The 125,376-nt window shown below is 69.2% G+C and overlaps 3 protein-coding genes and 1 long non-coding RNA gene across 12 annotated transcripts; 3 read left to right on the top strand and 1 right to left on the bottom strand.

Moving 5' to 3' along the window:
• Nucleotides 1-328: 328 nt before the first annotated feature.
• Nucleotides 329-33,055, top strand: SH3TC1 (SH3 domain and tetratricopeptide repeats 1). Of its 6 annotated transcripts, none has more exons than XM_070067996.2 (18): nucleotides 329-483; nucleotides 13,833-13,971; nucleotides 15,405-15,479; nucleotides 16,285-16,412; nucleotides 17,047-17,152; nucleotides 17,675-17,821; nucleotides 18,160-18,367; nucleotides 19,426-19,502; nucleotides 19,969-20,164; nucleotides 21,251-21,384; nucleotides 22,684-22,725; nucleotides 23,045-24,700; nucleotides 26,387-26,567; nucleotides 28,873-29,023; nucleotides 30,007-30,129; nucleotides 30,489-30,639; nucleotides 31,109-31,305; nucleotides 32,742-33,055. In XM_070067996.2, the coding sequence occupies exons 2-18, from the start codon at nucleotides 13,881-13,883 to the stop codon at nucleotides 32,949-32,951; spliced, it is 3,873 nt and encodes a 1,290-aa protein (XP_069924097.2). In that variant the 5' UTR covers nucleotides 329-483; nucleotides 13,833-13,880; the 3' UTR covers nucleotides 32,952-33,055. The 6 variants fall into 6 exon arrangements, with proteins under 6 accessions (XP_069924097.2, XP_069924098.2, XP_069924095.2 ...); XM_070067997.2 differs by lacking the exon at nucleotides 329-483 and adding an exon at nucleotides 901-1,055; XM_070067994.2 differs by lacking the exon at nucleotides 329-483 and adding an exon at nucleotides 8,847-8,976.
• Nucleotides 33,056-38,796: 5,741 nt separating this feature from the next.
• Nucleotides 38,797-60,773, top strand: HTRA3 (HtrA serine peptidase 3). 3 transcript variants are annotated; one of them, XM_070067990.2, is made up of 9 exons: nucleotides 38,797-39,355; nucleotides 45,722-45,821; nucleotides 47,637-47,859; nucleotides 49,128-49,322; nucleotides 49,679-49,711; nucleotides 51,083-51,197; nucleotides 58,055-58,103; nucleotides 59,596-59,691; nucleotides 59,903-60,773. In XM_070067990.2, exons 1-9 carry the CDS (start codon nucleotides 38,968-38,970, stop codon nucleotides 60,066-60,068), a joined length of 1,365 nt encoding a protein of 454 aa, XP_069924091.1. In that variant the 5' UTR covers nucleotides 38,797-38,967; the 3' UTR covers nucleotides 60,069-60,773. The 3 variants fall into 3 exon arrangements, with proteins under 3 accessions (XP_069924091.1, XP_069924092.2, XP_069924093.1); XM_070067991.2 differs by lacking the exons at nucleotides 58,055-58,103; nucleotides 59,596-59,691; nucleotides 59,903-60,773 and adding an exon at nucleotides 51,960-52,575; XM_070067992.2 differs by lacking the exons at nucleotides 58,055-58,103; nucleotides 59,596-59,691; nucleotides 59,903-60,773 and adding an exon at nucleotides 51,918-52,575.
• Nucleotides 60,774-65,364: 4,591 nt separating this feature from the next.
• LOC149127666 (uncharacterized) lies at nucleotides 65,365-78,969 on the top strand. Its single transcript, XR_016229719.1, has 2 exons — nucleotides 65,365-65,700; nucleotides 78,409-78,969. It is a non-coding gene; the product is annotated as an uncharacterized LOC149127666 (long non-coding RNA).
• A 2,511-nt stretch (nucleotides 78,970-81,480) lies between these two features.
• ACOX3 (acyl-CoA oxidase 3, pristanoyl) lies at nucleotides 81,481-121,596 on the bottom strand. 2 transcript variants are annotated; one of them, XM_070069544.2, is made up of 18 exons: nucleotides 121,452-121,596; nucleotides 116,551-116,706; nucleotides 112,359-112,592; nucleotides 111,843-111,917; nucleotides 111,607-111,696; nucleotides 108,244-108,387; nucleotides 105,668-105,756; nucleotides 98,261-98,357; nucleotides 97,040-97,222; nucleotides 94,764-94,886; nucleotides 91,623-91,743; nucleotides 90,157-90,279; nucleotides 89,915-90,025; nucleotides 89,074-89,189; nucleotides 86,069-86,243; nucleotides 85,146-85,213; nucleotides 83,911-83,997; nucleotides 81,481-81,915 (listed from the first exon to the last, which is right to left on the bottom strand). In XM_070069544.2, the coding sequence occupies exons 2-18, from the start codon at nucleotides 116,692-116,694 to the stop codon at nucleotides 81,796-81,798; spliced, it is 2,100 nt and encodes a 699-aa protein (XP_069925645.2). In that variant the 5' UTR covers nucleotides 116,695-116,706; nucleotides 121,452-121,596; the 3' UTR covers nucleotides 81,481-81,795. The 2 variants fall into 2 exon arrangements, with proteins under 2 accessions (XP_069925645.2, XP_089183017.1); XM_089326891.1 differs by having other exon boundaries at nucleotides 112,359-113,351; nucleotides 121,452-121,538.
• Nucleotides 121,597-125,376: the final 3,780 nt, after the last annotated feature.

The raw sequence follows: 125,376 nt of genomic DNA, 5'->3' as shown, positions 1-125,376 counted from the left end.
GTGAGTTAGGGACCAGACTGATCATGGCGGAGCAGGTGCCTGCGGCACACAGTAGGCGCTCAGTCCGTGCTCACTGAGCACAAGGCTCTGGCTCTGGCTGGAGGAACCCCCGCCCCCGAGCTGAGCTGTGCCCTGGCCACCGCCCTCTGAGGTGAGAGCCACCTGCGCCCCAAAGCTCCCTGCACGCCGGCCCTGGAGCTCCCGCCCCACCACCCGCAGCTGCCTATGCTCCCCGCCCTGCTGGGGAATGCCGGCCCCAGAGCCGATAAGGAGAAGGAAAGGCCTGGAGGAGCTCAGCCCCTTCCTGGCAGGGGCGGGGCGGGGCGGGGCGGGTGGGCGGCTCCTCCCTGCTCCGTGGGAGCCGAGAGGCCAGGCGTGTCCTGTGCACCTTCCTGGCTGGCCGGGCCCCTGCGCTGCGGGCCTCTCCTGGGCACCCCGGGAGCGGCAGCGGAGGACAGGGTGTTTCCCCGCCCTGCTGCCCAGGTAAGCGCCGCGCTCGGGCACCTGCGGGGCAGGGCGGGGGCGCCCGCGGCAGGGCGGCCAAATAGGCTTGGTCGGTGCAGCGAGAGGTGGAGCCGGAGCCGGACGGCTGGGCGGCAGGTGTGACGTGGGATCCGTGGACTGGGCTGGGGGGGGACTCACGGGGAGGCGTGGCCGTGGGTGAGCGACTCCGCCCTCCGGGAGTTTTCCTGTTGGGTCCGCAGGCTGTCAGCCCTGCAGCTGACCGCAGCAGCCCCGGGCCAGTGACCCCAGAGAGGGACCCCGGGCCCGGGCCAGGTCCTGCACCCACCTGCACCCACTCTGCCTGGTGCTGCCAGCGCCGGGGCGGGGGGGGGGTCCAGCCTGCAGGGGTGGGCTGGGCGCAGGGCGGAGGCGGGGATGTGGAGGCTGAGCCTAGCTCTGGGTGGAATGCGGTGGACTTTGCCCAGGCTGCCCTGGGGCAAGGACAGGGCTCGGCCCGCCCCCCCAGGGAAGGCGGCCTCTGTGGCTGCATGGAGGAGGTGTCCTGATTCCCAGAGACAGCAGAGCCAGCTCACCAGGAGGCTGCCGGGACGGTGAGGGGGCAGGGAGGGGGCAGGGAGGGGGCAGGGAGGGGGGAGAGTGAGGGGGCAGGGAGGGGGCAGGGAGGGGGCAGGGAGGGGGGAGAGTGAGGGGGCAGGGAGGGGGCAGGGAGGGGGGAGAGTGAGGGGGCAGGGAGGGGGGAGAGTGAGGGGGGACAGTGAGGGGACAGTGAGGGGGACAGTGAGGGGGACAGTGAGGGGGAAAGTGAGGGGGCAGGGAGGGGACAGTGAGGGGGGAGAGTGAGGGGGCAGGGAGGGGGGAGAGTGAGGGGGCACAGTGAGGGGGAGAGTGAGGGGGACAGTGAGGGGGGACAGTGAGGGGGCACAGTGAGGGGAGAGTGAGGGGGGACAGTGAGGGGGGGAGTGAGGGGGCAGGGAGGGGACAGTGAGGGGGGAGAGTGAGGGGGCAGGGAGGGGGGAGAGTGAGGGGGCAGGGAGGGGACAGTGAGGGGGGAGAGTGAGGGGGCAGGGAGGGGGGAGAGTGAGGGGAGAGTGAGGGGAGAGTGAGGGGAGAGAGTGAGGGGAGAGTGAGGGGGCACAGTGAGGGGACAGTGAGGGGGCAGGGAGGGGGCAGGGAGGGGGGAAAGTGAGGGGGGAGAGTGAGGGGAGAGTGAGGGGGCACAGTGAGGGGACAGGGAGGGGGGACAGTGAGGGGGCAGGGAGGGGACAGTGAGGGGGGAGAGTGAGGGGGACAGTGAGGGGGCAGTGAGGGGGGAGAGTGAGGGGGGACAGTGAGGGGAGAGTGAGGGGGGAGAGTGAGGGGAGAGTGAGGGGGGAGAGTGAGGGGGGAGAGTGAGGGGGCAGGGAGGGGACAGTGAGGGGGGAGAGTGAGGGGGGAGAGTGAGGGGGCAGGGAGGGGACAGTGAGGGGGCACAGTGAGGGGGGACAGTGGGGGGGGACAGTGAGGGGGCACAGTGAGGGGAGAGTGAGGGGGGAGAGTGAGAGGGGAGAGTGGGGGGAACAGTGAGGGGGGAGAGTGGGGGGGGACAGTGAGAGGGGAGAGTGAGGGGGGAGAGTGAGGGGACAGTGAGGGGGGAGAGTGAGGGGGGAGAGTGAGGGAGGAGAGTGAGGGGGGAGAGTGAGGGGAGAGTGAGGGGGAAGAGTGAGGGGTGAACGAGGAGGGACAGTGAGGAGGGGACAGTGATGGGAAGGGACAGGAGGTGGCTCTGTCCCTGTCTCTGAAGTAGCTCACACCTGCACGGATGCCGGGCTCCTGGGCAGGAGCCACAGTGCCCACTCTCCATTCCACCCCCCCCCCACTGCACCTGCTCACGTACCTGCCTTTTTAAAAAATGTGGCCGTGGCCCTGGGGAGGGCTGCAGGGCCTGGGACGGTGAGCAGGGCCGTCCAGGAGGTGCCTGCCCCCACACCCTGTCAGCTGCACGCCGGGCATCGCCCCCGGCTTTTCTCAGACCCACCTTGTGTGTGGTGACGTTTTGTTTGCTTGTTTGGGTATAGATTGATTTGTTTGAAAGGCAGACTGACTGAGGGAGAGAACGAGGACCACAGAGAGAATCTTCCATCCCCTGGTTCACTCCCCAAATGGCAGCAATGGCCGGAGCTGGGCCGGGCCGAAGCCAGGAGCCAGGAGCTTCTTCCTCCGGGTCTCCCACGCAGGTGCAGGGGCCCAGGCATCCGGGCTGTCCTCACGGCTTTCCCAGGCCACAGCAGGGAGCTGGGTCTGAAGTGGAGCAGCCGGGACTTGACCGTTGCTTCGCTATGGGATGCCGGGTCAGAGGTGGGGACTTGACCCTCTGTGCCCACGGCGGGTCCATTTTTGATGGCTTTTTGAGGGGCGCCGGGGGAGGGGACTCGGCAGCGTGCCCTTGATGGGCTGCCCCCTGAGCTTCTCAGGGTGCTGCTGGGGTCGCCTTGCGCTGTCACAGCAGGGCACGCGCTGTGGGCAGGGCCCCCTGGATGTGGCCGTGACCTGGCCATGGCTGCCAGGTTCCTCCTCCGCAGGGCTGGGGTGGCCCCGGGCACAGCCCCTCCCCCTGAGGGTGGAGCGCCTGGGGCTCCACCCAGAGCCGTCCTCTCCCCCTCCCCCTCCCCACTTGCTGAGCCTGGGGGTGTTTGTGCGAGAGCCTCACACCACAGGCAGCAATGTCCCTCTCCTTCCCCGGGGCTCCTGTGTCCCCTCTGCTGCGGGGTGGAGGCCCCTGGCAGGCTCTGAGAGACCCCAGCTACACTTGGTCCAGGACCTCGGCGGGCACAGGCGAGCAGAGCAGGGTTTACGGAAAGGCAAAGGGGGCAGCGCGCACAGCAGTGCAGGAGAGAGAGAGGGAGGGGGAGAGAGAGAGAGAGGGAGGGAGAGAGGGAGGGAGGGAGAGAGGGAGGGAGGGAGGGAGAGAGGGAGGGAGGGAGAGGGAGAGAGGGAGGGAGGGAGAGAGGGAGGGAGGGAGAGAGGGAGGGAGGGAGGGAGGAAGAGACAGAGAGAGAGAGGGGGAGGGAGGGAGGGAGGGAGGGAGGGAGGGAAGGAGGGAGAGAGAGGGAGGGAGGGAGGGAGGGAGGGAGGGAAGGAGGGAGAGAGAGGGAGGGAGGGAGAGAAAGAGAGAAAGAAGGAGAGGGAGGGAGGGAGGGAAGGAGGGAGAGAGAGGGAGGGAGAGAGAGGGAGGGAGGGAGAGAGGGAGGGAGAGAGGGAGAGGGAGAGAGAGAGGGAGGAAGAGAGAGGGAGGGAGGGAGAGAAAGAGAGAGAGAGGGAGGGAGAGAGAGAGGAGAGAGAGGGAGGGAGAGAGAGAGAAGGAGGGAGAGAGAGAGATGGAGGGAGGGAAGGAGGGAGAGAGAGAGAGGGAGGGAAGGAGGGAGAGAGAGAGGGAGGGATGGAGGGAGGGAGAGAGAGAGAGAGAGGGAGGAAGAGAGAGGGAGGGAGGGAGAGAAAGAGAGAGAGAGGGAGGGAGAGAGAGGAGAGAGAGAGAAGGAGGGAGAGAGAGATGGAGGGAGGGAAGGAGGGTGAGAGAGAGGGAGAGACAGAGAGAGAGAGAGGGAGGGAGAGAAAGAGAGAGAGAGAGGGAGAGAAGGGTGGGAGAGAGCGAGCGCCAGCCGCCCCGGCCCCAGCTGCATCTCCCTTTGTAGGGAAGGGGTGGGCTTGTTGGGGGGGCAGCTGGAAAGTGAGTCCGAGTGCAGGAGGAGGGGTGGGGGACCGGGTCTTCAGCCTTGTGGAGTCCGCGCAGAACCGGGGCTCCTCACCCCTCCCTGACGCCCCCCCCCACACACACATCGTTTTGACATGCCTCCTCCTGGAGAGATGCATTCAGCCACCCATTCGTTCCGTCCCGCCTCGCCTCCCCTGCTGCCAGCCAGCCCCGCGTGTTCCCTCACCCGGTACCGAATCAGCATCCATCAGAGGTGCTGAGCGGCTGGACCAGGCCCAAGCCCCCAAGCCGTGTCTGTTCTTGGGAGCCTTTGGCTGACCCCTGCCAGGCCCTGAGTGTATGGGAGGGGCCTTCAGAAAGTCCCTGGGAGGGGCGGGCAGCCCGAGCGGTTGAGCTGGTTACACCACTCGCGTTCAGAACCTGAGCACCTGCGGCTGATTCTCCGCTGTCTCCGGACTCTGGCTGTGTCCTGGAGCTCAGCACGGGGCTCCCCCGCGGTGGGCAGGCACCCCACCTGCCAGTCACAGGAGCTGCTTCCCTTCGCGGGGCTCCCCTTCTGCACACGGGGCAGCGGCAGAGCCGGGCTGACAGCCAGGGCAGAGCTGTGCTGAGCCGGCTAGGGTGGGAGGGAACAGGTACCGGTGTGTGGTGCGCTGCCCTCGTGGACAGAGCAGGGCTGTGCCAGGGCAAAGCAGGTGGAGGACACGCCCCATCACCCAGCGGTGAGGGGAGCCCCAGGGCTCACACCTGGCCCCCTCCGGAGCAGGGGCCCTGGCCACACCCTCCGTGGGTCGCCTGGGAAACAGCTCAGCTGGCAGCCAGGTGTGCAGAGTGTGCAGGTGGAACATGGGCTGCCCAGGAGCTGCAGCCCGGAGCCCACCTGCAGCAGGGGCCCGTGGCAGGGGATGCCACCTGCTGGCCATGGCCCAGGCTGCCGGGCGTGCTTCCCACCCCCCCAAGTAGGCAGGGGGGGTCCCAGGAGCCCACGCCAGCTCCAAGCCTGAGACCTCCCAGCCCTGGGGCGTGAGACCCTACCTCGCTCCTCTGCGGGGGTGGGAGGAGGGCTCGTGCACGGAGCAAGCTCAGCCCTGGGTGGAAGTTCCCAAAGCAGCACAAATGTGCCGCCCCCACCCCCGCCCCGGGAGCAGAGGGGAGTGGCTGCTCAGGGTCAGAGGTCGGGGCCAGCAGGGGCCTGGAAGGGAAGGGGGGCCAGAGGGCGGGAGGTGCAGGTGCCAGGGGCAGGTGGCGTGGGGATGAGGCTGGCCAGCGTGGCTGGGAGGGAGCCAGCTGGGCGCGGTGGAAGAACTGAAGTGCCCCTGACGCTGTCTGCTGAGGCTGGGAAAGGTGGGCGGGCCCCTCCCGGCTGTGGGATGCCCCGGCCACCCCCGGGCAAGCGCCGGACGCAGTGGCTCAGTCCTGTCTGATGCACAGCCAGCATGGAGCCTGGCGGCCGGTGTGGCTGCCCGTCAGGGAGTGGGGGCTGCTGGGGAGGCAGAGGCCCCGAAGAGCCGGGGCAGCTGGTGCGTTGGGGAGAGCCGGGGAGGCCGCGCTGGGCAGGGGCCATGGAGGGGGCTGTGGCCGCTGGACGCCCGAGTGCCAGTGGGGAGGCTGCAGCCCCACCTGGGAGTAGTCTTGGCTGGGAGGCGTTGGAGGGGTGCCGGGGCCGGCTCAGTGCCTGTGCTAGCCCAGTCAGCATCAACCCAGAAAATGCAGGGGATCCCCGTCAGGGTGCCACAGCCTGGCTCAGGAATGTGGGCTCAGGGGAGAGGGACCCACGCATCAGGGTACCCCCCGTCTCCTCTGTAAGCTGGGATCTGACTTCCCCGGGCTCTTGGGGACCCCCTGTTCCTGCCTGCTCTGTGCACCCCTGTCCCCGTCACCCCACTACCCGCTGGCCAGGGGCTGGGGGTGGGACGGAGGGTCCTGCAGTGGGGGGGAGGTCCCCACTCACAGCACCCTGGCTGGCCCTGGAAGGCCTGGGTGTCGTGCGGAGTTGGCTGCCTGCCCACAGCGGACGAGGCCCTCGGAAAATCCCCCTGGCCCCGGGCCAAGGGCACAGCTGCAGAGACAAACAGGATACGGGGTCTCGGGCCACAGCGGGGTCCGTGGCCGGCACAGGAAGTGCCTGTGGCCCCGAAGGGACGTGGAGCCTGTCCGGGCCTCTGGGAGAACAGGCAGAGGGCAGCCCAGCAGCCCGGCGTCTTCACTCACGCTCGGGACTCGGGCAGCGCGTGGGGGCGGGGGCAGCTGGGGACCGACCCACACCTGGGGCCCATCTCCCAGGGCAGAGTGAGGCCCTGGTGCCCACCCCCACTCATCTGCACAGCCCCCGGGCCTCCCTGAGCAGGGGGCTCCAGCCCTGGCCTGGGAGGCCATGCCCGGCGGTGCACAGAGGCCAGGGGACCGAACCCGGGATGTGGGTCTCTGCACTTAGCTGTCCAGTGTGGTCCCCCGGGCTCTTGGGGATCCGAGGCTGCAGGCGGGGCCATCACTGGCACTGGGGGGGGATCAGACACCACAGCGCGGCTGTGCCCCAGCCCTGCTCCAGCCCCTGGGAACATTCAGGTGTCTCTTGGAGCCAGGCCACAACACATCCTGCCCTGCCAGGCTTCCTGCAGGAGGCGACACCCTGGGGATGCACGGGTGACGGGGTCCCCACCCTGTGTGGAGAAGACTCGCCGGGGCTGGGGGCGGTACAGGTGGGGTGGGGCAGGCACAGCCGGGGGCACCCGCAGGTTCTGAGGTGCTTGTGGGAGGGGGAGTTTGGGCACCTGCTTCTGCACATAGTGGGTGCCCGGGTGGCGGCTCACCCAGAGGGCAGCCGAGCGGGGGCGGGGCCGGCGCCAAATGGCCCCACCCTATAGCGGGGTACCAGCCTGGTCCAGCTCCCAGGCAGGGGGCTGCAGCAGGGGGAGCTATGTGAGGGGTGCAGTCCCAGCTCCGAGGAATGCAAGGGGGTCGAGCAGGGGCAGGTGCGTGCGTGCAGGATCAGGGCAGTCGTGGGGGCCGGGGCCTTGCTCGGTCCACCTGTGTGTGACCAGGCAGGGGCTCGAGGGGCCGCGCCCCCAGGCCTGCTGCACACGCCCCTGCCCTGCCCTCCGCCCGCAGCTGTGCGCGCCGTCTTCTTCGGAACAGTCTTTGCCCAGCCACTAAGTGAAGGGTCTTGAGCTGAGCTGTGGGGGCTGCGGAGGTGTGGACGGCAGGGCCTGCACCCCAAACCAGGCTCGGGTCCCTAAAGAGAGCTGAGGAGGCATGGGCGCCAAGGAGGCGGCCACAGGGAGACCCGGGTGGTCGCAGCGGCCACACGGGAGCCAGGAGGGGCAGGGACGAGCCCCACCCCCGCCCCGCAGAGCCTCTGAGGGGCACAGTCCCGCCCACACCGGGATTCGGACGTTGGGCCTGCAGGAGTGCCAGAGAGGGTGCTGGGGTGGGAGCGGCCCCGCGGGGCGCAGTGGGCGGCGGGATCGGAGGCAGCAGGAAACACGTTTGCTGCACCGGGTGCCCTCGCTGTCTCTGCCCGTCTCTCCGGGTGCTGGCGGTGTGGACAGCGGGGCCTGGCTGGCCGGAGAGGCTAACAAACCCGGCGCAGGACTGGGGCCGGTGCTGGACCCGAGCGGGCTCAGGCTGGGCGGTGACCCCGCTTCTGTAGCTGCTCCCTCGCGACTGGCTCTGGCCTCGTGAGCAGTGATTTGGGGGTGACTCTGTGACTTTGGGGGTGGTGTAGAGGATGCTGGGAGCAGGGGAGAGGCGGGACTCCTGGGAGGGGCGGGATTCCTAGGAGGGGTGTGGCGCTGGAGAGGCGCAGACTGGGCTGGCCCTGACCACTGACCACTGGCGTGGCTTTCCGCGGGTGCTGTCCCCCAGGGGACACGATCTGGAGACACCTTTGGCAGAGGGACCAGGAGGCCCCTGACACGGCCACAGCAAAGCGCCCTGCCGTGCCCCTGACCCCCACGCACCCGTGACGGGGACTGGCCAGGCTCCAAAGGGCAGCAGTGTCAGCCTCAGCGTCCCCGGGTTTCCGGGCAAGATGGTCGGGCCGAGCCCAGAGACAGAGGCAGGCAGGGGAAAGGTTCCCTTCTGGAAGCCGGGCCCTGGGACAAGAGTGGCCTCTGGGTGTGCGGTGGGCGCCTTCCCGCCCAAGCAGCCGGCAGGGAGGGGTTTCCGGGAGCGGCTGCAGGTGGAGGCGCGTGTGGGCCGTCAATCAGGCTCCCTGGAGGTCTGCGTGGAGGCGGCCTGACCACGGGGCTCTGCTGTCGGCCGCGTGGCTGCACCCCTCTCCTCGGCTGTATGGGGGGGGTGGCCTTTCCAAGTGGTCCCCTCACCCTGGAATTCCCAGGCAAACACTCCCCGTTCACCAGCACGGCCGGTTCCCAGCCCCGGCGCCGGCCCAGCTCAGCTCCCTGGGGAAGGGGCCAGGCCGGCCCCGCTTCCCGCTGCCTCGGCCGAGCCCAGCAGCTCACGGAGCCCCTGGTCCCTCGTCTGTCACATGGGCACATCACTGTGCAGCAGGAGGGAATGAGCCCGGTTTTGTCAAACCAGACCACGTGCGCAAAGCGTCCCTGTACGCCTGTCAGCTCCCCCTTGCCCGGGACCCGGGGCTGGGCCGGCAGCTGCCCCCGTCCTGCCCCCAGCACCCCTGCGTCACAGAGGACAGCACAGTACCCGGGGCCGAGCTCAGTTCCTGCTTCTGCTCAGAGCTCTCGCGGGACCGCGAGCGGGGCCGGCCTCCATGCCCAGGCCTGGCTGGGAGTTCCTGCTCCTCTCTGGGGTCAGGCGGAGCCAGCACGGAGACCAAGGCCCTGAGGCCCGGGGCTGAGGAGGTGAGGCTGGGGGGCGGGGAGCAGGGCTCCCCGGAGGTTCTGCTGCCCGGGCCCCCTGCACCTGCGTGCGTGCGTGCGTGCGTGTGCATCTGTGGGGTCATGCACGTGTGCACTGTGTGTGCACGTGCACGCGTGTGTGTGCAGAAGTGGAAGGGGAACAGAGACTCCGAGGAGGCTGGCAGGGTGCAGGGTGGGCAGCTGGAGGACTTCCCCATCCGGGGGCCAGGCGGGAGCAGCAGCCTGGGGGCTGGCAGCGGGCAGGCGGGGACAGGCCTGGCGCGCCCGCCCAGGAAGGAGCTAATGATCAACCGGCCGGCCGGCCGCTCTGTCCCCGGCCCCCAGGCGCGGGGAGGAAGTGGGGCAGGAAGCAGGGGGCGGTGGCGGCCGCCCTGCAGTCAGCTGGGCTGTGGGCGGCCCCTGCCCGTCCTGTCTGGGCCAGCACTGAAATCAGGGAGCGGCTGCCGGGCTGGGAGCTGCCTCTGGGGAGCAGAGGGGCAGGTACTGGGCACGAGGGTAGGGACGGGGCCGGTCGGCTGTCCGGTGGCAGCTGGGGAGCAGCAGCCCCGGGTGGGGGGAGCTGTTCGCTCCCAGGCCTGCTGGGACCTCAGCCAGGCACTGCCGGCCAGTGCACGCTAACGGTGACTTCGGGTTTGCCTTAACGCCACTACCTCTGTGACCCCCGGCCTGGCGGGACGCTCAGCAGGTGTGTCCTGGGGTCCTGGGTCAGGGAGGGCTGGAGGGCCCCCAGCCCTGGGATGGTGCCAGCCACGTCGCAGACCCACGGGTGGGCAGCGCCACGGCGGTGCTGACCTGGCCACTCTGAGGCCGCCACTGCGCTCTGCCCCACCCACCGAGCGGGACGAGGGCGGGCCTGTGCCCGCGCACCCTGGGCCTCTCTGGGCTCAGAGGAGACAGCAGCGCAGCCCCGTGGGGGAGGGGCTCCTGGCTGAGCCAGGAGGGGGGGTGGGGGCAGGAGGCGGGCCTGTCAAGGTTAAGGGGGCGGACAAGCATGGAGTGGCCCCCCGGGCAGACCTCGCCTTGCCCGGATGGTGTGGCTCTGGCCAGGCCTGGAGCAGGGGCAGCGAGGTGCCTGTCCTGGGGGCCGTCCCGGGACGGCAGCGCTGTGTGAGCAGGCGGGCTGGCCCGCGTGGGCACCGTGCCGGCGCCTCGGCTATCGCTCTCCAGGGTGCTGTGGCTCAGGTCCACCCGCCACACCGCTGGGAGAGCCCAGGCCCAGGAGGCGTTGCAAGGGCTGTGTGGCGGGCGGAGGGACTGCACGTGTGTCCTCTCAGCGGAGTCAGGGTGTGGCCGGGCCGCGTCCTCCCGGGGTCCTGGGGACGACCCTTCGGGCTGCAGCTCCGGCGGGCTCCAGGCACTTCCTGGTCATGGCAGCAGCCCCCGACCCCTGCCTGTGTCTGGTGGCCACATCCTCACTCCTCATGTCTGTTTTTTCAGGATGTATAGATTTCTTGAAAGTGGGGGTGGGTGACAGGGAGAGAGACCTTCCACCTGCTGGCTCACTCTCTCCTGCCTGCATGGGACGAGCTGGGCCAGGCCGAGGCTCCACTCGAGCCCCCACGTGGGCCGTCATCGGTCGCCTCCCAGGTGCGTCAGCCCAGAGCTGGACCGGGATCTCGGAGTAGCCAGAACTGGGACCAGGCGCCCGGATGCGGGATGCCCACGCAACGCCTGCCGTCTCACGTGGACGTAGTCACGGGATACAGGTCCCGCCGTGACGTCGTCCTCACTGCCACCCACGTCATCGGCAGGCACCCTATTTTCAGGGAAGACCCCCTCTGAAGGTCCTCGCGGACGTGAACTTGGGGCGGCCCCCGTTCACCCCAGCACGTGGGGAGCCGGGACTGCGCTCCCGGTCCTTCTGGGTGGAGCCGAGGCAGCGGCCACAGCCCCACAAGGTCTGTTCAGTGCAGCCTGGAAAGCTCCGGGCAGGCTCTCCGCAGTCCGGCCTGGACCGGCTGGAACCATCTCCACCCTTGTCCTGACACGGGTTAATGAGACTGTGACCCACGCTGACAGCTGACCGCCCCTTAATCCGCCGCCCTCCTGGGGAGCCGGAGACTTCCTCCCAGTTCCTGCAGGAGGGAACTCGGGCTGTGGGGGGGTCAGCCCCACGCGTGTGTCCTGGGGCCGGGAGTACTGTCCCGAGGACCAGGGCACGCGTGCCGGCTGCGGTCTCCCCACTCGGCGGAGCTGACATCGAGGCCCAGGGCAGGGAGCCGGCCTGCAGGGACCCAGCCACTTCCTCCAGGCAGCCAGGTGGCTCGGAGCAGGGGCCGCGGGTGGCAGCTGTAGCCGCGTCCCGCCAGCAGGTGGGGAACCCTCGAGCCCAGGGCCTTCTCTTTTCTTGGGAGCTGTCCCTGAGCACCTGCTCTGAGCCAGGTCGTGGGGGCCTGGGGCCCGCCTCAAACGGGCCAGTCTCTGACCCAGGGGACGGTGGGCGTCAGGCCAGCTTGGGGACACCTGCCGGGCCTGCGGGTCAGGACATCCCCCTGGCCGGGGGCCCGAGCGGCAGGGAGGGCAGCTGCAACTCCAGAAACCATGCCGGTCAGCGGGGCCGAGTCGGCGCACTGCCAAGGTGCCCCTCTGCGGGCAGCGGGCCGGGGCCGGGCAGGGCCGTGGGCGACCGCAGGAGCCAGGCTCACCCTGGGGCAGAGTGTGGAGGGGCAGGATGCAAAGTCCACAGCTCCGGCAGCTGGGGGATGCCTGGGAGCGACTCGGGTGTGAAGGGGGGGGGGACGGCGCCCCAGGCCAGCGAGCAGAGCGAAGGCTGTGCCCCAGGCCTGCGCAGTGGGGCACTTCTGCCTTCACAGGGCGAGCATGGGGGGGGGGGGGCCTGGGGCTGAGCCCTGGCCTGCGAGGGGGAGGGGCTGTGTGCAGGACGCCACGCCCCTCGGTGTCAAATGCCCCTCTGCAGGCCTCTGCCGCAGTCCTGCCTGGGAGCGGTGGTCCCAGGCCCGGTGCAGTGGAGCTGGCGGGCAGGGGGCCCGTGGGGGTCACCCCAGAACCTCAGGCTGTTCCTTCTACAAGCCCAGCTGGCCTTGGCTACTTGGGGCCTTTGTGGGAGCCTCCCCCAGGGAGCCTTCCTGACTGGTTCCCTGCGTCAGGGTCTCTTCCCGCCACACCACTTGCTCCCGGAGCCAGACCTTTGTCTGACCCAGCTGGCGGCTCAGAGCCAGGCGCAGGGCAGGGGTCCCCGTGGTGGAGGCAACAACAAGATTCCAAAGCCGGCTCCTTCCTTCCGCACCCCCGCTGGGAGCCCAGCGTGTGCCTGTGCTGGGGCAGGATCTCTGAGCAGGGCCCGCGGAGAGGGGGAGGGGCCCCCGCCGGCTCCGCCCCCTGGCCCCGCTTCCTCTGGGGGCCGCGTCCTGCTGCTGGGCTGGGGCAGGTCCAGCTCAGGGGCTGCGGGTGGGTTCTGATCGGCCGCCACAGACAAGGAGCAAATGGCTCCTGACGGGGCGGGGGGGTGAGACCGCTCAGAGCCCTCGACTTCCTCATCTGTAAGGTGGGTGCAGGGGCTCCCCTGGGTGGGGCTCGCAAGTAGAGGTGCTTGGCTCATGGGCACCTGAGCCCGTGGAAGCCCCCGCCGTCCTGGAGCGAGCTGGGGTCAGGCGTGTTCACCGGGCTGGCACAGAGAGGGGACCAGGCTGCGTGCGTGCCCGGGGCAGTCGGGATTCTTGCCTGCTGGGGTCTGGCTGTGGCCAAGCTGCCCCTGTGTTTGGTGACAGCTGGAGTGGGCGGGGCCAGAAGAAGCGTGCCCAGCAGCCCTACCAGCCCCCTGGTCCCGCCCCTGGAAATGGACCCCAGGTCGCCCGTGTGGGGCCCCTGCCTTGTTGCTGGCTGTACGGCTCCCATGGGCCTCCTTCGGTCTGCGCAGGGCCGCGATGCCGGCTCCTCCCGCCTTCCCCCCGTAACCCTGAGACCCCAGACCCAGGCACCTCTACAGCTGCCCCTCTCCTCCCCACTTCCTGCCAGGTCCCCCACCCCAGGGGTGGCCAGGGTGCAGGTGGGAGCCAAGGCTGGAGACCACAGGGGGCCGTCCGGGCAGCGGTGGCTGGCTGCGTCCCAGCTGGTGGCAGGCCTGGGCGTCGGCCCCTCTGTGCTGTCCCCACCTAGCTCTGCACCCACCCTTGGGGCCAGCTCCTGGCACCTGGCAAGAAAGGAGGTGTGTGGGTCAGCTGGCCAGGACCTCCGCAGAGAGGGGGACGAGGTGTCCCTGGCCCGTCGCCCCACGTGCTGGACACGGAGGGAGGCCCTGTGGCCGTCCTGGGTGCGGAGGGGTGGCCTTCCCTGGGTCTTGCTCAGTGCACAGAGGCCAGACCTTGTGGCCGGGGCGTCCCTGACCACGTTGTCGCCTGCCCTCTGCCTGGGACAGACGCGGAGGGGGCGTGGCCGATCCCTGCCCCTGGCCCAGGACGTGCTGCTCACCGGCTCCATGGCTCCTGAGCCTGCGCCCGATGCTTGAAAGGGGACTCTGTGTCCTCTGTGCCCTCTGCTGGGCCCCGCAGCCGCTTACTGAGCCCGGGGGCAGGGCCTCTGCCCCCGTGAAAGACGGAGGACAGGACTGGCTCCTGGGGAGAGAGGCCTGGGGGTTCTGCCTGAAGGGGCACAGCAGTACTGGCATGTGCGAAGGCACTGGGGCAGAGGGGCACAGCACACACGAGGGACCCCAGAGCCTGCTGAGGTGGCCTGAGGGTGGGAGGGGGCCCAGGCGGCGGCCCCCTCACACCTGCGGGGGTCCTCCGCTGGTCTCAGGTGCTCTGCCCTCCTGACTCCCACTCTGACAGCCCCTCCCCCAGGAGGGCCCTCTCTGCAGCCCGCGCCCTCCTCTCTTGCAGGCGGGAGCCAGACATGCCAAGCCCTCAGCTCTGAGGCCACCGCGGGTCATGGAGCGCCTGGCGGAGGTGACGGCCGAGGAGGCGACAGCGGGGAGGCCGCCCGCAGGGCCCTCGGAAGCCAAGGCCTCAGCCAGAGACGGTGAGCACAGGGCAGGGGCCAGCCCCAGCCGCCCCCTGCATCCCACCCGTGCGCCCGTCCACCGCGGCCTCCCGGCCGTGGGCTGCCCAGCACCGCCGCTGCCCCCCAGCGCCTGCTCCCGGGGATGAGCTGGGCCCGGGGAGGCACCCATGTGGCAGGGCCTGGCTCCAGGGTCCCGGGACGCCTTGGCGAGAACCAAGCTCACAGAGGACGGGGCGGGGGCAGTGCTGGGGCCCACGGGGTCCAGAGGCTTCCGGAAGCCGTGCTGCGCCCCACAAGCCCCTGATGATGGAGGGTGGGGTCCCTGTTCCCCAGGGTGCAAACCACGCCTGTCGTGTCCCTCAGAGGCTCGCTGGCTGCGCCGGTGGTCAGCGGATGCACAGGGTGGCTGGGGCGGGGCTTGGTGGGGGCAGCTGCACTCACACCTCACGTGCAGGAGCCCGGCCCGAGCCTGAGCCCCGGTGCTGGGCACTGCCAGTGTTTTCCTGCCTGTCCCCAGGGGCCTTCCCGGGGGGCCTCCAGGAGCCGCCCCCTCCCTCCTGTCCAGGTGCTGGGTCCTTCCTTCTGCCCTGGCTCCCTGTGTGGCTGTCCTGCGCCTGCCACCCCTAGGCAGCTCTCCACCGCCCCCTCCGGCACCCCTGCCGGTGCCCGGCACCTCCAGCGGCTCTCCACCAGCCCCACTGGCCCCTGGCACCCCCGGGTGCCTCTCCCCCGGCACCCCCAGGCGGCTCTCCCCCGGCACCCCCAGGCGGCTCTCCACCAGCCCCGCTCGCACCCACTCGTCCACATTCATTCCTCGCTGGTTCCTCGGAGCACAGAGTCCCCCCACCGGGATCTGTCCGGACTCCTGGGCCACACTGGGGCTCCTGCCGCACCTCCCCGCCCCAGGCCTGGAGTGGCCATTTCTCTCCCAGAGGCCCAGGCACCCAGAAGCCCCTATCCAGTTCCTCTCTCTTCTCTGCATTTCACGGCCCGTGCTGAGCCCCTGTGTCCAGAAGGGGAGGGGCTGGCAGTGGGGTCTGACCAGGCGGGGCCAGAAACCCACAAGCCCATCACAGTGCGGGGCCAAGGAGCGAGGCTGAGCTGGGTCCTGCTCCGTCCCGGGACCCTGGGCGCTCAGCCCATTTCACAGATGAGGAAAGTGAGGGGCAGCCAGCAGGTGCCCAGGCTGAGATGCAGACTTGCAGAGTGTGGGTGACAAGGAGCCGGCCACGAGGACCGGGGCCCAGGGGCACGATGGCCTGGGGGACTGAGGTGCCAGTGGGGGCGGGGTCTCGGCCGCCAGACTGCACCTGTGTCCCGGCCTCTCCTCTGCTCCAACCCCACGTCCCCATGGCCCCACACCCAGAGAGCGCGAGTGCAGGCAGGTCGGGGCTGGGGTGTCGGCAGCTTGCACGTCCTGCCCTTGACCATGGCCGCCGGCTGTGTTGCAGACATGGCCCCTCCTGCTGGCCTCGCTGACCCAGCCGCTGGGACCCCTCCTGGCCAGATGGGAGTGTACCCCACAGGTAAGGCCCTGGGCCCGGGGACAGCCAACTCGGGCTTCTCGTCCTGGGGCCCCAGCCTTCCTGCCTTACAACCACGGGGGTGGGGGGTGGGGGGCTGGAGGGGGGGGGCTAGTGGAATGCACATGCCCAGGTCCTGAGCCCAGTTCTGAATCAGGTGGAGGGAAGGCCCGGGGGCTGAGCCTCACTGGCCCAGGGGAGCTGCCCAGTGGGGGACGCGGTCCCGAGGCCCCATGAGGGAAGGGAAGGGCCCTGGGAGAGACCTGGGGCCAGGCTCCCCGGGGAGGGGGCGAGGATGGAGGGTGACACCGCAGGTGGGAATGGGGGACCCCGGGCTGAGGGTCAGGTTGTACCTAACAGGGTGGGAGGGCCAGGCACGGGCGGCCCAGCTCAGGCCCGAGGGGGCCAGGCCATGCGGGGGGCGGGCAAGGGTGGTGCTGGGCCTGAGCCGCTGGGGTTGGGGCTGGGCTGATGCATGTAGGAGGAGGGAGGGGCCCGTTGAGGGGGACGGGGCTGAGGTTTCCGGGGGAGTGGACGCCCCATCTGGAGCTGGGGCTGCGGGGAGGAGGCGCTGGGCGCCCGTTTGCTGAGCGGCCGCTCTGCCCCGTGCGTCCACCTCCCCCCTCCCCTGAAGCCCAGGCCGGGGAGAGAAACGGCTGCCCCTGGCTGGGGTTTTGGCCCGGTAACAGCCCCCTTCTCCGCCATGAGCCCAGTGGCTCCCGAGCTCTCGCGGCGAGGGGAGGGACCGCGCCCCAGCACCCCCAGCCTGGACCCCATGAACGGTCCGAGCCCCGTCCGTGCCCCGCAGACCTGATCCTGCAGCTGCTGGCCGTGCGGGCGCAGAGCGGGCGGCCAGACCCGGGCCTGCAGCAGCTGGTGCGGCGCCGCCTGCGCCTTCTGGAGAGCGACAGCCGGGAGGTGGCCCGTGCGCTCGGGGTGAGTCCGGGAGGGTGAGCGCGGGTGGGGCCGGGGCCGGGGCACAGAGGCTGGGCTGGGGCGGGGCGGGGGCCCTGGGCCTCTGTGGCCCCAGCTTCCGGGCCACTCGCTGGGGGCTGGCATTGCACAGCACTGGGGGCTGCGTGGAGGGGGAGACCCAGGGCAAGCAGGAGGCTGGCAAGGGCTCCGGGCAGGGGTGCGCGGGTGTGGAACCCGGAGGGCCAGGCCCCAGGCAGAGGCACCTGCTTCCTTAGAGAGTGCCAGGCCCTGCTCCCCCCGTCTCCACCGACTCAGGGAACACAAAGACTGGCGGCCCTAGGCCGGGCAGGGAGGCCAGGCCGGGGCACCCAGGCCTGGGAGCAGGGCTGCAAAGGGACCGGACTGTCAAAGAGAAGCTGGCATTGCTGGCACTAGGGGAGGCCCAGAGGGCTCGGGGCCAGAGCCAGGAGGCCGCTCCCGCTCTGGGAAGGAGCCCTGGCCCCCGGGCGCTGGGAGCCATGGCGGGCTTGTGAGCAGGGGAGGTGCCGGCGCCCGCCGCCTCCACACAGAGACGCCTCCTTCCCTTGAGCCCGGTCCTGGTGCTCAGCCGGCCCCGCCGCCGGGGACGGCCCCGTTTCTGTCTCCTCGCCCGCAGGAGCTGTCGGCCAGGCTGCTGTCCATCCACAGTGACCAGGAGCGCATTCTGGTCACCTTTAAGACCTTCGAAGAAATCTGGAAGTTTTCCACGTACCACGCTCTGGGTGAGGCAGTGACGCCGGGTGTGCGGGGACACCTGCCACGCACACAGCCTGCCCCCCCTCGCTCACAGGGCCGAGCACAGGAAGCCGCGTCCGCCTCGCTGGCCTCGCTGGCCGGCCTGGGTCTGTGTCATGGGAGGGGGGAGGTGGGCTGAGCCAGGTTCATGGCCGCATGGCGCTGTGCGGCCCTGCTCCTCCGGAACGCGGGCACGAGCTGGGCTCCCCGGGCCGGGCGCAGCCCAAGACCTGTGGTCCCGACCTTGCCCGCCGTGTGCACTTCCTAAATGCCCTCTGTCACTTTGGAGGCGTGTAGGGGAGAACGCGTGGCCTTGCGGGCCAGCCCTGTCAGAAGTGACCGGCCCTGGGCTCCAGCCCCGGGGTGGGTCATCCAGGACACGGCCTGGCCGTCAGAGCTGGCACGGCCCGGGGCGGGGACAGCGCCCTGGGCTCCCGAGGGCGGGGCAGGCCCCTGGGCTCTCCCTGTGGGCCCCCCAGGCGCGCTGGCGAGCAGGCCCGGCCTTGCAGGCTTCACGCACCGCTGCCTGGAAAGCCTGCTGGTGGAGCCCGCCTTCTGGCTGCAGGCGCCCGGCGACGAGGGGGCGGCGGCCGTCCGGGTGCGCGTGGACGAGGAGGCCCTGAGGCTGACCTGCGAGAGCCTCCTTCTGCAGGAAGGTGGGTGCGGGCGGCACCCCCGGGGGGCGGGCGCCGGGGGCCTGACCCCACCCTCACTGTGAGGCCCGGGGCAGCCCCGGGGGAAGCAGGGGAAAGGGCTTGGGGGCGCCAGCCCCACCCACAATGGGGGGGGCTGAGTCAGCCGAGGGGGCAGGCAGCCGCCCCCCCCCCGCTGGCCACACTCAGAGCCGGAAGTACCCTGAGGGTCACCCCCGACCCCCACAGCCCAGTGGGGGAAACCGAGGCTGAGTCCGCATCCCCGCGCAAGTCGGGCTGAGCTGGTGGGAGGGCAGGCAGCGGGGGTCGTGCCCCCCAGTGACCCCTGTGTCCCTTTGCAGGCCCCTTCTTTGTCCTCTGTCCCGACGGCCGTGTGAGAGAGACGACCACCCCCCAGGCGCCAGGGAAGGGCCCCCCGCCCCTCAGGCGGGCCTCGGGGGCCCCGCAGGGAGAGGGGGCCCCGGAGGCCGGCTATTGGGGCCCCCACCCCAGCACGGCCTCCACGGACGAGGCAGCGGCCACACCGGAACCTCTGAGTTCGTTCCATCAGTAGGTGCCGGCCTGGGCTCTGCGTGGTGTGGGCCTCGGGGTGCGCCCCAGGCCCTGGGCTGTGCACCTGCCATGGGGGTGGGGAGAGGGTGGTGTGAGTGCCGGCAGGCCTGGCCCGGTCCCCCACGCTGCCTCCCGGCTGTAAAGCCATCCGGGGTCCGTCCCGGAGTGGACGGCACAGCAGCGCCTGGCCCGCGGTTCTCACAGACTTTCGAGGGAGCTACCAACGCGTGTACTCACAGGAGGGCACAGACACCCGGGGACTTGCACAAATCAAACCACAGGGCAGACAAAACCAGGGGGCCTGAGCACGAGAGGCGTGTAGGTCCCTGCTCACTGCTGCAGGTAGGGCAGACACTGGCCTGGGAGCTTCCTGGCAGCCAAGGTGAAAAAGGAAACTTGCTTCCTTGAATCGGTGTTAGTGATGGGGTGGGTGTGGCGCTCCTTACAGCACACCCAGGGGTTCTCCGGAGAATCTCCCAGAGGTCAGCAGTGCCCTCCCTGTGTGCTGTGGTCAGAGGCACGTGTGTCCTGCCCTCAGTAACAGGAGGGGCTGTCAATCACCTAGCCCAGCGGAGGCCCCGGGAGAGGGGCCATGTGCCCAGGTCACTTGGGAGGGGCTGTCAATCACCTAGCCCCGTGGAGGCCCCAGGAGAGGGGCCATGTGCCCAGGTCACTTGGGAGGGGCTGTCAATCACCTAGCCCCGTGGAGGCCCCGGGAGAGGGGCCATGTGCCCAGGTCACTTGGGAGGGGCTGTCAATCACCTAGCCCCGTGGAGGCCCCAGGAGAGGGGCCATGTGCCCAGGTCACTTGGGAGGGGCTGTCAATCACCTAGCCCCGTGGAGGCCCCGGGAGAGGGGCCACGTGCCCAGGTCACCCGGCAAGGAGCAGTGAGCCCGAGGCTGGGTCTCCCCGAGCCCCCCGATGCTGATGACTTGGGGGCTCCAGCTCACGGGGGTGCGGTGCCCCCAGGACCAGGCCCTGGGCTGCACCCCTGGGCAGGTGTGAGCGAGCCGCAGACACGCTTGGTCACTGCCGCCCCCTCTCCCACCTGCAGGTGGGCTCTCAGGGCCTCGTGGGACGCCGTGGACGACGCCCTGGACGGACCTGTGGTCCCCGACTGCCCGCTGATGGGTGAGCGTCTCCCCGGGGGGCGGGCCCAGCACTGGGAGGGGGTCTCTGCACCCGCCTGCCCGAGCCCTCCCCAAGCCAAAGGAGCCCTGTCCAGCCTGGGGGCCGACAGCGCGGAGCCCACGACCCCATCCCAAAGCACCCGGCCACTGCCCGGCCCTCCGGGGCCGCCTCGGAGACCCCGCGAGCCACTGAACGTGCCACGGGCGCCAGCTGGGGGCCAGGGGCCCGGCGCAGTCCTACCCGGGACCGAGTTTTCCACTCGTCCTGCGTCCGGCGGGCTGGCGGGCGGGGCCTCCTGTCCCTGGGAACTGGGCCCCGAGCCCCGGGGTGGGGGAGGCGAGGGGGAGGTGCGTCTCCCGTCTGCGCCTGCGCCCACCACGGCCCCCGTCTCAGGGGCCTGGCTCCACCACGGCTACAGCCGGGCTGTCGGGCGGCCCTGGCGCTGACCGTGGGCCCCTCCCCGCAGCGGCAGGCCCGGCCTCGGCGCTGGCTGACCGACAGGCCTCGGGGCCCGAAGAGCTGAGCTTCCGCGCCGGTGACCGCATCGAGATCGTGGGCGCCCGGGTGCCCGGCCTGCCCTGGTGCGTGGGCCGGCACGCAGCCTCGGGCCAGGTGGGCTTTGTGCCCAGCAGCCTCATCCGCGTGCAGGGCCCCGCCTCCGAGTGAGTGGCCCCGCCCCCTACCCACCCTGCGCTCACAGCCCCGCCCCTGCCGTGGGGCCCCTGACCACCTGGACGCCGCCCTGCGTGGCTCCGGCTTCTCCATCCCCCCCAGGCCAGGGCGGGGCGAGCTCAGGCCCGCGGCAGCCACACGTGCGCTCCCTGACCTGGGGTCCCGAGTCCCCCGTCCTGGGGTTCACAGCGGGGGCGGCCCAGCCCCCCCACCCCCACCCCCCCGCCACTCAGCGGTGTTAGCTGAGGAGGCGTCTAAGATTTATTTATTTATTTGAAAAGCAGAGTTAGAGGGAGGGAAGGAGAGGGGGAGAGAGAGAGAGAGGAAGAGGGAGAGAGAGGGAGAGGGAGAGAGAGAAAGGGAGAGGGGGGAGAGAGAGAGAGAGAGGAAGAGGGAAAGAGAGGGAGAGGGAGAGAGAGGGAGAGGGAGAGAGAGGGAGAGAGGGAGAGACAGAGAGGGAGAGAGAGAGAGAGGTCTTCCATCCGCTGGTTCACTCCCCAATTGGCCGCAACGGCCAGGGCTGCGCTGATCCAAAGCCAGGAGCCAGGAGCTTCCTCCGGGTCTCCCACGCGGGTGCAGGGCCCCGAGGACCTGGGCCGTCCTCCACTGCTTTCCCAGGCCATAGCAGGGAGTTGGGTCTGAAGTGGAGCAGCCGGGACTCGAACCCGCGCCCACATGGGACGCTGGCGTCGCAGAATCTGCCCCCCCGCCCGTGTCCATCACGCACCCATCACCTGTTCCCGGAGCCCTGCGCTCCCTCCGGCCACTCCCTGTCGGGGTGCAGCTGTATGTGCTGGGGTGGAGGGGCGCTGCAGGTGGGGCTTCCAGGGCTGCCCAGGAGCTCGCTCCCCTCCCTGAGACCCCCCCCAGGCCAGGCACCTTGTGAGCAGGATCTGTCCAGAGGGGTCATCCGAGAAAGGCAGGCTCACGTGGCGTCACTGTCCCGTCAGGGTGGCCGCCGAGGGGCGGTCAGGGCGCTCCTGGCTTCTCCTGCGCATGCTTGGTCCCCGGAGACCCCCTCCCCCAAGGCGCGGGGGGAGGGGCGCAGCCCCCGCTGACGGCGGCTTCTCCCGCAGGGTGGGCCCAGCGCCCTTTCTCAGCGAGGACGAGGGCGCCTTCTTCAGCCAGGAGGGCCGCTTCTCCGCGGAGGACGCCAGGCGGCTGGTGGCCAGCGTGGCGGGCGCCGGCGTGGGCACCGCGTACAGCCTGGGTAGGTGGGGCACGGCCGCCGGGCCGCGGCTGGCGCCCTGGGAGTTCCTGGGGCAGCGTCCGGAGCGGCGGCTCGCACTGCGTTGAGCCCGCCGGGCCCCCAGCCGTGCCGCACCCCGCCGCCGGGCCTGGCACGCGGCTGGGCCTCCCCGTCATCCCCAGCCCCAGCCCCGCCTCCTCCAGGAGTCACTGTGAATTCCAACCCTGGCGGCGCTGCCCGGTGCCCAGTGGTGGGGTGCTGCTGCCCCCTGCAGGCCAGCCAGGCACAGGGCGGGGACGGGCGGCTGGGGGGGCCGGGGGTGCAGCGCGTGGCCCACACCTGGGGTCCTGTCAGGGGGCCCTGCCCGAGTGCCTGCCTAGGGGTCTTCCTACCACATGACAGCCTGGCGCCCCCGGCCGTAGGACCCACCTGTGCACTGGCCTGCACACACACGAACGTGCGCGCGCACACACATGAACACGCATGAAACATCCGTGTGCATGCACGCCCACACGTGTGCGTGTAGATAAACATAGGTCACTGCACACGCATTTGCTTCTGCCTGTGTGGTCACGTGCTCTCCTCCCCACCAGCATTCGATGAGTATGATTTTTAAAATGATTGATTGATATTGATTGGTTGATTTGAAAAGCAGAGCAACGGGGAAGAGAGAGAGAGAGAGAGAGAGCGAGCGAGGTCTTCCATCTGCTGGGTCACTCCCCAGATGGCCGCAATGGCCAGGGCTGGGCCAGGCTGACGCCAGGAGCCAGGAGCTTGATCCGGGTCTCCCCCATGGGTGCAGGGGCCCAAGGGCTTGGGCCATCTTCCCTGCTTTCCCAGGCCACAGATGGAAGTGAGGGTGGGACTTGAGCCCAGGCTCTCTGATAGGGGGTGCGAGTGTTCCAAGGGGCGGCATAACCCCACCCCCACCACAAGGCCCGCCCCCCGTGGTTTTAGGGCTGCAGGGCCAGGCGCTCCTTTGTGAGGCTTCGAGGTGGGGCTGCTGCAGGACCCCTCTCTGGGCTGCAGCTGCGATGTCCCAGCAGCTGGGGTGCGGAGACCGGGGCTCAAGGAAGGGTCCTACCCCTGCCATGCGGTGGGGCCGGTGGGCTCCCTGCAGGTCTGTGGGTGGCGGCCTGCCTGCCCTGGAGCGGAGGGGCGGTGGGGGCCTGCGTGGGCTGCAGACCGGGGATGAAGGGCATCCTCTGACCCCAGGCCCAGCGGGGCCCCTGCGTCTCCCAGCTGGGGTGCCCTGCAGGCCACGCCTGCCACACGTGGCGCGGGCTGAGGTGGAGACCGTGCCACTGCCTCCTTGTGCAGACAGGTTCGACGCTGCCGCGTGGGAGCAGCCAGAGGCGGAAGGTAGGTTCTGCCTACGCGGCCTGGGGCGCGCAGGGGCTCACGGGAGGCAGCCGTGCCGGGCCAGGATGTCGCTCCCTGCTGGGTGTGGCCGTGGGCCAGGGCCTGAAGGAGCGCCCTCCCCCCGCCCCGCTGCCTTAGAGACCCTGGGGACCCACACCGCTTCCAACAAGCCTGCCAGCCCCTGCCGACCCCAACGAGGCCGAGGCCGGGGCAGCCCCTCCCCGCCCCCGCCACCCCTGCGTCCATTCCGAGACCCAGAGGAGCTGGAAAGGCCGCACCGCCCAGAGCCGGGCCCTGAGCGCTTCCCTGTGCCCTGCAGAAACACCTGCGCCTTGTCCGGACCCTGAGCCAAGTGAGACGCTGCAGAGGGTGAAGAATGTTCTGGAACACTGTAAAACCCAGGAGGGCTGCCCGGAGGAGTCAGCGCCCGAGGACTTCCAGACAGCGCCCAGTGCTGTGAGCCCAGCGCGTGCCGAGGAGCCCCCCTTCCGCCTGGCCGCTGGGGCCGACTGGGCCGACCCCGAGGCCCTGGGCCCGCTGCTGAGGGTCCTCAACGCCCCGGGGTACGCGGCCTGCTTCCGAGGCCTGTACGCCGCGGCCCCGCCCTGGCCGGGTGGCGTGGAAGAAGAGGAGGAGCTGGCGGCGCGCCTGGCCCAGGCTCGGGGCGCGGCCAAGGAAGCCGGCCTCACCATGGCCCTGGCCAGGCTCTGCCTCCTCCTGGGCCGGCTGTGCGCCCGGCGGCTTAAGCTGTCCCAGGCCCGCGTGTACTTGGAGGAAGCCCTGGGGGCGCTGGGCGGCCGCTTTGGGGACCTCTTCCTGCTGGCGGCCGTGTACGCCAACCTGGCCACCGTGTACCTGAAGCAGAAGAACCGGGAGAGGTGCACGCAGACAGTGCCCAAGGCCGCGGCGCTGCTCCTGGGGACGCCGGGCCACGTGTGCGGCACGGAGGCGGGGCCCGAGCTCCTCCAGTGGGCGCTGCGCCGGGCCGTGCGGGGCCGGAGCCCGCAGGCCGAGGCGCGGGCCTGCTTCCTGCTGGCCAGGCACCACGTCCAGCTCAAGCAGCCCGAGGAGGCCGTGCCCTTCCTGGAGCGGCTGCTGCTCCTGCCTTGGGCCCCGGGGGCGCCGTGGGCGGCGGACTGCTACCTGCTGCTGGCCGGCATCTACAGCCGCAAGTGCCTGCCGCACCTGGCCCTGAGCTGCGCCAAGGTGGCCTCCGTGCGGACGCGGGCCTCGCTGGCCGGCTCGCTGCAGAGCGCCGGCCTGGTCCTGCACAACGCCCCGCGGGGGGCGGCCCGCGGCCTCCCGGCTCAGCTCGCCCCCTACCTCAGGCAGGCGCTGGCCTGCCCGGCCTCGGACACGGGGCGCGCCCTGCGCGGCCGCCTCTGCGCGGGCCTGGCCCGGCTGCACAGCCAGCACGGGCAGCACGGGCCGGCCATCGCCCTCACCGTGCAGGCGGCTGAGGCCGAGGCTGAGGCCTGCGCCGGGGCCCGCGCCGTCGTGGACCAGCTGCTGGCCCTGGCCTGGCTGCACGTGCTGCACGGGCAGAGCGCGGGGGCCCTGGACGTCCTGCAGGCCCTGGAGGCCGCGGGCGTGGCCGGCGAGGACCTGGGGGGCGTGATCGCCAACATGGCGGCCGTGGCGCTGAAGCGGACACGCAGGACACGGCAGGCGGCCGAGGGCTTCTACCGCGCCCTGCGCGCCGCCCGCGGGCTGGGCCAGCTGCGGAACCAGGCCGTGGTCCTGGCCAACCTGGGGGCCCTGTGCCTGCAGGCGGGGGCCGGCGGGCTGGCCCAGCACTACCTCCTGGAGGCCGTGCGCCTCTTCGCGCAGCTGCCGGGCGCCGAGTGCGGCCAGGACTTCACCCACGTGCTCCTGCGGCTGGGCCACCTGTGCACCGGCCGGGCCCTCGCCCAGCAGGGCAAGTGCTACTACCAGTGGGCCTTCCTGGTCGCCGTGGAGACGGACCACCTGGAGGGTGAGTGACCCCCACCCCTACCTCCACCCCCACCCCCACTCCCACTCCCGGCATCCGGGTTCCTCCCGGCGGAAAACCCCTTGCTCCCGACTGCTTGGAGCACGCCGGGGGCTGCTCCCCCACGAGGGCGCTGAGGGTCCGCAGGCCGTGCCACGCCCCACCCCCCACCCTCCACGCCCAGGGACCAGCGCATCCCGGTGTGCACTGATGGTCCCTCACTGTGGGCAAGTGGGGCCACGGCCACCACAGCCGGAAACCCCGCAGCTCCTCCCACGGGGCCTCCCCGAGGGTGCAGGGCGCAGGGCAGGGAACCTGGGGGCCGGGTCTCCACGCCCCCCATGCTGTGCACCGCGGCCGAGTGTCCTGGCAAGAACTGGCCTTTCCTCTGGCAACAGCCGATCATAGTCCCCCGTGTGTGAGGTCCCCGTGAGCTGGGTCCCCCGTGTGTGAGGTCCCCCGTGTGTGGGGTCCCCCGTGTGTGAGGTCCCCCGTGTGTGGGTCCCCCGTGTGCTGGGTCCCCCATGTGTGGGGTTCCCTGTGTGGGGCCCCCGGTGTTCAGTGTGGTTCCTGAGTTCAGGGGTTGGCGTCTTGTCGCTCTGATCTGGGTGGCGGTGGGCAGAGACGCGTCTGCTTTGTCGCTCTCCTCCCACGCCGGCTCTGGGCTCGCGGGCTCGCGGGCTGACTGGTTCCCGCCCCTGCATCTGCTGTTGGCTCCGCCCCGGTCTGCGCGGTTTCTTCTTTTGCTTGCTTGGGGTTTAGGTAACTCTTCTCAAAATCGTTGTTTATTTGAAAGTCAGAGTTAGAGACTGGGAGATGCAGAGAGAGAGAGAGAAACAGAGAGAGAGACAGAGAGAGGGAGGTTCACTCTCAGATGGCTCTGAGAGTCAGGGCAGGGCCAGGCCAAACCCGGGAGCCAGGAGCTGCTCCAGGTCTCCCACGTCAGGGTGCAGGGCCCCAAACACTCGGGCGTCTTCCGCTGCTTTCCCAGGCCATAGCAGGGAGCTGGCTCAGAAGTGGCGCAGCCGGGACTTGAACCGGTGCCCACAGGGATGCCGGTGTTGCAGGCGGCGGCTTTGCCCACTGTGCCACACGTCGCCCCAGCTAACTCTTCGTGCCCTGGTGTCTTGGGCTGGAGCATCCCATTTTTTTTTTTGCACTTTTCCTTTTTTTCAACGGAACTGGGTTTCCAGTGATAAATGTGCCTCTCAGGACGGCGTTAGCTGCCCCATCCCAGTCCTTGGCTCACTGATTGCCGCCACGTGCACTTCCCAAGTCTGCTGCTGCTGCTGATGGCCGAATGCCCGCGGCCCTGGTGCGCGCCCGGACTTGCGCAGTGGCTGACTTGGAGGGTGCGCCTCGGGCACCCGCAGCGGCGCTGGGGCGTCCTAGGGGCGTCCAAGGCCGGGTGGGCTGATGGTGCCGTGGTCCTCTGCTTCCCGGTTGACCTCCGTTCCCGGCCCCCGTGAGGAAGCTGCACAGGCGTGGGAATGCCGGGGCCGAATGGCCCACAGGACACGCGTGGGCTCCAGGCAGCGTGGCGCTGGGCTCAGCACGCGGAGGCAGAAGCAGGGTCTCCGGGTGCTGGGAGCTCCCGGCCAGGACCCCAGCCCTGCGGCTGCCAGACTGGCCGGTGTGCAGTGTGGAAGGGGCCGCGAGGGTGACCCCTGCCCCGTGTGCCCCCTGCAGGCCAGCTGCGGGCGGTGCAGCACCTGTGTCACTTCTACAGCAGCGTGGCGCCCCGCGAAGCCCAGTGCGTCGTCTACCACGAGTTCCAGCTCGCGCTGGCCCGCAGGGCGGCCGACAAGGTGCTGGAGGGGCAGCTACTGGAGACCATCAGCAGGCTCTACCTGGCGCTGGGCACCGAGCGGTGAGGCTGGCGCCGTGTGTATGTGGGGGGGTTCAGAGGGGGCTGGGGCGGTCCCAGGCTGCCCACTCCTCGGGGACCACACTGGGCTCCTGAGTGTCAGCAGCGCCCAGCCAGGAGTGCACCCCGTCTCCGGTCACCCCGCTGCGGCTGTCTTGTCCCCTCTTGCTGCTCCCACGGCCCTGTCAGCTGACCTCTGCCCGCCCAGAAGCTGGGCCCTTGCATGAGCCCCAGCCCTGGTAACCGTGGCCGCCTGTGTCCAGCTGGTCCCTCTCGCTCCCCAGGAAGGCCCACACCCAGCTCCGTGCCTGGCCCACGGGGCCCTGTGAAACCACTGCGGTGGCGCCCGCCCCGGAGTGAGCCCAGGTGCCCACCTCGGTGCTTGGCCTCGGTGTCCCGGCAGGAGCAATGGGCCCGTGCACCAGGACGGTGCCCCGCCACCACCTGGGAGTGGCCATGCTCCCTCTCAGGCCCCACCCCAGGCTGCAGGTGCAGATGCGGGAGCTCATGCCCCAGGCTGACAGCTGCTGACAGCTGTGGGCACACCTGGAGGAGACACAGGCCGGGGTCGGGGGAGACAGGAAGCCCCGCCTCCGTCATCTGGGGGTGGGGAGACAGGAAGTCCCACCTCTGTCATCTGGGGGTGGGGAGACAGAAGCCCCACCTCCGTCATCTGGGGGTGGGGAGACAGGAAGCCCCGCCTCTGTCATCTGGGGGTGGGGAGGCAGGAAGCCCCGCCTCTGACATCTGGGGGTGGGGAGGCAGGAAGCCCCGCCTCTGTCATCTGGGGATGGGGAGGCAGGAAGCCCCGCCTCCGTCATCTGGGGATGGGGAGACAGGAAGTCCCGCCTCCGTCATCTGGGGGTGGGGAGACAGGAAGCCCCGCCTCCATCATATGGGGATGGGGAGACAGGAAGCCCCGCCTCCGTCGTCTGAGGGTGGGAGGACAGGAAGCCCCACCTCTGTCATCTGAGGGTGGGGAGACAGGAAGCCCCGCCTCCGTCATCTGGGGGTGGGGAGACAGGAAGTCCCGCCTCCGTCATCTGGGGGTGGGGAGACAGGAAGCCCCGCCTCCATCATATGGGGATGGGGAGACAGGAAGCCCCGCCTCCATCGTCTGAGGGTGGGAGGACAGGAAGCCCCACCTCTGTCATCTGAGGGTGGGAAGACAGGAAGCCCCGCCTCTGTCATCTGGGGGTGGGGAGACAGGAAGCCCCGCCTCCGTCATCTGGGGGTGGGGAGACAGGAAGCCCCGCCTCCGTCATCTGGGGGTGGGGAGACAGGAAGCCTCGCCTCTGTCATCTGGGGGTGGGGAGACAGGAAGCCCCGCCTCCGTCATCTGGGGGTGGGAAGACAGGAAGCCCCGCCTCTGTCATCGGGGGGGGTGGGGAGACAGGAAGCCCCGCCTCCGTCATCTGGGGGTGGGGAGACAGGAAGCCCCGCCTCTGTCATCTGGGGGTGGGGAGACAGGAAGCCCCGCCTCCGTCATCGGGGGGGGTGGGGAGACAGGAAGCCCCGCCTCCGTCATCTGGGGGTGGGGAGACAAGAAGCCTCGCCTCTGTCATCTGGGGGTGGGGAGACAGGAAGCCCCGCCTCCGTCATCTGGGGGTGGGGAGACAGGAAGCCCCGCCTCCATCATATGGGGATGGGGAGACAGGAAGCCCCGCCTCTGTCATCTGGGGGTGGGAAGACAGGAAGCCCTGCCTCCATCGTCTGAGGGTGGGAGGACAGGAAGCCCTGCCTCCATCGTCTGAGGGTGGGAGGACAGGAAGCCCCACCTCTGTCATCTGAGGGTGGGAAGACAGGAAGCCCCACCTCTGTCATCTGGGGGTGGGGAGACAGGAAGCCCCACCTCCGTCATCTGGGGGTGGGGAGACAGGAAGCCCCACCTCCGTCATCTGGGGGTGGGAAGACAGGAAGCCCCGCCTCTGTCATCTGGGGGTGGGGAGACAGGAAGCCCCGCCTCCGTCATCTGGGGGTGGGGAGACAGGAAGCCCCGCCTCTGTCATCTGGGGGTGGGGAGACAGGAAGCCCCACCTCCGTCATCTGGGGGTGGGGAGACAGGAAGCCCCACCTCTGTCATCTGGGGGTGGGAAGACAGGAAGCCCCGCCTCTGTCATCTGGGGGTGGGGAGACAGGAAGCCCCGCCTCCGTCATCTGGGGGTGGGGAGACAGGAAGCCCCGCCTCCGTCGCCTCCGTGCGCAGCCCTGTGTGCTCCCCCTGGCTTCCGGGCAGCCAGGGCGGAGGGTCCCTCCCAGGCCCACGTGTCCCCGCCTGGGGGCGCCCGTCCTGACGCACCCGCTCCAGCGCCTACAGGTCCGCCCTGGACTACACCAAGCGCAGCCTGGGCATCTTCATCGACCTGCAGAAGAAGGAGAAAGAGGCGCACGCCTGGCTGCAGGCCGGCAAGATCTACTACGTCCTGCGGCAGAGCGAGCTGGTCGACCTGTACATCCAGGTGCGGGCGCGTCTCCCGGCTTCCTCCCAGCCTGCCCGCCCGTCCGTGCGTCCATCCATCACCCACCCATCCACACCCTGTCCACCACCTGCCCACCCACCTGTCCATCCATCCACATCCCCACCTGTCCATCTGTCCATCCACCCACCCACTACCTGCCCATCTGTCCACCACCTACCCACCACCCACCACCTGTCCGTGCGTCACCCACCTATCTCTCCATCCATCCATCCACCCATGCGTCCATCTGTCCACCCACTATCTACCCACCCACCCATCTGTCCGTCCGTGCGTCACCTACCCCCCCCATCCATCCACCCACCCACCCCCCGATTCCCTCACGGTCTCCCAGCACCCAGCACCTTTCACAGTGATCAGAGCCCGCTGGGGGCAGAGGTGTAGGTACACAGCAAGCGCCCAATAAGTGCGCGAACGCCGCCCCTCTGCAGCGGTCAGAGGTGTGAGCAGCACACGGCTTCGCAGACCTCTCCCGGGGTCCCAGGAGCCCTGGGGGGTTTTGGTTTGAGAGCCGGCAGTGCAGACCCCAGGCAAGGGGTCAGGCGCTCGTGGTGGGGAGGGGAGCAGGGCGGTGTGGGCGCAGGGCGCGGCGGGAGAGGGGGCTCCCCTGGGCTGGGGGCTCGGAGTGGGGTTGAGTTGTGGGAGGGTGTGCCTGCCGGCAGGTGGGGGCGGCCTGGCTCGCTCTGGGGACTGAGCACAGGTGGGCGGGGGGGGGGGGGTGCTGAGCACCAGCAGGGAAACGGGCGGCCTGTGCCGTGGTGGGGGACGGGTGCACGTGGGCAGCTCGGGGTGGCTGCAGCCCGGGGGGGCCGTGTCCCACAGTGGCAGGGGCTCCCGGCCCCCGTGTGGCTGCAGTCCCCGCACTGCGCCGCGCTAAATCGGGCCAGTGGCTCCCACCGTGGGGGAGGGGCTCCCACCGGGCTGCCAGGGTGGGGGAGGGTCTCAGGGAGCTCCGCCTCCCGCAGGTGGCGCAGAACGCGGCCCTGTACACGGGGGACCCGCAGCTGGGGCTGCAGCTGTTCGAGGCGGCCGGAGACATCTTCTTCAACGGGACCTGGGAGCGGGACAAGGCCGTGTCCTTCTACCGGGTGAGCGGGGCGGGGGCGGGGGCGGGGGGTCTCAGATGCCCCGGACAGGCACCAGCCCACACCCAGGATCGGCTTCGGGGGGTTTGCCTGGGCTGGTGGGAGACCCACACTCTGGGCTCAGAGTGGCTCCGGCCCGGGCCAGGGACACAGCACATGGGGAGGTGGGGGGGGGCGCTGGCTCCTCCCTTCCCCAGACCGGGGTCTCCCCAGGTCACCCCTGGGAGCTGCCACAGGCCAGTCCTCCAGGGCCACGGGCCTCCCGGCGTGAGCGAGTGTGCACGCCCGTGTGTGCAGGGGAGGCGCTGACTGGCAGGTGCTGCTGGAGGCCTGACTAGCCCCGCCCCCTCCGCTGTGGGCAGGACCGGGCACTGCCCCTGGCCGTGACCACGGGGAACCGGGAGGCGGAGCTGCGTCTGTGCAATAAGCTGGCGGCACTGCTGGCCGCGCTGGACACGCCCCAGGAGGGCCTGGAGTTCGCCCACACGGCCCTGACCCTCAGCATCGCCCTGGGTGAGCCCCCAGGGCCCCCGCCCCGGCCCCGCCCCGGCCCCGCCCCGGCCCCCGCCCCCGCCCCCGCCCCGGCCCCGCCCCAGGTCCCAGCAGCTGCACTCGGCAGGGTGCCCGGCCGGCTCCCCTTCGGACTTTCCACACCTGCCGAGGGCAGGCCGTCCCCCCCACGGGCCTCCCTCTGGCCGGGGCTGCGCTGGCCCCGCAGGCGTAGCAGGGTCGGTGCTCCCTGGGAGCACCCGGCTGTGGGGGCGGCCGGGGCGCGGGTGGGCGGAGGGCTCTGCCCCTGACCTGACGCACCCAGGGAGGGCCCGGGCGGCTGCGCAGGCTTCGGGAGTCCAGGCGGCCGCACACAGGCTGGGGCTGGGCAGCCGGGCGCAGGCCCCCGGGAGGGGGGTCTCGGGACAGGACGGGGCGTCCGAGGGCCGGGCCGGTGCGGGGTGCCTGCCTCACGCCCGCGCCGCACCCGCAGGGGACCGGCTCAACGAGCGGGTGGCGCACCACCGGCTGGCGGCGCTGCACCAGCGGCTGGGCCGGGCCGAGCTGGCCGAGCACTTCTACCTGAAGGCGCTGTCGCTGTGCAGTTCCCCGCTGCAGTTCGACGAGGAGACGCTGTACTACGTGAAGGTGTACCTGGCGCTCGGCGACCTCATCCTGCACCACCTCAAGGTGGGGCCCGGCCGCAGGGAGGCAGGCAGGGGGGCTTCCCGGAGGAGGCGACTGCAAAGTGTCTCTGCAGTCAAGTAGGAGAACGGGGCGGGGCTGGAAGGGAGAGAAAGTGGGTGGACAGTGGGGGAGGGTCGCCGTCAGCCCGAGACACCCCCCCACGAGGCAACCCCAATCCCGGCACCTCTTCCGGGAAGCCTGCCGGGCCCCAGATGCTCTGAGCCATCCCTGGACACCCTCACGTCTGGCCCCCCGGGCGGGCGGGCAGTGACCCCGGGAGGCCGTGCACCCGGCTGAGTCCTCCCCGGTGGGGCCCCGGGAAAGCTTTTGCGTCTCCCAGTGCAGAGCCGAGCACCTGCCGATGAGGCCCCTCGGGTGTCTGCTCTGCGGGCCCCCCCCTCCCCTGGCAGGTGCCCCCCACCTCGCACCCCAGGCCGGGCCCAGCACCGCACCTGCGTCTCGGGCGCTCCTGCTGGCTGTGCGCGGGCGCCACCTGGTGGTCAGCAGTGTGCCTGCGGCCTGCGGCTGTGTGCGGCCGGCTGGTGCCCATGTGCGGGGGGCTCGCCCACCTGGGACCCCGGGAGAGGCCTCCGAGAAGGGGCCTTTATCTCTGCACGGTCACGGCCGCTGCCCTCTGCTGCCCACCCAGGGGGAAGGAGAGGGCCCGGGAGGAGCCGGAGGCCAGGGTCCCAGGCCGGGTGTCCGGTTACGGAGCAGAGCGGGGGAGCTCCCTGGGGACCCGCCGTGGCCCCTGCCCAGGACACAGCAGCCAGCGTGGGGCGCTGGGGAGGAGGAGGCCTGAGGGGCGTAGTGCACCAGGGCCGAGTGAGCGAGCTGTGGAGTGGGGCGGAGCCACACGCGTTCACACGTGCATAGCCACATGCACACACGTGCGCCCCCACACACGCACACACAGGCATGAACACCCCGTGTGCACACACGCACAGCCACACCTGTGGACACAGGCACACCCCTGCATATGCACAACCACGCGTGTGCACGCTAGCTCCTTCCTGTTCAGTGGGGAAGCCCCCTCCTCCTGGAAGCCCTCCCATTCTACCCCAGGCTGAGTGCTGGCCCCTGCACACGGCCCCTGGTTTCCCTCAGGCCCCCAGCACGGGGCAGGGGTGCCGCAGGACCGGCCGCGAGCCCCAGTCGGGAGCTGTCACTCACTTTGGTTTTCTCCCCGGGGTCTCGCAGGGAAGCCTGGGCTTTTGGGGGGAGCGGCGGGAAGGGATCTTGGGGTGGCCCTGGGTACCCGCGTGCGGAGCGGCTGCGGTGGGAGGGGCGCCCCGACCTGTGGGGGTGGCGGCTGGGGTGGGGCACCTGGCTCGGCCCAGCTCCCTGTCGGGCCGGGGTCCGGCAAGGGCGGGGGGCTGCCTGGAGGAGGGGCGGCGGGGCGGCGGATCCCGACCCGGCCCTCGCTGCGCCCCCTGCAGGACCCGTTCGACGCGGCCGGCTACTACGAGCTGGCGCTGGCGGCCGCCGTGGACCTGGGCAACAAGAGCGCGCAGCTCAAGATCTGCACGCGCCTGGCCGCCATCTACCGCGGCGCGCTGGCCGACCGCGAGAGGGCGCTCTTCTTCTACCAGAAGGCGCGGGCCTTCGCCTGCGAGCTGAGCCTCCGCGGGGGCCGGCGCCGGCTCTGAGCGCGGCCGCCAGGGGGCGGGCTCCGCCGGCCTGGGGGGCTCCGGGCGCAGAGGCCCCGAGTCGGGGTGCAAGAGCAATAAATGGGTTTGCAGTGCCCTCTCTCTCCAGGCGTGGTCCCTGGGGCTGCACTGCCCCCCGCCCCCGTGCGGTGCCAGAGGGGTGAGGGGCCTGGTCCACATCACACAGCACGCCACGCCGCCAGCGTGCCGCCAGCATGAGCCACCCGTGGGCCCCTGGGCGGCTCCAGGGCCTCTCCGTCCCTCCTGCAGGGGCCGCGGGCCAGTGCTTTGGCCGGGGCTGGACCAGGCCAGTTCCACCTCCAGCCCCGGAGCGTTGCCACCAGGGGGCAGCAGAGAGCCGCGCAGAGCCGGCTCTGCCCAAGTTGGTGTGTCGCTGGGCAGCTTTGGGGAGCCAGGAGGCACCCGGGATGTGGGGGTGACCGCGCTGGACGCACGGAGGCTGAGCAGCGGGGACTCGGCGCACTCAGGCCCCTGCCCCGCGGGCACCGCGTGGGTGGCCAACACCAGCCTCCAGGTCCGGGAGTGGGTTCAGCCCCAGGGTCTCCCGCAGGTGCCTGCTGACCTGCGGGGGTGGGCGGCCCAGGCCTCAGGGAAGTCCCAGGAGGTGGGGAGACAGGCGAGGAGGCCAGGGCGGCCTGAGCTGGGCCAGGCCCTCGCCGGGCAGCCCTCGCCTGGGGGCCTGGCCGTGGTTCCTCAGGTGACATTGCTGGGCCCAGGACGGAGCAGCCGTTCCCCCAGCACGGGTCGCCGATTGCTCATTCGCTCGCCGGCGAGAGCCTACGGAGCACCGCCCTGGTGAGCAGCCGTGAGGTCCCCCAGCTGGACAGGGCCACCGCTGGCCACCATCTGGGCAGCACACAGGGCACCTTGTGGCCACTGGGGCCCCACGTGGCCAGGTCAGCGTCGCGGCCACGGTGCACAGTGGCCGCCGCTCGCCCCCGGCTGAATGCAGATGGGCACACGTGTGACTGTCCACCCTGGGTGTCCCTGGGCCCCACCTCCCCGAGGGCAGCTCATCACTACGCTGTCCCCGTGTCCCCTCCAGCCCCTGGGGGACGAGGACGCACACAGGAGCGGGGCCGGGTGGCGGCCGGTGTGCTGAGCCCCAGGCCCTGACTCCGCGGTGCCACTCGCTCCCTCCGCCATCTGGGGCAAGTGCCAAGCGCTCCCTGGAGCCTGCACACGGCCCCAGCCCCTCTGCCACGGAAGGGTCACCTTGGGGTGGCCCCAGTGCCTCTGTTCCGGGGACCCCTTGGAGCGTGCCCCGGGGCTGGGACCTCCAGGGCCTGCTGGCTGGGGTGGGGGGTAGGTGGCGTGGCTGATGCCCCTGCTGGGCCTGGGAAGAGAAGCCCACCCTGGAGCCGCGTCCAGCCCAGGGCAGCCTCGCCCCTCTTCCGCCCATGCCCGCCCCATCCTGCCCATGCCCCGCCTCTGCCCCTTCCCCGCCCCGCCCAGCCCCTGGTGGGAGCTCCACCCCCCGCCTCCCTGGGAGGGATCCCAGGCCCCACTTGCGGCCCATGTGACCCTGTCCCCGCCTCTCAGCACAGGCCTGCAGGGCTGGTGGCCCCCGAGCGGAGGGTCCAGGGCCACAGGTCTGTCCTGCCTCCCCCCGAGGCCTGGCTGCGGCCACTGATGGGGGGGTGCCGGTGTGACCCTCACAAGGCACCGGGCACACAGCTGAGGCAGGAAGCAAAGGGGGGCTCGGGGCTCCCCCGGGTTGAGATCAGCGGAGGAGCGCAATGGCGAGGAGGGAGGGAGACGGGACAGGAGGAGGAGGGGGGAGGGGCCGGGTGACACCAAGCTGCCAGCCCCCCCCCGGGGGTGGGGGGAGCCCAGCCTTCTTCCTGTGCCTCCGGAGCAGCCGGGCCCGGAGCTGGGGGAGTGCCGGGGGAAGAGCGTGGCCTTGGCACCACGGCAGGGCGGCTGGGCGCACCTGCACCCCACCGGGGCCCTCAGGCGGCCCCCTCCTCCCTTTGCATGGCAGCGCCCCACCTTGGGCACTGTCGGCCCCCAGACCCCTGGACCCCGCCCCCGCAGGGGGCTCCCCACCAGTTTTCCTTTTCCTGACTCCCTGGGGGCCACAGTGACCCGAGGCCACTGAGCCACCCCTCGGATGCAGACGGCTGGCGGCTCCTCAAACAGGGGACGCGGCCCAGCAGCCACCCGGACAGCTGTGCCGTCCCCAGGGCTGCGCAGGGCAGGCGGGCCAGGGGAGCCTCCCGTCCGTCTCCTCCCGCCAGGGCCGAAGCCAAACACCTCTGTCCTGCAGCGAGGCAAAGATGGCCCCGGCCGCAGGGCTCCGACCGGCTCAGGTCCCCCTGCGAGCCAGGGCTGCTGCTCTCGGCACCAGTGCCCCTGCCTGGCTTCCAGTCCGGCTCTGCATCACTTGCCGTGTGGCGTCGGGGAAGCGACGAACCTCTCTGTGCCTCGTCTTCTTCACCTGTGAGATACGATGCCTTTTGGGGGCCAAGCCGCGTGCCTGCAGACTCCTCCCAGCGCCCGTGGCTGGGCCGGCCGGTGGGGCTGTGTCCTCTGCCCGGGGCCCTCCCAGGCCGGGATCTGGGTGCCAGCTGCCGCATCCCCGCGGGAACAGCCCCGGGTCTCCCGGAGCGGAGCAGGGTTCTCTGCGGGTTACGGACTGAGCTGTGGGTCCCCGTGCTGGCTGTCGGCCGGGAGCCCGGAGTCCCTGCCCCGTGGCCCCCTCCACGGACACCCCCATGCTCTGGACCTCCGAGGCTCGAGGTCACACCGAGGCCCAGCCTCCGGCGTCCACGGGCCCCTCCGCAGGGGAGGGGGCGCCGGTTCTCGGAGGCCTCGGGGGTGCAGCAGTTTCCGAGGCTGGGAGCAGAGTTGAGCTAACCGCGGACAGGGCTGCTGTGGGCACTGAGCTCCCTGTCCCTGCAGGTGTGAACAGAGGCCCCCGCAGCCCTGCAGCCTGCTCCCCGGCCCCTCCCTGGGCTGGCGGGTGCCCTCACATGGCCAGGGGGTGGTGTCCCCAGCCGCGGTCCTGCAGCTACTGGGGTCCCCGCCTGGGGAGCCAGGGGCTGCGTTCCTCAGCCAGGCTCGGCCCCTCCCACCCCTGCCTCCCAGGCTCCAAGCTGCAGGAGCTGCTCGCCAAGGCCAAGGGCGGCCCAGGACTGTGCACCCAGCACCCACGCTCAGATGCCCGCCTTCCCAGGACTGTGCACCCAGCACCCACACTCAGATGCCCGCCTTCCCAGGACTGTGCACCCAGCACCCACGCTCAGATGCCCGCCTCCCCAGCACTGTGCACCCAGCACCCACGCTCAGGTGCCCGCCTTCCCAGCGCGCCCGCTGGCAGCCCCTTGCCGATGCCACCCGCCAGGGGCAGTTCTTCCCCAGGCAGCCCCTGCACAGCCCCCAGCGCACCACGTGGATGCCCAGAGACACGGCAGTGGGCCAGCCCGGGCCCACACGTGCTGGGTCCAAACCCCACCTCTGCCTTGCGCAGGCTGTGTGGCCTTGGACAGCTCACTCCACGGTGCCTTGGCCACCTCACCTGTCGCGCCCACCTCCCGTGAAGAGCCCCAGCGGCTGAGGCTGCTCCGTGCCTCTCCCCTCCCCCTCATGGGCAGGGGGCCAGCGGGCATGCGGGGGAGGCTGGGGCCGAGCCAGGGTGTGAAGCACTCGTGCCCAGTGCGGGGAGTGCCCAGGGGAGGGGGCTGCCGACGGCAATGCCCCTTGACCCAGCCCTGGCAGGGCCCACCCTCCCAGTCCCCAGGCCGCCTAGGCTGACCGCAGCGAGGTGTGGTCGGGACGCTGGGCGAGGGCCCCCCCAAGTGGTGTCAGCTGTGACCTCATCCAGGGCGGGGCAGAAGCCAGGGCAGAGCCCGCCGGGAGCCACTCGGGTGGGGGACAGACCCCGGCCCAGCCCCAGCCCCGCCTGGAGCCACTGGCACCCGACCGCGGGTGGTGGGGGAGCAGACCCTGGCCCAGTCCTGGAGCCGCCCAGATCCATTAGCACCCGACCGTGGTGGGGGGAGGCAGACCCCGGCCCAGCCCCGGCCCTGCCGGCGCGTGTCCAGCCTGTGCAGAATGCCGTGTCTGTTTGTCGAGAGCCTTCGGGGTTTCCGCAGGGGATTCCGTGTGAAAGGCGGCGCGATGGCTTCATCTTCGCTACCTGAGCTCTCTCCCTGGCTGGAGCACCGGCTGAAGGGACAGCGGTGTGGCAGGTGTGTCGAGGCACCTGCAGGGTCCCTAGTGCACCGACAGGGGGGATCCGGGCCTCAGAGCCCACAGGAGAGGCCAGGTTGGGCAGCTGGGAGGCCACAGGCAGTTAGGGGCGGGGCAGCAGGGGGCGCCACGGGCCCCGCTCTCTGCGGAAGGCTTCCCTCCTAAGCGGCAGGGCTCTGGGCCTCCGGCTGGCGGCACTCACAGCCCGGGGTTGGCAGTCCAGCGGTGGCATAGAAATGACCCTTCAGACCAGACAGGCGTCTCGCTCGGGGCCCCTTTGCAAGGTGCGTGGGAAGTCCTGTGAGGTGGCTGAAGGGGGTGGCGTGGTCTGGGCTGTGGTCTTGGCCTGCAGAGTCCAACTACAGACCCTGCCCCCTGCCCCATTACTTCCTGAGGCTCTGGGTGCTCCTGGTGGCTGGGACGAAGCGCATGTGCCGGGCAGCGGCTCGGCCTGGAGCCCAGGAGCCAGCCGGCCTCACCACGGGAAACAAGAGGGCTATGCCACCCCGGGGCCTCCCCGGACTCGCTTTCCCGACCTGCGGACAGCGCATGGCCCTGCCCAGCCTGATCTCTCGCACCCCGGGCAGCCTGGGCCCTGGACCGGCTGTCCTGGAAGGCTGGGCGTGCTGTCCTGGAAGGCTGGGCGTCTGCCCGGGTCACCCCCAGGGAGCAGGAGCTCCGGCCCCCAGCCCGCTGAGGTCCCCAACCCTGGCATTTGGGCCACAGCCACAAACCAAGCGCACCCGGAGGTCTCCGGGGCATCAGCCCCTGGCCGCCCCACCTCTGCAGTCACTGCCTCCCCCCGCCACCCCTGCCCTTCCTGTCTGCCCCAGGGACACCTCCCTGACCGCGCCCCCCACGCCGGGATCAGATCCCCCCCCCCGCACGGGCCAGGGGTCCTCCTCCACCCCCCGGGGTGTCGAAACATTGGACCAGAAATCGAAGATCGGCAGCCGGCACCAGGGGCTGGCGCTGCGCAGAACCCAAGCACCCCCAGTGCCGGCGGCGTGATCCCTGCGGGTCTGCGTCACCGCGGCCACCCCAAGAGGGGCTCCGCAGGCGCTCAGGACACGAAGGGTTTTGCACAAGGAGTCAGCGCCCGCAGCCCCCAGGCTCACCGCGGCCTCCCACGCCTCCCAGGCGGCAGGGGCTCCCGCACACGGCCCCGGACAGGCCCTCCTCCGAAGGGGCCCTCCCTCCCCAGGGGCGCCTGAACAGCCTGGGGGCAGCCTGCAGCCCCCAGGAGAGCAGGGGTCTTCCCGCCATGCCAGGCGGTCAGGCAGGGCTGCTCCCGCCCCTGCCACGAGCTTGAAGGAGATGCGAGCCGCGGCCACTTCCAGTGTCGGGGAGGCCGGAGCGCGCAGCCTGGACGGCCGGGAGGGCGCTGAGGACCGCCCGGGGCCTCTTCCTCACAGTCGGTCCGCAGGGGCGGCGCGGGGGCGGCGGGGCGGAGCCTGCGCGAGCTGGGGGTGGAGCCTGGCCTTGTTTACTCGGGGGAGGGGTGCTGGGGGCTCCTACCCACGCCCCTGCGTGACTCCCGCCCCGGGCTTCCTGGACCGGGCGGGGGCCAGCGGGGCGGGGCGGGGCCGGCAGAGGGGCCGCGCCGCCCCCTTCCCACGAGGGCGGGCGGAGGTCGCCTTTAAACTCGGCCGGGCCCGGCGCCCGCAGACCCTCGGCCGAGGGAGCGGGCGCCTGTGACGTCCCCGCGCCCGGGCAAGCCCCTGCGCCCGCCCGCCCGCCCGCCCGTCCGAGCCGCCGCCCGGCCCCGGAGTCCCCGCGCGCGCGCGCGCTCCCGCCCGCCATGCAGGCGCGGGCGCTGCTCGTGGCGGCGCTGGCCGCGCTGGCGCTGGCCCGGGAGTCCGCGGCCGCGCCGCCGTGCCCCGCGCGCTGTGACGTGTCCCGCTGCCCGAGCCCGCGCTGCCCCGGCGGCTACGTCCCGGACCCTTGCAACTGCTGCCTGGTGTGCGCCGCGGGCGAGGGCGAGCCCTGCGGCCGCCCCCTCGACTCGCCGTGCGGGGAGAGCCTGGAGTGCGTGCGCGGCCTGTGCCGCTGCCGCTGGGCGCACCCCGTGTGCGGCACGGACGGGCGCACCTACGCCAACGTGTGCGCGCTGCAGGCGGCCGGCCGGCGCGCGCTACAGCTCTCGGAGACACCTGTGCGCCAGCTGCAGAAGGGCGCCTGCCCCTCGGGTAAGCCGGGCACGGGGCGCCCGCCAGCCCCCGGGGAGCCTGAGTCCGGCCCGCACTCTGGGCGCCACTGGACTGCCGGGGGGAGCCGCCTGTCCAAGTCCCGGCCCTCCAGGTGGGGAGGCCGAGGCCCAGCAAGGTAGCCAGCCGGCCCCCAGCTGGCTGAGCACGGCAGAGGTGCCGCCAGGGCTCAGCCGAACCCCCGAGGGTCCCCAGCTGGATGTCTCCAGCTTCTGGCCGCCGGGACGCTTCCCTGTCTGACGCCCGTGCCCACCGCCCTCCTGTGACAGCGTCTCTCCCCTGGTGGGGGAACGCCACTGGTTTCTTAGCGCGGCTCCGCTTGCTGGGACAGGTGCTGATGGGCTGGGTTGAGGGGAGAGGCCTGGGGCATTCCTCTGTCCACCAGACCCCAGATTGCACCCCCTACCTGCGGGAGGCTTGGGGTCCTCTCTTCCCCGCTGAGCCTGTGTCTTACCGGACAAAGCTGGGAACCCTGCTTTCGGCTGGGTGCCAGGTCCCAGCCCGTGGTGCCCTCCAGACCCTGTAGCTGCCTGGAGTTCAGGAGCCCGGGTCATGGGGCACGGGGGAGGCCTGCAGGAGAGGAGGTGCCCAGGCTGGGCCGGGAAGGGTGAGGACACGTTTTCCGGGGAGAGGGACTCGCTTTGCTGCGCCGTGAGCTGCGCCCAGCTCAGGGCAGCAGCGTGGAGCGGATCTGGTTGGGAGCGGGGCCGGCGCCAGGCTGGGCTGGGGGCAGGGATGGGTGAGTGGCTGTGAGTGTGGTGCCCGTGGGCGTGGGCTCCCTTGAATCTGCTGGGGCACAGCCTGGGAGCTGGGTGGGCCCCATCGGGGCACCGGCGGGTGAGGCGTGGGGGGGCGTGCTCACATGGCAGAAGGCAGAAGGGCGAGCAGGGTGGGGCAGGTCGCAGGGGGAGGAGCTCCGGCTCCCGGTCCCTCCCCAGAGGCCCCGCCTCCTGGGGCCCTCACCCAGGCCAGCGAGCTCCAGCCGCTGACTTCCGGAGGGGACGGGCCAGGGGTCTTTTCAAAGCTGGTGGCAACGCAGGTACGGAAACCTGTGCACTTAGCTTTCCGCGCACCCTCTGGCGAGCTCTGCGTGCGAGGAACCGTCGCGTTTAAACCACAGCCGGGGCGCGCGGTGGGCTCAGCCGTGGGGCCACCAGTCCTGGGGGCGGGCCCTGCCCCCGTTGAGACCCCCTGCGCCCCACGGGTGCCCTCTAGGGAGGAAGAGGAGACCCGGCCGATGGGTGGCGCTGTGTACTGCTGCCAGTGCCGCCGCTGCCGCCGGATCGGTGTCCGGCCACTCCCACAGGGGGGCAGCTGAGCGGTGGAAGGTGGGAGGGTCCCCCACGCGAACATGGGGAGGCCGGAGGGGGGCCGGGCAGGGCAGAGGCCGAGGCACAGGTCCCAAGAGCAGCTGCTGGTGCCAGGGAGATGGGAGCGGAGGCTGGAGAGGGGGCGCCGGGCGCAGTCCAGGCGGCCGTGACCTCGGATCTGGCCTTGGCCAGCTGCCTGCCTTTCCGTCCTGTTGGGGACACCCCGCTGACGTCACCTGGCGTGCAGGGACCTCGGACACCAGGTGTGGGCAGGGGGCGCACGTGGACCCCGCGCTGCGTGGAGGACCGAGTGGTGCCCGCCGAGGCCAGGAGGGGCAGTGACCAGGCCCAGCCCGACCCAGGTCTGGTTGACCTTGACAGCTGCCCCGGCCCAGGCTTCCAGCAGGGCCCTGAGGCTCAGCCTCCGGCAGCGCCCGGCCCTGCCCTCCTGAGGGCCTGGCCGGAGCTTCCGGACTGATGGCCACAGCCAGCGCACGTGGGTCACAGCCCATTCTGGCTGCTTCCGCAGGGAGGGCGCCCCGCAGGGGCCAGCCCTGTCCCCTCCCCTGCGTAGCTGCCCCCTCCCAGCCTCTACGCGCCGACGGCCTCGTCCCCGATGACTCAGGCCCCGTCCCTCCCTGACACGTGCCTGGGTCACAGCGCCCTCCGATGCCTTCTCATTCTCTGTGCCAGTGCGCCAGCCCCCTGCTACCCCAGGGCCTTTGCACACACTCTGTGCACTGCCCAGTGTCCCCCCACACCCTCTGCTTTACTCGGTCCACTGCCTCCCCTGGCCGCTGTGCCTGGCCTCCCCTTGCCTTCGCCTGGGGTCTCCCCTGGACCCCTCACAGCACCTGTGTCCATCATTGGTGTCTCTGCTTTCCCTCTGTCTTCCCTCTTCCCCAGGGCAGAGGCCCCATCTGTTCTGTCCCTGCTGGGGCCCACACGAGGCCGGGCACCACAGAGGAGGGTCGGCCGGCGGTGGGCGAGTCCTGGGCCCTCCGGCCTCCTTGCGAGTCTCTGGGAGCCCCGCATAGGCCAGGGTAGGCAGAGATCGGGTTGAGCGCGGAGCCGGAGCCGGGCCCGGGGCGGCGTTGTGCGACCCCGGTTGGGTTCGGTGGTGCCTCCCGGCTGTGTTTAGTGGAGACTTTTGGTTGGCTTCGGCTCCTAATCCTCTTCGCAGCTTGCTGGGTCTGTGCCCGGCTTGGAGTCCGGCACCCGGGGCTCAGCAGGAAGGGACGCTGCCTCTCTCCCTGCCAGCCCTGCCACAGCCCCCAGCCGCAGCCCTGCCCGCCCAGAGCCCAGCCCGGCCACCGGGTGTCCGGAGCCCAGGGCAGAGGAGCCTGGGCCCAGCGGCTGCCCGGCTGCCCTCCCCGCTGCCCGGCGGGAAGCAGACCCTGACCACGGCCCAGCCCGGGCTTCAGGTCCAAGTCTGGGAGCCCCCGGGGTGAGAGGGGCAGGGGCTGGCCCCGCTGGCCGGGCTGTGAGCCGTGTGAGGCTGGCGCGGGCAGCCTGGCTGTGCGTTCCCCGCGTGGGGGACCCGGCTCTGCCCGCCTCCCTCCAGGTTGCTCTGGGCTCAGCTGGCGCCGCCTGGGTCTGCGTGTCCCCGTCCTGAGCTGTGCCGGGCACCACGGGCCGCTCTGCCCTGAGCTCTGGGTTTCTCCTGCCCCGCTCCCTGCACCGGGCGGCCCCGGACACCCTGAGGAAGGGGCCCCACCTTGTTTGAGGGCACCACGGAATACGTGGCTGAGAACCCGCCTCTGTGCGGCAGGGGTGGCCAGGTCGTGTGCGCGTGTGCCGGGGGCCACAGCGCCCTGGAGTTGTGCAGTGCGCAGCCTGCTGGGCTGGCACGTGCCGGCCAGAGCCTGGGCGGACCCGGTTCCGCTCCTCGCGTCCAGCACTCGGGCTGAGTCACAGCGCGGCCGCGTGCCCAGGACGAGCCCCTTGGGCTTCTCAGCTGTGGGACAGGGATGACGCTGTGGCCCTCCTTGCTGGGTCTCTGGGAGAGTTTACCAGAAGCGCCCTGCGTGGCGTAAAAGCCGAGGAGGACCCTGAGCCCAGATCAGCTGACCGCACCCAGCCAGGCAGGGAGGGCTTCCTGGAAGAGGAGGCTGTGCCGTGGGTGGTGCAGAGCCTGCCTAGCCTCTGACAGCACAGCGAGCTGGCAGGGCTCTCCCAGGGGCTGGGCGGCTGGGCGGCTGGTCCCGTTGGCCACAAGCCAGGTGAGTGTGCTCTGGCCGTGTGCCGTGGGCGTCCCCGCGACTCCTCCGAGCCTCGCTTCCCGGCCTGGAGAATGGGCGCATGGCTGCGGGAATGCAGCGGGGTCAGAGCTCGGAGCCCAGCGGCCGTGGCCCCGGCAGGGAGGCAGAGGCTGCCCTGCGGCCCGGGGGTGGGGGCCGGCAGCTGCCGCCCATCTGGGAGCCACGGTGGGGCTGGGGCGGGCGTTGTTGGCGGGGGTCCGGCTCACTCCGGGCCGCTGTCAACAGGGGAAGTTTCGGGTACGTCCTGGGACCAGTGAGACCCGGGAGGGGCCCTGAGAGTGGGGGAGCAGCCAGCTGCATTGTGGGCAGGTGGGCACGCCCGGTCCTCCATGGGCTCCCTTGTCCCCAGCTCACAGATGACCACTGGGCGACAGGCAGGACAATAAAGAAGTGGCCTTGGCGTTACAGGGGAAGGGGGTCTCCCTCCTGGTTCGACCTGGTGTGCACCAGGGGGAGTGATGCGTGCCGGCGGGTGGGTTGTGCACTGCACAGCTCCGGGGGGAGCTGGCCATACTGCGACCTTGGCCCTGACACTGCAGTCGTGCAGTGCACAACCTGTGCAGCAGTACAAGGCGGCTGTGTGGGGCGTCGGGCCTCAGTGTCCTGGGCAGTCAGTACTTCCAGGGCCAGGCCACGGATCCCCTCCAGGTTCTGCCTGTGCCTCCGTTCCTGCCAAGCCAGAGCCCTGAGACCGGCTGCTGTCCCTCCTGGCCCTGACCATGACCGTGGTGCCGTCCGTCAGGTCCTCCCAGGGAGGAGCGGCGGGAGCTCGCGGCGAGTGTGGTCGGGGCCGCTGTTGACTTCAGAACTTTGGCTGAGGGGTGGGGGCGGGGTTGTCCCAAACCCCAAATAAACAGCGTCTGTTCTCGGGGCGGAGGGGCCGGGTTTTGTGTGTGAGTTCCTCCTACCCACTGAGTCACCGCTGACTCACGGGGGGGCCGGACACAGGCCCCCCCGCACCACCCACCACGCTGCCTTAAAGGGACAGGCCTGGCGGGGCCGCGCTGGGGCCGAGCGGGCTTTCCTCCCAGGCCCGGTTCCCTGGGCTGCGGAACGAACCAATGCCGCGCCGGGAGAGGGCTGGGGGACACCAGGAACCCCCAAGGCATTGCCAGTCCCTGACAGCGCTGTGTGTGGGCCTACTGTGTGTGTGACAGGGCCAGCGGCTGCAGGGGCCAGGGTGACCCGGGCCCGTCCCTGTGCCCGTGAGCCGGTGCTGGGCGCCAGGGGCCGCGGGGTCCAGCCTCGGCTGTTCCGTGGGAATCCGGCCCCAAACCTTGGCTCTGCCGCAGCCCCCGGCCCACCCCAGGGCCCCGATCCAGGCCTCCTTGGCCGTTTGTTGTTTTAATCCTTTCCAGATTGCTCTGCGGGAGTCGCCCCCGGCTTTGCCCCCACCCCAGATAACCACGTGCAGGCGTCGCCTGACCCGGGGGTGGGGGTCGTCCCGACATGGACGGGGGGCCTGGGAGGGCCGATGTCGCCCGGACAAGTGGCCTTTGATGCGGGCTGGCCGCAGTGGGCAGCGAGGCAGACGCCCCAGGTCCCGGCCGACACCTCCCCGCCCCCCACGCCCGAGCTCCCGTCCTGTGGGTTCGGGCGAGGGGGTCAGTGCCTCAGCCTCAGCAAAGATGCTGTCCTGGCTGCCGCCTGGAGGTGGGGACGCCTGGGGGCCGCGCACGGGACGGCGCTCGCTCCCGATGGTGGGGGCGGAGACCACTGCCTGCGGGGGGCCCCCAGCCCCTCGGGGGAACCTGGGTTCCGGTTGCCACCAGCCCTGGTTCGCAGGCCCCTCCCTGAAGCGCTGAGGCAAGCCTAACTCTGGCCTGTGCCCACGGTGGTCTGGTGGCAGCCCCGGCGGCCGGCGGCTCGTCACAGGCTGGGCACCTCGGTCCCGTTGTGCAGCCGAGGAGGTGGAGCCCAGAGAGGGCGAGCGCCCGTCTGCAGCCACACAGCGGACGGACTGTGTCCAGCCAAGCCTGGTGGGGACCTGGAGCGCTAGGCTCAGGCCGTGAGGGGGACCGAGGGCCGGCGGGCTTCGTGCCACTCACATGCCGCGGGCCTGCGGTCTCGGGTCTCGGCGGGTGCCGTCACTGCTGATGGCGGCAGAAATCCAAGCTGGGGGAGCTTCCGGGGAAGTTTGTACCCGCCCCCCACACCGCGGTCGGGCCGAGGTGTGGCCGAGCATGGTGCAGGCATGGGCCCCGACCGTGTGGGCCCAGAAGACAGGGCGAGCCTGGCGGGGACAGCCCGGGGGCTGGCGCGGTGCACGAGCCTGGCTCTCTGGGAGGCCCTCTGGGTCCCGCGGGGGTGGGAGCGGCGTGGATCCCGCAGGGGCCGGGGTCGGAGTGGGGAGCGGCGTGGATCCCGCAGGGGCCAGGGAGGGGGGTGGGAGCAGGGAGTGGTGTGGATCCCGCAGGGGCCGGGGAGGGGGGTGGGAGCGGCGTGGATCCCGCAGGGGCCGGGGTGGGAGCAGGGAGCGGTGTGGATCCCGCAGGGGCCGGGGAGGGGGGTGGGAGCGGCGTGGATCCCGCAGGGGCCGGGGTGGGAGCGGGGAGTGGTGTGGATCCCGCAGGGGCCGGGGAGGGGGGTGGGAGCGGCGTGGATCCCGCAGGGGCCGGGGTGGGAGCGGGGGGCGGCGTGGATCCCGCAGGGGCCGGGGGGTGGGGTGGTGGGGGCGGCGTGGATCCCGCAGGGGCCGGGGGGTGGGGTGGTGGGAGCGGCGTGGATCCCGCAGGGGCCGGGTCTCCCTGACACACGGGGTCCTCCTGCCAGCGCAGGTCTCCACCAGGTGAGCAGCCCACGGTACAAGTTCAACTTCATCGCGGATGTGGTGGAGAAGATCGCGCCGGCCGTGGTGCACATTGAGCTATTCCTGAGGTGCGTGAGCCCCCCGAGCCCCCTCCACCACCAGCCGGGCCCTGGGGGCCTCCCTCACTCCACTCTCCCGTCGGCCGGGGAGCAGGAGGGCTGCAGGTGCACTGGGCCGGCCCCGCCCCCGAGGAGGAGGAGTTAGCAAACGCCTTCCTAAATGCCCTTCCTCCCGGGCGTGCAGGGAGCCGGCAGGCAGGAGCCGCTGGCCGTGCAGGCAGGGCCCTGGCTCCTCCCGATAGGGATCGGCGGCCAGCGTGAGCCTTGCTTCTGGGCACACTGGCTCCCCCAGGAGGCCACTCCCCGTGAGGGGGCCTCCTGGGGCGCTCCAGGGGGCGTGAGTGAGCACCTGGCCCAGCGCCCTCAGCCACGCCCTCACACGCGTGTCCAGTGCCATGTCAGCCGGCCTCGGCCTGCCTGTCTCAGGACAGTCCGGGGGTGCCCACCTCGTGGACAAGTGGGCGGTGGGTGCCCGTGTGGGACCCAGGGTCCCCTGGCCCTGACGGATGTCCCCTGCCCGGGTGCCCCAAGTCCACTGGGTTGGTTTGTTCCCTGCCTCTTCCGGAGCCCAGCAGCAGGCTCTGTGCCCCCCAGGTCCTGGACGTGGACACGGAGGCCAGAGGAATGTGCGCAGGTGTGCAGGCGCCGAGAGCCAAGGCCAGGCTCCACCCGGTGTCTCGGAGCCCGGAGCAGAGCCCATGGCTCACGCTGGCCCCTCCCTGCCCTTCCCTGGGCCCCAGGCCCCAGGCCCCAGACGTGTCATTGACAAAGTCGGCAGAGTGGCGCTGCGCTGGCCTGGCCGAGGCCCCGGGCGCCGGCACAGAGCCAGCTAATTACCGGTGTGGCCCGGCCCGCACCCACGTCGGCCTCGGCTGGCGAGACAAGATGCCCATCAGCGCCTCTCACTGTGACCTTTGACCCAGGGCTGCCAGGAGCTGGTGGGGGAGGGGCGGAAGCTGCTGCCGAGCCACGCAGGTGGTGCCGGCGGTGCAGGCGGCTGAGTGCTAGGTGCCAGCCGCTGCTGGGCCCGGGACCCACCTGCCCGACCCAGGCGAGTAGCTCCGTGGCTCTGGGCTGTTTGCCCCTGCACCGTGGAGTTAGGTACCGGCTAGGTTTCCTGGGACCGTCCAGGGGGCGCCGCCTCCCGTGGGTCTGAGGTCCAGTTCCCGCCCCTCCCCTGGCTGCTGGGGGCTTCTGCGCCCCCTGGCGTTCGTGGCCTCCCCCGGGGCCCCGGCCTCTGTGCGTTGCCCTCTGACGGCGACTCCGGTCTCTGGACGTCCTGTCAGCTTTGTCACAAACATGGGGGCCCTGGAGCTGAGTGCACCTCTCAGCCCACGGCCCCTAACTGGTAGGGTGGCCCTGAGCCTGAGGTGACCGCTCCCTCCCTGGCTCGGCGGCAGTAGCTGTGACTCCAGCGCCGCCCCGGGGCCAAGGAGACGCCATGCACCTGCAGAGGCCGTCCCTGCCCGGGCGGGTGCTCCACAGCTCCACCCCCCAGCGTGTTCTCCCTCTTGGGACACGCCTCGTCCCCACCGGCCTCTGCCGTACAGCCCCAGGCACTGGGCGTCCACTCGGGTCCCAGGGAGAGGGTCCTGAGCGACACCTGGCTTCCCGCCTCCCCCTGCCTGGGGAGCAGGACTGTGACCTGTGCAGATGGCCCATTTTCCAGACGGGCAGACAGAGGCCCTGAGTACTTCCTGTGGCTGTGAGCAGCCCAGGCTTCGGGGACCTGGCCCAGGACCCAGCCGGGGGCGGCAGAGCCGGGACTCGCACCCGGCCCCTCGCGGCCCCTCCCTAAAGACCCTCTCGCCTGCCCGAGCACAGGCACCCGCTGTTTGGCCGCAACGTGCCGCTGTCCAGCGGCTCCGGCTTCATCGTGTCGGAGGCCGGCCTGATCATCACCAACGCCCACGTGGTGTCCAGCAATAACGCCGTCTCGGGCCGCGAGCAGCTCCGGGTGCAGCTGCAGAACGGGGATGCCTACGAGGCCTCCGTCAAGGACATCGACAAGAAGTCCGACATCGCCACCATCAAGATCCACCCCAAGGTGGGCGGCGCTGGCCGGCCAGGGGCTGCGGAGGGGGCGGGGGTCTCGCACTTGCCGGCCCCGCCTGCCCACCAGCAGCTTACCCAGCTTGCCGGGAGGGCCTGGGCTGAGCCAGTCCTGGGACCCGGAGCTCTGCACCCAGGCCGGGGGGCGGTGGGCGGGAGGTGCCCGGCCCACAGGAGGGGCAGGACAGGGTCCCTCATTGTCCCCTCCGGGCCCCTCCTTGAGGTGCCACTGTCCCCGGGGAAGCCTGCTCACCGGCTGCACCTGTGCCTCCCCCACGCCGACCGAGCCCCTGCCCGGGCTGGGTGAATCCTCCCGTGACCCCTCGGGCGCTTTCTAGAAGGTCTGGCCTGGCTGTGCGCCCCTGGACTTCCGGGCGCGGCCCCCTGTGGGGAGGGGCCTGGTTAACCTTGGAGCTTCCGGAGGGGAAGCCGAGGCTCCGAGGTGAGCTCGCCCCCCATCACAGCTCCCGGGGCAGGGCGGCTGCTTGGCCGCACCCCGGCCTGTTCTCAGTGTCGTCCCCGGTGTGGGCCCCTGGGAGGGACCTGGCCAGGCCACGCCCTGGAGGTGTCTGGACCCAGACCTTCCCCTGGGGCTGGGCTGAACCTGAGCCTGCAGGGGGCGTCACGGCCCTCCCGGGGAAGAGCCCTGGAGGTGGGCGTGGCCTTGCTCCTGCCCATCATGGCCCAGGAGACTGAACGTATGACAGTTGTCACCGCAGCACAGCTCCTGCCCCGCCGCTGTCACGCATGCCTGTGCACCTGCCGACACGCCTCCAGGTCCCCCCGCCCCCCGCAGCTCTGTGACTCCAGGAGCGCAGGGCAAATGTGATGCGGCCACTGGCAGGGTTCTAGCCCAGGGGCGGAGTCAGACGGACAGACAGATGGACAGACGCACTCCCCTGGCCCTGTAGGAATACCAGAGGGGGTGTGCAGGTGTCTCAGTGTGCTTGGGGGGGGGGAGGAGCTTGGCGGAGTCCCTCACCTCTCCAGCCTCAGTTTCCCGGGTAGCTGTAGTGGGAGTTCCGGTTGAGCCGGGTCAAGGGGTCCCCAGAGCCCTCAGCTGGCCTGCAGGTGCTGGCGGAGCTCGGCCCCGCTGCGTCCATCGCGGTGCGGCTGCGCCCGGGGCTTCCAGCAGGTGGTCAGAGGGGCCGGGCGCCGCGTGGCCCCGCAGCTGAGCCGCTGTCCTATGAACTCCGGCCCAGGGTCTCGGCAGAGGCCCCTCCCGGAGGCAGAGGCTGATACCCCCCACCATGTTCTCCCCAGAAAAAGCTGCCAGTGCTGCTACTGGGCCACTCGGCGGACCTGCGGCCGGGCGAGTTCGTGGTGGCCATCGGCAGCCCGTTCGCCCTGCAGAACACAGTGACCACGGGCATCGTGAGCACCGCCCAGCGCGACGGCAGGGAGCTGGGCCTGCGCGACTCCGACATGGACTACATCCAGACCGATGCCATCATCAACGTGCGTCCCGCCCGCCGGACCTCCCTCCCGAGGGCCAGGCCCACACCCCACCCCGCCTCGCTCCGTGGGCTTGCGCTGCCCCCAGCCCGTGCCCACGGCGGCCGCTGGTCTCCCGGAAGGAGCAGAACCAGTGCCCCTGGCCCTGCCTGCTCCAGTCCATGCTACAAGCCCTCAGTGGCTGCGGCACCCAAGGGTGTGGTTTGGGCTGGGAGCGCCAGCCGCCCAGCCCCCACCTCGGGTGGTCTCCGAGGGTCTCTCTGTGCCTCTGTGAAGCTGGGGACGCCATCTGGGTGGAGCGAGGGTGGGAAGGAGGGCGGGGCTGGGGCCCGGCTCACACCCTGTTCTCCCCCTTGCAGTATGGGAACTCCGGGGGACCCCTGGTGAACCTGGTGAGTGCCCCCCGGAACCGAGGCTCTGCCTGGCTGGGCCTCCGCTCACGTGGGGGCCAGACCCGCCGTGCAGGGCGTCCGGCACGCCCCTCGGTCGGCCACGGCTGGGCTGGAGGCCCCAAGGGGGACAGAACCCCTGCCCGGCACCTCAGGGACGCTGGTGGCCGCCACGAATGATGGGTGACCAGGGAAGCTGCCTGGGCTGCGTGGAAACAGCACAGGGCCAGAGACTAAGTGGCTCTCGGTTCACCCGTGGGGGAGGGGGCCTCATCCTCCCCTCCGTCCACTCCTGGTTCCGTCCATGGAGTCAGCCCCTTCTCACCCTGGGTGGGATGTCTCCAGCAGACCAAGACCTCCGCTCAGAGCTCCTGGGCCCTGAGCAAGCAGGTGCAGATGTCTGCCCGTGGGGACGGTGGCCGGTGCGGACCCCTGGGATGGCTCTGGCCTTCCAGCTGGCGCGGGATCCGGAGGGGCTTCCTGGAGGTGGGGGTGTTAGCAGACTGTGGAGACTGAGGATCAGTGCAAGGGAGGGCACCCGGGGACAGCAGGGGCCCCGGGGCGCAGGCAGCAGGGTGGCTGGAGACGCCGGGACCGGGGAGCCTGGGCGTGCGGCCGGGCTGGGCGGGGGTCAGGGCTGCTTCCTTCACTTTGCAGGCTTCGCAGCCTAAGGCATGGCCCGGTGTTGGCGAGAGCTGGTGTGGGTGGAGTGGAAGCCGGAGGCCAGGAGGCCAGGCCAGGCGCTGCTGAGTGTGTCCAGGCCCCGGGGTGGCCGCGGAGGGGCAGAACCTCCGCCCACCGGGTCCTTGGCTGGCCCTCTGCGGGAGCCTCGATACAAGGCTCTGCCCAGGCCCCTCGGGGGTCCCTGCCGAGCTGATTGGGCCCTGGCTGGGATGCCGGGAGGTCATGGGGCAGGGGTGTGTGTGCCAGGCTGTGGAGACGGGCTCCTGCCCCGGAGTGCATCGCCACGTGAGGTCCCATGGACCTGGGACGGGTTCTGCCCAGGGGGTACCGGCCCAACAGGGTGGGGGATACTGCAGGGCTGCCGCCCAGTTCTGGAGAGAACGGGTCCCCGCCGGCCTGGTCACCTCTCTCCGGCCACTGGAACGTGGCCTGGTGGGCCCTGCTCCTTGGGGGCAGTGAGGCTGCAGCCAGGGAGGCAGGCGGGAGACAGGGCCTCCCCAGCAAGGTCCGCCACGCGGGAGCGGAGTCCACGGGGCTGGAGGCCGGCGGGAGGAGGTGTGGCCCAAGAGAACGCTATCAGGGCGGAGGGGCTGTCCGCCAGCCTCCCACAGCAGGCAGGGCTGGCCACCGAGGCGGAGCCGGGCCCTGGAGGCCGTGGGCGGGGCCTGACCGCTGCCCCGCCCCCGCCAGGATGGTGAGGTCATCGGCATCAACACGCTCAAGGTGACGGCCGGCATCTCCTTCGCCATCCCCTCCGACCGCATCTCGCGCTTCCTCACCGAGTTCCAAGGCAAGCACGTGAAGGGTGAGTGGCTGCGAGCGGCAGGGAGGCGGAGCCCCGGGGGCAGGCGCAGGCGCAGGCACGGTGGGACTTGGCCCTTCACTGCCCCCACCCCCGTGAAGCCCGAGACCCCAGGGTAGCCCCTCCTCAGCTCAGGGCCACAGGCACCCCTCGTCTCGGCTCCGACTGCCGGGGCTCCCGCTGGTCTGAGTGGCTCCTTGCCTCTCAGAATCTGGTCCTCCCTCCTCCCTCCCTTCCCCCGTCCTCTGCGCACCCACCCGTCCGTTACCTATCCATCAGTTACCATCCACCCATCCACACACCCATCCTACTCTTCACCCGTTACCCGTATGCCACCCGTCCACCCGCCCCGCACTCGGCCGTCCCCTCGTCCACTTCCCGTGTCCCTGCCCTGTGTCCTCGCGTCCTTTGCGTCACCAGGCACTCACTCTCTCTGTGGCTGGGCGGTGCTGGGCTCCCCGTAGGGGAGCAGAGCCCAAGACCACCCTAATGGTTGGAAGCACCCCCCCAGCCTCCCCCCCCCAGCTCCCATCCAAACGCGGGCGTCTGGTGCCCCTGCCGCCTCCTAGGTGGCCGTGAGCACCCGGCATCCCGGCACAAGGTGCTCTTGGGTGAGAGCCGCCCTGGGCGGAGGCCCCCTCGGGGAGCGGGCGGGGTCCGTGGCCGCCTCCCTCACCCTCGAATGCTGCTCACCTGCACCTGCCCCCCCCCGTCTCCACCCAGCCCCCTCACCAGCACTTCACTGAGAGCAGGGGCCTCCTGCAGGACCCCGCCAGCCACGCCCGCGGACCCCCGTGCGGCCGAGACCGGTGCGGGGAGGACCGGTCACGCGAGGAGCCGCCGCCTGTTCTCCGTGTGCCCTGGGTGGGGGCAACGCAGCCGGGCAGGGCCTGGCCTTCCCAGAGGAGCTGTGGGCTCCCTCCGTGGGGTGGGGGACCCAGCAGGCACCTTGCGAGCCCTTGTCGTCCTGGCCACTAGGAAGCTCAGAACTGTGCGCCTTTGGCCCATCGCAGCCTCCTTCCTCCCTGTCCACCACGCCCTTGTATTTAATTCCCTGCGGCTCCACGGGCACCTTTCACTCCACCACCTCCTTGGAAATCCTCGGGGCAGACGGAGCGGTTGGGTGGCGGGTGGGGTGCAGCTGCCCCTTCCTCCTCGTGTCCCACCTCAGGTAAGACCCCCCCCGGGGTCTGGGGTCCCTGCTTTGCTGCACAGGGACCGTCTGGGCCCCCGGGAAGCACTTGCCCTGCGCCCAGAGCCGCGTCGCCTCCACGGTGAGTGGCGGCAGGACGACAGGCCCTCTGTGTTCAAAATTCTGCAGAAGCTCATTCCTGTTTGTTTCTGCTTTTTGTAAAAAAATAAAAATACCAGGTGTCCCGGACCCCGTTAAAGTCCTTGGAAACGAACCGTCTCCGCGAAGTCGGGGCGCTGATGCCCACTTTCTTGTTCTCGCCCGGGGTTGGGGTGCGGCGGTCACCGGGGGCTTTGGGGCTCAGGAGTCACCAGTAGGCTGGGCTGGGGGGCGTGGCCTCTGGGCGGCTGTGCCAGCGCTGGGGGAGCCGTGGCCGGGCGGGCTCTGTTCCCGGAGCAGGGTGGGGAGGGCTGTGCCAGGGGAACCGTGGGTGCGTCCTGAGCCGGGCCGGGGTGCGCTGGGGACCAGACCCAGCGCCTGCACCGCCCTGCTCATGGAACGTGGTTCTTGCCATGGCTTGGGGCTTTGACTGGGGTGGAATCCGCCGTTTTGTGCACCATAGCTGTGCATGTCCCCAGCTTGCGCCTGTCCCGGGACGCCGGCACCCTCCCCCGTGGCCGTCGCAGGGACTGGAAGAGGCAGAATCAGGCCCTCGCTCAGCTCCACATCCGGATCCTGGGGAGCCTGGGCCCGGGCAGGGTCCTGCTGGTCAGGCAGCGTGGGCGGGGCCCGTGGGCGGGAGGGCAGGCTCCCGGCACCCACGGGTAGCCCTGGACCCAGGGGAGGCTTTACTGCAGGTGGGCAGGAAGCCACAGGCCTCAGGCTGGGAGCAGTGGTGACCGGCAGCCGAGGCCTTGCAGGGTGCAGCTTGGGTGGCCTGGGCTTCACCCCCGGCCTTTCGCAGGCCAGTGTGCAGCGTTCAGACGCCGCCTCCAGAGAGACACCCCGGCCCCGCTCCCCCAGCCCGGCTGACACCTCCGGCCTGGCCCCCGCCCAGCTCTCCTCAGACACTGGCTGCCAGGCCGCTCCCGGAGAGACCTGCCCGCCGCCTCCTCCCTGGCACTGAAGGGCCGCGGGTCCTCATCTCCCTCCCCTGTCCATCCGCGAGCCCCTGGCTCCACCTCAGGCTGCCCCTGCGCCGGGCCGCTCCGGCCGCCCCGGCCGCCCCGCCTCCCCACCAGCTCTGGCCACCAGGGCACTGGCGCTGTCTGCCTCTCGCTGCTGCCCTGGCCCCCACGGCCCTCCCCACTCCCCCACAGCTGGAGGGGACCTCCAGAGCTAAAGGCAGATCAGGGTGAAGAGCCGGGCCTGGGGCCGCGCCCTGCCCACTCGCTGTCCCTCGGGCCTCTCCGGTGAAGCATGGAGGAAATGGTTGCCCCTTGAAAATTTCGGCTCTTGGTGTTCTCCTTTTGAAGCCGGGAGCCAGGAACACCATCCAGGTCTCCCTCGTGCGTGACCAGGACCCGACACTTGAGCCGGAAGCTGGATTGAGAAGCAGGGCCAGGATCTTACCCAGGAACTAATTCAGCACGGGACACGGGCTTCCCCAGGGCCGCGTAGCCACTGCCCCAACCGTGGCTTTGATGGAAGCCAGTTTCTTGAAGGAGCCACGTCCCGGTTGCCGGAGTGTAGAGATCTTTGCCGGGTGCCGGCACCAGCGCTGTGGTGTAGCGGGTGAAGCAGCCGCCTGCGGCCCCGGCATCCCTCACGGCTGGGTCGCCGTACTCAGCATCGCTGCGGCCAGCTGTGCCAAGTCGGCCTTGATTCAAAACTGGGCGAGGGCTGGCGCTGTGATGGAGCAGGATAAGCTGCCGGCATCCCACGTGGGCGCTGGTTCGAGTCCCAGCTGCTCCACTTCCCATCCAGCCCCAGCTGCTCCACTTCCAATCCAGCTCTCTGCTGTGGCCTGGGAAAGCAGCGGAGGACGGCCCAAGTGCTGGGGCCCTGCACCTGCGTGGGAGACCAAGAAGAAGCTCCCGGCTTTGGCGTGGCCCAGCTCTGGGTGTTGCGGCCATCTGGGGAGTGAACCAGCAGATGGAAGACCTCTCTCTCTCTCTCTCTCTCCCCCCCACTCTCTCCCTCTCTCTCCCTCTCTCTCCCTCTCTCTCCCTCTCTCTCTCCCTCTCTCTAGGTTTTTCAAATAAGTAAGTAACTATGTAAAAAGAAGCAAAGCTCCTTGCTAACTCCGCATCCCTACCTTCTCTTCTGAGGTTTCTGACTTAGGCCCAGAATGCATTTTGAAGTTTTCGAAAGCTCTCACAGCCTTTTGGATTCTCTTCCTTTGGTTTTCGCTCTGGACGGCCAGCTGTTCCAGAACCGTCCCTGCTGGAGCGTCTTGGAACCCGGTGCAGTAGCCGTCGCGCTCACAGGCGCTGGCTCCCAAAAGCCCCTGGGAAACGTGGGGTTAGGAAAAAACCATGCATTGCAAGCAGCATCGTCCAGGCCCCTGGTTCCCGGGCCCGCCGCCGTCCCTGTGGCTCCCGGGGGTGACGTCAGAGGGCTCTGTGCCCCTCTCGAATGTTTCGCGTTGTCTAGATCCTGGCATGTCCGTGTGAATTGTGGAATTAGTCTGTCAAGTTCTACAAGAACAAAAACAAAATCCTGCAGGCCCTGAGCCCCGTGTTTGCGGCGCCAGGGCCCCTGGGAGGGAGCGTGGGCTCCCATCTGCCCGGCCTCCCGCGGACCTGGGGGGCGGCAGAGACGGCACAGGTGCCTGGGCGGCTGCCCCACAGCGGAGACCTGGAGGGAGTCCCCGGCTCCTGCCCGTCCTAGCCCTGGCCATCGCAGGCTGTGGGTGTCCATGGGGCGTGAACCAGCGGTTGGGAGCACACGAGCGCTCTCTCTCTCCCTCGCTGTCTCTTCCTTTCATATAAATAAAAAATATTTCAAACTTTTTAAAGGCTTTTAGATTTTGATGGGGATTGTGCTGAGTCTAAAAGCTGGCGTTTTACTTATTTTTTTAAAAAATATTCATGTATTTACTTGATGGGCAGAGAGAGAGAGAGAGAGAGAGGTCTTCCATCTGCTGGTTCACTCCCCAGATGGCCACCACGGCCAGGACTGGGCCAGGCGGAAGCCGGGAGCTGGGAGCTTCTCCCGGGCCTCCCACACGGGCGCAGGGGCCCATGGACTGGGCGTTTCAGCGACATTGGATCTCCCGACTTGGGAACGAGGCTTAGGCAGATCTTCCCTAACTCCTGGGCGCGTGCCCCACCGGTGGTCAGCGTGCGGGGCCGAGCGCCCCAGAGTCCTGGCCGCCCGACAGCCTCTGCGCAGGTGGCTGGGCGCGCCCTGAGTAAAGTCAGCCTCAAGTCTTCTCTCCGCTGTCGCTGTCTCTCCTGCTGGGCTTGAACTCAGAAAAACCGAACAGAACAGGCAGCGCGCCCTCCGTGCCGTCCCAGCCTCCGCCGCCGCAGTGGGGGTGGCCCTGGCGCCGCCTGGGTGTCCCTTACGGGGCGCAGAAGCCCCTCTGTTTCTCGTGCGGACCAGGGATGGAGGCGACGCCTTCCCCGGGCTCTGTGCCTTTCCCACCATGATCATTTGGGGAGCTGGTGTTCGTCTGTCGACGCAGTGTCGTTGCTTTATTTGTAAGTGATTTATTTCTTCCACCTGAGAGACAGAGAGGGGGCAAGCGCCCGTCCGCTGCTTCACTCCCCAGATGCCAGCAGTGGCCGGGGCTGGGCCAGGCGGAAGCCAGGAGCCTGGAGCTCAGCCCGGGTCTCCCACGGCCCTCACGGCTGCCCCCGGGCGCTCGTCGGCAGGAAGCCGGACCGGGAGGCGCTCCCATATGGGACACGGGCGTCTCGTCTCAAGGGGCAACTTTTTAAAAGAAATCTATAGTGGTGCATAATTTTAAAAGGCTTACTTATTTATTTATTTATTTATTTGAGAGGCAGAGTTACAGAGAGAGGTAGGAACAGAGAGAGAGGTCTTCCATCCGCTGGGTCACTCCCCACATGGCCGCAGTGGCCGGAGCTGTTGGCCGATCTGAAGTCGGGAGCTTCTTCCCAGTCTCCCACGTGGATGCAGGGGCCTAAGGACCTGGGCCATCTTCTGCTGCTTTCCCAGGCCACAGCAGAGAGCTGGACCGGAAGTGGAACAGCGGGACTGGAACTGGCGCCTACATGGGATGCCGGCACTGCAGGCCAGGGCTTTAACCCGCTGTGCCACGGCCCCGCCCCTCGAGTGGCAGCTCCAGGGTTGGGCCCACACCTGCCCCGAGGAACCGTTTTGTCTGTATGCACGCGGATCTGGCCAGCTTGCTTTTGCTTTTCCGGTTTGGTATCCAAACGAGTTCAGGTTTCTGGCGGAGGCTGTGTAGACCTGGCGGCGTGTCTGCTTCCTCGCCAGGGGCAGGCCTCCCGGGAGACCCGGCGCTGGACTTCCCTCTGAGGGGAGACCTCACTGGGGATGCAGCTGTTTAGGAACCCGTTTTCCCACTTTGGAAATGGCCAGGGGCGAGTCCCTCTTCTCGAAGTGGTCACGTGTCCTGGCCCCCTGCTGACCCGCCCCCTGCTGACCCGCCCCTGCCCCCTGCTGACCCGCCCCTGCCCCCTGCTGACCTGCCCCTGCCCCCTGCTGACCCGCCCCCTGCCCCCGCTGACCCGCCCCCTGCCCCCTGCTGCGCACACCAAGCGTCCCTGCTCGCTGGGGTCGGCGGGCCGCAGGGGCACGGAGTTTGGAGTTCGTGGATGTCCGAGCGGCTCTTGGTTTGCGCTGACTCCGCCGTGCCCCGCCCCCGTCCCCCCCCACTCCTGCTTGCTTTGGGCTTCGTTCCGCCTTCTACTGTTAAGGTGGAAGCCAGGGACCCCCCCATCTCCTAAGACGTTTTAGCAGGGCTGCAGCCTGGCCTCCCTCTCCCATCCTGTCCATGCGTGGGGAAGCGCGGCGGGTCCTTCCGGGACTGGGACGGCTCTGTGACTGGTGTCTGCTTTCCACTGCGGTCGGACTTTCATGGAACGTTCGCGCGGCGAGCTCTGTGATGACTCAGCATCTGTCTGGGCGACTGCTGGGTGTGAGTCAGCTCCAAGTCTGCAGCGCAGGCAGTGGTGGGGGCGCTGCGGGTGCCACCCAGGGAGCGGTTCAAAGGAGCTCCGCCCATGGGGCGTGGCGTCCGGCTGGCGCTCACTGTGTGACTGGGGGCTGGGGGGAAGCGGGCATGGAGGTGAGGTCCGTGCCCATCACGGGTGAGGCCGGGAGGACAGCCCCGGGGGCCACGGGGGCGGGTGTGCAGGTGGGGGTGCAGACGCTGGGCCACGGGGGCGGGTGTGCAGGTGGGGGTGCAGACACTGGGCCACGGGGGCGGGTGTGCAGGTGGGAGTGCAGACACTGGGCCACGGGGGCGGGTGTGCAGCTGGGGGTGCAGACACTGGGCCTCTGGGGTGGGTGTGCAGGTGGGAGTGCAGACACTGGCTACTGGGCGGGGTGTGGAGCGGGGGGTGCAGACGCTGGGCCTCTGGGGTGGGTGTGCAGCTGGGGGTGCAGACACTGGGCCTCTGGGGTGGGTGTGCAGCTGGGGGTGCAGACGCTGGCTACTGGACAGGGCGTGCAGCGGGGGCTGCAGACCCTGGGCCTCTGTGCAGGGCAGACCTGGGCAGGGGGTGGCCCAGAGCCAGCCCCCCCCCCACCAGGCAGGGTCCTGACCACGCCCACTCTGCCCCCTTTCCAGACTGGAAGAAGCGCTTCATCGGCATCCGCATGCGCACCGTCACCCCGAGGTGGGTGTCTGCGGCCTCCCCACAGCCCCCTGCCCACACCCGGCCCTGGGAGCCTCAGCCCAGCGCTTCCCCTCTCCGCCTGACAGATGGCGCTGGCTCCCTCGGGACCATGCTCCAATACCGCCTCCTCCAGGCAGCCTCCTAAGGCTGCCATAGCAAGCTGGGCTTGACCCAGCAGAAATGGCTCTGCAGGCCCAAAGTCTGCAGTGCGGGGGGCAGGGCCAGCCCCGCCCCCCCAGAGGCCCCAGGGGAAGCTCGCTCTCCCCGCAGCTCCGGGGGCTCCGGGCGTCCCTCAGCCCGCTCTCTGTCTGTGTCCCCACATGACCTGCCTCTGTGTGTCTGGTCCAAGCCCGCCCCGGCTTCTCGTAGTTACAGCAGCCGGTGGACGTGGGGCCGCCCCCGTCAGCTCTGTTTACACGAGCGGAGGTCTTATTCCAAATAAGGCCGCATCCTGGGGCTCTGGTGTACACACATGTGGGGGACACGCGGCGTCTCCTCCCCCACTGGGCCGGAGCTGCCTGCTGGGGAGACCTTCCCACTCCCCACCCCTCACCTGGCCGTGAGCTCGCTGGGGCCGGGCGTGTCCGGCTCCTCCTGCAGCTCTGCCGCCGCGCCAGGCCCAGCACAGACCGGCGCCTGGAAACCCTGGGTGTGCCGTGCACAGCGGTGGGCAAAGGAGAGGGAGGGAGGGCGGGGGTGCAAGGGTTCACGGAAGGCAGCCCTGGCGCTCTGGGAGGAGCCGCGGGGCGCACGGCCGACGGCGCCCTCCAGCCCACACCATCCCTGAAATGACCGTCCTTCGTCCCAGCAGCTGAAAAGCAACTTGTCGTCAAGACGAATGTTCCAAGTTATCTGATGTGTGTTCTTCCTTTGCCCCATCTGTCCAGCCATCCATTCATCACCCATCATCCGTCCACCCACCCACCCAGCCATCCGTCCATCTGTCCATGCATCCGCCCACCCACCCACCCAGCCATCCGTCCATCTGTCCATGCATCCGTCCATCCATCTGTCCATCCATCCATCCATCATCTACCCACCCACCCACCCAGCCATCCATCCATCTGTCCATGCATCCGTCCATCCATCCACCCAGCCATCCGTCCATCTGTCCATGCATCCACCCATCCACCCAGCCATCTGTCCATCTGTCCATGCATCCGTCCATCCATCCATCCATGCACGCACCCACCCACCCGTCCATCATCCGCCCATCCGTCCAGTCTGCTGTGTCCCGCCATGACGGCCCCGTCCACCGTCCATCCCTCCTCCCCAGCTATTCAGCCGTCTTTCCTGCCTGCCGTCCGTCCACCCTTCCTCCTTCCCACGTGTGTCCTCCCCTCTGCCATCTGCCACTCCCTCCCCTCTGCCATCGCCCCCAGCTTCTCCTGGGGACACGCGGTGGCCCCAGCGGTGGGAGGGGTGGCAGGAGGGAGGGCAGCCTGGTGCCCGGAGTGGGGCCGGGGCCTCAGCAGCCACTCTGCGTCCTCAGCCTGGTGGAGGAGCTGAAGGCCAGCAACCCCGACTTCCCGACCGTCAGCAGCGGGATCTACGTGCAGGAGGTCGTCCCCAACTCCCCGTCTCAGAGGTGGGTTCTGCCGGGGAGGGGCGGGGGGCCGGGAGCGGGGGGCCGAGGACTGGGCTGCTTCCCCCGACCTGGGGCTGTGCAGGCTCCTGCCCTCACCCCACTTCACAGACGGGAAGACTGAGGCTGCAGGGGCTACTTCTGGGGGTGGGGGGGCGCCACGGGAGGCCGGGCGGGGCTCGGCGGTGACCCCGTGGTCCTGGTCGGCCGGCAGGGGCGGCATCCAGGATGGCGACGTCATCGTGAAGGTGAACGGGCGGCCGCTGTCGGACTCGAGCGAGCTGCAGGAGGCCGTGCTCACCGAGTCCCCGCTGCTGCTGGAGGTGCGGCGGGGCAATGAGGACCTGCTCTTCAGCATAGCGCCCGAGGTGGTGGTGTGAGCCGCCCGCCGCAGACCGAGGACCGCCCCGGCGCCCACGGCCCGGCCCCGCATCGCAGCCTTGGGGAGCGTCGGGCCCAGGGGCCAGATGTCCCCCGTACAGGTGCTCCTAGGCTCACCTGCGTGCAGGGTGCTGCTCCAGCCCCGCCCTTCCTGCAGGTGCACCTGGCCCCAGCCCCTGCAGAGGGGCTCACCTGCCCCGCCCCTCACTCAGCCTCACCCTCACCTGCCTCAGGCCCTGGCTCCCAAGCCGCCTCCTCCCCTCACATCCCCCCAGCCGCCCCCCACCCCGCGCTGTGACAGGGGCTGCCCGCCCTGCCGCCTGGCGTCCTGGAGAGCGAGTGGCCTCTGACCCCTGGAAGAGCCAGCCCCGGAGAGGCCACCCCCTGCTGCTGAGCCGCGCTGTCCCGGCCACAAGGGGCTCCCCCGGCCCCCAGGCTGCGGGCAGCCAGCAGGGAGGAGGGGGCGTCTGACACGCAGGCCTGTCCTCCCTGGTGACCGTGGGGCGGGCAGAGGGAGCTGGGACCTGCTGGGGACAGGACTGAGCCGGCTGCACCTCCCGCGGCGGCTCTGGGCCCCGGGACCGGCGCCTCTTGCGTCCGGCTGGGGCACGCTGTGCATCGAGGGGCCTCGTGTGAATCCGCTCCCGTGTGGCCTGTACTGTGTTTCTCTACTGTACGGAAATTAAAGTTTACGAGCACTCGGCTCCCAGCGCCCGCCGCCATCTTTCCCGGGGTCGCACGTCCAGCACCGACGCCGAGGCGTGGGCAGCGGCGTCCAGCTGGGTCCCCGGGCGCACGCCACCCTGACCCCTGCACGGCCCGGCCCCTGCCCGTGGAGACCGGGCCCAGTGTCTGTGCTGTGTCCGCCCCACGGCAGCTTTGCTCCCCCAGAGTGACCCTGGCTGAGCGAGGAGCCCGTCGGTGCTGGGGTCAGGGAGGGGGCAGCTGATGGCTGTGACCCTGCTGGCTCTCCGAGAGCCAGGAGCTTAGGGGACCGCAGTGGGGGCGTCAGAGCCGAGGGCGGGGGCACCGGGAAGCCAGAGCCCCGGCTCCTGGAGCCTCCCCAGTCTCAGCGGTCATGGCTCACTCCGGCAGCTTCCAGACCGGGGCGGGAGGCTCGGCCTGCCCTGCGTGTCGCCTGCCCCGGGGTGGGCAGGCCCAGCCCCTCTGTCAGACCACCTTCCCCCCAGCCCACGTCGGCCCCAGGAGGGACCGCGAGCTCCCGGACGCTCGCTCACCCACAAGCCAGGTGGTGCGTGCCTCCTCCCGTCTCGGTCAAGTTCGATTTGTACCGGTGCCGGGGGCCTCCCCTGCAGCACCAAGACCCCGTGAGGGGCCCCCAGATGTCCGCGGGGCGACCGATCAGGAGGCGGAATCAGCCTCCTCCCTCCCGGAGCCCAGCTTGCCCTGGAAAATGGACCTTTTGGGGGTCACCTGAAGGGAGGTGAGCGGAACGCGGGAGCTCAGGGGAGCCTGACTCGGGGGCTGGCTCCGGGTCACCCCGCGCTGTCGCTTCCCCTCCCGGCTCTGGCCTCAGGCTGCCCATCTGTGAAATGGGGAGGCAGGATCTGTGCTCTCTGAGCCCAGGGGTCCAGGCCTGGGCTGAGGTCTCAGCTTAGCCGTTTCCTGGCTGCCCTGCGACATGGAGGTGGGCCTGTGGCCTCCAGGCCCCTGTCCCAGCCCCCTCCCCAGCTCTGGCCCCTCCCAGCCCAGCTGTGCTGGGGAAACACAGCTTGTGCGGGGCTGGCCGGCTGCAGCTGGAGCCATTGTGCAACCCTGGGCCCCAGCGCACCAGTGCTCGGCTCGCCGCCCGCCCTGTGTGCTCCCAGCCACGGGGCCTCCATGCACTGCAGGCCGGGCCCAGAGACAGAGGTGCACGCTGAGGACGGGCCCTGGGTCACTGTGGCTGGCCTCCCGGTGACCGGGGAGGGGCCCTGACACAGCAGCAGCGAGGAACACGCGTCCCCTCCCCCGCCGGAGCGCAGCAGCAGCCAGGGTCGGCGGGGCCGGGCGCACTGAGCAGAGGGGAATTTTGGAAGAGCTCAGAGCCACAGTAGGGGTGGGAGGCAGAGGGGAGCTGCCTGCCTTCCTGGCCTCTGAGAACGGCCCGGGGCGGCGGCCAGTCACCCCTCCCCCACCCCAGCCCCGAGCTTCCTGCCTTCGACCTTCCCCCCCACCCCCCGCACAAGGGACCCTGCTCAAGCGGGGGAATGGTGGAGCCCTAACTGTCCCTTGGGCCTTGGGTTGTCACAAACGTCCCCCTTGGAGGCATGCAGGAGGCGGGGGGGGGGGGGGGGGGGCATGATGGTGGAAGCAGATCAGGCCGAGCCGGGTGGAGACGGCAGCAGGCGGGCGACTCCAGAGCCCAGAAGCCAAGGAAATGGGTTCTGCCCCAGAGCCGCCCGGCTGAGCCCGGCCACCGGCTGCCCAGCGCCTGGGCCTTAGCCCGGGCGCTGACTTCAGACCCCGGGCCTCCTGGACCCTAAGAGAGAGCCGTGTGTGTGCGTGTGTGTGTGTGTGTGTGTGTTTAGATGTATTTGTTTGAAAGGCAGAATTACAAAGAGAGAAAGGGGAGAGAGGGCAGGGGGAGAAAGAGGGGTCTTCCGTCCACTGGTCCACTCCCCAGATGGCCACAACAGTTCAGGGCTGGGCCAGGCTGAAGCCAGGAGCCAGGAGCTTCTTCCGGGTCTCCCAGGTGGGTGCAGGGGCCCGGGCACTTGGGCCATCTTCTGCTGCCTTCCCAGGTGTGGGGGGAGGGAGGAGGGGTGTCCCACCTTCCTCAGGGCTGCTGGTCCTCTGAGCCCTGGGCAGGCCCCCCCGTCCCCTGACACACAGAGCAGCCTCCCCAACTGTCCGGCTGACGTCCCCTGGGACAGAGACGGCTGAGCATAACCCCTGCACACCCTGGCGCCCCCCACCCCCCCGGACCTTGCAGGGCTGTGCAGGGACGCCCAGGCCACAGGGGTCTCCACCCCCATCAGCCACAGTCTCTGCTCACGCCACATCCTGTCTCTGCCGTGTCACTGCCCCACCCTGGCCCTAAGGGCTCCTGTCCACCGTCTCAGGCTGAGAGAGTGGCCGGAGCGGGCGCCTGCAGGATGCCCCAGCGGCCTCCTCGCGTCCCCCCACCACGCCCGCGCCTGTGCAGCCCATCCTCCGTCCCTGCTGTGCGTGCGCTGTGTAGATGAAGCCGTGAGCTGGGGCCACGTTTCGGGGACAGCAGCAGGAGGGGGCCCCTGAACCCCGAATCCTGGCGAGTCTGTGCCCGGGACAGCAGGAGGGTGCCCCTGAACCCCGAATCCTGGCGAGTCTGTGCCCGGGACAGCAGGAGGAGGGGGCCCTGAACCCCGAATCCTGATGAGTCTGTGCCTGGGACAGCAGGAGGGTGCCCCTGAACCCCGAATCCTGGCGAGTCCGTTCCTGGGACAGCAGGAGGAGGGGGCTCCTGAACCCCGAATCCTGGCGAGTCCGTTCCTGGGACAGCAGCAGGAGGGGGCCCCTGAACCCCGAATCCTGGCGAGTCTGTGCCCGGGACCCTTCCTGAGACTTGGGAAGCGGCCGCCCCCGCCGGGCCGCCTCGTGCTCACCTCTGGCCTGGGGGTCCCGGCTGCGGCCGGCAGCACCGCGAGGGTGCCTGGCGCTCCTGGCGCTGCATCCCACGATGCTGCCCGTGGCCTCGGGGCCGTGGAGCGCCTCTCATTCCTCCTCCTCTGCCCTCAGTTTGCCTTCCTCATCTGACAGGCGTCTTCTGTGGGTTCTGGAAAATGCGCCGTTGTCATCCTCCCACTGCTGCCTGGGCGCCCTCGGGCCCCGGCACCAACCGGGCTCTGCCAGGGAGGCAGCCTGGCCACACGGGCCTCTCAGGCGTGCCCGACCAGGGTGCTCAGCTCTGGGCACCTGGGGTCACTCCGAGGGGGCTCTCTGGGGCACTGGTACTGGGCCTGAGGTGTGGCTCAGCCCTCACCTGGTCTTCGGGGGTGGGGCAGGCGTGTCACCAGCTCCTTCCTTCCCAAGCCTGAAGCCCGTTCTCCAGCCCCACCCCCTCCTTCCCCAGGGCCCCTGCAAGGAGGGAAGTGTGCGGGGACCCAGGGTGGGGCAGGTCAAGTGCTCTAGGGAAGAGCGGATTCTGTGGGCTAAGGAAATCCGAGAAGACTTCCTGGAGGCTGCGGCACTGGAGCCAGGTCTGCAAGGCTGAGCAGGGACGTGAAGGCCGAGGCCCGAAGCGTCCCCGGGAACTTGACCGTGGGGAGCTGCAGCCGCCGTCTGGACATAACCACTGTGTGGTTGATCCTCCAGGCCCCTGGAAATGCAGGCCTCTGCGGGAGGAGCCCCCCGAGGCCCCCCGAGGCCGTGGAACGTGGGGGCCTCTCAGGCCTTGCCTGCTCCGCACATGTCAAACACAGAGGCCCAGCCCCGACGGTGCCCCCGCAGACCCCACGCGGAGACACGCCTGGGCCTGTCCGGGCGACCAGACGGGAGCCGGCGGCTGAGCCTGCTGCATCCGCTTCCCCCTGGCCAGGGGCTGCTCTCTGAGGTCAGCAGGCGCACACGTCCCCTGCGGAGAACGCAGAGCCACAGCTGGACGCTCGGCGTGGGCCGGACGCTGCCGTCCTGGCTTGGCTTGGCCGTCTCTGCGCTGACCTGAGGGCAGCTTGGCCGGGGTGGCGCTGGGCCGGGGAGGACCTGACCTGGCTGCACTGGGCCTGCGTCATCCAGCTCTGCTCCCCCCTCCCAGGCGGTTTCCTGCTTCTGCATCGTTTGTTAAGATTGATTTATTGATTTGCAGTCACAGTTAGAGAGAGAGAGGGATAGAGAGGGACAGGGAGAAAGAGGGAGAGGGAGAGAGAGAGAGAGGTCTCCCATCTGCTGGCTCACTCCCCAGATGGCTGCAATGGCCAGAGCTGAGCTGATCCGAAGCCAGGAGCCAGGAGCTTCTTCCGGGTCTCCCATGTGCGTGCAGGGGCCCAGGACTTGGCCATCTTCCGCTGCTTTCCCAGGCCACAGCAGAGAGCTGGATCAGAAGTGGAGCAGCCAGGACTCGAACCCACACATGGGACACTGGCGCTGCAGGTGGCGGCTTCACCCGCTGTGCCACAGCATCTGCTGCACGGAGAACCTGGTAGCCCTGGTCCTGCCGGGGGACCCGTCTCCAAGCTGGCTCTGACTGCTGCCCAGCGTCCTGAGTGCAGAGAGACGGGGAGGAGCTTCCCGTCTGTCCCCTGTCACTGCACCGCTGCATGGCCAAGGGCCGTGTGCAGAGCCGTGGGAACGGACACCTGTGACCGAGCACCTGTTAGTGTCCCCGGCGACCAGGAGGGCGCGATGGCCGCCACCAGACGGGGGCTTGGGGGAGAGGACCCACAGGAAGCAGGAGCCGCAGCCCTGGGCAGACGTCCCGCTCACCGCCTCCTGTCTCCTAAACTCTTGGGGACGGCGCGAGGCAAACACTAGGGGACCTGCCAGGTGCCGTGTGCTGTGCCTTTAACTGACCTCACCCTGAGCAGACGGAGAAGACCCAGGTGCAGAGAGGCGCGACCACCGTGGAGCCCACCCTTGCTGTGGCCGGATGGGGTGGGACGCGGGCGGCCGGCTCCCGCGTCCAGGTCCTGCTGTTCCACGCCACGACGTGGGGTAAGAACTCGCCACTCTGAAACCGGACAGAAACGCAGTATCCTGAGCTAAGAGCAACACGACCAGGAACCTCCGGGGCCGTCAGCCCTTCCGCCTCGGAGCCAGAGCGGGCTCCACGTGCCCCACGCAGGACGTTAGGAGGGAAGTGGCCAGAGTCCGGGCATGGCCATGCTCCAGGTGGGTCCTGGTGGCCATGCCCCGGCCCCACGCCAGGCCCAGGCCAGGCACAGCGCCCAGGAGGCCCCTGCTCCCGGCTCTGAGCCTGGCACCTCTGTGGTGTGGCACCTGGGTGCTTCCCCTCCCCCTCAGTCCCAGCCCTGGGCTCAGGCCTGCCAGAGGACGGGGGGCCCGAGGCTAGAGGCCCCTTGACTGTCTCAGGCCTGGCACTGCCCGAGGGGCTAGGGTAGGACTTAGGAGGTCCTGGGTATTCTGTGGCTGGAGGGCCAGGGTGCTGGCGGGTGAGCCGACGGCCATGGCCTGGGTCCTGGCTGCCCTGCCCCGAACTGGGAGGCACTGAACGAGGTCTCAGTTTTCTCCTCCGTCAAATGGGTGCAGGAGCCCTCGGCTCACGGTGCCACACAAAGGGGTCTGGGCCTTCAAGGCAGGTGCTGCACACGAGTGCCCGCCCCTACCCCGGCACGCACCCACCTGCTGTCCCCCAGGCTGGTCAGGGCTCACCTGGCAGCCTCTGCCCTCTCCCCGCCCTGCCTGAGCCGGGCTGGCCATGGCTGAGTCTGGCAGGCCCAGGAGGATGAGGTAGTGTCTGTGCCAGGCCCGGGGCTGGCGCCACACGGGGAGGGCACGGGGGGGGGGGAGCCGGGGGCAGGGCAGCCCCTGGGGGTGCTCTGCACACAGGCGCAGCTCCGCCAGGGAGGGTGGGGGCGCCGAGGGACTGAGCCCGGCCCCTCTCCCCTGGGGCCACTGTCCCCACCTGGGCAGCAGGAGAGAGCCTCCTGGGCCCTGAGGGGGGTACGGGCCGGGATCCAGGGTGCCATGGAAAGATGAGGGCAGGGAGACAGAGGGCATCAGCCTCCGAGACGGACAGACAGGCGGAGGCCCAGACAGGTCCCGGGCAGACGGCCGCGGTGGTGGGCAGGTCAGCAGAGGTCTGCTGGTGACAGGTGACAGCCCCCTGTGAGGACAGGGACACGCGGCCGTCCCCGTACGTGTGGGCACCGGCACACAGCCGTGCTCGGGCCCTGCCCCACGGGAGGGCCTGGGTGCCAGGCTGGCCGAGACCCACAGACAGCAACACCCCAAAGCCTCCAGGGGAGACGAAGGCGGGGCAGAGCCGGGGACCCGGGCCTCAGTCTCCCTGTGGGCGCCTCAGCCGTTCCTGCTTGCACACGGGGGACCCCTGGAGCGCGTGAGGGGAGGGTGAGGGGGGCAGGGCCGGGGCCTGTGACCGCCCAGCTCCCCGCGGGGGAGGGGTAGGGGAGCTGGTCAATGGCTGTGACGAGCATGTGGGTGCACACGCACACACTCACACACACACATGCACACACTCATGCACACACACGCACACACTCATACACACATACATGCACACGCATACTTGCACACCCTTATAGTGCGCACACACATGTGCACACTCACACACACATGCACACACATGTACACACACACGCAGTGAGACCCACGCGCCCGCGTCCGTGGGCCCCCACACCCCGCCCGACACAGCCGCACCCTCACAGTCCCCGCGCTCACACTCGCGCTCTCCCAGCTGCAGTGGGCGGAGCCCTGAGCAGCTGTGTCCAGCCCCGCAGTCGCCAGCTGGCGCTGTGTCCACTCAGTCTGGGAGCCTCTGACGTCAGAGGCAGGAGTGAGAACGCTGTGTCCGTGTCAGCGGGACACTGAGCCCTGTCCGGTGGCTCCCACAACAGCCCCAAGGAGGGCGCCCTCTGAAGACCCCGCCCTGGCCCAGGGAGGCGGGGCCTGCCCTGCCCACGGGTCCACCCAGATGCTGGATCCCCAGAGCCCAGGGCTGTCCCCTGTGGTGACCAGGAGTCCCTGGGGCTGGGAGGGGCGCTGGCCTCGGGAACCTCGGCCGGGTGGTGGGAGCCACTGCGCAGGCGCCTGACATCGGCCTCTGACCAGCACATGCTAGGGCGCGCGCCCACCCAGCCGCACCTCGCAGAGGCAGCCGAGGCGGGGGTACCCATGTAGGGGACGAAGGGGCGTCTGAGGGCCTGGTGGAGTCAGGCCCACCGACCCCTGGGCCACGGGGAGGGGCAGCCCACGCCCGAGGGGACCCAGGGGAAGGGGCAGTCGGAGCAGTGCGGGCGGCCCTCAGTGAGCCCTGGCCCCCCGCCACCTGCCCGCCAGCCCCTCTCGGGCCCCCACCAGAGCCCCAGGACTAGGGCCGGCTCCACATCCAGGATTCCAGGCTGAGTCCTGGCCCCGCCGCTCCCGCCCAAATCCCAGAATGCCCGGTTCTGGGGTGGGGGCCAGGGCACTGCCCTCCGCTGGGGCTCAGGGCCTGTCCCAAGGCAAGCAGCCTGACCGCTGGTGGCAGGAGTAGCTGCAATGCGAGCAGCCGCCGTGGGGCCGGGGCTGATGCAGCCCCCCCTGGAGGGCGAGAGCCGCCCCCCGCCCCTGGAGATGGCCAGCGCCTTGCCGGGCACAGCGTACTCCACCCGCAGGTCTCAGAGAGGGGCCGGCTCGCCCTCCCGAGCCCCCAGCAGGCCTGGCCCCAGGGCTTGCTCCCCGCTGCGTGTCCCCCGCACCCCATCACAGCGTGGTCACCCAGAATCGGGGCTGTCCCTGCCTGAGGCCAGACGCTGGCAGGCCCGGGGCCTCACGGGAAGCCAGCAGTGCAGGTGCAGCCAGACGGGGCCATGGACGCCCAGGGCCAGCGCAGGGCATGGGTCAGCCAGGCAACGCTACCCTCAGGGAAGAGGGCGTGGCTGCGACCCCGAGGTGTGGGGTGGGCCAGGGTGCAAGTGAGAAAAGCCACTTGTCCCATTTTCTTTCTTTTTTTTTTAAAATTTTTATTCATTGGAAAGGTGGAGTGAAAGGAGGAGAGATGTTTTTCATCCGCTGATTTACTCCCCAAATGGCCACAACAGTCAGGGCTGGACCAAGACAAAGCCGGGAGCCAGGAGCTTCCTCCAGGTCTCCCACATGGGTGCAGGGGCCCAAGGACTTGGGCCATCTGCTGCTGCTTTCCCAGGCCACAGCAGAGAGCTGGGTGGGAAGCGGAGCAGCCGGGACTGGAACCGGCACCCTTGTAGGACGCCGGCACCGCCGACGGCAGCCTGGCCCCCGAGGGCCCCTCTTAAGGAGAAGTCGGCAGACTGGGAGGAAGCTGGGGACGTGAGGCCGTTCTCTGGGACACAGATGTAAACACCGGAGGGTTGTTGTTTTCTGAAAACAGGAGCAGCTGCCTGGGGCGGGCGGGGCTGGGCTTTGCAGCAGGCTGTGGGGACGGCTCTGGCGCGCCCATGGAGTGCGTGTGCGCACACACGCGCGCACGCACATGCATGTACACACGCACATGCATACATACACATACATGTACTCACATGGGCGAGCATCACACGCGTGCACACACATGTGTACACGTGTGCTCGCGTGCTCGGGCATGCACGCACACACGCACACACACTGACCTCTGCTCTGAGCTCTCGCTGACACCATGTGCAGACGTCAGAGAGAGGCCAGACGGAGGCGGGAGACGGGATGCTGAGGGCTGCCTGGAGGAGGTGAGCCAGTGCTGTCCCATGTGGAGACCAGGCCATGCGTGCAGTGCGGTGACACAGACTAGCAGGGACCTGGACTGCAGAGGCGGGAGGGGGCCGGTGTGCTGATTCCTCGCTGTGCCCAGGAGGTACCACGGAGGCCTCGCCAGCAGGTATAAGGGGCACTCGGAGGCCACAGAGCCACGGCCTGGCCATGAGCACCGGGGTACATGTCCCTGGTCCAGACGCAGCCCCCAGCTGGAGACGGTGGGAAGCCGTGCCGGGGACGGCCCCCTGCGAGGAGACGCTGCGAGGGCAGAGACGGGGGGGTTGGGGGGGGAGGGAACAGCCTTCCGGCGCTCAGCAGGGGCCCGTGGGAGGCTGGAGGACACTGCGGCTGCCTTCTCACGGGAACGCGGGCCGGGCCGGCTCCCCAGGAGCCGTTGGTGGTACTGGCGTGGCCGGCGGGGCCTGGCTGCTGTCTTGGTTTGGCTCCGCTCTGCGTGTTAAGGAAAGCAGCTGTGAGGCCCGAGCAAGCCGGGGCCTCAGTCCCACTGACCAGCCCAGGCTGCCCCCACCGCCCGCGCCCCCAGGGCCGGCCGCAGCCGTCCCACGCAGGGGCTGGGCAGGAGGCAGAGCCCGACCGCGGCGATGACAGCTCTGGCCGCTCAGCCGCAGCCTTGGGCCGGCACCAAGCCCCTGCTCCCCTCCCCAGGATGAGGTCACTTCCGGTGGGCAGAGGGCCCTCGGGCCCAGCCCCTCCCCCCGCGTCTCCCACGCTCTCTCCCAGCCCGGCTGAGCCCCTGGGCTGGAGACCTGCCAGGACTGAGCCCGCCGCTGCCCCCGGCTGCCTGCCGCCCTGAGACTCTGCAGGCAGTGGGGTCTGTCTGATGTGCTTGCCGGTCCCTTCTGAGCCCCCAGCTCGCTGTGGTCCCTGCACATGGCGGCGGCAGCAGCGGCGGCAGCGGTGGCTATGCCACTCCCCACGGAGCACTCGCCACCCCCACCCCTCACAGAGCACCTGCCGCCCCCACCCCCCACAGAGCACCCGCCACCCCCACCCCCACGGAGCACCTGCCGCCCCCACCCCCACGGAGCACCCGCCACCCCCACCCCACGGAGCACCTACCACAACCACCCCCCACAGAGCACCCGCCACCCCCACCCCCCACAGAGCACCCGCCACCCCCACCCCACGGAGCACCTACCACAACCACCCCCCACAGAGCACCCGCCACCCCCACCCCCATGGAGCACCTACCACAACCACCCCCCACAGAGCACCCACCACCCCCAGCCCCATGGAGCACTCGCCCCCCCACCCCCTGTAGAGCGCCTGCCTCCCCCACCCCCACAGAGCACCCGCCACCCCCACCCCCACGGAGCACCTGCCGCCCCCACCCCCACGGAGCACCCGCCACCCCCACCCCACGGAGCACCTACCACAACCACCCCCCACAGAGCACCCGCCACCCCCACCCCCCACAGAGCACCCGCCACCCCCACCCCACGGAGCACCTACCACAACCACCCCCCACAGAGCACCCGCCACCCCCACCCCCATGGAGCACCTACCACAACCACCCCCCACAGAGCACCCACCACCCCCAGCCCCATGGAGCACTCGCCCCCCCACCCCCTGTAGAGCGCCTGCCTCCCCCACCCCCACAGAGCACCCGCCACCCCCACCCCCACGGAGCACCTGCCGCCCCCACCCCCACGGAGCACCCGCCACCCCCACCCCACGGAGCACCTACCACAACCACCCCCCACAGAGCACCCGCCACCCCCACCCCCCACAGAGCACCCGCCACCCCCACCCCACGGAGCACCTACCACAACCACCCCCCACAGAGCACCCGCCACCCCCACCCCCATGGAGCACCTACCACAACCACCCCCCACAGAGCACCCACCACCCCCAGCCCCATGGAGCACTCGCCCCCCCACCCCCTGTAGAGCGCCTGCCTCCCCCACCCCCACAGAGCACCCGCCACCCCCACCCCCACGGAGCACCCACACCTCCTCCCCTGTGGAGCACCTGCCGCCCCCACCCCCATAGAGCGCCTGCCGTGAGCTTGGCCTGAGGCCCTCACTGGAACCCTGCCCAGGTGACGCGGCTCTGTTTGCATCGGTGGCCTGCAACGTGTTCTCTGCCTCCGACTGGCCACGAAGGCCCCTGCCCCTCCTCTCCAGCTCCAGGGCACCATCGAGGGTCCCTGAGCAGCTCCCAGGAGCCCGGGGCCAGAGGAGAGGTCTCAGCGGCTGTCCAGGGCGAGGGGAGGGCCCGGCGGGGGTGGGGTGCAGGGGGCAGGGGGAGGGTCTGGTGCTGGGCAGGGAGGAGAGGGGACCCAGGGGAAGCCACAGAGCTTGGCCCGACAGAGGCCCTGGGTTCCGGTCCGCAGCGCGTCCACCTGCTCCAGCGTGAAGCCCGCAGCACTGGCCAGAGGCCATGCCGGGAGCTGGGCGCTCCCCTGGCTGGAGGCTGCAGCCGGCACGGGGGCCTGAGTGCTGGACTGGGGCACAGTGGAGGGTGTGGCCCCTGGAGCCTTGACCCCAGCAGGTTCCCATGGGGCCGAGGGTGCCCTGGGTGTCCGGCTAGGCCCCACGGAGGTGGCCTCCCGGGGTGGCACCTGCCGGGGGCGGGGAAGCGGCCGTCCTCTGGGCCCTGACTGCTGCTGCCTCCCTGGTGAGCGCTGTGTCCACCCTGCTGCAGCTCCTCTGCCAGCCTGGGCGGCCCAGGGACGGCGGGAGGCCCAGCGGCGGGAAGTGCAGACATGATCCGGGGACCACGGGTTAGGAGGAAGCGTCTGGGTAGAGCAGTGCCCGCTGGGGGCTGGGGGCTGGGGGGGAGTTCTGCTCTCGGCTTCTCCAACCAGGAGCAGCGTGCGGCGCGCTCAGCCACAGGCAGGCACACACAGGACACACGGGGGCAGCCGTCCAGGAATCCTGCCGTGTGATGGCCGGGAAGGAGCCGCGGGGGAGGCCACGCCCAGGTCACTGGTCACGGCCAGAGCGCCAGGACACACAGCCGCTGCCTGTGCCGTGGCAGCAGGGCCGTGCCTGGGCGAGCTCTCGAGGGCGCAGGATGAGCGCGGGGTGCATGTGGCGCCGGGGGTCGCCCCGCCCCTGACAGCCTGTGAGTGCTGGGGGCCAGGTGTTCCTGTCAGGAGAGGGTCCGGGTGCGGCCTTGATGTCTCCCTTCTGTGTGATGCGCCTTGATTTTCTGATTTTAGAAGGGAAACGATGCTGAGAAATGGCCCCACGGGGACGCCCAGCTGAGCTGTGAGCACCCACTCCCTCGGCTGGGGAAACTGAGGCAGGACGCCCAAGAAGGAGGACATGTGAGACCAAGGCAGGCACCTGGCCCCCCGGAACTGGGGCCCCTCCCCCTCGGCCCCACGGGGCTTCTGGGGTCGGGGGTCCGGGCACAGACAGCGCCACCCCTGAAACCCTCGAGAGAAGCACACAGAACCTGGCCGAGCTGCCCCCTCCCAGAGCAGGGCCGGGGCCGCCTCTGAGGGGCTCTCGCCCAGGGGGACGCCCACTGCCCACCAGCCCGCATCGGCAGCCGGCGGGCACTCGCAGGCGGGGGCTTTGGGGTGGGCAGCCTGGAGGGCCTGCTCCCCAGAGACCCCCCACGCCCCTTCATCGACGCTGTGTTCCAACCCCGCCCCCCCCCACAGGGGGCCCCGAGGACAGGGGCAGCAGCTGGCCAGTGGGGAGGGGCCTTCTCTGAGCCCTCCCTCTGCGCCATGTCTCGCTGCTGCTGCCCCCTCCCCCTCCGAGGCCTGGGCCTGGCAGCCGATCGCGAGACCCGGATGGGGTGCCAGGGTCCTGGCTTCAGGGGGCTGCAGCGGCTGGCCAGCAAGTCTGCTGCTCTGAGCCCTGTCCCAGAAGCCCCCACTCCGGACCCCTGGGGGCAGCTCATGGCCCTTACAGCCTAGGAGGAGGAGGCGCCGGGTGTCCATCGGACAGAGCCAGGGCTGGCACCGGATGGCAGGGGCAGGGGCTGGGAGCCTGAGAGTGAGGGCCTGGCTGGGCTGCCTCCTCCTGAGGCCCCGGCCCCTCCCTGTGTCCCCACATGCCCCCCTGCCGTGCCTGCCTGTGTCCTAACCTCCTGTTCTCAGGACACGGATTGGATTAAGCGAACGTCTCCAGACAGGGCCACAGCCGGAGGGCCTGGGGGTGGACTCTTCGCCTGGCTCAGCCTCTAACACTGGCCGTCCCCGGAGCGGCTGGGCGGCTGCGCGGCCGGGATCTGTGTGACCCTCCGCCCGGGGCCACGTCTCTGTGGCGACTCGGTGAGCAGCTGTGACTGGGGAAGCAGCTGCTTCTGCCGCCGTGGAAAGTTCCTACAAAGAAACAGCTTTAGAATTGGCGGCCTGCGTCCCGCGGCCTGAGCCAGCCAGGGCTTGTGCAATCCCACTGGTGTTCGCCAGGCCCAGCAGCAGGTGCTAGAAGTGCCGAGGAGACAGGTGGAGGGGGCGTGGCGGGGGCCCGGGATGGGAGCCCCCCGGGTGTAGTGGGAGGACATGCAAAGGCCCGCGCCCGTGTGCAAGGGCGCAGGTGCACAGAAGACAGCGGTGGAGTCTGGAGGATTCTACGCGGGCGGCTGAGGTGCAGGGGCGTGGGCCAGGCCCCCGGCCACATTGCGGGGAGACGGAGGCTGGCTGCCGCCCAGGGCTGGGCAGAGCGGGAGCCGTGGAGTCCTGGGTAGCTGGCGTGGGGAGGGAGGCGGAAGCACCATGCTGGCCGGCTGGGGAGAGCCAACGGTCAGCCCTGCTTAGCCAGCTCTCAGTGAGCCCCCGGGGGGGGTTTCGCCGGGAGCTGCAGGTGAGGCGCTGTGCCCCCACCCCGGCTCCCCGTCCAGACCCAGCTCCCCACCCCTGCACATCCTGGGAGGCAGTGGGGCGGGGTCCCTGCCTCCCACAGCGGGGACCCATGCTCCAGCCTGGCCCAGCCTGGCTGCAGGCGTCTGGGGAGGGAACCAGCAGACGGGAGCGCTCTCTGTCCATCTGTCTGTCCCTCCAATGAATAGACGACTTTTCTTACAAACAGCCCGTCCTAATGCCCATCCCCAGAGGAGCGCCCCCACCCTGGCCCGAGCGGTGTCCGTCTCCCAGGGCACCCGCCTGCTCACCACAGCACGCTCAGGCCCAGGCAAGGTGAGGCGCGGGTCACCTGCACTGCTGCCCGCTGCCCGGCTTGGGACCCCCGAGCCCTGGCCCCCTCCCTGGCTGAGTCCTGCTTGGGGTCCCCCGGGCAGGCGGGGGCCATCCTGAGTGGCAGGTGTGTGCACTGCTGACCGCCGGGGGTGGGGCGCCCCTCGCGAGCCGCCGTGAGCCACCTCACATGCCCGAGCTCTCTCCCTGCTAAGGCCGGGGGGTCGCAGAGAGGAGACCCAGGCCCCATGGACAGCTGCTGCTTTGCCGACTCCGCTCCTGCAGAGAGAGCAGTGGGCAGCCATGACGCATGCCCCGTGGGCCTGGCTCCCGCGTGGCCGGCCCTGCAGGCCCCTGCTCACCTCCCACACGAGGGCGTGGCACGCTGGATGGCTGTGAGCTCAGAGGGTGGTCCCCCACTCTTCCCGGATCTCCGTGGGAAGCCGCCCCTCTGGGCCGGGTGGGCCCGGAGAAGGGCCGCAGGCCACACACCCACCGAAGGAGGCAGCCGGCTGGCCAGCCAGCCCTACTGAGTGAGGCACAGCCACGGCAGCCCGCGTCCCCGAGCCTCGGCGACCACGGCAGGGACAAGAGCGCTGTGTGCCCCTCCTGGCCTGTCCCTCTGTCCCCACACACCCAGGGGGCAGTGGGCAGCCAGGCACCGCGCACCTCGCCGAGCCCCGAGTGGAGCAGGTGCTGTGGGTTTGTGCTGGATCTGTGGCTGGTTGTGGGCGGGGCCAGGGAGGGAAGGGAGAGGGCTGGGGGTGGGCACGGTTGGCCCCCAGCCCCTTCTTGCCCTTCGGAGCTCATCACCGAGTTCAGGGTTGCTTGGGGGGTGGGGCGCGGAACGCAGGCCGGGCCGGCCTCTGTTGAGAGGAGCTCCCGCACCCGGCCTGGGACAAGACCCGGCCCCGCCGTGTGTGACGCCCGCCGCCCCCGCCGCCCCCGCCGCCCCACGAAGCGCTCTCGCTGTCCCCTGGGCCGGGCCAGGCCACAGCTTCCTGAGAAGTGCTGTCTTGGCTGCCCGGGGCAGGAGCGCCGGCCAGGCAGGCGTGGGCGGGCCGTCATCCACACAGCTGTTACTGCCATCATCATCATCACCACCATCACTGCAGACAGCGAGCAGCAGGGCGGGCCCTGCAGAGGTGCGGCCAGAGCCCGCCTCCGCCTCCCCCACCCCACCCTTCCTGTGGGCGGCTTAGGGCTAGGGTTAGGGTTAGCTCTGGGGTCAGGGTCAGGGTCAGGGTCAGGCTTAGGGTTAGGGTTAGGGTTAGCTCTGGGGTCAGGGTCAGGGTTAGGGTTAGGGTCAGGGTTAGCTCTGGGGTCAGGGTCAGGGTTAGCTCTGGGGTCAGGGTCAGGGTTAGGGGTAGCAGCCGTCGCAGGCAGTGGCGTCACCTGCTGCGCTGCCTCCCAGCCCGGCCAAGGCTTGCGCAGCCGTGTGTGCCAAGGAGACCCAAGGCCTTTTTCCACCTTTTCTGCGAGTGTGGCTTCCCCCTCGGCCCTCAGGCTGCCTGCGTCCCCAGGGGTCCCGGCCGCCCCAGCTGAGCAGGGAGGCAGCCTCCTTGGGTGAGCGACGAGGGCAGAGGGAGCTGGCAATGCCGGGTCCTGTGTGCGCCCTTCCGCCTGGGAGGGGGAGATGAGACAGGTTTCCCTCTGGCTGGCGACCCCCCTGCAGCACGTCCAGTGCTGCTCCTCAGTGGTCTGCCCCCCACTGCTGGGGGCCGGAAGCCCCGCCTGCCCTGCCGGCCTCCAGGGTCCTGGAGGTGAAGGGGGAGGCAGCGCCTCCTGCAGTGAGGACGCACACAGGCCTGAGGGCTGCGGCCCAGGCGGACACGGAGCTCGGTCTCCTGCGGGGAGGGGGGAGCAGAGATGAGGCCTCACGTCCAGGCGGGGGCAGTGCGGCCAAACTGGTCCTCTTCCCTGCTGCAACACTACACACTGCCGGCGCCGCGGCTCACTAGGCTAATCCTCCGCCTGCGGCACCAGCACACCGGGTTCTAGTCCCGGTCAGGGCGCCAGTTCTGTCCCAGTTGCCCCTCTTCCAGGCCAGCTCTCTGCTGTGGCCCAGGAAGGCAGTGGAGGATGGCCCAAGTGCTTGGGCCCTGCACCCCATGGGAGACCAGGAGAAGCACCTGGCTCCTGGCTTCGGAGCGGTATTTGGGGGGTGAACGAAAGGAAAAAGGAAGACCTTTCTCTCTGTCTCTCTTTCACTGTCCACTCTGCAAAAAGAGTACACACTGCCCAATCATTCCTTCCACCCACGCACCCACCCATCCATCCATGTACCCATGCACCCAGCCATCCATGTACCATGCACCCAGCCATCATTCACCCACCCACCCTCCCACCCACCTACCCTGGGCATCCCCTCCCTCCAGTTCATCACCTGCCCATCCATCCATGCACTCACCCCCCTCCCCCCTCCCCCACATGCATGCACTCACCCACCTCTCCCCTCCTTCCACGCACCCGGCTCCTCCATGCTTGCCAAGTGCTTCCTCCTTTGTGGGGAGTTGGACACACATGATCGAGACCTGGCCCCTGCCTCAGTGAGTTTCCAGACCCGTGGGAAGACTGACCACAAACCCAAGTGCTGTGCGGATGATGGAGGCTCCTGCCAAATCAATCAGACGGGTCGCGGCTGGGCAAGGGGCATGATGGGGCCCCTGATGGTGACGTCAGGTGGGAAACAAGGGTTTCAGCTGGGGCTGGTGTGGTGGCACAGCGGGCGAAGCCACTGCTGGCACCGCCGGCATCCCACACCGGAGCGCCAGTTTGAGTGCCGGCTGCTCCGCTTCCCACCCAGCTCCCCACCGATGCGCCTGGGAAGCAGCAGACGCTGGCCCAAGTGCACGGTTCCCGCCACCCATGTGGGAGATCCGAGTGCAGCTTCTGGCTCCCGGCTTCAGCCTGGCCCAGCCCTGGCTGTCGCGGTCATTTGGGGAGTGAACCAGCAGACGGGAGATGTGTGCCACTTTGCCTTTGAAACGAGGAAATCTTGGAGTTCTGGTCCGTACCATGCCCTCACCCAGAGAGAGGCTGCAGGTGGGGGGCCGTGGGGGGACCCAGGGGGCAGTGCCCCAGCGGCTGGATGCACAGGTGGGCAGCAGCCCCAGCCCCGCGTGGGGCGTGTGGCAGGAGGGGCCCCTGCAGCCACCCGGAGCCCATCCTGGGGCCACCCGGAGGAGCAAGGGCGAGGGGCTGGGAGCAGAGCCAGGCCTGGCCCCAGAGGGACGAGGGCAGGAAGCACACCGTGGGGGACAGGGGTGTCCTTCTCCCTCCGGCCTTCCTGAAGTGCCGGGGGTCGGCCTCTCGCTTCCCCAGGGCTGCTGCAGACGGCCAGAGCTCTTCCGGGAACGCAGGCCAGGGAACTGGCAGTGGTCCCAGGACCATGTGTGTGTCAGAAGTGGCCACGGGGCTGGAAAGACGGGCAGAGCCCTGGGCCCAGCCCCCAGCACCCAGTTTGGCCCCAGGCCCTGGCGTGTGCCTGGCACTGTAGTAGAGGCTCACACGTGTGTGGTGTGAACTGGCTCTCCCAGCCCTGGAAGGCCGCCCACACTCAGAGCAGGTGGCCGTGCTGGGCTGGGGCCTGGGCCCGCCGAGCGCCCCCCAGCGGCTGTGGCAAAGGCCCAGGGGTTTCTGGATGCAGGGTAGGGGGAGCCAGACCTTCCCAACCCGACGCTGTTTTCACAAGCCTGGCTCTGGAGCAGGGACAAAAATGTGCAGCGTGGCCAGGAATCTCTGCCAGCTGGACGCACACCCCGGGACAAACGCGAGGGGCGGCGCCGGGCAGCGGCTCCGGCTTTGTTTTCCTACCCGCGGGGCTCGGCCCCTGTAAGACGAGACGTGTGTTTTCTCTCGAGGGGCGGATGGCTCAGCACCACGCGGGAACTCCAGCGTGAACCCACAACAGGGTGGAGCAAACTGCACGCCGAGGTCAGGGCCAGCGGCTGGGGCTGAGCCAGCCTCCAGCCTCACCAGCAGGCGCGTGCCGGCAGCAAGGGCGCCAACAGAGGCGCTGCACTGCGCATGCTCCCGCTGACCACCTCGGACCCGGAGCTGCCTCCCCTGGGCAGCGGGCAGAGTGGAGGCTGGGGGCCGGCGCTGTGGCATAGCAGGTGAAGCTGCCACCTGCAGGGCCGGCATCCCATTTGGCCACCGGTTCGACTCCTGGATGCTCCATTTCCTATCCAGCTCTCTGCTGTGGCCTGGGAAAGCAGTGGAAGATGGCCAAGTCCTTGGGCCCCTGCACCCGCGTGGGAGACCCGGAAGAAGCTCCTGGCTCCTGGCTTCGGATCGGCCCAGCTCCAGCCATTGTGGCCATTTGGGGAGTGAACCCGTGGATGGAAGACACTGTCCCCCATCCCCCCCCACCCCGCTTCTCTGCAACTCTGCCTTTCAAATAAATAAGTGAATCTTAAAAATGGAGGTCAGCCGGGCCTTGAAAGGGGCCACACAGTGGAGCATCCCTGGAAGACATGGACACTAGGGCCTCTCACACAGACCCAGGCCCCAGGCCCCAGGAGAGGCCCAGATGGGAGCTTCAGCCACAGCCAAGTGGCCACACAGTGTGACCAAACGCAAGCCAGAGGGGCCAGCGCTGTGGTGCAGCAGGTAAAGCCCCAGCCTGGGGTGCCGGCATCCCATGTGGGCACCGGTTCGAGCCCCAGCTGCTCCACTTCCGATCCAGCTCCCTGCTGTGGCCTGGGAAAGCAGTGGATGATGGTCCAAGTGCTTGGGCCCCTGTACCCGTGTGGGAGAAGACCTGGAAGAAGCTCCAGGCTCCAGGCTCCAGGCTCCCGGCTCCCGGGTTTGGATTGGTCCAGCTCCGGCCATTTCAGCCACCTGGGGAATGAACCAGCAGATGGAAGACCTCTCTCTGTAACTCTGCCTTTCAAATACATAAGTACATCTTTAAAAAGAAACACAAACCCGAGGCTACACAGAGCCCCCAGGGCTGACGCCACGTGCTCAGCCCCTGAAGAGAGCGGAGCCTGGCCCCAGGCTGTGTGGAGCCGTGCACTCGGGAGCAGGTGGGCTCGCACCCGGGAGGCACCGAGTGCTGGTCCCCAGCCTGGCCCGGGGAGACAGAGCGCGCGCCCGCCGTCGGGTGAAGGAGCGAAGCGAGGACTCACGGAGCTGGTCCTCGGAGCCCAGGATGGCTCCATGGCACACCGAGGGCCCGGGAGCACCTGCCCGGGCCTCCTGCCCCGAGCAGCACCGGCTCGCTGGGCTCAGGCCTCCCCGCACCCTGCTCTGGGCTTCCCCCCAATATGGGGCCTCACCGCACCCTGCTCTGGGCACCCCCCCCCCAGCTGGGGCCTCCCCGCACCCTGCTCTGGGCACCCCCCCCCAGCTGGGGCCTCCCCGCACCCTGCTCTGGGCATCCCCCCCAGCTGGGGCCTCCCCACACCCTGCTCTGGGCACACACCCCCCCCAGCTGGGGCCTCCCCGCACCCTGCTCTGGGCACCCCCCCCAGCTGGGGCCTCACTGCACCCTGCTCTGGGCACCCCCCCCCAGCTGGGGCCTCACCGCACTCTGCTCTGGGCATCCCCCACCTCAGGCCTCCCCGCTCCCTGCTCTGGGCACCCCCCCCCAGCTGGGGCTGGTGCCCTCTGCCTGGGGACGTAGCAGCAAAGGGGAGAGCTGGGTGGGTCAGGGCCCCCCAGGGACCCACCCTCCGATGCCCCAGCTGGGGACGTGCCTCCGTCCCTGCCGCCCCAGGTTGGCCTCAGCCTCCGGCTCGTGCAGGCAACAGAGCTGAGGCAGCCGCATGCCCGGGGGGGCGGGGTGAGAGGCCACTGTGCACCCCTGTCTTAGACTCACCCGGCAGGGCCTGTGCTCAGCCCGGCACTGAGCCAGCGACAGCTGAGGTTCTGGTTTTTAATTCATTAATTTACTTATTTGAAAGGCAGTCTTCCATCTGCTGGTTCACTGCCCAGATGGCTACGTCAGCCAGGGCTGGGCCAGGCCAGAGCCAGGAGCCTGGAGCTCCATCCGGGTCTCCCCTGTGGGCAGTGGGACCCAAGCACTTGGGCCGTCTTCTGCCTCCCAGGGTGTGCATCTGCAGGAAGCAGGACTGGAAGTGGAGGTGGGACTGGGACCCAGGCACCCCGACCTGGGCCGCAGGCAGCAGCTGAGCCCGACGCCTGCCCGTGTGCCGACGTACTCCACAGGACGGCCCGCAGGCGCATCCGGGTCCTCACAAGAGATGTCCACCTTCTCTGTGGCCAGGCAGCGTCCCGCTGTGGACACCCCCACGCCGCCTTTCTCCCCCCACCTGCTGAGCCCTGGCTGTGTGGACAGAGCTGCCGTGAGCCCGGGAGTGCGGCTGCCCCAGTCCTCCCCTGCTTCTTCAGGGTCCTCTCGCGTGCTTTTCTGCGGCGGTGGAAGCTGCCACAGGTCCCTCAAGCTCCCTGGCCCCCGGCGTCTGGACCTGGCCCCGCATCTGAGCGTGCACGGCCGCGACCGTGCCGGGCGGGTTTTTCTCGTCTCCTCTCTGCTCTCCTCCTGGGACTGCGTGACGCCGAGGCACGCTCCCAGGCTGGCACCCTCTGCTGTGGCCTGGGAAAGCAGTAGAAGATGCCCAAGTGCTTGGGCCCCTGCACCTGTGTGGGAGACTCGGAGGAAGCTCCTGGCTTCGGATCAGCACAGCTCCGGCCGTTGCGGCCAATTGGGGAATGAACGTGCGGATGGAAGACCTCTCTCTCTCTCTCTCTCTCTCTCTCTCTCTCTCTCTCTCTCTACCTCTTTGTAACTCTTTCCAATAAATAATAAAAATAAATCCTTTTAAAAAAAGAAAGGAAGGAAGTTTGCTTTAACAAAAAGAACCTTAAGCTATGTCATTCCCAGGGTCTGTGTCATAAATAAGGTTCTAATACAATTAATCAATCAAAGATCAGACGGGCATCACTAATTCCTCAGCAACGCGGGGCCGTGTGAAAATATTCCACATTTATTCGAAAGACCACCTGACCAGAAAACCCGTGATTACAAGTGCTGTGCGTCAGCCTGAATACCTGAGCCTGCAAACAGATGGTGAAGACCCTGCCCGGGGCACCGCGGTCCCGCGAGGCTGCCCGGCACGGCCCAGGACGCTCGGCGACCCCCGCAGGCCTGAGGGCTGGCGCCAGGGCAGAGGCGCGTTCAAAAGCCGTGCGACTTCCAGAATCTTCCGGAGCCAGCATGGACGCCACGTCTCCGCTGCGTGACTGCCTCGACTAGATCCGGCCGACGTGCGCCGGCACGGCTACAGCTTCGACCTCAGACCTCCCGGGTCGGGTTTGCGCGTGGAAAACTCTGCCCACCAGGACGGCCGCTCCAGCACTCCCCTCCCCTGCAGGACGGAGCCCCACAGGTTCTTGTAGAGCTGCGGGGAGCACACGGGCGCATGAGGGGCCGCCCGGGGCCAGGAACACGGGCGGCGCTTCCCCGTCGCTCTTAGCAAGCCTCCAGCAGGACTGGGGCTACTAACACCCGCCTTTACCTGCGACAGGACGCAGCCGGGAAAACCAAGTACCAGGCGGCACGGGGCGCGTCTGCGGCGGAGAGCAGCCCGCGGCTCCCCAGCCCTGCGGCCCAGAGACCCCGGCCGCACTCACTGCGGTCCTCAAAGGGGAACTCGGCCCCGCGCTGTGTTCCAGCGCCCAGGTGCGGCCGAGCAGCGGGCACCTCGGCCGGCCTCCCCACGCCCGGCCACGCACCACCCCGATCACTCCCCGCCGGGGCCACGCTCACCCCGCCGCCTCCTGGGAGAAGGGGGGAGGGCAGTGCTGGTGCTGGGGGAGGGACGTGAGCACCGACAGAACCCGCTCAGGGCGCCGGGGGCTGGGCTCCGGCTGAGACGCCGACACCTGCTCTGCCTGCACCTGCCGACACACACACCACCACACACCCAGCGACGCCACGCACACACCAGCACCACGCGCTCCCCAGCCACTGATTCTGGCCACGTCTCCGTCCGCAGCACCGCGCTCACCGCCTCCTGCAGCTGCACCTGTTCCTCACCCTGGCGCAGACGCGTGGCTCACAAACCCTCCCGCCCAGCGATGCCCAACCCTGCAAGCCGCAGGCCCCTGCCTGGGGGGTCGCTTCCTCCCGCAGGCGCTCGGCCGAGACGGGGCGGCCCCTGCAGGCCAGCGCAGCACCAGGACGGCCGAGCCCGTGTGGCCCCCGTGCCCGGGGCCCTGTGAGGTGTCACTTGGGGACCCCCTGTGGCGAGCCAGCTGTCGGCTCGGTGAGCCCCTCTCTCCTGCCCTGCGGAGACCACAGTCCCTCGCCCTGTCCTCTCCCCACACTGCCGGACACAGACCACCCAGACCCTGGCTCTGTTGCCGGGGCTGGGCAGCCCCCGCGACCTGGGCTGCTCTGGGTCTCGGTTTCTTGGCAGCGCAGGTGTGGGACTCCAGAGGGTGTCCAGCGGCCGCCCAGACGCCCCTTTCCTGCCCCCACCTGATCCCACTGGCCCCGCCCCCGGCACCTGCCCAGCGTCTGCCACGGCCTGGCCCCTCCCTGGACAAGGGTGTGTGCGCTCAAGAAGCACCAACCCCAGCGTCCCCTGAGGTCACGCGGGGGTTCCTGCCCATTCTGTGCGGCCTCGCGCTGGCCGCTGGTGCCCGGCAGACAGCACGGCTTTGGGAGGCCGTGGGGCTAACCCCACCCCACACTCACGGCTGGGGGACCCCAGGCCCTGACCCTCTGAGCTGCCGCATCCCATCCCCGTGGTGGTGAGGGGGACGGGGGCTCGGCGGCCGGCGCTGTGAGGCTCACACAGCAAGCCGAGCGCGGCTGTGCTGACAAACACAGGGCTCCGGGCGGCAGGCCCTGTGCCGAACAGAGGAGGTGGAGCTGGAGGGCGCAGGGCCAGGGCTGGCACCAGCAAGGAGCCGCTGCACGCTGGGCACGGGGAGGGGCTCCTGACTCCACCGGTTCCTTAGAGATCCTTCTGCAATGTGGGGGGGCGTGGAGGCCCCTGGGAAGCAGCAGTGGGAGGGGTGGGGAGCCAAGAGTGGCCCCCACGACCACCCAGGGCCCCTGAGAGGAGACAGATGCTGGGGTGTCCCCAAGGCCCAGGAGGCCAGGTGACGGTGGTGTGCCTGGCCAGGATAAGGGGATGAGAGTCCCGGCCGGGTCAGGTGCAGGCGCTGGAGCTGAGGCGGCAGGGGCCGGCAGCGTGAGGTGTGGTGGGACCCGGCCAGGGAGGCCGCGGGAGCGACGGGGTGGAGGGTGCCCTGCAGGGGCGGGTGAGAGCCCACGGCCATCACCCGCCTTCCCCGGACCCTTGCGCCCTGAAGTCCCCCGGGGTGACAGGTGCTGCGGGCCTCCGAGTCCCCCAGGGGCAGCCCCGTGCCCAGCTGGCCTTTACCTCGCCATCGGCTCTGCCAATCGGTGAGTCCAGGATGAAGTCGGGAGGGGCGATGACGTCCACCAGGGCCACTGCGTCGTCTTTCAGCTGGGTGGGGGGGACAAAGCCCATGCGCTCAGTGACGCTTGGCCAGGCCCCGCTCACGAGCAACGGGTAGCTCCAGCGGGTGCTGCAGAGTCCCCGGGGGCGGGGGGGCGGGGGCGGGCGGCAGAACGTTTCCGCTGCACTGCTGTCGGCTCAGGACCAGGTGTGCTTTCTCCAAGGCCCGGGCTCTGGCGCCCTCGGCAGTGCTGCCTGCATGGGCGGCCTGGGCCCGGCTCAGCCAGGCCGGTCCAGGAGAGCGGCGTGGGTCCCGAGCACGCGTGCCGGCGGGGAAGGGGGCACGCGGCACCGCTCCCAGGGGTTCTGCTCAGGTGCGAACGCTCCCTTCAAATACCTAGGAGGAAACGCACAGCCGCCCGACACGGGACACGGGACACAGGCCCGCACTGCCACACAGAGCGACTGAGCCGGTAACACAGGGCACAGGCACCTCGGGCAGACGCCACTTCTGGTCCACCTGCCCGGCTGCAGACGGCAGCCCCGGCCAGGGCCAGAGTGGGGGCCTGGGCGGTGTCTCCGGGCGACGCTGTGTGCCCCACGGGATCTGGCTCCACCTGCTGCCTCACCGGCACAGGGCCCTCTGACCGGTGCCCGCCAGTCACCGACTCTGTGGCGGCAAAGACTGTGGCCTCGGCGGGTGCCTGGGCACGAGGTGAGAGCCGGCGCACACCCTGGCAGCCGCCCTCCATCCCAGCCTGCGAATCAGGACCGCTGGGGGACAGGGTGGGGGACGGCGTCTCTCAGCGGCCTGCGCCCTGGGGGAGAGCCGCCGGCCCCACTGGACTCGCTCTGCCATCGGGTGGAGTGACCACAGCCCGGGCGGCAGCCTCTGGAGCGCACGGCTCTTGGGCGCAAGTTTGTCACCAGAAAGGACAGTGGGGAGCCCCCGGGGCAGGTTTCAGCTGCCCACAACCGGCCTCAGCCAGCGCGGCCACGCTATGGAGTCTCCAATCTGTCCTACAGGGCGAGGCTGGGAACCCAGGCCACTGGAGGGCTGCGCGCTGCGCAGTGGTGGGAGGGCAGGGCCCGCACAGCCTACAGCGCCCCCTGGAGGCGACTCTGAGGCTGCAGCCTCACTTCGCGCTCTCACTGAAGCCCGGTGCAGGCGCACGCTGGCAGCCGCGCTCACTCACCTGGGAGCACAGGTCCAGGATGGCGCCTTCCACGCTCCTGCCCGCCTGCTCACCAGAGAAGTACCCGCCTGCAAGCACAGCTCGGTCACACCGGGCTCCGCTCCAACAAGGTCTCCAGGGCGGTTCTCGGGGAGCCTGGCCTGGCTGTGACCCCGGGAGGGAGCGGCCGACTCACGCTGGGCTCAGCGCGCTTCTCCCACTTAGCTCACTGGGGAGGGCACAGCCAGGGCGTGGGGAGGCGGGGTGGGGAGATGGGGGCGGGGCATGGGAAGTGAGGGCGGGGTTGGGAGGCGGGGGCGGGGCTCTTCTGGGACCAGGAACCGTGGAGGCAGAGGGAGGCCCCTGTGCACAGGCAGCGGGGGGGGGGGCACCTGGCACCATCGTGGGTGGAGCGGGGGCTGGGGGCTGGGCTGGAGCGGCCAAGCAGAGCCTGGGAGGCCTCAGGGCAGGGCCTGATGTCCGTGCCCTGCACCACAGACCCTCAGCCAGCGGGGGCTCCTGGCAGCGGGGGACTTGCTCCTCCTAGGCCTGAGTCTACACACAGCTCGGTCAGACGCTGTCTGTGGCAGTAAAGCTTTGTGGTGGTGGTGGTGGGGGGTGACCAGGAGAAAACGCCAGGGGAGGGGCAGAGGCTGGGAAACACTGGGCTGTCCCATCCCCACCCATCTTCAGGAACAGCCCAGGTGGCCCCTCCTCCAGGAAGCCTTCCAGGGCTGTGTCTGTTGGTGCCCTGTGAGGCCTGGGGGCGGGCTCTGCTCCCCCAGGACCCAGCACATAGCTGGCACGGGTGGGCCTCCTGGCAGACCCTCCCCGACCCAGGGGCTGACTTCAAAGGGCCCTGGGCGAAGGGAAGGCCCCCACCCCGCCCTGCCTCCCGCTGTCTCCTGCAGCCTGGGCTCCTCCGGGACGGGGCGGGGCCTCACCGCGGTAGAGCAGGGCCGTGTGCTGGCTCAGCGACCACAGGGCGTACAGTGCGCTGAGCCGCCTGAGCACGGCCCGCAGCGAGGTTGGCACGCCGGCGTCGTGCGTGTACGCGTGGAACCGCTGCACCACCATGAGCTCCATGAACGCCAAGGCCAGGGACCGGCAGTGGTACACCTGCGAGACAGGGCGGAGCCTCCGCTGGCCGACTGTGGCGGGAGACACAGCCAGCACGTACAGCCCCAGGTCTGTGGGCCTGGGAGGCCACGCGCGGCTCACGCGGGACGGACAGGCCACGTGAGGGTGGGCCCAGTGGAGCGGCCTCTGGCACCACGAGCTCCGAGACCCAGGCCGCACTGGGGGCGGCTCCACGTGGAACCCGGGCGGCACCGGCCTGGGCCACGGCGGTGGGCGGCCACCGGCAGGGAGCCCAGGGCGCACCGGCACGCGCCAAGGGCTCGGGGTGAACTCCACTGCTCGAGCGCCTGGCCTCCCGCCCTCCACGGAGGGGCAGCTGCTCCAGCCCCCACCAGCGTTCCTGGAGGGGCAGCCCCTCTCACGCCTCACGTCCACCGCCAAACAGGGCCACGGCGTGTGCGTCCGTCCCTGGAAGCTCCTGGGGGAAGCCGGGGTCACCGCGCCTGTCTCGGGCCCAGCTGTCGCTTCTCAAACCAACAACCAGGACCTTCGCGGACAAGGACTGGCTTCGCGTGGGAGCGTCTTCCCCAGCCCCACGTGGCCATCCCCTGGTCGTCTCTACCAGAGCAACAGCACGCGTCTCCCACTCGTCGCGAAGGCACGTGCTTTCTCTGACACCCACCGGGGAGCCGGCACGTGGTGCGTCAGCTAACACGCCTGGGGCACCGCGTCCCACGCCCGAGCGCCCGCTCCGCGTCTGCCCCGGCTCCCTGCTAACGCGCACCTGGGAGGCGCGGGCGACGGCTAGAACACCTGGGCCCCTGCTCCCACGTGGGAGACCGGATGGAGCTCCCGGCTCCCGGCTTCGGCCTGGCCCAGCCCCGGCTGCTGCAGCCATCTGGGGACTGAACCGGCAGACGGGAGACTCTCTCTCTCTCTCTCTCTGTCTCTCCTGCTCTGCCTTTTGGTAAAGGAATGCATATATATGGATAAAACTTGGGGACAGATGTGGGCGGCAGGGGAGAGGGCCCGTGGCGAGAGGGCCTAGCCGGGAGCCTGGCACAGGCACTGCCCGGCGCGGCAGAGTGGGCTAGCCAGTGGCACTGCAGGACAGCAGACGGGGGCCACAGCAGGCAGTCAAGGGGGCGGGGCTTCGTCTCCCAGACTGAGGTCCTCCCAGGTCCCTGCTGAGATGAGTCAGGCGGAGACGCTGCTCCCCTCTGCCCCCTGTGCGTCTGCCGGGGCCCCTCCCGGCACCTGCTGGGCCACACGTGCCGCCGGGCACAGCTCCCTTCCCCTGCTGTCCGGCGGTGGGGGTGGGGGTGGGGCGTGGCTCCTGGGTGGGTGCTGCCCACAGCCTCCGCTGCCAGCCGGGGCCAGCCCAGCACCCACGCACGCGGCTTTGGCCTGCAGGTTCCCAGCCCATCGAGCCAGGGATCCGTGGGGGCTTCTGTGGGGGCTGTCGGCCTCTGCGGCTTCACCGACACGCTATTGTGAACGTGGCATCTTCTACATCCTTTCCTTCCGTACTGAGGCTGGGCCAGGCCAGCGCTGGGGCTGGGAGCGCCAGCTGGTCTCCCCTGCGGGTGGCAGGGGCCCAACTCTGGCCTTCAGCTGCAGTGCTGGTCACATCAGCAGGAAGCTGGGGCAGGAAGAGGAGCCGGGCTCCAGCCCAGACGCCGCGGCACGGCCGGGGCGGCCCAGGGCCCAGCCCAGATGCCGCGGCACGGCCGGGGCGGCCCAGGGCCCAGACAGACACCGCGGCACGGCCGGGGCGGCCCAGGGCCCAGACAGACACCGCGGCATGGCCGGGGCGGCCCAGGGCCCAGACACCGCGGCACGGCCGGGGCGGCACAGGGCCCAGACACCACGGGAGGCGGGAGCCTGGTGCCGTGCCGCTGGGCGGGGTGGGGGGCTGCAGTGTGGACGGCCCACAGGGACTCCCTGGGGTTCTCTGGCTCAGGTGGTGCTGGGAACTCTTCAGGGGCCTGGCTTGTAGCTTAGGGGCGAACCCCACTTCTGTCTCGCAGGTCACTGGGACAGGCAGGACGCGGCGGTGCCCGTGGCTGTGCAAAGACCACGCGCGCGGCTGCACGGGGCGGCCCCTGGAGGGGCCGGGGCCGGCCTCCTACTCTACCATCTGCCTCGCTCGCTCTTTTAGCTTTGACTCTGGCTTGGGCGAATCAACTGGGCAGGGGCTTCTGAGCCAGGAGCCCACCCAGGGGGAGCTGGGCCTAGCGGGTTCCTGGGCCCCGGGCCTGAGGCCCAGCATGGCAGGGAGTGAAACCTGGGGCGTCTGCAGACACAGGCAGATGTGGGCCTGGGTCCCGGGGGTCACCCAGAGCCGGGTCACCTGACCCCAGAGAGCAGGACAGACGCCGGCCCCGCACGAGTCCCAGTGCCCACGGAGGGGCCTCTGTGGCAGGTGCATCACCGGGACACACGGCAGGGCTGACCCCGTAGCACGGCGAGGCGTTTCAGAACCCATGCTTGGTGCTGTGCGTTCCCAGGATGGGGGAGCCAGCCCCGTGCATGGACAAGAACCAGGGGCGCTCCAGCCGGCTCAGCTAGGGGGGCAGGGGCTGTGCCCGCAGACGCCCCAGCAGACCCCAAGGCTCCCAGAGCCGCTGCCTCGCGCCGGGCCCCAGCGGTGGCTCCGAGGCGCTCACAAGCCGGTGCCCTGCCCCTGCGGGCCGACAGGAGGCGCCCACGGCCTCTTGCAGCCTGGCGAGGGAGGCACCGCCGCTGCGGTGCCCCGGCGCAGGCGTGCGGGGCTGGGGCTGCAGCCCCCGGCGCGGCTCCTCCCGACCCACGGCAGCACCGGAGCGAGGAGCAGACGGCCGGCAGGGAGGCCGCCAGCAGGCTGTACCTGGCAGTTGTTCCTCGCCGCGAAGTCGCCGCGTCCCGACGCTCTCTCCTGGAGGAGTTTCTGCTGGCTTTCTCGCAGCAGGTAGCAGACCAACCACTTGTACGCGGCCAGGGGGGCTTCGGAGGGAGACCCGGGGGTGACCACACAGCACCCGGCACCTGTGCTGCACCTGCCCTGCTCGCGCGGGGTGGACGAGGCAGGTCCAGCGCTAGACAGGGAAACTGAGGCCGGGAGGGGCCGGGCCACACCCGGGCGCACACTGGTCGGGGCTGTGCCAAGCTGCACAGGGCCAGCGCCTCGTTTATGATGCGCTCCGGGTTCCTGCTCTGTGCCCACAATGCGTCAGTGGGAGACGCGGTGCTGGGTCAGAGGGTGGCTCTGAGCACGCGTGTGGGCATCCGACGGCTGCCCGGCTGAGGGGGCGGCTCCGCCATGGCGCCCGGCCTGACCTCGGGCCTCCCTGGCCTGTGACGCTCTGAGCCGGGGGCTGACACTGGCTCTCCGAGGCCTCGTCCTCCACCCAGCAGAGGCCGTGGGCGTGGGCACAGCGGATGCGGGCCGCGCCCCTCCTCCCACCCAGGAGGGCACGGGGGGTGGGTGTAGGCGGGGGGCTCAGGCATGGTGGGCTGGCAGCACAGGCGCGTCCACACACGGGGGGAGGCTTCAGGGCGGGTGGGAGCGAGCCTCTCCACTTCCTCTTTGGGGCGGGTGCCCGACTCCCCCTGGGGCACGGAGATGCTCTGAGACGCGGCCTGCGCACGCAGCCCCGCCCCCGCCGGAAGCGGGAAGCCCCTCCCCCAGCGCAGCGCCTGGCGGGGAGGACGGGACGGAGCGGCCTCACCTGCCGAGTCCAGCCAGTCGGCCGCGCTGCCCGTGAACCTCTGGCTCAGGATGCCGGGGTAGGCCTCCAGGAAGTCCAGCGTCTTCAGGGGGCTTCTGAAGCGAGCTCCGCCTGGGAGGTGCGTTCCGGTGACTTTGGTGAAAGACGGGGGCCCCGCGCCACGGCTGGGGTCTGCCTCGGGCCGGCCCCCGCCCCCCGCCCCCGGGAAGCCCGCTCTGCCGCCAGGGTCCCTCCGCGCCCACCTGGGGCCGCGGGCGGCAGGAGGCCGAGCAGGAAGCCGCTGGTCTGCTGGAGCAGGACGTGGTTGTCGCCCTCGTAGGTGCAGTTGGGGTCGTTGTCGTCTCGGAGCACGCCCAGCCGGTTCACTGCAGGGAGGCCACGGCGTCCCCGTCACTGGCCACGCGGCCGGCGGCACCGCGGAGAGGCAGGCGGAGCTGGGCCCGGGCCCCACGTCCGGGGCTCGCCGAGAACCCAGCGCGGGGAGGGCGCCCAGCACAGGCTCTCGTCTCCCAGCGGACCCCAGCACTGGGCAGGAGGGGGCTCGCTCTCCTCCTCGCGGCCCCGGAGCCGGCACGCTGCCGCCACTGTGGCCGCCACGGCGCGTCCCGCCAGCCCGGCCGGAGCTCCGCAGGCGCCGTGAGGCCTCGGAGCACGGGGTGGGCGCCCAGCCCGCCTGGATATGCGCGGCCCCGCCCCCGGCCCTGCAGGGCTCCCTCTTCCTCCCCCCAAAACCCGAGCGGAGCGGAGCCGCTTACAGCGTCTCCACGAGTTACAGCCGCGTGCAACGTGGACCAAGAGCAGTGCACACACGCAACAGGACGGACGGCGGGGCGGGCCTCGCCTCACTGCCGCCAGCCCGACCCGGCGCGGCACCTGCGGCCACCCTGCACCTCAGCCCCGGGACAGCCACAGACCCGCAGGAGCCTAAGGCCGGGACGTGACGGCGTGTGCCGGCTGTCGCTGGGCTGAGGCTGTAGGGCTTCCCTGAGCCACGAGTTTTCAGGATTCAGTCACCTAACGAGCACGGGGGACGTTCCGCAGGGCACTATGACGGCGATAACCAACCCGAACGCTGGAGCCGCGACGGCAGGCCCAGCAGCCGGGCACACACCCCACCCCCGGCCATGCACACACTCGCTCCTCGCGAGATCCCCCCACCTCCCAGGCAGGGAAACCGAGGCATGGGGCCAGGATCCGGTCCCGGGCTGGCTGGCCGTCCTCCCTGACCCACGCGCCAGCTGTCTGAACGGGCCCTGCCGACAAAGCCAGCTCCCGTGTGGCCAGCTCAGGAGTTTCCCGTCAGAACCGGACACGTGGACTTGGGCCCCGAGTGCTGCCACACCACTGACTGCGAAGTTTGAGTTCAAGTCCACAGGTGACCGCTTCCCACTGTGGCTTCCTGCAGACACACTCGCGGCTGCTCCACACCGCGTCACCCCCAACTTTGGACCAAGAATCACGGGGCGGCAGAACCACAGGCTTGGAGCCAGCCAGGGCGAGGCTCCACAGGTCACGGCCGTCTCCATGGCCACCGCTCAACGCACAGAAACAGCCGAGGAAGTGTGCCATGAGTGGGTGTGATGTGTCCCAATAAAAACCTACAAAGACGGGCAGTGGGCCCATGCGGCCTGCAGACCACCGGCCGCTCACCCCGGCCCAGACTCAGGGTGAAGCAAAGGACAGGAAGCCATCGCCTTTCCAAACCTACCGGCCAGATAGCCGTGTCCTCCACACGCCTCCCGGCACTCCTGGATCCCTCGCTGGGCAGTCCACGAGGCCAGGGGCTTGCCACCCGAGGCCACGGCGTGGATCTCGCGGCCGAGCTCCGCCTTAGGGTGAAGGACCCCGACAAGCGCTGGTGAGAGAATGGCTGTCGGCCCAGACACCCCGCAGCCTCGGGCCGGGCCGGCCTCAGGGCCGGCGTGGGTGGAGCACATCCCCCCTCCCCCCGCAGCCACAGGACAAGGACGCCCATTGTAACTGGAGAAGGGCCGGGGCGGGCCTCTGGGTCCAAGCCCCCGCTGCCCACGATTCCCCTGCTGCTAACACACTTGGGGGAGACTCGCATTGAGTGCTGCCTCCTGGCCGCGGCCTGCCCAGCCCCGGCTGCTGCAGCACCTGCGGGTGACCCAGCGGATGGAAGACTCTCTCTCTCTCTCTCTGCTTTTAAATGAATGAATGAATGAATGAGTGAATGAGTAAATCTTTTAGAAAACGAGAGGGAGACGCTTGCAAAATGCAAAGCCCAGCTTCCCAGTGTTCTCAGCTTCCAAGGAGGCACTGTCAGGGCCTGGGGGGGCAGTGAGCTGGGGGGCAGTGGGCTCGGGGGGCAGTGGGCTCGGGGGGCAGTGGGCTCAGGGGGCAGTGGGCTCGGGGGGCAGTGGGCTGGGGGGCAGTGGGCTCGGGGGGCAGTGGGCTGGGGGCAGTGGCCTCGGGGACAGTGGGCTGGGGAGCAGTGGGCTCGGGGGACAGCAGGCTCAGGGGACAGTGGGCTGGGGGCAGTGGGCTCAGGGGGCAGTGAACTTGGGGGCAGTGGGCTGGGGGCAGTGGGCTCGGGGGACAGCAGGCTCGGGGGACAGTGGGCTGGGGGCAGTGGGCTCAGGGGGCAGTGAACTTGGGGGCAGTGGGCTGGGGGGCAGTGGGCTCGGGGGGCAGTGGGCTCAGGGGCAGTGGGCTCGGGGACAGTGAACTTGGGGGGCAGTGGGCTGGGGGCAGTGGGCTCGGGGACAGTGGGCTGGGGGCAGTGGGCTCGGGGGGCAGTGGGCTGGGGGCAGTGGCCTCGGGGACAGTGGGCTGGGGAGCAGTGGGCTCAGGGGACAGCGGGCTCGGGGGGCAGTGGGCTGGGGGCAGTGGGCTCAGGGGGCAGTGAACTTGGGGGCAGTGGGCTGGGGGGCAGTGGGCTCGGGGGGCAGTGGGCTCAGGGGCAGTGGGCTCGGGGAGCAGTGAACTTGGGGGGCAGTGGGCTGGGGGGCAGTGGGCTCGGGGGGCAGTGGGCTGGGGGGGCAGTGGGCTCAGGGGCAGTGGGCTCGGGGGGCAGTGGACTTGGGGGGCAGTGGGCTGGGGGGCAGTGGGCTCGGGAAGAACGGGCCTGACTTGCTCTGCACGGTCAGTGGGAGAACAGCTCGCGTCAGCCGGCAGACGTCTCCATGACGCCCTCATCTCTAGACGGGGTTGGGGGGGGGGCTCTGCCTTGCCCTGCGTGACTCCAGCTGCCCGGCCCCACACTGTCTGTGCCTCGTGCCTCCCGCCTCCCGGCGCTGGTGCTGCCCGCGCCGAGGCGGGCCGGCTGCCACTGGTTTTCCAGGATGCTCTATGTAACCCCGCCCTGTAGTTTTTCTCATCTGTTTTCAAATCACTTGCTGGTTTTCAAAATTTCTATTTATTTTATTTGGAAGAGGGAGGGAGGGAGGGAGGGAGAGAGAGAGAGAGAGCGAGAGAGCGAGAGAGAGAGAGAGAGAGAGCACGCATGAGCTCCCATCTGCTGGTTCAAATGCCCACAACAGCTGGGGCTGGGGACGGCAGAGGCCGGGAGCTCCATCCAGGTCTCCCACGTGGGCGGCAGGGACTCGGGTTCTGCGGCCATCACGCTGCCTCCCAGGTGCCCGTGAGCGGGAAGCTGGGCGGGAGGTGGAGTCGGGACCTGGACCGGGCCCCAACGTGGGATGCGGGTGTCCCGAGTTCACGTCCGGCCTCCGTGACGAACGCCGGCCCCCACACCCCTTGCTTTGACTCACATCCTACTCCTGCTCGGGAGGCAGCGCGCCAGGGAGCTGCGGAGCCCCCACCGGTCACCTGCCTGGCCGGAAACGCCAGGGCTGCGCTCAGCGCAGGCGCACCCTCACGCTGGCCTGGGCCCCTGCCCGCGGCTCGGATCCAGCCAGATTCTGCACGGCTGTTTACGCACGGATCAGAACCATGAAACCCACGCAGGGCTGGGGATGTGGCTTCTGCACGGCCATCGCGCTCTCGGGACGAGGACGAGAGCTGAACTCGCAGCCGGGCGCGAGGCGTCGCGTCAGCACCACGCTGGGCAGGGGGCTGTGCCGGACCTCGGCCACTCCGGGCAGCGGGACCTCTGCGGGCCGCTCTGCCTGGGCCCTGTCCCCACAAATCAGGGACTCACCCCATTTGTTTTTGGTTTTAAGATTTATTTAATTGGGCCAGCGCCACGGCTCATTAGGCTAATCCTCTGCATGTGGCGCCAGCACCACAGGTTCTAGTCCCAGTTGGGGCGCCGGATTCTGTCCCGGTTGCCCCTCTTCCAGGCCAGCTCTCTGCTGTGGCCCAGGAGTGCAGTGGAGGATGGCCCAAGTGCTTGGGCCCTGCACCCCATGGGAGACCAGGAGAAGCACCTGGCTCCTGGCTTCGGATCAGCACAGTGATCCGAATGGCTGTACCGGCCATTTGGGGGGTGAACCAACAGAAGGAAGACCTTTCTCTCTGTCTCTCTCTCTCTCTCACTGTCTAACTCTGCATGTCAAAAAAAAAAAAAAAAAAGGATTTATTTAATTGAAAGGCGGAGTTACAGAGAAGGAGAAGCCGAGGCAGAGAGAAAGTCGTCCGTCCCCTGGTCCACTCCCCAGATGGCCGCAACGGCCAGGGCTGGGACAGACTGAAGCCTGGGGCCAGGAGCTTCCTCCAGGTCTCCCGAGTGGGTGCAGGGCCCAAGCACTGGGGCCTCCTCCACCGCTTTCCCAGGCCACGGCAGGGAGCTGGGTAGGAAATGGAGCAGCCAGGACTCGAACTGGCGCCCAGGTGGGATGCCGGTGCTTAACCTGCTACGTCGGCGCGCCGGCCCCTCTCCGAGTTCTGAAACCAAGGCCGACTCTGCACGGCGCCCGGGCCTCACCTGTAGGGCGCTGCGGTCTCCCCCCAGGAGGCCCTGCTGGAGCTGCACCAGGTCCAGGAAGAGCGACTTGGAGAAGTGATCCAAGGCATAGGCGGCGGCCAGGTAAGGGAGCAAGCGCCATTGCTGCAAGACACAGCGCGGCCTGAGCAGCCCCGGGCCTCGGGTGGGGCTGGGGGGGGCGGCCCAGCCTGGGCTCCACCCCCGCGGCAGGAAACCCCACCCCGGGCACCCTCGGCTCCACCAGCAGGGCCAATGCCCATTGGCCTGGTGCCAACCTCAGACGTGGCCCCTGAACGTCCACTTCTCGCAGCTGTCCCGTCCAGGCCACGGCAGGGACCGAGGGCCCGTGCACCTGTGGCCCAAGACGGCCAGCCAGCGGGGACGGACTCGGGGCTGGCACGCGGCCGGCGGGGCCGCATTCTGTCTCGGCCTATGAAGAAGCACAGTCGCCCGGGGACAGGCGGGGGCGGAGCCAGAAGACCCCCGGGGCACAGGGTGGAGTGCGCCTTCGCTGCTTTAGCACATCCACACCCGACAAGGGACAGGGTGCCGCCACTGCTGGGTGGATGACAGGGGACAGGTGAGGGGTGACGGCCACGTGGGTGGCTGGGTGGGTGGGAGAGTGACAGGTGGATGACAGCGGGATGGATGGAGAGGTGTAGGTGGGTGTGTGAGTGGGTGGATAGATGGCTGGATGGCTGACAGGTGGGTGGGTGAGTGGATGATGGACGGATGGGTGGATGGAGATGGGTGCGTAGGCGGCTGTGAGTACATGATGGATGGACAGATGGATGTGTGGGCAGGTGAGTGGATGGCTAGACGGGTAGATGACAGATGGGTGTCTGGGTGTCTGATAGATGATGGATGGAGACGGGTGGCTGTGTGAGTGAGTGGGTGGGTGGATGGGTGGGTGGGTGAGTGGATGGATGGTGGTAGGTGGGTGAGTGGGGGGGTGGGTGGATGACGGGTGGGTAGGTAGGTGAGTGAGGGGGTGGGTGTGGGGGGGTAGGTGGGTGACGGGTGGGGGGGTGCATTGGGGGGGTGGATGACGGGTGGGTGGGTAGGTGAGTGCGGGGGTGGGTGGATGACGGGTGGGGGGGTGGGGGGGTGGATGGATGACGGGTGGGTGGATGGATGACGGGTGGGTGGGTGGGTAGGTGAGTGGGGGGGGTGGGTGGATGCCGGGTTGGGGGGTGGGGGGGTGGGGGGTGTAGATGGATGACAGGTGGGTGGGTAGGTGAGTGGGGGGGTGGGTGGATGACAGGTGGGTGGGTAGGTGAGTGGGTGGGTGGATGGATGACAGGTTGGTGGGTGCGTGGGGGGGTGGATGACGGGTGGGGGGGTGGATGATGGGTGGGTGGGTGGGTAGGTGAGTGGGGGGGTGGGTGGATGACAGATGGGTGGGTGGGTGAGTGGGGGAGTAGATGGATGACGGGTGGGTGGGTAGGTGAGTGGGGGGGTGGGTGGATGATGGGTGTGGGGGGGTGGATGGATGACGGGTGGGTGGGTGGGTAGGTGAGTGGGGGGGGTGGATGACGGGTTGGGGGGTGGGGGGGTGGGGGGTGTAGATGGATGACGGGTGGGTAGGTGAGTGGGGGGGTGGGTGGATGACAGGTTGGTGGGTGCATGGGGGGGTGGATGACGGGTGGGGGGTGGATGATGGGTGGGTGGATGACAGATGGGTGGGTGGATGACAGATGGGTGGGTGGGTGAGTGGGGGGTGGGTGGATGACAGGTGGGTGGGTAGGTGAGTGGGTGGGTGGGTGCGTGGGGGGGTGGGTGGATGACAGATGGGTGGGTGGGTGCATGGGGGGGTGGATGGATGACGGGTGGGTGGGTAGGTGAGTGGGGGGATGGGTGGATGACGGGTGGGTGGGTGGGTGGATGACGGGTGGGTGGGTAGGTGGGTGGGGGGGGTGGATGACGGGTGGGTGCATGGGGGGGTGGGTGGATGACGGGTGGGGGGGTGGGTGCGTGGGGGGGTGGATGACGGGTGGGTGGGTGGGTGCGTGGGGGGGTGGGTGGATGACAGGTGGGGGGTGGGTGAGTGGGGGGGTGGATGGATGACGGGTGGGTGAGTGGGTGGGTGGATGGATGACAGATGGGTGGGTGGGTGAGTGGGGGGGTGGATGGATGACGGGTGGGGGGGTGGGTGCATGGGGGGGTGGATGGATGACGGGTGGGTGCGTGGGGGGGTGGGGGGGTGGGTGGATGACAGGTGGGGGGGTGGGTGGGCCGCACAGCCGCGCGGCAGGGGAGCGGCCGTGGGAGCGCACCTGCTCTTGGTACTCCAGCACCGGTACTTCCTCCTCCTCCGTCGGCCCAAACTGACGCCGCGTGGCGGAGAAGCGCAGCGCGATGGAGACGGCCAGCTTCAGGTTGACCACGGCCATGCCCATGATGGAGATGCGGCCCCAGGACAGGCCGCCCAGGGAGGCGCCGAACCGCTGCCTGGCGTCCTGCAGGAACGGCGCGGTGGGCAGCGCCCAGACGGGCCCGCTGAGGGGGCTCCCCAGGCCCCGAGGCCTCCAGGCACGCGCTGAGCGGGCTCCCCAGGCCCCGAGGCCTCCAGGCACGCGCTGAGCGGGCTCCCCAGGCCCCGAGGCCTCCAGGCACTGGCTGAGCGGGCTCCCCAGGCCCCGAGGCCTCCAGGCACCGGCTGAGTGGGCTCCCCAGGCCCCGAGGCCTCCAGGCACGCGCTGAGCGGGCTCCCCAGGCCCCAAGGCCTCCAGGCACCGGCTGAGTGGGCTCCCTAGGCCCCGAGGCCTCCAGGCACGCGCTAAGCGGGCTCCCCAGGCCCCGAGGCCTCCAGGCACCGGCTGAGTGGGCTCCCCAGGCCCCGAGGCCTCCAGGCACCGGCTGAGCGGGCTCCCCAGGCCCCGAGGCCTCCAGGCACGCGCTGAGCGGGCTCCCCAGGCCCCGAGGCCTCCAGGCACCGGCTGAGTGGGCTCCCCAGGCCCCGAGGCCTCCAGGCACCGGCTGAGCGGGCTCCCCAGGCCCCGAGGCCTCCAGGCACGCGCTAAGCGGGCTCCCCAGGCCCCGAGGCCTCCAGGCACCGGCTGAGTGGGCTCCCCAGGCCCCGAGGCCTCCAGGCACCGGCTGAGCGGGCTCCCCAGGCCCCGAGGCCTCCAGGCACGCGCTGAGCGGGCTCCCCAGGCCCCGAGGCCTCCAGGCACCCGCTGAGCGGGCTCCCCAGGCCCCGAGGCCTCCAGGCACGGGACGGCGGCATCTCGGGTGGGGTGGCCGGGAGGGAGCAGCGGACAGAGGAAAGCCCACCCACCGCCCACCTGCAGAGCCAGACCCAGCCCACGCTGCGGGGGGAGGCCCGCTCTCCACGACTGGCTCCCACACTCTGTGGGTCGCTCCCTGCCTGCACCCCCACTCGCCAGCTCTGACAGGCGTGCCGGCTCCCCGTGTTCCGTGTGCGTGAGCTTGCCACCCCCGCCCTGCCCACTCAGCGCCGGGGGCTCCCTCTCCCCTCCCCCCATCGCCCTTGCCTTAAAGGGGGTGACGTAGGCGCCCTCGGGGGTGACGTCCCCAGTGCGGTTCAGGAGGTCCTCGCGGGGGATCCTCACCTTGTGGAACATGGCAAACCTGCGGGGGGAGCGGAGCGGGGCGTCCGCGGGGCCGTCCCGGGGCAGCTCCCAGAAACGGCCGGGGGCGGGGCACCAGGGGGACCGCTGGCCCTCGCGCCTGTGGCCACCGCGTGGGCTCCGCAGGACGGGGCGGGAAGACGGGGCCCAGGCAGGCCCAGCAGGTGCCACGGGGGCACAGCGGCAGACTCTGGCCACTCCACAGACAAGACCAGGATCTGTAGCGATCTTTATTTATGTGAGAGGCAGACACACACACACACGCGCACACACGCGTCCGCACATACACACATGTGCACACACGCACACACACACACGCGCGCACACACACACACAGAGCGCCCACACACTGGGTCACTCCCCAAATACCCGGAGCAGCAGGGCCTGGGTAGGGACGAAACCAGGAGCCAGGAACCCCCCAGGTCCCCACGTGGGTGGCAGGGGCCCAAGGCCCTGAGCCATCACCGCTGCCTCCCCAGGGTGCACACTGGCAGGGAGCTGGAATCGGGAGCCTGACCCAGACGTCAAGCCAGGCACTCGGATACGAGACGCGGGCATCTCCGCACTAGGCTAAATGCCCATCCCGGGAGTCTGGGCCGGCACAGTGCCGGCACTCACTGCTCCACTTCTGACCCAGCTCTCTGCTGTGGCCTGGGAAAGCAGGGAAGATGGCCAAGTGCTCGGGCCCTGCACCCGCGTGGGGGACCCGGAGGAAGCTCCTGGCTCCTGGCTTCAGCCTGGCCCAGCCCTGGCCACTGTGGCCATCTGGGGAGTGGACCAGTGGATCTCTCTCTAACTCTGACTTTCAAATAAATAAATAAATCTTAAAGAAGAAAAAAAAAAAAAGATGGCAATCTCTGACTCTCATACCCGCCCTCCAAAGCAGAACCCATGCCGTGGTGTGACGTCAGCACAGGCAGCCGTCGGCCCACCCGGCTGGGAGCAGGCCCCTGTGCGGGACCCAGGACAGTGTCACCACCGCACGGTCTCAGGAGCGAGCTCAAACAAGGCCACGGACACCACGGACGCCACACGAACGGAGCCAAAGCTAAACCGCAGCCACACCGACAGCTCTGACAGCCGTCCGTCTCACTGCTGACGTCCAAGAAACGTCGGGCGGGGTCTTTAGCCAGCCTGGGGGCCGGCAGCTGCAAAGAGTGATGTTGTGTGCCGGTGCCGGGGCTGCACCTGCGAGCAAAGGGGAGGAGCTCCCCAGCCCCGCACCTGCTGCGCCTCCCCCCCCCCGCCCCCGCCCCCGCCCCCCGGCTCTGCCAATCAGACGCGGGGGCCGGCAGCTTCCCCACCGTGCCCCAGCCTGCGAGCTGCACCCGTCAGGTGCAGCCCCCCACTCGGCTCCGGCCCCCGTCACTGGGACAGAGGCCCCCCCACACTGGGGCAGAGACCCCCCCTCCACACTGGGGCAGAGACCCCCCCACACTGGGGCAGAGACCCCCACACTGGGACAGAGACCTCCCCACACACTGGGGCAGAGACCCCACACTGGGGCAGAGACCCCCCCACACTGGGGCAGAGACCCCCCCACACTGGGGCAGAGACAACACCCCACACTGGGGCAGAGACAACACCCCACACTGGGGCAGAGACAACACCCCACACTGGGACAGAGACCCCCCCACACTGGGGCAGAGACAACACCCCACACTGGGGCAGAGACCCCCCACACTGGGACAGAGACCCCCCCACACTGGGGCAGAGACCCCCCCTCCACACTGGGGCAGAGACCCCCCACACTGGGGCAGAGACCCCCCCACACTGGGGCAGAGACCCCCCCTCCACACTGGGGCAGAGACCCCACACTGGGGCAGAGACCCCCCCACACTGGGGCAGAGACAACACCCCACACTGGGGCAGAGACAACACCCCACACTGGGACAGAGACAACACCCCACACTGGGACAGAGACCCCCCCACACTGGGGCAGAGACCCCCCACACTGGGACAGAGGCCCCCCCACACTGGGGCAGAGACCCCCCCACACTGGGACAGAGACCCCCCACACTGGGGCAGAGACCCCCCACACTGGGACAGAGGCCCCCCCACACTGGGGCAGAGACCCCCCACACTTGGGACAGAGACCCCCCACACACACTAGGGCAGAGACCCCCCCTCACTGGGACAGAGACCCCCACCACTTCCACCACAACGGCCCTGCCCCTGTTTGACGCCCTACAGGATGTGGGAGGTCCCCCCCCATCTTCTCTGCCCAGGGCCTCCGGCTCGGGCCGCGTGGACCCAGCTGGGCTCTGTTCTGCCCTGCGGGCCTCCCAGACGGCCCTGAAAGTAGCCGGACGCCACCTCCCCCGGGAGGCCCCTCGTGATTCTCCACTGCCATGGGGAGGACCCAGCGTGGGTGCCAGGGAGGGAGGTCCTGTGCCGTGACGCCCACTGGGCGGTGGCCGTCCCTGGCTGTGCCGATCCCCGAGCAGTGGCCTGGGGCTTTGCCCCTGGAATCCTCAGGGCGCGGCACGAGTCCCAGAGCGGCTGAGACGCTGCCCTCTCCAGTGCCCAGCCCCAGGCTCTGCAGGGACCACCCAGCACTCCGGGCCAGGCTCCAGCCCTCACCCACGTCCAGGCAGAGGCCCCCTCCGGCCACCCCTGGTGTACAAAGCCTGGTGGCTCCTGGCCAGCTCCCCGCTGTGGGGCACCCGGACCCTGGCCGTGGGCATGTGGCTGCCACTTGGTGCCTGTGCGAGAGCGAGACACCACGTGTGTGTGTGATGTGTGTGTGCATGACAATGTGTGACACAGTGTATAATACGGTGTATGTGTAACTGACACGGTGTGTGTGACTGTGACACGGTGTGTGTGTCATAGGTGGCAGTGTGTGTGACTTGTGTGTACATGACAATGTGTGTCTGCATGAGCGACACCGCATGTGTGATGTGGTGTATGTTGTGACACAGTGTGTGTGACAGTGTGTGTGTGTGTGACTGTGACACAGTGTGTGTTATAGGTGACTGTGTGACATGTGTGTGTGGCTGTGTGTGATGTGTGTGTCGGTGACAGTGTGAGTGTGTGTGTGTGTGACTGTGACACGGTGTGTGTTATAGGTGACTGTGTGACATGTGTGTGTGTGATGTGGTGTGTGTCGTAGGTGACACAGTGTGAGTGTGTATGTGAGTGTGTGTGTGACACTGTGTGTGTTGTAGGTGACAGTGTGTGTGTGTGACTGTGACACAGTGTGTGTTATAGGTGACTGTGCGACATGTGTGTGTGACTGTGTGTGATGTGGTGTGTGTTGGTGACACAGTGTGAGTGTGTGTGTGTGTGACTGTGACACGGTGTATGTTATAGGTGACTGTGTGACGTGTGTGTGTGTGATGTGTGTGTCGTAGGTGACACAGTGTGAGTGTGTATGTGAGTGTGTGTGTGATACTGTGTGTGTCGTAGGTGACAGTGTGTGTGTGTGTGGCTGTGACATGGTGTGTTATAGGTGACTGTGCGACGTGTGTGTGACTGTGTGTGATGTGGTGTGTGTTGTAGGTGACACACTGTGAGTGTGTGTGTGTGGCTGTGTGACAGGTGCCGGCTGTTCCTGGAGCCGCTCTGCCGCCCACGGGGAGCCCCGTCTGATCCCGACGGTGGGCCTGGCGCCAAGGCGGGGCTGGCGGTGCGTTGCTGGCACCTGAGGAAGGCTGTGTGCAGCGAGGTCTGTAAACAGAGACGCCCGCTCCGAGCAGTGGGAAATCCTCCCCCGTCAGCCTCAGACATGGACAAACCCGGAGGCCTTCCTGCTGCGGCGGCGGCCCTGTTCCCGCGGGCTCAGCTGAGAGCAAAGCTCCACCTGCTGCCCACCAACCCCACGTGTGCCACGGAGCTGGGCCCTGCTGACCCCACATGTGCCACGGGAGCCGGGCCCTGCTGACCCCACGTGTTCCAGGGAGCCAGGCCCCGCTGACCCCACATGTGCCAGGGAGCCGGGCCCCGCTGACCCCACATGTGCCAGGGAGCCGGGCCCCGCTGACCCCACATGTGCCAGGGAGCCGGGCCCTGCTGACCCCACGTGTGCCACAGAACCAGGCCCCATTGACCCCACGTGTGCCAGGGAGCCGGGCCCCGCTGACCCCACGTGTGCCACGGGAGCCGGGCCCCGCTGACCCCACGTGTGCCACGGGAGCCAGGCCCCCTGACCCCACGTGTGCCACGGGAGCCGGGCCCCGCTGACCCCACGTGTGCCACGGGAGCCGGGACCCGCTGACCCCACGTGTGCCACGGGAGCCGGGACCCACTGACCCCACGTGTGCCAGGGAGCCGGGCCCCCTGACCCCCCGGGTGCCAGAAAAGGTCAGAAGGTGCCACTGGTCAGCCCCACAAGCTAGAACTCTGAGTCTCCAGCAGAAGTGGTGTGTGTGTGCATGTGTGTGACATGGACACGTGTGCACACACATGTGAGAGATGGAGAGGGAGCATGCAGTGGTGTGTGTGCACATGCGTGGCAGGGGTGTGTGACATGGATATGTGTGCGCACACGTGTGAGAGATGGAGAGGGAGTGTGCACCGTGGGACATGCATGTACAGCATAGTGTGTGCAGTGTGAGGTGTGTGGGTGCAGCGTGGTGTGACTTGGGGTGTGTGTACACGGGGGTGTGTGTGACAGTGTATGTGAGAGTGACAAGGTGTATGTCTGTAACATGATGTGTGTGATACGTGTGTGGTGATGTGTGTGACATGTAGTGTGTTGTGGGAGACACAATGTGTGTGCATGTGACGTGTGTGAGGTGTGTGTATGTGATATGGTGTATGGCATGTAGTGTGTGTATGCATGAGACATGGTGTGTCTATCATGCATGTGTGGTATGTGACACGGTGTGTGTGTCACAGCATGGGTGACAGTATGTGTGTGACCGTGTGTGTATGGTGTATGACACATGTGTATGTCACAGAATGTGTGACAGTGTGTGTGTATAACTAGTATATGACACATGTGTGGTATGAGACGGTGTGTGCATGTGTGACACTTGTGTGCTATATGACACGTGTGTGCTATATGACACGTGTGTGTTGTATGGCACGTGTGTGGTATGGGACAGTGTGTGTGACAGTATCTGCGCGTGTGTGTTTCTCTGGCCTGGGAGCTGTGCCTGCAGCACAGAAGCCCCCACCTGGAGCTCACGGGTTTGAGGCCCCGCCCCAGGCGACACCCACACCTGCCCCCAGGGCTCTGCTCCGAGTTCCAGCTACTTCCTTCCCGCCCGAGGCCAACACTGCCACCACCAGCCTGGCCCCCGGCAGACCCCGAGCCTTGGGGACCTGCACATGGGTCCCCGGGGCCGCAGGCTGTGCCACCCCCAGTGCAGATGACGAGAAGGCCCCGTGCCCCCCGCGGGAACAGCCCTGTGCTGCTCCCCGCACGCGCTCCGTCCGTCCGGGGTCTCTAGGAGCCGCCCCACTCTGCAATTCCCACCCCAAGAAAAAACACGGCCCACGAACTGGGACCACTTTGTTAAGGATCCATCACTTAGACGTCGTTTTCCCCAAAAATCGCCGAGTCGTGCTGCGGACACCTGAATCAATGGGGAACCGGCCAGCTCCAGGCCGAGAAGCCCCAGCAGGGTCTGGGCCCCAAAGCACGGCTGAGCTCCGGAGCCGTGGCGCCCTCTGCTGGGAGCCGGCCTGCACGGCACAGACGGCCGTGGTCTCCTGAGGGGCAGGGCTGTCCCGGCCGAGCTCCGGGGGGCAGGTGACCCCACTTCCGAGGCCCAGAGGCGCCTTTCCCGCAGGGTGCCACGCTGACTCCTGGGGGTTCAGCGCTCCTTGGACAGCACCCCACAAACACCTGTACTCCCTTTCTCTAAACAGGGGTGCGTGGGGGGGGACCACCACAAAATCTATGATGTTTGAAAAGAACGGTCACTTATCAACACTGAGACTCAGTGCAGAGCGGCCGGGACCCTGCTCAGACAAGGGCCGTCCGCCTGCCAGGCCCGGCACGCAGGTGCAGGACCCTGCAGGAGATGGAGCAACCATGGCGGCGTCTGCCGAGCCCCAGCTGGGGACACGGATCTGTCGAGGGCCGGCTTCCAACCCCAGGGCCACACAGCCCCGCCCCCCGCCCCCCACCCGGGCGGCTCTGCCCGAATCTCCCTCAGACGGGCCAGGACAGGCGCTCCCCGGCAGCCACATGGGCACCGGCCCACGTGCCCCGGGAACGAGGCGTGGTACCGGCATCATGGCTGCAGGTCTGCCGCCCAGCCTCTCTCTCTCTCTGGCGCCGCCGCCTCCTCCTTCACGGCCAGGGTGAACCAGCCCGACAACAAGTCGTGTGCAACCTGGGGGAGACGCCCGCCCTCCTCACCTCTGCCCATCGCAGACGTGGCAGCACGAGGGCGCACGTTCTCGAGACACGGAGCAGGACGAACGCCCGCCCAGCATCCTCCCCGTGAGAAGCCGGCTGGGGGCTCCGAGGGGCCTCGGCAGGGCCGGGCTCTCCCAGGGACGACCCTGCGTGTGCCCCACGGCCCCACGGGCCGCTGCAGCCTGCACGGGCAGGGCCGCCGAGGGCCCCAGCACGCCCAGGACAGACGAGGAAACCCGCCCCGACGAGAAAGCCGGTCTGGATGCCAGTATGTGTGCTGGCCTGGCTGGCTCCTGATGTCCAGGCCCCTCCCCAGCCAGCCCCCATCCCGGCACGGTGAGGCCTCCCACCCTGTCTGCTGCTGCAGGCTCAGGCCACACGGTGCCCTCCAGCTAGAACGACACCCACCCCCAATCACCCACCACCTGCTCCTCACCATGAGGCCTCAACCTGGCCACCCTGCTCTCGCCTGCGCCTCCACCCACCAGGGCCTGCGCGCCCATCTGAGCCCACACGGGTCCTGGCTGCACCAACCCCGGGCCCTTCCTGGCCCTCACCAGGCACCTGCCGCTCAGCCGCACCCCAGCCCAGCACCGGCTGCCACGCAGAGCCCCGGGGGTGACCCTGCAGGCCCTCTCTTCCAAGCTGGGAGCAGCAAGCTCAGGCTGGAGGCGGGAAGCGTGGACCCACATCCTGCTGGGCTCCGGAACCCGTGTCCCCGGCCAGCCCGGCCCAGGCTGCGACCCCAGCAGGGGCAGACGTCCCCCTGCCGTGGGCTCTGAGGCTGGGTCCAGCAGGACGCACACACCCCGGGCACAGTGCGGGTCCCCAGCATGACTGAGCCGGCTCCACAGGAATCCCCGAGGATGGACACAGCACGGACGGGCCCGGGGAGGCCACAGGGGCTGGCACTCAGAGGGGCCCTCCGTGCCGAGCAGTCCCCAGAAGAGCCCAGGGGGCGGGCCGTGGACCAGCAGGGCCAGCAGGGCACTCACCCGTTGTCCAGACCGTTCTGGCCGAGTTTCCTCCCGATGTCGCCGACCATCACCCCCGGCATGGGAAGAAGGGTCTTCGGGTCCCGAATCTGCACAAAGCAACAAGCAGCCGCCGCTGGGACCCCAGGGAGCTCCAGGTGGGCGTAGCCAAACACGCCAGGGGCTGTCGGGGCTCCCTGTGGGTAGCCGTGGGGCACACGGCGTGGAGGCGCTGGGACCTCGCCTGGGAGGAGTCTGTGCTGATGTCACAACGCCCAAGCCTGGAGAGGACCGTCCTGGACTGCCCAGGAGGGCCCACAGCAAGGCCAGGGTCTACGGGAGACACAAGCGGAGGCCGGCAGGCGAGGGCCCACGGTCAGTCAGCGCAGCCCCAGCCAAGGATGCCCGCAGCACAGGGGCTGGGAGGGGCACGAAGGGTCCGCCCCTGGAGGAGGGTGTGGCCTGCAGAGACCCTGCCCACCGACTCCCAGCCCCAGAACAGTGGGAGAATGGTACGTGGGGCACTCGGCCACGGCAGCCACAGGAGCTGACCACTGCCCGAGGCCTGAGGACGCGGGAACTTCTCGCTCGGGCCTTGGACTCCCACGAGATTTCAGTGAGACAGCGGCTGTGCGTGTCGGTGCCACTCGGGCAACAGCCAGGGTTAATCTGCTCAGTCTCCGGTCGCCAACGTTAGTCCCCGTTCAGGCACAGAGTTGGCCGGCTGCGGCCCACGGACAGGACGGGCAGTCTTGTTCTCGGACAGCTTGGGTGGGGACTCCCAGCGGAGGCCGGGGAAGCACCCTGGGGACAGCTTTCTTGCCCTAACTGCTGGCACCCAGTGGGTAGGGGCAGAGACCCCAGCCGGGGACGCCCTGCTCCAAAGAAGCACTGAACCCGCGCAGCTCGGAATTTCCCTGTCAGTGTGAACGGTCGCAAAGTCACCCCCACGGCGCTGGCCTTTAAAGGGATCTTGCGGGGCCGGCGCTGTGGCGCAGTGGGTGAAGCTGCTGCCTGCAGTGCCAGCATCCCTTGTGGGCGCAGGTTTGAGTCCCAGCTGCTTTGATCCAGCTCTCTGCTGTGGCCTGGGAAAGCAGTGGAAGATGCCCAAGTGCTTGGGCCCCTGCACCCACGTGGGAGACCCGGAAGAAGCTCCTGGCTCCTGGCTCCTGGCTTCAGATGGCACAGCTCCAGCCGTTGTGGCCACTGGGGAGTGAACCAGCAGATGGAAGACCTCTCTTTCTCTCTCTCTCTCTCTCTGCCTCTGCTTCTCTCTCTGTGTAACTCTTTCATATAAATAAATAAATCTTTTAAAAAAAAAAGGGGGGGTGGATCTTGGGACGGGCGCTGGAGCACGCGATGCCGACGGCCCCGCCCCCCTCTCTGCTCCGGCTTCCTGCTAACGGTCACCCTGGGAGGCAGCTCGGGATGGCTCTAGGGCTTGGGCCCCTGCCACCCACTTGGGGGGCCCCGATGGAGTTCTGGGCTCCTGGCTTCGGCCTGGCCCAGCCCTGGCTGTCGTGGGCATCTGGAGAGTGAACCAGCAGATGGGAGGTTTCCAATTTTAAACGGTGGTTTTTAAATACAGGTGTTGATGCAGCGCCAGCATCCCATATGCTGATCCGAATCCCGGCTGCTCCACTTCCCACCCAGCTCCCGCTAGTGCACCTGGGAGAGCAAGGGAAGACGGCCCAGGTGCCTGGGATCCCAAAGCTCCTGGCTCCCGGCTTCAGCCAGGCACCCGGTCCACGCCAGGGCACGGCCGGGGCCTGACTCGCGCCGCCGACTCCTGCGACACTGCTCGCACAGCTGTGGCCTCGGGGCGCCGGGTCCGGCAGGGGCGCCCCATTCAGCTCCCGGCCGCACCGAGCGCGAAGCTCCAGCCACACTCCAACCTCCTCCAACCTCGGCCGACGGGGACCGCGCCCCACGGCCGGACACGCACCCAAACGCGCCTGCGCGGTGCAGCTGCCCAGAGCCTGTGACGCAGGCAGGGGGTGCCTGTGCTAGGAAGCCTCCCCGTGCCGGTGACGTAATGGCGCCTACGTAAGGAACCCCCAGACCCCAGGGCGGCGTCCGTGGCGGCGTGGAGGTAAGTCTCTGGGGGCCCGCGCCTCTGCCTCCAGTCCAGCTCCCTGCCGTGCGAGCCAGGCATTCGGGGAGTGCGCCCGCGGATGAAGTTCTCGGTTTCAAAGAAAAATGAAAATAATAACTTTAAAAACAGAGTTCCCTATGGTGTAGTGTAATTTTAAAAAAAGTGATTTTCTCCTCTCAGGAGCGCGCGCACGCGCACACACCCCAACCGGGAAAGCGCGCAGCATGGAAATGCGGGGGCGGGCAGGGAGGGGCTAAGCCCACGCGCGGAGGCCTGGGGCTGCTTGCAGGGGCTGCGGGCTCCGGGGGACTCCCGCCCCGCCATCCGACAGCACTCCCCGGGGCAGAGGCCACGCAGAACCCCTGGATGCGGATCTTAGGGCGCGGGGTGGGGGGCGCAAGCACCGGCCTTGTGCCCGGTGATGCCAGGACAGGGAGCGCCATGTCCACGGCCCAAACGCGGCGGCTGATTCTGGGGAGACCCGGCCAGGCTCGCCCCCTACCTGCACGACGAAGGAGTGCAGCCCGTGGCACCGGCCGTCCGGCGTGTGCAGCTGCGCGAACACCACCGCGTGCGTCGCCGTCTTGCCCATGTTGCCGACCCAAAACTTGGCGGCTTCGAAGTCGGGCGAGTGTATGATGAACTCCTGCGCCGGGAGGTGGGGGAGGGAGTCAGCTGGGACACGCGGCGAGGGCTTCGTCCTCGGCAGAGTCCACTCGCCACGGCCAGTCTCGGGGCAGGCCCTGCTTTCTGAGCAGTGCGTCCGGGTGGGTGCAGACGAGCAAGCTGCCCCGCAGAGCCGCGCGGGAGCCCTTCCCGCCCCCGCCCCCGCCCCCGCCCCTGCCCCTGCCGGCTCCGGGAAGGAGCTGTGTCCCCAGCGTCCGGGGCGGTACGGGGGAGGGACGGGCCGTGGCTCCTCCCTCTCCAGAGTTTGGCCAGCAGGGGCGCGGGCGGACCCCGGGGAGCACGGCTGGGAGTTGCGCGAATCAGGGAGCGGAGCCGCAGGAGGAAGTCTTAGGAGTCGGGGCTGTGGCACCTGCATGGGGAGGCCAGTGCGGGGGAGGGGGGGGGTGGAGGCGAGGGGACCCGGCAGCTGGGTGCACCTGTGGAAGTGGGTCGGGAACCTGGCCGAGATGAGCATCTACCGGTGAAGACACAGCGAGGCCACCCCCACAGGTGGCCTTGGCCACCAAGGGAGGGACAGCAGACTGCTGGCCACCGCCCTGGGCCAGCCAGTGAGCAGCGAAGCTGGGCCCAGTTCCCATCATTCTGCAGGGAGGAAGGGGCGAGGCCACCTGGCGGGAGAGCGGAGCAGGTGCAAGGGCGGTGGGCAGGGGGTTAGTGTGGGAGTGGGGGGGGGCTGCCAGCCATGCCTCTGTCCTCAGGGCGGTGGGCAGGGGGTATAGTGAGGGAGTGGGGTAGGGGCGCTGCCAGCCCTGCCTCTGTCCTCAGGGCGGTGGGCAGGGGGTTAGTGTGGGAGTGGGGGGTGGGGGCTGCCAGCCCTGCCTCTGTCCTCAGGGCGGTGGGCAGGGGGTTAGTGTGGGAGTGGGGGGTGGGGGCTGCCAGCCAAGCCTCTGTCCTCAGGGCGAAGAGCAGGGGGTTAGTGAAGGAGTGGGGGGGTGGGGGCTGCCAGCCCTGCCTCTGTCCTCAGGGTGGTGGGCAGGGGGTTAGTGTGGGAGTGGGGGGGGGTTGCCAGCCATGCCTGTCCTCAGGGCGGGATGCGGGGTATAGTGAGGGAGTGGGGGGGGGGGTTGCCAGCCATGCCTCTGTCCTCAGGGCGGTGGGCAGGGGGTTAGTGTGGGAGTGGGGGGTGGGGGCTGCCAGCCCTGCCTCTGTCCTCAGGGTGGTGGGCAGGGGGTTAGTGTGGGAGTGGGGGGGGGCTGCCAGCCATGCCTCTGTCCTCAGTCAGTGGGCAGGGGGTTAGTGTGGGAGTGTGGGGGGTGGGGGCTGCCAGCCCTGCCTCTGTCCTCAGGGTGGTGGGCAGGGGGTTAGTGTGGGAGTGTGGGGGGGCTGCCAGCCATGCCTCTGTCCTCAGTCAGTGGGCAGGGGGTTAGTGTGGGAGTGTGGGGGGGCTGCCAGCCATGCCTGTCCTCAGGGTGGGATGCGGGGTATAGTGAGGGAGTGGGGGGGGGTTGCCAGCCCTGCCTCTGTCCTCTCCTCCCAGGGGCCACTGGCTCTTCTCCGTGGCCAGGTCTCCAGCCACAGCAGTGCCAGGTCTCCTCACAGCAGTGCGATGCCCCCGCCTGTTGCCTGTGCTTTGCAGGGGCACGTGTGTGGGCTCGGGAGACCCCCCCTCCGGGGCCCTGCACTGCCGTTTTCCACACGCACCTTCCCGGGGCGTCTCCGGCCCGCCGTGGCCTCAGGCCGCCACCCCAGCAGATGCCCTGACCCGTGACAGCCCTGCCTTGCTCGGCACAACCTCCCCGCAGTGTCTGCACGGTCCCTCCCCCACAGCATCCACGACAGCACAGGCTGACCGGCTGTGCTCACCGCTTCTCGCCCGGCACACGGTAGGTGCCCAGCAGGCGTCCCTGCTGCCCACGAGTGTGTGACCAGCCCCCTGGGGGGCCCCGGCTGCCCATCGTGTCCCGTGTGCCGTCGTGCTCCGGGCTCCACTGGGGGGGAGGCGGGAAGCAATAGAACGGCCCCCCAGCACCCCATGCTTTTCAAGGCCCCGTGGGTGCCGGGCTCCCCAGGCCCCTCTGTGTGGCACTGCACAGCCACGGCAGTCACGGTCACGGGTGCCGTGTCCTGTGCTCCTCTGCGTCCCCGTCACTGGCACCCCGGGCACAGAGTGTGCACCCAATGAGTGAGAGCAAGGCCGGGAGCTCAGAGCTCCGCTCTCCAGGAAGGGAGGGGCTGCAGCGCCAGAGCAGGTGCAGGAGCAGCCCCGGGGGGGGGGGGGGTGCTCGGTCCCTGGGGAGAAACGGAGGCCAAGGAGACGCATGGGGGCCCAGCAGGGAGGGGCAGGGTGTGGAGTGCACAGCACTGACCACGCCCTCCTGAGCCCGGCTGTCTGGCCCGTCTCCCACCCGCGTTCCTGGGGGACAAGGGTGCAGCCTGTGTCGGCGGAGTGCCTCCTGCAGAAGCAGCGGCTGCATGGGCAGTGCCCTGTGGGTGCACCGGGCGTGGCCAGCAGCACGCATGCCACAAAGGGCAGGGAGACGGCAAGGAAGGACCGGGGAAATGGGCCAGGTGGGTGGGAAAGGAAGAAGCGGGCTGCTAGCCGAAGGGTCCGACCACAGGCGGCCAGTGCAAAGGGGTCACGGGTCAAGAAGGAGGCACTGGGGCTGGTGCTATGGCATAAAGCCGCCGCCTGCAGTGCCGGCATCCCATATGAGCACCGGTTCTAGTCCCAGCTGCTCCACTTCCGACCCAGCTCTCTGCTGTGGCCTGGGGGAGCAGTGGAAGATGGCACTGCTGGGGAGACCCGGAAGAAGCTCCTGGCTCCTGGCTTCCGATCGGCCCAGCTCTGGCCGTTGCAGCCATTTGGGGAGTGAACCAGCGGATGGAAGACCTTTCTGTCTCTCTCCCTCTCTCTCTGCCTCTCTGGAACTCTGCCTTTCAAATAAATAAATAAATCTTTAAAGAAAACAAGCAAAGGAGGAGGAGGAAGGGGAGGCATCATCAGGGTGGCCAGAACTGCTGGCGGATCCCACAGCGGGAGGCTGGCCCGTGAGGAAAACAGCAGGTTCCACAGCCGTGGCCCCCCTGCCACGCGTGCCGGGCCGGGTCGGTCCCTCGGCGGGGCTGACGGCGGCCTGCGTCTTGCCTCTCAAGCCCCGTCTCCTCACCCCGCGTGAGGCGGCCCGCGTGTCTCGGCGGCGCTCCACGCGTGTCGCCCGCTGCGGCCCCGCCCACGCACCTGGCTGGCAGGGTCATAGTGGGCCGTCGTGCGGATGGCCTTGGTGTTGCTCCCATGGCTCAGTTCCGTCAGCGCGAAACATCCAAAAATCTAAACGCCGAAGCACGGACAGCGTGAGTCGAAGGGCCCGCTGTGGTGCTGGGACCGCGGGCCACCCCGCGCTGAGGCCGAGGCTGGGCCTGACCGCAGAGCAGCGTGAGCGGCCGCGTCCTCCACACGCCGGGCGCCGAGCTCACCTCCATGCTGAAGAGCTGCTGAAGGTACCTGAAGTGTCGTTCTGAACCAGAGTTGTAGACCGCTGACCCGAAAATCTGCAGAGATCACGCGTCCGGGAGCAGGTGCGGGGGGGCCCGGAGCCCGCCACGCGCTCGCGTCCCCACCGCCCGGCAGCCCGGGTCCCCGGCCCGGCAGCTTACGTCACACCGAGTTGCCTGGGACTCAGGATGCCTTCAGAGTCCCGGGGCGTGGCCGGGAGCCGGGAGAGGAGGCCGAGGATAGAGCCCAGCACCCGCAGGGCACGCACGCAGCCGGGGCACCGGGGAGGGCGGGGAACCGTGACCTCCCCCCGCCCCGCTGCCCCGCGACTCTGGATGTCTGTGCTGGGAGCGGCCTTGCCCGGGGCTTGTGCGAGGCCTTGTGGGTGCAAACCCGCACAGACAGCTGGGAAATCGGACTTCCCACCCGGAGCTCCCAGGCCCTGCGTATTTTACACGCGTGGTCTCCCAGACCGCGCGGCAGCCCGCCGCACTCACCAGCAGGTGCAGCAGGCACTTGGCGGCCAGGGACCAGTCGTACATGCCCAGGCAGTGGACCAGTGCCAGCACCTTCAGGGGGCTCCGCAGCAGGTCCTCGGCGCCCAGGAAGTCGTGCTCGAAGACCCGCTTGCAGCGCAGGAAGGTGAGCTCCCGGTACCGCTCCAAGGGCAGGGCGGCTCCGGGGCGGCGGGCAAACAGCGGGTCCCCCTCCAGGGCCGAGAAGACAGATTTCTGAAAACGCAGGAGACGGAGACGCTGACGCCCGGGCCGGGGACGCGGCTCCCGAGGCCGTGGGCTGCCGAGACTCACGGCCTCACCCGCGCGCCCGGGGGTGGGAACCGAAGCCGGTGATGCGTCTGGAAGTGGGGCCTTGGGGGGATGGGACCAGGCCGTCAGGGGGAGCCCCCTCGCAGAGACCACTGTGGCCAGCACCTGCCCTCCAGGTGCCCCCGGGTAGGGTGCGGTCAGGGAGAGAGCCTGCCGCTGTCACCGGGACGGCTCTCGGCAGTGCTGTTGCGCCTTGACCAGGGCCACGCCTCTGTCCCCACGTGCCCCCATTACACGCCAGGGACCTGGGCCCTGTCCCCTTCCGCATCTTGCAGCACTGCCCGCCTCCTGCTGTACAGCCCCCAAACGAGCTGGAGGAGTGCGTGCAGAGCCCCAGAGCCGCGTCGGCCCGCTGGGCGTATGGGAAGCCAATCACTGGCTCGGCCGTGGGGAGGGGCCTCTGTCACAGGTGCAGGGAGCCGAGAGCAGGGAGGGGCTCTTGCTCCGTTCCCGGGCTCCCGCGGGAGGTGAGGCCGAGTCTGATCCCAAGGCGGAGACCAGCAGTGCCTGCTCCGCTCTGGCTGGGCAGCCGTAGGGGCCAGCGTGCTTCCTGGGCAGCCGTAGGGCCAGCGTGCTTCCTGGGCAGCCGTAGGGCCAGCGCGCTTCCTGGGCAGCTGTAGGGGCCAGCGTGCTTCCTGGGCAGCGGCACAGATGGGCTCTGGTCTGTGTGGAGGGGTGGGCTGCGTGTGACTTTCTGGGATCCAGGCTTGAGGCCCCTGAAAACTGTGTGGATCTACGTGTAGCACAAGGATTCGGCGATCGGGGTGAAAAACAAGCCACGGCCTGCAGGTGGGGGTCGTGCTGGTGAGAGCAGGGGCTGGCAGCGTGGTGCCCACCACGTCCACCCCAGGCACAGCTGTGGTGCCCACCACATCAACCCAAACACAGCCGTGCCCACCATGTCCCCCCCAGGCACAGCCGTGCCCACCACTTCCACCCAGGCACAGCCGTGCCCACCACGTCCACCCCAGGCACAGCCGTGCCCACCACTTCCACCCAGGCACAGCTGTGCCCACCACGTCCACCCCAGGCAAGCCGAGCCCACCACGTCCCCCCCAGGCACAGCCGTGCCCACCACTTCCACCCAGGCACAGCTGTGCCCACCACTTCCACCCAGGCACAGCTGTGCCCACTACGTCCACCCAGGCACAGCCGTGCCCACCACATTCCCCCCAGGCATGGCCATGCTGGGCCCCCCACCTCACGAGCTGAGCTCCACTGAGGACCTAAGACGAGACCCTGGGACGCGACAGGTCTTCACCCGGGGCTGCCGGACCCTCTGGTGGGGAGTCTCCCACACAGCCTCTCTGAAGCCCCCTGTGATTAGACCCGCGGGCTCATGGGAGGCCCCCTGGACGGGGCACGAGCACGCTCCGTCCCCTGCCACGTGACGCCCTGTGCCCCTGACTCCACCAGCAGGACGCCGTCACCGGACTGGTCTGAGAGCTCAGAGAGCCCCTCCCCTTCGCGACGCCGGTAGCCGCAGGTGCTTCACTGTGGTGACACGCAGCCGACTGCCCGAGAAGTGGGGGCGGGAGTGGGTGGTAGTCACAACCGCACCTTCCTGGAAACAGGCGGAGGGGTCGGGAAGTGGGGGCCAGTGAAGCCCAGGCTGCGGGAGGGGCCCCACCCACGCCACACGTGGTTCTGTGCCCGTCCTGAGGCCTGGCGGGCGCTTGGAGGTGAACCGTTTACAGGCAGGGCCACGGCGGAGGTGCGACCAGCCGGGAGGCCCACGTTTACGGTGAGAACCGGGAGCAGGCCGGAGCAGGCCGGAAGGGAGGGAGCGAGGAGAGAGCCTTTTTGGGACACAGGTCGCCGCAGGGGTTCTGGCAGACCAACAGGGCCCGCGTGCCAGGTGCCAGGAACAGAGGCCTGGAGGCACGGCCGAGGCTTCCTGGCAGGCAGGCCCGGTGCGCGGAGCCCCAGGGTGCCCAAGGCTGCCTTGGCTTCGCTCCCTGGGCCCAGCCGCGAGGCACCGGGGCCGCCGTGTGGGCAGCAGGCCTGTCGCGGTGAGGCTGGTTCTGCAGGCCCTCAGGGTGCCGAGCGTTGGGGCATCGGTGCAGCGTCCTGGTTCAGAGGAGAGCCCGGGAGGCCAGCAGGCTGGCTGCACGGGGGAGCCACGTGGGGACCCCAGAGAGGCGGAGGTACTGACCTGGGCGGCCAGGGAGCCAGCAGCCTGCTGGCAGTGCCCTGCGGCCCTGCACCACCCAGACCCCACCACCTCCCCGCCAATCTAACAGGGCTGCAGGCTGGCACGCCCACCCCCCACCACGTCCTCAGCCCACTCCCCTCGTGCAGGAGACCCCAGGATGGCCACGCTTATGACTCGTGGGGACGCCACAGCCCCTGCTACCTCTGCTCCACTTGTACGTTCAGTTAGGGCCCCGCTCGGGGGGGGGGGGCAGTGGAGTTCCAAGAGTGACTGCCGGTGGGAGGGGCTCCGGGGGCAGTCGCCATTCTTTCCCCGCACTCAGGTCTGAGGGTGCACGGCCCCTTTAAACGAATCCTGTCTCCAGTCGCTGCTTCGCACGCTCATCTCCCGCACACTCAAGGATTTGTAGGAAACCCAGCGTGGCCGTGGCCGTGGCCGTGGCCGTGGTCCTGGCCGGGGCTGGGGCTGTATCACTGCCAGCAACGTGAAATGCCCTCCAGGGAAAGCCTCAGAGGGGGCCAGGGAGAGACGGGGGGGGGGAGGCAGGGAGAGACCTGTGGGGGGGCAGGGAGAGACCTGTCTCAGAGGGGCCCAGGGAAAGACCTGTCGGCGGGGGGGAGGGGCCCAGGGAGAGACCTGTCTCAGAGGGGGGCCCAGGGAGAGACCTGTCTCAGAGGGACCCAGGGAGAGACCTGTCTCAGAGGGACCCAGGGAGAGACCTGTGGGGGGGGGTTTCAGGGGTGAACATTTTCCCACACACTCAGGGGTCAGGGCCCAAGGGCCTCACGTTTGTGGTACTACAAGGGTGACGGGGTTCAGAGGGGCTGGACTGGCCCGGGGCGTCAGGGTGGGGGCTGTGACCGCGCCCTGGTGGCTTCCTGGAGGCCACATGGACCCACACACTCCCCGCGTGACCGCGCCCTGGTGGCTCCCTGCGCGGCCACGTGGACCCACACACTCCCCGCGTGACCGCGCCCTGGTGGCTCCCTGCGCGGCCACGTGGACCCACACACTCCCCGCGTGACCGCGTCCTGGTGGCTCCCTGGAGGCCACGTGGACCCACACACTCCCCACGTGAGCGCGCCCTGGTGGCTCCGTGTGGCCACGTGGACCCACACACTCCCCGCGTGACCATGCCCTGGTGGCTCCCTGCGCAGCCACGTGGACACACACACTCCCTGTGTGACTGCGCCCTGGTGGCTCCCTGTGCGGCCATGTGGACCCACACACTCCCCGTGTGACTGCGCCCTGGTGGCTCCCTGCGCGGCCACGTGGACCCACACACTCCCCACGTGACCGCGCCCTGGTGGCTCCGTGTGGCCACGTGGACCCACACACTCCCCGCGTGACCGCGTCCTGGTGGCTCCCTGCGCGGCCACGTGGACCCACACACTCCCCACGTGAGTGCGCCCTGGTGGCTCCCTGCGTGGCCAGGTGGACCCACACACTCCCTGTCACGCCGGTGAGGCCTGAGCCCGTTCTGCACTGCACAGGAGGCCGTGGCCAGAGGCCCGGCTGACGGCGGCCACTGTGTCCGTCTGAGCCTTCCCTCCCTGAAGTTAGCTGCCATGGGTGAGGGTCCCCGGGGACCCCCGAAGATGAGGATGGCTCCGGGGGAGGGGCTGGGGAGCTCATGCCTGCACTCCTGGCGGGTCAGAGAGGAGGCCCCTGCTGGGGACCCCTGGGCAGCCTGCACCCGGCACTCACCTTGAAACGCAGCGTGTCCTCGCCGTCCCAGAACAGCGCCAGCTGCCTCCAGTTAAAGGACGCCCGGGCCCGGTACTCTTGGAGGGGCCCCCGGGGCAGGGCGGGCAGCAGAGCGTCAGCGCCGGCTTCCGCCGTGGGAGCCATAGTGCAACCGACCTGCAAGAACACACGGCCGGTCAGGGAGTCCGTCCCGTCCCGTCCCGTCCGCCCCACGGACCCCTGCACGCCCAGCGCCGTGTCACAGTGCGAGGAAAATGGGCCCTTGCTCCAGGAGGACGGCGGAGTTCCAAGAGCCATGGCTGGGGGGCCGGCACCTGCTCCCCAAAGACCACGTGAGGCGAACTCCCCTCCACTCCGGAACACAGGCTGGCCAGGGGACAGGCGAGGCGAGGGCCGGCCGGGGCTGTGGCCGGGCGCTGAGGCAAACGGCAGCACCAAGCCGGGGCTCGTGGGTCCCGGGGCGTGGGAGGCTTGTCCCGCACTGCCACGGCCTTGCCCACAGCACCTGACCCAGCTCCGGAGAAACCAAACCCAGGGCCCAGGAAGCTTCAGCTCGGGGGACCGGCCACAGCCTTCCTCTTGGTCTCCACCAGCCAAAGTGGGGGCCCTCACCACAGAACCGTCCCAGAACCGTCCCGGTGTGTGGGCTCGCCAGGGCACCTGACAGCAGTGGCCTGCAACCCCAGGCCCCCGGGAGCCCGGGGGGCCGAGCCCCAGAGCGGACCCCCAGCTTCACTCCAGAAGACCCAGGGGCCCCTGGGATCCCGGAGTTGACGGCTGCCCCCTCACGACACTGGAGACGGGAGCAGAGGCCCCGCCTAGAGCAGAAGGCAGGGATAACAAGCGATTCGAGCAAGGGAGCGCCACGCAGAAGACAGCAGAGAAACCGGGATAAAAGGCGGCTGAGAAGACCGGCAGAGCTGGCGATCGGGCAGTGGGCTGACCGCGGGAAACCAGAGAAGACGCACGGCCCCAGCAGGCATCGGCGGGGACACTGCTGCCGACGCTAAGGGCATGCCAAGGGCTAGAGGGACTGTCCGGACTGCGGAGTGCCAACAAGCGGCCAAGTTCCCAGGACGCCGCAGCCTCCCAAAACAGACCCAAGGCAGCCCGAAAATCCCAGCAGTCCCCAGGCGGCGGGAGGGTTTGGGTTAGCAATGAAGAGCGCACCCACAGAGAAACAGCCGCGGTCCCCCGAGGGTTCTCCCAGCACCTGGAGAACAGCACCGTTCACAGGCTGATGGCAAACCGGCACAAGGAAGGAAACCCTCCCAGAGGCAAAAGGCTGGCTGGGCCCGGAAACGCTCGGCCAGACTGTGTGAATCCCGCACCAGCAGAAGAGACCGTGAGCCAGGACCGGGGGGCCTATGCCGGGGTGCCCGGCGTCCCGAGCTCTGGGCTCAGCGCACCTAGGAAGAAAGGCTGACGATCCCGGGGACAGGCAGGGCGTCCTGCACGGCAGACGCCCTCACCAGGACTGGGGGGTCCTGGCACCCAAAAGCCCCAGCAGTGCCGCCGCCCCCGGGGTGCCCACAGCCCACACCGGAGTGCCTGGGCGGAGCCCTGGCTGTGCCCGGATCCCAGCTTCCCCCAGCGTGTGCCCTGCTTAGCAGGGAGGCGGCTCAAGCAGTCGGATTCCTGGCACCCGCACGGGACACCAGCGTCCAGTTCCTGACGGACGGCTTCCGCCCCACGGCTGTTGTGTGGGCGCTCAGAGTGTGACCGCGGGATGGCAGCTCTCTCTGCGTCTCTGTGTATCGCACTGCCTCTCAAATAAATAAAAAGTTAAATAATAAACCCGGGGCCGGCACTGTGGCACAGCAGGTAAGCTGCGGCCTCCGGCACCAGCATTCCCTATAGACACAGGTTCAAGTCCCGACTGCTCCACTTCTGACCCAGCTCCTTGTTAATGTGCCTAGGAAAGCAGCAGAAGCTGGCCCACGTCCATGGGCCCCTGCCACTCATGTGTGAGACCCGGAAGAAGCCCCTGGTGCCTGGATTCATGCTGGCCCAGCTCTGGCCCTGCAGCCATTTGGAGAGTGAGCCAGTGGATGGAAGACCTCTCTCTCTCTCTAACTTGGAATTTCATATAAATAAATAGATTTCTTTTTTGACAGGCAGAGTGGACAGTGAGAGAGAGAGACAGAGAGAAAGGTCTTCCTTTGCCGTTGGTTCACCCTCCAATGGCAGCTGCGGACGGCGCACCGCGCTGATCCGATGGCAGGAGCCAGGTGCTTCTCCTGGTCTCCCATGCGGTGCAGGGCCCAAGCACCTGGGCCATCCTCCACTGCACTCCCGGGCCACAGCAGAGAGCTGGCCTGGAAGAGGGGCAACCGGGACAGAATCCGGCGCCCCGACCGTGACTAGAACCCGGTGTGCCGGCGCCGCAAGGCAGAGGATTAGCCTAGTGAGCCACGGCGCTGGCCAATAAATAGATCTTAACACACACACACACACGTGCACACACACACGTACACACACACAGGAGAGCTGTGCTCACACATGCACACACACAAGGCAGCTACCATTTGTCGGTGTGAAAGGCTGAATTTCCCCCAAGACTAGACCCAGGATAAGGACGTCTGCTCTCACCACCTCCACCCACAGGGCACCGAGGGGCACAGCGGCACGAGGAAGCGCACTGCCCCGTCTGCTTCTCTGTTGACTGACGCCAGGTGGGCGATGGACCCTAAGGAGTCCACCGAAACACCGCTGGATAGGTTAGTGTGGCCGGCCGGCAGGTGCCAGCATGCGCACTCCGTCACTCAGCTGACCAGAGCCCTGTTAGACAGGGCAGCCCGGGGAGCCGACGGGCTGGATCCCACCACCTGAAAGCCTTCGCTGCAAACCACGCCCCCCCCCCCCCCCCCCGTAAAAGGACAGCCCGGTGACAGAACCGGCAAAGGACCGAACACAGCGCGCTCGCCGAAGGTTCGCAGACGGCCCAGCAGCCCACGCGAAGTGCGCGTCTCGCCCTGGGCACTCGGAGAGTGAACCTGCGGGTGGGCGCTCTCCTTCTTACAAATAATAATAGAAAAAAAGGAAAAGAAAACAAAGGGAGAGCACCGTGGGGCACCGCCTCCCGCCCAGCAAGAAGGTACGGCAGGGGCGGGGCTGGAGTCGGGGGCGGGGCCGAGGCGGGGCTGGAGTCGGGGGCGGGGCCGGGGCTGAGCAGAGGCGTGGAGGGTCCGAGGGTGGGGCCTGAGCGGGGGCGGGGCCAGTGCAGCGGGGTGGTCATTCTGGCAAACAGCTGGCCGGCTCCTGCGCTGCGCTCAGGCTCCCTCACAGGTGAGCGCCCGCTCTGGAGAGCTGAAAACCGGAGGGAGCGCCACAGCAGCACCACCCCGACAGCCAGGGGCCCGGCCCGCGCGCGCACGGAGCACTGAGGACCCCGCGGGTGGGCTCCGGAACCCGCACGGAGAGGCGGCAGCAGGTTCCGCGGGTGTCTGAAAGCCACGCGTGCGCAGGATTTCGGATGAGCCGCTCGTGCCGGGTCCCGGCCCCTTCGGGGCGATGCGCACGCACTGGCGCGGCGGCGGCACAGCCCTGACCTGTGGCTGCAGGGCGAAGCGCTCATCGGGAAAGCAGCCTTCAAAGGACAAGGCAGAGCCCGCGCTGCGGACAGGGGCGGGCGCGGCGTCTGGCTCGGGTGGAGGCGCCGTGCTGCACACCGGGGTGCCGGGGTACGCCTCCTGGCTCCGACTCCTGACTCGCTTCCTGCCAACGCAGACCAGGGAGGCCGTGGTGACGGCTCCAAGAGTTGGGGTCCTGACACCACATGGAAAAACTGGATTGACGGGGGCTGGCGCTGTGGCGTAGCAGGTAAAGCCGCTGTCTGTGGTACTGGCATCCCATATGGGCACTGGTTCAAGACCTGGCTGCTCCAGTTCCCTGATAATGGCCTGGAAAAGCAGTGGAGGATGGCCCAAGCCCTTGGGCCCCTGCACCCACATGGGAGACCTGAAAGAAGCTCCTGGCTCCTGGCTTCCGCCTGGTCCAGCTCTAACTCTGTCTTTCAAATAAGAAATTAAATCTTTAAAAAAATTCTCCCACTCTGGGGTCTGAGAAAGAAAGAGAAAGCAAGCCAGCCTGGATTGAGTGTCCCCCTCCCAGCTCCGGCCCGGCCGGGCCGAGCAGCCGGCAGGCACCCGGGCAGTGAACCAGTGGATGCAAGCTCTCTGTCTCTGAAACAAAGTAATTCCAGAGGAAGCCCCGTGTCTTTCTGGATTTGTCCACACGTGGCCTCCCCGCACTCCGCCCACCATCCAGTCCAGGCCCAGGGGCGCGCCTGGCTCTGGCCGGACACTGAACGCAGGCCCGGCCGCCCCAGCCTGTCCCGGCCGCCAGCCTCGCACCCACGGCGCCCTTTAACTCCTCTCTGCCCCATGAACTCCGGCACAGCGACCGCGAGCGCCGAGCGAGCAGCCTGTGCAGCCAAGGGCACGCAGCAGCTACAAGGGCTCCACAAGCCCAGGTACCGACGACGGGCAGGAGACCAGCGCCTCTCGGGGTGAAAGACTCCCCAGGGTCACGCGTCTGCTCTGGCAGCGCGCACCCCAAACCCCGCGGCCCCAGGACGAGCGAGGGCAGCGGCCCGAGCAGGGTGGCTGTGGGGGCGGTGGCCTGGCACGCACCCGCGCTGCGCCGGACACCACAGCAGGAGCTGGCCCGGGGGTGGTCAGGCTGCCGCCACAGTCCCGGGAGGCCCCGACACCAGACCCCACCCGCCCCGTGCCACCCTCGGGCGCAGGCAGCGCCTCACACGGAGTCCCCTGCGACCAGAGGTCAAGGTCCACCGCGGCGGCCGCGCGCGTCCTCGCGTCCGAGCCCTCGGGGGACAAAGCCTCGCCGGCCTCCCCCGCTCCCGCCCCCGGCACCGCGCGCCCTGCCCTCGCCCCGACCTCCGGGTTCCTCGGTCCGCGGCGGTGCGCCGTCCCGCACACAGCAGGCGCTCGGCGCGGGTCCGTCTGGGCGGCCGCCGCCGACTCCCGCACGCTCAGCCTCGGAGCGCCCCCTCCCGGCCTCCTTCCGCTGTGGGCGGGGCCGGGCGCGCTCCTCTGACGTCATCGCGCCGCCCCCGTCGCCTAGCAACGGCGGACGCCTTCGCCGCGGGCGCGTGCAGCCTGGCCGCCTGCACCGCGCCGGGGTCTCCAGGCGACAGGCCCGGGACGCACTGCAGGGAACTCCGCCCCTCCCATGCCGGTCTGCTCACCTGCTGCCCCAGGATGCCCCGGGGCCCCCGTGGCCACGGCGGACGTGCAGTGATGGACGTCTGTCCCAGAGGTCGTCATGGGCACGGAATCCCGCCCCTGCAGCTCGCTCGTACAAGTTGTATGGAATAATTGGGGCGCCACCCCCTACCCAATACAAGGGGGCAGCCAAAGCGGGGTGCTCCCGGTTCCGCTTGAGCTGCCCCGTGAATGCCAGCTCTGGTCTCCCTGAGTGGGCGCTGCTCCGGCTCATGCGCTCGTCTGTGCCTCTGCTTGGAATTCTCACAGAGACAAGCAGGTGGACTACGTCCCCCTGGGGGCCCGGTGCACCCCGGGGACGGGGACACCCAGGGCTGCCTGAGGCCCAGGGAGGCGTCCTCGCGGGGAGTGCGTGCGCGTGTTCAGGGGCTTTCGTGAGCATTTCTCGTTTCCCCCACCGAGGCCTCCCGACTCCGATTTGTGGGTGACAGAAGGGAGTCCGCTGTGGTGGTGCAGGAATGAGGGGAGTTAACGCGCAGACCCCTGGGGAGGCCCGGGAGCTGCAGGTGCAGGTGTGGGGGCGGGGAGCTGAAAGATCTCATCATGTTGTGAAATGCAGGTGAAGACAGCTGGGGACACCGGCGGGCTCCCTCGCACCTGCCCTGCCCGCCCGGGGCTCCGTGGGTTTGGGCCCGGTGCCTTCCCCGTGGAGTTCCCTGGGTTCTTGACTGGCTTTGACGTCGTCGTGCCCAGCTGTGACGCCAGCTTCACATCGGGACCACCTTCTGCGCATCCCGCTCCTGGCCGTGGCCCGCCCCCTCGTGGGCCTCAGAGCCCTGGGGGCCTGTGTGATAGGAGACCTGGCTGCACATCTCTGCATGGAGACAGGTCGGGGGTGGAGCGGTGGGCGGAGTGCAAGGGGCCTCGCTGTCCTTGGGGCTGTGTGGCTGCAGCCGGTGGAGGGAGATGGAGGGGAAAGAATGGGAGCTTATGGTGACCCCGCTTCCTGGTAAGCCTGCCGGAGCAGCGGACGGGGCCATGGCACCCTGGCCTGAACCGTGCGGGGTGGGGCTGCTCCTTAGGAACCCTGCAGCTCTGCCGCCTGCTGCTGCCGGTTCCAACCTCCGTCCCCTTCCCCGCTGGCCGTCGTGTGGGCCCTCTGGCTGAGCGCCTCTGCTGATCTCTGCGGTGTTAGGGGATGGTTCCAGTCTGTCTCCCAGGGACCCGCGTGCCGGGAACCTGGGTCCCAGTGAGGCTGTGTGGGGAGGTGGTGGGCTCAGAGGGTGAGGGAGGTGGCCCTGGGCCCCCCGGCCCCACGCCTCAGCCTGGGCCTTCTCGCCGCCGCCTGGCCCAGCCGCCTCGGGCTGGGGCAGCTGTGCCTTCCAGAGTGGCAGCCTTGTGACACACTCCCTGGTCACGGTGAGTTTTCCCTCAGCGGGTGCCAGCGAGGGCAAGAGTGTGGGATAAACCAGTACAAACCAGCCAGGCTCTTCCCGTGCCAGCCCTGGCGGGGGGGGGGGGGGGGCAGCAAACACAGCTTCAGCCATCAGAAGGAAACAAAGCATGCCGGCGAGCTGCGGGGGGAGCTGTCGGGGGTGGGGGACTGCCTGCTGGGGGTGGGGCTGCCTGCCGGGGTGGGGGAGCCCCGCCTGGGGAGGGGACATTTCAGGCGGTTCTTTGGAAAAAAATTCATTTATGTATGTATCTGAAAGAGCATCAAAGATGGGGGGAGGGGGAGAGAGAGAAAGGGGTCTTCCATCTACTGGTTCACGGCTCCAATGGCCAGGGCTGGGCCAAGCCAAAGCCGGGAGCCAGGAGCTCCACCCCGGCCTCCCAGGCAGATGTCAGGCCCTGTCTACTGCCTTCCAGGAGCGGTAGCAGGAAGTTGAGTCAGCAGCCGGGCCGGCGCTGGGGCCTGGCAGGCTAAGTCTCTGCCTGCGGCGCTGGCATCCCACAGGGGCGCCAGTTCCTGTTCCCATCCAGCCCTCTGCTATGGCCTGGGAAAGCGGCAGAAGATGGCCCCTGCACCCACATGGGAGACCCAGGAGAAGCTCCTGGCTTCAGATCAGCCCAGCTCCAGCCACTGGGGAGTGAACCAGGGGATGGAAAACCTGTCACTGTCTCTCCCTCTCTCTGTAACTCCATCTCTCAAATAAACACATCTTTAAAAAAAAAATTAAAAAGAGCAGCTGGGACTCAGACCGGTGCTCCTATATGGGATGCCGGCATTGCAAGCAGGGCCCTACCTTAACCCGCGGTGCCGAGACACCAGCCTCCGGTGACCTGAGCGAGAAAACACCCAGGGAAAGCCCTCAGGTGGACGCCCGCTGGGCCAGACGGAAGAGCACGGAGGCCTTGCAGCAGCCGCCGCGCAGCAGGGCAGTGAGGCTGGGCTGGCAGGCAGGCGCCCGGCCGCGAGGGGTGGCAGGGGAGGCAGGAGCCAGCAGGCAGGTGAGCGGGACTCGCTTCAGCGGGGCGGTTTCCAGGAAGGAGCTGGCAGGATCTCGGGCAGGGACGCCATCCCGTGTCCCGTGTCCCGCCGGAGCCTGCAGCCACTCTTCTGTGGGAGGGGCAGAGTCGCGCACTTTCCAGCTCATCACTGGCGTTGTCCTCCATTCTGGACTCAGGCCAGGCCTCCTCCTGCAAAGCGGGCTCTTTCCCGCAGGTTCCGTGGGTGGAAGACGGCTGAGACAGGGACTGGTCCCTTCAAGGTCGCTGTCCTTGTAAGGTGGGGCAGGGAGACGGAGCAGCAGAAACCCAGATGGTTGGCCAGGAATCGGGTCAGTTAGCTCCAGGCTACCTTTTACTGTGTGAAGATTAAGGCAGGGGCCAGAGCTGTGGCATAGTGGGTAAAGCTGCCACCTGGTACAGGCATCCCATATGGGCACCGGTTCAAGTCCCAGCTGCCCCACTTCTGATCCAGCTCTCTGCTATGTCCTGGGAAAGCAGTAGAAGACAGGCCAAGTCCTTGGGCCCTGCACCCACGTGGGAGACCTGGAAGAAGCTCCTGACTTCGGATCAGCTCAGCTCCAGCTGTTGTGGCCAATTGGGGAGTGAACCAGCGGATGGAAGACATCTCTCTGTGTAACTCTTTCAAAATAAATAACCAAATAAATCTTAAAAAAAAAAATGCACTTGTCGGGGGGACTCTCCGACTCCCCCTTGCCGGGGCGGCGAGGCGGCGGGGTGGCCTCTGGTCTGAGCGACTCCAGTCTGATTTTTGCTCTGTTGGGCCCAGAGCACAAGCTCCCTACAGAGTAATGCTGAGGCCACTCCCCGCCCCCGAGACGCTGGCTCTGGGCTCTGTGACCGCTCACTCCAAAGTCTGAGGCCCGCAGGTGCCTGTGATGCGCGGACGGCGTCGGACAGGAAAACCAGTCAGCCGGGGAAGCCGGGGCGCGGGCAGGGGCTGGGCGTCCCGCAAGCTCGGGTTCGCTTACAGAGTGGGGTGTGCACTGCTGTCAGCGTCTGAAGAGCAGCGTGGCGTGTGGCCCCGAGTTACGCTGAGAACCAAGGACACCTCACATGGAGACCGAGTGCGCGGTGATGGCTCTCAGGCGGCCCGGTAGGGGAGCAGCCACATTCCCGCGCATTGGGGCCGACACAAAGCTCACTCCCTCGTCCGCGTGTGTGCCTC

The sequence above is a fragment of the Oryctolagus cuniculus genome, chromosome 2, assembly GCF_051225735.1.
Source record: "Oryctolagus cuniculus isolate XC-2025 breed Fujian yellow rabbit chromosome 2, ASM5122573v1, whole genome shotgun sequence".
Classification (NCBI taxonomy): Eukaryota; Metazoa; Chordata; class Mammalia; order Lagomorpha; family Leporidae; genus Oryctolagus; species Oryctolagus cuniculus.
This window is presented reverse-complemented; position numbering and strand designations above follow the sequence as displayed.

What these genes read in the sequence shown, in the direction of transcription:
- SH3TC1 (XM_070067996.2), top strand. Translation starts at nt 13,881, where the DNA reads ATGGAGCGCCTGGCGGAGGTGACGGCCGAGGAGGCGACAGCGGGGAGG. An exon ending in GAGCCTCCTTCTGCAGGAAG is followed by an intron (nt 17,822 to 18,159) that starts GTGGGTGCGGGC and finishes GTCCCTTTGCAG; the next exon opens with GCCCCTTCTTTGTCCTCTGT. An exon ending in TGGTCGACCTGTACATCCAG is followed by an intron (nt 29,024 to 30,006) that starts GTGCGGGCGCGT and finishes CGCCTCCCGCAG; the next exon opens with GTGGCGCAGAACGCGGCCCT.
- HTRA3 (XM_070067991.2), top strand. Translation starts at nt 38,968, where the DNA reads ATGCAGGCGCGGGCGCTGCTCGTGGCGGCGCTGGCCGCGCTGGCGCTG. An exon ending in CACATTGAGCTATTCCTGAG is followed by an intron (nt 45,822 to 47,636) that starts GTGCGTGAGCCC and finishes GCCCGAGCACAG; the next exon opens with GCACCCGCTGTTTGGCCGCA. An exon ending in GGGGACCCCTGGTGAACCTG is followed by an intron (nt 49,712 to 51,082) that starts GTGAGTGCCCCC and finishes CGCCCCCGCCAG; the next exon opens with GATGGTGAGGTCATCGGCAT.
- ACOX3 (XM_070069544.2), bottom strand. Translation starts at nt 116,694, where the DNA reads ATGGCTCCCACGGCGGAAGCCGGCGCTGACGCTCTGCTGCCCGCCCTG. An exon ending in AGCAGCTCTTCAGCATGGAG is followed by an intron (nt 111,697 to 111,842) that starts GTGAGCTCGGCG and finishes TTCGGCGTTTAG; the next exon opens with ATTTTTGGATGTTTCGCGCT. An exon ending in CGGCGAGGAACAACTGCCAG is followed by an intron (nt 86,244 to 89,073) that starts GTACAGCCTGCT and finishes CCTGTCTCGCAG; the next exon opens with GTGTACCACTGCCGGTCCCT.